We start from the raw sequence: 122,006 nt of genomic DNA, 5'->3' as shown, positions 1-122,006 counted from the left end.
TAATTTAATTTCAGATCAATATTTCGTGAGCAATAATGTATTACTTTGGTAAGTAACCGTGTAATCCATGGTTTATAATGTGATAAAAATAGCTTACTATATAATTCCTTACATGTTAAACAAAGACAGATGAAACAGTAGTACTGAATTTGTTATTCTGATGAAGGGCATGTAGCTCGAAATGTCACGTTAAGTTTTTGTGGTGAGGTCATGACATTTTTTGGGAGCAACAGTGTGCTGACTTTCCTGGAGTTTTTGTGGATGTATGTTTTTGGTCAGGCACCTGTATTCATTATATTCTTTGGACGTGCATGCTTTCTATGACTTTTGAATTTGTTACTCACCAGAAGTCGTGTCGATATAGTTATAATTATAATGGCTTCAATATATTCCTTAGAGAAATATGCTGAACAAAGGTTAGTCCTCATTCCTAATGTTGGGATTCTTCAGAAGCTATGCAGCGATGCTGTTTTTCCACAACAAGGAACACAACAATGTCTGGGGACCTTCCTTGACATCTTAATCTTACATCATAATGGGGCCGATTTCAAAACGAGTCGTCTTTTGCAGGTTGGAAACAATAAATGCTCTTTTTGAGCTAGATAAGAAGTTTTGATTTCTGAAACTTCCATTATGTTTTCATCCATGTCCAAATATCAAGGAAAATATGATTCATGACATGATCCCTTTAAGATACATTCTTATTGTCTAATTTCTCAATGTTTACAACTGCATTTTATTAGATCAGTATATTTAAATAAAAGAAAAATACATTAAAGATTGCCCTAGCTTATCATTGTTTTACTACTTCATCAAATTTGGGTTTGCACACATCTCACAATTTGCTCACCATTCATCGTAACTGGATTTCTGCAATACTAAGGCAAACAGAGGCACTTCAGATAAGCAAGTTTCCATTAAGTTAGGTTTGTTTTTCAGTATTTGGTTTTTGATAAGCATCTGGTAAAAACAAACATTCATTTAAAAGTATCTTTCAGAAGTATAAAAACTGACTCAGTAACAGTACAATTTTTGACCACAACAGTGCAATTAGAAGCCTTTCCGATTTACAGTATATTTATTTAAATTGCTGGAATAGCATGGATTTAAAGAATATATATATATATATATATATATACAGTATATACACATTACCAGTCAAACGTTTTGAAACACTTGACTGAAATGTTTCTCATGATCATAAAAATCTTTTGATCTGAAGGCGTATGCTTAAATGTTTGAAATTAGTTTTGTAGACAAAAATATAATTGTGCCACCATATTAATTTATTTCATTATAAATCTAAAATTTAATTACAAAAGCAAAGTGCCCAACATAGATGGGAACTCCTTCAATACTGTTTAAAAATCATCCCAGGGTGATACCTCAAGGAGACATTTGAGAAAATGTCAAGAGTACATTTCTGCAAATTCTAGGCAAAGGGTGACTACTTTGAAGATGCTAAAATATAACACAGTTTTGATTTATTTTGGATTTTGTTTAGTCACAACATAATTCCCATAGTTCCATTTATGTTATTCCATAGTTTTGATGATTTTACTATTATTCTAAAATGTGAAAAAAACATTTAATAAAGAATAAGTGTTTCAAAACTTTTGACCGGTAGTGTATATATATATTGAAGAATGACTAAAGGTGGAGCTGAGTGATTTCAATCAGGTTACATACAGTTGACTTTTCTGGGACAAGTCTAAAATCACACGTGCTTCCCGCAAACCAAATTGCAATGGACAACCCATTCAGTTTGCACAGTTATATTTACAGTTGTATTCAAAGTTCTTTGGCATCACTTGCATAACAGTAGTCATAATGTTTACATGTACACTGACCATTAGGTCAAGACTAGAAGGCAGGGTATATATATAACAAATTAAACTCTCACTTTTGGAGTTGAGGTTATTGCTTTTCTCATCGCCATGAAGTACTGGGCTACAGTCGCTGTTCTTGGGCTCCTGGTTATGAGGGCATGGGCACAGGACAAGGTGCCCTTAATCGGTCCACCCCCTTGTGAGTCCAAACATGCAAACGAAACTGCTCTGGTGGCACTGAATTTCCTTAACGCTCAGCACACCCACGGCTACAAATATGCCCTGAAACACATCGAGAAAATGAATATCCTCTTCAGGGTAAGACAATGAATCATCATGAAAGAAGCCTGTGTGATGCTGGTTGTAGCAGCATATCATGTGAATTGAGGTGTGTGGTGCATGATAGAAAATGCAATCGACGTTAGGGAGTTTCATTTTTATGGAAATATTCAGTTTTCAAGTCGTCAAGTCAACCTTTATTTATAGAGCACATTTAAAAACAACAGACGTTAACCCAACGTGCTTTACAGATCAAACAAACAAAATTACAGAGTGATATAAAAATGTAAAAAGTATTGATTCTTTGATTTTCTTCTCCACAATTTTCTGCAATTAATTGAGCCTGAACAGCTTTGTTTTATAGACAATTTCTGCCTAAGATATGTTAACTGTTTTTGGATTTTAAAACATCTGTTTATGTTTTTTGAAGAAATTTAGAAACTTTGAAAATCTCCCATTGACTTGTGGTGCATTCACATCATATCAGAACTATTGTAATTACAAAATACCGAACTCCTAAAGTCCTAAACTCTGAATTCTAAGAAATGTGTGAACAGCTCCTAGTAGAATCTCTGAGTTGTCATCTCATAATAACAGTGATTTGTACATGATGTGAATGCACCACTGGGACATGACAGAATGTTCAACATTCAAAGTCTAAACGACAGTGATGAAATCATTGTCTGATTAGCATGAATTATGATGTCTTCTTTACATTTAATTGTGATTGTGGTAATTCTTCACATTAGACAAAAATAAGAAGAAAAATATAATTTTTTATCTTGGCTGTTCCATGCATTCATATTAATGTAATCTCAAAACCATAGTTATTGTGTTCAACAGTTTACTAAGCACTAACCTAAGGCTAACAGTTTAAAAATGATTTTGCAGTGGTAATTTCTGCGTTTTTATATTAAGAGTGCATTGCAATTAAAAAAAGTGCATTCAAAGTCATGAATATACAGCTCATATTTTAATACAGGTCTAAATGGTTTGACTTCCCCTTATAGAAAGATGAACCAAACTCGTATCTCTTGGAGTTGGACTTGGTGGAAACTAAGTGTCATGTCTTAGATCCGACACCTGTGAGCCAATGCCCATTCAGGCCAAAACCTTTTGCGGTGAGGTCTATTTAATTAGCTTCAGTTTGTTCACATTTACTGTGGTAATGTTTGTTTCTTTAATACATATCAGATGATGATCTAGAATAGTGGTTCTCAACCTTTTTGACTCCAAGGCCCCCTAATTGAAAACCACTAATCTATAAGCATTGCTCTAATTGACTTTCAGGTAGTTGAGGCAGACTGCGATTTTGTCGTCTCAGATACAGCTCAAGGTCTTTCTGTTGTGGCATTCAAGTGTAAAACAAAGACAGGTAAGTGTACAAAAATGCAAAAAAGTAAAATAAGATCTTGTTTTAATGTTTACTGTGAGGTTTTAGTCTGACCTTTGTTTATCTGTTGTTTCTCGATTCAGCTCAAGACGGATGCGTGGGCTGCCCTATGCTCATTCATTTGAATGACACAGATGGTCTCAGGCTTGTTGAAGCCTCATTACATGATTTCAATACAAGACATAATCTAAATACTAAATTTGCACTTCTTGAAATTGGACGACTTGAATCCCAGGTAACATAAAATGGAAAAGGAGAATACAAATATTCTGTTATCTTCTAATATGGCTCTCCAACCTGTCATTTGTGTCTTTTTTTCAGGTTGTCGGTGGCGGGAACAGGTACATTGCAGAATACGCCATAATTGGGACTAACTGCACGAGTCATGATGATGATCATTGCATCCCCCAGAATCACACTGTTGCAGTAAGCATACTAACAAAAACAAGAAAACAAGACACTGTACTATGGCTGTTGAATATCTGTGTAGATGTGTCAATGTTTTATTTTTATTTCTTTTATTTTATGATCTAATCCATATTTGTGACACTCTTTTTGTAGACCCATGGCTTCTGTGTAGCTGAAGGTTCTTCTGAAAACCCACAACACAACAAAGTTGACTGCAAAATCCTCAAAACAGTAAATAACCCCTTGTCTTCATACATTGACACAATGCACATAACTAGTAAAAATCACAATGGGGAACATTGGTTTTACTGGATCAGAGATTAAAGGGATTTAAGGACACAACACAGCTTTGAAACTGGGGCACTCAAATTTGAAATATTTCTTCATTCATGACAGAACCAAGCCGAGGAACCACCAATCGATGCCACAGTGAAAGTCCCTCAACTTCTACACGCTCACACATCTGGACATCACTATGACCCTGCCATCCACGACACCAAACATCACAAGCTAACAGAGCACCACGACCCTGCTGCAAGCGGTCTGCTCTCTGGAGAATCCTTTGTGATAGTTTGCCAAAAGAAGGCCCTGTCGTAAAGAGGGAGGCCATTGCACCAGAGAGCCAGTCGTAGATGCAACAGTAGTGTCAGAAATAAAAGAAAAATTCAGACCTGATGACATTCCATGAACCAACCCATTAACATTATGACACACTCATAGATTGTTAAGGTCTTCAGACATACGAGTTCTGAGAATTCCAACAAACTGTATACTGAACCGCAGTCTGGCAGATTTTTATGTTTTATACCAAAGCATGTACATGTGTATATAAAACTGGCATAATATTACATCATTTTAAAGAAGCAATAAATGCTGTGACTGGTGTGGTGCCGTAATAAAATGTTTACCTTAATCAGTCTGGGATTACTACATAAACCAGTCCTGAAACACTGGTGAAGACTAGCATTATATTAACCCTAATATCCATTTTGGGAACCGAGACACCTCAAGGCCACTTTAATACCATGAAAAAAGTTCTTATTGTAACATAAATCATACTTTTATTAATTTAGCAGATGCTTTTATCCAAAGCGACTTACAAATGAGAAACACAACACAAGTTATTATGATAACATGAGAAGTGTTGCAATACAGAAAGCAGAATATACAGAATATAGAATACAGAAGTTCTAAAATTGCTCAGAGAAGTATAGGTTAAGAGCAGATATAAGTGAGTGAGAGAATAGTGAAAGTTTAAAGAACTTGTGCATATCCAGGGTCAAGTGCTCATGAAAGAACTGTGGCTTTAGATATTTCTTTAAAGTTGCAAGAGAACTGGCTGTTCAGGTAGGGATGAGAAGATCATTTTCAGTGTGGAACAGTGAAACATAAAGTTCAGGAAAGTGATTTTGTGCCTCTTTGTGTTTGTACCACGAGTTAGCACACATTCACCAATTGCAGGCTTCTGGAGGGCACATCGAGTTGCAAAAGTGAGAATTTGATGCAAGCAGCAATTGACAGCCAAAGAAGTGAGATAATAGGAGGTGGAATGTGTGCACTCTTGGGCTCATTGAAGACCAAACGTGCTGTAGTGAAGCTCTGTCTTTGCTAGACTGAGTTGGAGATGATGTTTTATCATCCAAGCCAATATGTCTGCCAGGCAGACTGAGACCTGTGTAGCTACTGTAGGATCATCAGGCTGGAATGAGAAATAGAGCTGCATGTCATTGGTGTAGCAGTGGTAGGAAAACCTTGTGCCTGGATGATAGGCCCAAGTAACACTTTGTGTATCTAAAAAAGGAGAGGGCCAAGCGCCGAACCTTGAGGTACCCCAATGAATAGTTGATGTGACTTAGACACCTCTCCTCCAACTTACCCAAAAGGACCTTCCTATAAAGTATGGCTCAACCAGCAGAGTGCAGTTAGAAGGATCTGGTGATTATAAACATAATGTTAGTCTTAATAACCGTGTAATCCATGGTTTATTATGTGATAAAAATAGCTTACTATATAATTCCTTACATGTTAAACAAAGACAGATGAAACAGTAGTACTGAATTTGTTATTCTGATGAAGGGCATGTAGCTCGAAATGTCACGTTAAGTTTTTGTGGTGAGGTCATGACATTTTTTGGGAGCAACAGTGTGCTGACTTTCCTGGAGTTTTTGTGGATGTATGTTTTTGGTCAGGCACCTGTATTCATTATATTCTTTGGACGTGCATGCTTTCTATGACTTTTGAATTTGTTACTCACCAGAAGTCGTGTCGATATAGTTATAATTATAATGGCTTCAATATATTCCTTAGAGAAATATGCTGAACAAAGGTTAGTCCTCATTCCTAATGTTGGGATTCTTCAGAAGCTATGCAGCGATGCTGTTTTTCCACAACAAGGAACACAACAATGTCTGGGGACCTTCCTTGACATCTTAATCTTACATCATAATGGGGCCGATTTCAAAACGAGTCGTCTTTTGCAGGTTGGAAACAATAAATGCTCTTTTTGAGCTAGATAAGAAGTTTTGATTTCTGAAACTTCCATTATGTTTTCATCCATGTCCAAATATCAAGGAAAATATGATTCATGACATGATCCCTTTAAGATACATTCTTATTGTCTAATTTCTCAATGTTTACAACTGCATTTTATTAGATCAGTATATTTAAATAAAAGAAAAATACATTAAAGATTGCCCTAGCTTATCATTGTTTTACTACTTCATCAAATTTGGGTTTGCACACATCTCACAATTTGCTCACCATTCATCGTAACTGGATTTCTGCAATACTAAGGCAAACAGAGGCACTTCAGATAAGCAAGTTTCCATTAAGTTAGGTTTGTTTTTCAGTATTTGGTTTTTGATAAGCATCTGGTAAAAACAAACATTCATTTAAAAGTATCTTTCAGAAGTATAAAAACTGACTCAGTAACAGTACAATTTTTGACCACAACAGTGCAATTAGAAGCCTTTCCGATTTACAGTATATTTATTTAAATTGCTGGAATAGCATGGATTTAAAGAATATATATATATATATATATATATACAGTATATACACATTACCGGTCAAACGTTTTGAAACACTTGACTGAAATGTTTCTCATGATCATAAAAATCTTTTGATCTGAAGGCGTATGCTTAAATGTTTGAAATTAGTTTTGTAGACAAAAATATAATTGTGCCACCATATTAATTTATTTCATTATAAATCTAAAATTTAATTACAAAAGCAAAGTGCCCAACATAGATGGGAACTCCTTCAATACTGTTTAAAAATCATCCCAGGGTGATACCTCAAGGAGACATTTGAGAAAATGTCAAGAGTACATTTCTGCAAATTCTAGGCAAAGGGTGACTACTTTGAAGATGCTAAAATATAACACAGTTTTGATTTATTTTGGATTTTGTTTAGTCACAACATAATTCCCATAGTTCCATTTATGTTATTCCATAGTTTTGATGATTTTACTATTATTCTAAAATGTGAAAAAAACATTTAATAAAGAATAAGTGTTTCAAAACTTTTGACCGGTAGTGTATATATATATTGAAGAATGACTAAAGGTGGAGCTGAGTGATTTCAATCAGGTTACATACAGTTGACTTTTCTGGGACAAGTCTAAAATCACACGTGCTTCCCGCAAACCAAATTGCAATGGACAACCCATTCAGTTTGCACAGTTATATTTACAGTTGTATTCAAAGTTCTTTGGCATCACTTGCATAACAGTAGTCATAATGTTTACATGTACACTGACCATTAGGTCAAGACTAGAAGGCAGGGTATATATATAACAAATTAAACTCTCACTTTTGGAGTTGAGGTTATTGCTTTTCTCATCGCCATGAAGTACTGGGCTACAGTCGCTGTTCTTGGGCTCCTGGTTATGAGGGCATGGGCACAGGACAAGGTGCCCTTAATCGGTCCACCCCCTTGTGAGTCCAAACATGCAAACGAAACTGCTCTGGTGGCACTGAATTTCCTTAACGCTCAGCACACCCACGGCTACAAATATGCCCTGAAACACATCGAGAAAATGAATATCCTCTTCAGGGTAAGACAATGAATCATCATGAAAGAAGCCTGTGTGATGCTGGTTGTAGCAGCATATCATGTGAATTGAGGTGTGTGGTGCATGATAGAAAATGCAATCGACGTTAGGGAGTTTCATTTTTATGGAAATATTCAGTTTTCAAGTCGTCAAGTCAACCTTTATTTATAGAGCACATTTAAAAACAACAGACGTTAACCCAACGTGCTTTACAGATCAAACAAACAAAATTACAGAGTGATATAAAAATGTAAAAAGTATTGATTCTTTGATTTTCTTCTCCACAATTTTCTGCAATTAATTGAGCCTGAACAGCTTTGTTTTATAGACAATTTCTGCCTAAGATATGTTAACTGTTTTTGGATTTTAAAACATCTGTTTATGTTTTTTGAAGAAATTTAGAAACTTTGAAAATCTCCCATTGACTTGTGGTGCATTCACATCATATCAGAACTATTGTAATTACAAAATACCGAACTCCTAAAGTCCTAAACTCTGAATTCTAAGAAATGTGTGAACAGCTCCTAGTAGAATCTCTGAGTTGTCATCTCATAATAACAGTGATTTGTACATGATGTGAATGCACCACTGGGACATGACAGAATGTTCAACATTCAAAGTCTAAACGACAGTGATGAAATCATTGTCTGATTAGCATGAATTATGATGTCTTCTTTACATTTAATTGTGATTGTGGTAATTCTTCACATTAGACAAAAATAAGAAGAAAAATATAATTTTTTATCTTGGCTGTTCCATGCATTCATATTAATGTAATCTCAAAACCATAGTTATTGTGTTCAACAGTTTACTAAGCACTAACCTAAGGCTAACAGTTTAAAAATGATTTTGCAGTGGTAATTTCTGCGTTTTTATATTAAGAGTGCATTGCAATTAAAAAAAGTGCATTCAAAGTCATGAATATACAGCTCATATTTTAATACAGGTCTAAATGGTTTGACTTCCCCTTATAGAAAGATGAACCAAACTCGTATCTCTTGGAGTTGGACTTGGTGGAAACTAAGTGTCATGTCTTAGATCCGACACCTGTGAGCCAATGCCCATTCAGGCCAAAACCTTTTGCGGTGAGGTCTATTTAATTAGCTTCAGTTTGTTCACATTTACTGTGGTAATGTTTGTTTCTTTAATACATATCAGATGATGATCTAGAATAGTGGTTCTCAACCTTTTTGACTCCAAGGCCCCCTAATTGAAAACCACTAATCTATAAGCATTGCTCTAATTGACTTTCAGGTAGTTGAGGCAGACTGCGATTTTGTCGTCTCAGATACAGCTCAAGGTCTTTCTGTTGTGGCATTCAAGTGTAAAACAAAGACAGGTAAGTGTACAAAAATGCAAAAAAGTAAAATAAGATCTTGTTTTAATGTTTACTGTGAGGTTTTAGTCTGACCTTTGTTTATCTGTTGTTTCTCGATTCAGCTCAAGACGGATGCGTGGGCTGCCCTATGCTCATTCATTTGAATGACACAGATGGTCTCAGGCTTGTTGAAGCCTCATTACATGATTTCAATACAAGACATAATCTAAATACTAAATTTGCACTTCTTGAAATTGGACGACTTGAATCCCAGGTAACATAAAATGGAAAAGGAGAATACAAATATTCTGTTATCTTCTAATATGGCTCTCCAACCTGTCATTTGTGTCTTTTTTTCAGGTTGTCGGTGGCGGGAACAGGTACATTGCAGAATACGCCATAATTGGGACTAACTGCACGAGTCATGATGATGATCATTGCATCCCCCAGAATCACACTGTTGCAGTAAGCATACTAACAAAAACAAGAAAACAAGACACTGTACTATGGCTGTTGAATATCTGTGTAGATGTGTCAATGTTTTATTTTTATTTCTTTTATTTTATGATCTAATCCATATTTGTGACACTCTTTTTGTAGACCCATGGCTTCTGTGTAGCTGAAGGTTCTTCTGAAAACCCACAACACAACAAAGTTGACTGCAAAATCCTCAAAACAGTAAATAACCCCTTGTCTTCATACATTGACACAATGCACATAACTAGTAAAAATCACAATGGGGAACATTGGTTTTACTGGATCAGAGATTAAAGGGATTTAAGGACACAACACAGCTTTGAAACTGGGGCACTCAAATTTGAAATATTTCTTCATTCATGACAGAACCAAGCCGAGGAACCACCAATCGATGCCACAGTGAAAGTCCCTCAACTTCTACACGCTCACACATCTGGACATCACTATGACCCTGCCATCCACGACACCAAACATCACAAGCTAACAGAGCACCACGACCCTGCTGCAAGCGGTCTGCTCTCTGGAGAATCCTTTGTGATAGTTTGCCAAAAGAAGGCCCTGTCGTAAAGAGGGAGGCCATTGCACCAGAGAGCCAGTCGTAGATGCAACAGTAGTGTCAGAAATAAAAGAAAAATTCAGACCTGATGACATTCCATGAACCAACCCATTAACATTATGACACACTCATAGATTGTTAAGGTCTTCAGACATACGAGTTCTGAGAATTCCAACAAACTGTATACTGAACCGCAGTCTGGCAGATTTTTATGTTTTATACCAAAGCATGTACATGTGTATATAAAACTGGCATAATATTACATCATTTTAAAGAAGCAATAAATGCTGTGACTGGTGTGGTGCCGTAATAAAATGTTTACCTTAATCAGTCTGGGATTACTACATAAACCAGTCTTGAAACACTGGTGAAGACTAGCATTATATTAACCCTAATATCCATTTTGGGAACCGAGACACCTCAAGGCCACTTTAATACCATGAAAAAAGTTCTTATTGTAACATAAATCATACTTTTATTAATTTAGCAGATGCTTTTATCCAAAGCGACTTACAAATGATGCCATTAAATTTTATGCATTAAAGGAATGTTCCAGGTTAAAAAACTTTTTATTCATCCAAAAGGTCCAATTTTGTCATTATTTACCCACACTCACGAATTTCCACATTCATATGTATGAATTTCTTTCTTCTGTGGAACACAAAAGTAGATGTTAGGCTGAATGTTAACCTCAGTCACCAGTGCAGATCTCCAAATGCATGTTATTTATTTAAAAAAAAGTAAAAAATAAAACTGTTACAAAACAAGGAATGCAAAAACATGACATGACAACAGGGACCATGAACATAGAAATGAACCAATGCCACATCTCACCAAAGTAAGATCATGAATAAACTCTCAGTAATCAGCTAAAGACAGTTCGAAGCATGGGGGAATACACAAACATTCATTGAAAACAGGAAACAGGAAATTAAAGACGGGAAGCACAAAAGACCCCAAAAGAACCCCAGAGTCTTACAGTTTCTCACTGGGAGATTAATATGGATTGAAGGAAATTTAACAAAGCAAAGTAGTAATCCCTGATTTGACCTAAAAATGAAAAAGATGCAGGAATGCCAAATCAGTCACATAAAAATACTGAACGAAGTGTCTGAATAGCCTACTTAGGCTATATAAATGAGAGAAATGTACACATCTGTACAGATCTGATCCAACAGTGAAAAAGGATTTTGTGTCTTCTATTTTTTTTTTTTTAAATAGCTATTTTTGATCAATGAACAACTAACTTCGCAAACCTGAGAAGCAATTGATAGGTGTAGGACACAAGCTGTAGCAAATTTGAAATGGAAAAAATCCTGCACACAATCTAAATATACACACACTATATAAATAGCTATTTTTGAAAATGTACTCAAAATGTTACCCCTGACTCCTCAACGTGTGCCTGTGTGATCATGTTGTGTGTTTACAAGACTACACTGCATTTTCTTAATTAGTTTTTTTGTCTTGTTTTCCAGTAAAAATATCTCAACATTCATCGAAAACAAGATTAATTTACTTGATAAGCAAAATTGAGGAGCAGTTCATTATTCATTTATTTGTCCATGATTAAATGCTTTTTTATTTTTTCAGCTGGTTTTCTAATTTATTGATTCTTGTTTAACTAACTTTATTAACATTTTTAACAGTCTTGTGGATCTTGACCATTAAATATTAACTCTAAATATGATTCAAACTGTTTTTACTAAAGGAATACATGAATTAAGGATTCCCCTAGTTTAATGAATAAACAAATATGGTACATTTCTCCAGAAATTTGTGGCAGCTGTGTATATTTGAGTTTTTTATGAATCTCAGATTAACAACATATTTCAGTCTCCAAGAATCTTATACAATCCCAAACTTTAAATTGAAAAGTGCCTTTTTATCCTTTTTAAAAGGAAATGAAGGACAAAATGAAATTTTACATAACAATAATTACACTCTCCATACTTGATTAAATGTGTTTACATACATCTTTCATGTTGCTCACCATTGCATTGGTGTGAACAGTAATTGGATTGGATGTCTTATGCAAATAAGGCACTTCAGAAAAACAAGTTTACATTAATTTGTTTGCTTTTCAGTGTTGGGTTTTCGATAAGCGCCAGGAAACTGCAAAAACATCATTTCCAACTAGTGACATTAAAACATGTTTTAAAATCAAAAGCCTCTCACATTTATGCAGTATTTCCTTAAACAGCACAAATGAAATGAATTCACTAAAATGAAACTTTGAATGATTACAAAAATTAAAGTGCAACTTAGTGATTTCAATCTGGTTTCATACCGTTGACTTTTCTCACTAAGGACATGATCAAAGTCTAAATGCACCCTTGCTTCCCCAAACCAAATTTTAATGGAACGCCCACTTGATTTGTACAGTTTCATTTACTTTGGCATTCAAAGATGGTTCATTGGTGTCATTTGCGTAACAGAAGTCAGAATGTCTACATTTACATTGACCATGTGGTCAAGACTAAAGTGCAGGGTATATAAATATATATACAACCAATCAAACTCAGTCACATTCTGTCTGCGTATTCACATTAGGAGTTGAGGTTATTGCATTACGGCATGAAGCTCTGGGCTACAGTCGCTGCTCTTGGGCTCCTGGTAATAGGGGCATGGGCACAGGGGGTGATGCCCACCGTCAGCTTGCTGCCCTGTGACTCCCCAGAGGCCGAAGCAGCGGCTCTGGTGGCACAGGACTTCCTCAATGCTCAGCACACCCACGGCTACAAATATGCCCTTAATCGCATTGAGGAAATCAAGATCATATCCAAGGCAAGTCTATTGGTAATGTGAAATAATATGAAATCTAAAAATATACAGGTTTGTCTGGAAAAAAATAGGCTCAGTTTGTATTATTTGTGACAAAGTCTAAAATCATATATTTCTTGATAAAATCTGCTGCATATATTCATATACATATACAATGTTTTTCACTGCAATAGTTACAGTGTCAAATAGTTTACAAAGCACAGACTCATATATCAGGCTATAAGCTTGCATTTTGGAATTGATAGTTACCTTTGCAAAAGTTTTTGAAAGATTATTTCTGAATTAAGGGTCGTTCACAACAAATGTGTTTTTGTGTCCGTCTACGCTCTTTTTCCATTGTTTTTCTATGTAAACATGCACTAGTCTAGATGGATATCTCTGACCATTGCGGCACGTCCAGTTGTTTTTATCAGTATCTCGTGCAGAAGCACCATGATTTTTAGATGCTGTGTCAGTTAACAAGGATGTCAACTTCTAAAAGTGCCCCTCAAGACATATTGTATGTGTTGCATCTATCTTTTTGAGTGCAAGAACGTGTGCGGTCTAAATGGCGTCTTAAGGCCCTGATAAACTTAATATGAAATCGAAGAATGAATGTGTGTGATGTCATTTTTCAAGAACATGTCATATATTTTTTTTATTAGTCTACAAAAGGAAATAAATCTACTCAAATACTTTTTGTGCCCATTCACTCTTTTGCCATTCACACATCTGCCCATAGTAAAATATGACCCTAATTTCTTCATTCTTTTTCTGTATTCTTCCTATTAACACTCTTTTATACACCAATCTTTGCAGTAGTATCAGTGTCATCATAAATTAAAATAACAGTGTAATTGTCAAATATTTTGGCCAGCATGTTTGTGCATTAGCGTCATGAATTCAAAAGGTAAACAAGACAAATTGCACATTTTCTACTGCATATTACTTTTAATCATCATCGAATGGTTAAACATCTTTTACTGATTTAATGTAAATTCTACTCATAGAATGGGGCATAAAGTCACACATTTTAATGTCTCATTAGTTAAGGTTTTACTGAGTGTCCTCATATTTAAATATACCTCTAAACGCCTCCTACAGTGGTGTGGTGGGTGTCTGAGTGTTCGCAAATAGTACACTGTTGCTCGGCTGTTTCAAACTTCTTTTCCCTTACAAAAAATCTAAACTAGCCGCAAACTTGCAGCAACTTGCCGCTTGTTATTTTCACATGCAAATGAGCTTTTGATTCGGCGCAAATGTTTGCCAGAAGTTTGCAGCTCTTCGCCGGTAATTATGAACCTCTGGCAAACTTTTGGCAACAATGGACAATTTGCCACAAGTTTGGTGCAAAGCTCATTTGTATGTGAAAATTATCTGTGGCAAATTTGCCATGAACTCTTGATTTTCATAAGGGTTTACCCCTGAATGAAGAAGAACTTCTCCGGATGTATATCGGGGACCTTTAGACTACAAAATAACGCACCACTTCTTAATATACAGTTCATACAGTATTTGAATACAAGTTTATTCAACTAATAGTTCAGATTCTTCTCAATTTTAAAGTTATGTCGCAAATCAGCTTTTCACCTATCAACCTTCAACCAAAGTTTAGGCACTAGCTTGAATCTTCTAGTGGAAAGATGGCACTTTGCTTAGTAAAATTTGCTTAGCAATAAGGTACTCAAAGCCATGCCATATTTAGCTGGGATTGTATCCATAATATAGCACAGTCTCTCTATTATTGCTTAAATAAATGAAGTTCTAAGATTTTAATGTCTTTTTGTAGCCAGGTGAAGTGGACACGTATCTTTTGGAGTTGGACTTGCTAGAAACAACATGTCATGTCTTAGATCCGACACCAGTGAGTCAATGTCCAGTCAGACAAAAACAATTTACGGTGAGATCTGTTTAACTAGCTTCAGTTTATTTACACTTACTTTGCTAATGTTTGTTTTGCTAGTACAAAATCATCTAGAAGTATCACTCTTGTCTACTTCTAGGCAGTTGAGGCAGATTGTGATTTTGCCCTATCAAATACAACTCAAGGTCTGTCTGTTGTGGCATTCAAGTGTAAATCAGAGATTGGTAAGTACGAAACATGAAAATAAGTATGTTGTTTTAATTTATTTTCACAGTGAGGAACGGTGAGGTCTTAGTCTGCTCTTTGTTTTTTGTTGTGTCTAGAGTCAGAGGAGGATATATGTCTAGGCTGCCGTCACCTCATTCCTTTTAATGACACAGATGGCATTCAGCTCATTGAAACCTCATTAGATGATTTCAATAAAAAACATACATTAAATACTAAATTTGTACTTTTTGAAATTGGACGAATGGCATACCAGGTAATGTAAAATGGAAAGGTAAACATCTTCATAAAGTAAAGACAATATGGCACCCTAACCATTCTTCTTCTATCTTTTGTACAGGTTGTCAGTGGTGGAAACAAGTACTTTGCAGAATACGGCATAATTGGGACAAACTGCACAAGTCATGATGATGATATATGCATCCCCCAGAATCACACTGTTGCTGTAAGCATACTTCATAAATTAAACTTAATAGAAAAAGGGATAGCGCGATGTGATGTAATGTAATAACTTTGCCTCTGAAAATATGTTCCTTTTTGACATCACAAAAGCAGAATGGATGGTTTTACTTTTTAAAACCATCCATTTTGGTACGCAATTCACACTTTTCATAATCCAATAAAATATGGCGGATGAAATCAAGTCCCATCCTACATTTTTTGTCTCGTATCCTGTCGCACTCTGAAAAATGTCAGATTGTAAAAGTAAAATGGGTGTTTCATTATGTGAATGGCATTTCATGTTGACTTTAAAGTGTCTAATCTATATTTGTGACCATTTTTAGATCCATGGCTTCTGTCAAGCTGAAGGTTCTGCCAAACTGAATAAAGTTGACTGCAGTATCTTCAACCCAGTAAATAACTCCTTGTCTTCATACATTAATACAATGTAAATCTAAAACTAGTAAATCACATTTTAATAATCAATATTATACAAAAAATAAAATAAAATAAAAAATAATTAAACTCAGACATAGATTAAACTAAGGCAGACATGAAAGGGATTTCAATCTTATAACTGGGTTTGAAGTTTTCACTATTCTTTTATTTTTGACAGGCCCAAGTTGTAGACCCAGCAACCAATGCCAAAGGGCCAGTCCAACAACTTCTACATGCGCATACTTCTGGACCTCAGCACAACCCAACCATCCACGGTCTTAAACATCACAAGCTGACACACCTTCATGACCCTTCTGCAAGCGGTCTGCTCTCTGCTGAATCTTCTGAATCAGCCGAGTTAGTGGTGCCAAAGAAAGCTCCTTTTGTCAAGAGGGAAGTCGCTGAACCAGAAGGGCCAGCCGCCAATGCAACTGCAGATGCAGCTGTAGTGGCAGAAAAAACACCCATTCCTTTTGAGCCAATACTCCTCGTGCCGATCTGTCCAGGACAAAAGAAACATTTCTGATCTGGTGGTGTTCCATGAATTAACCCTTTTAGATGACATTGTTTAGGTCCTAAGATCTTTTAGGGTTTGTCCTGTCGAGTTCTGAGAATGCCAGCAAGCTAAACACTGAACACATATCTACAGTCTATCAGGAGTAAATGTTTTATATTAAAGCAGGTACATGTTTTAACAAAACTGGCATTATGTTACTGTGCCTGATTTATACTGTAATGCTGCAATAAAACATTTACCTTGATCAGTCTGGGCTCTCTACCATCCTGAAACACTGATGAAGAGAAACATCATATAAAAGTCTCCAAAATATACAAAGTGAATTACAGGGGATTCAAGCTATCCATTTAATCACTACATGCATTCCTTGGGAAAAGAGCCCATGACCTTCCTGTTGCTAGTAGCACACTCTGCTAGTGTTGAGCTAATTGAGCTACAGCAGTCATATACACCCTCAAGAAAATATTTTTTTAAGATTTACGCATTTCAATTGCATAACAAAATTCCATAAAACTGAATTGAGTAATCTTTAATAAAATAAAATAATGAAATATTGTAAGTTTAAAAATAATAATTTAGTTTAACATAACACAGTTCAATTTGATGGAATTTTATCTAAAGTCTAAGTCTAAAAATAGGCAAAAATATTTTTTTGGGTGTAGTTTTCAATGCATTTTAAGTTTTCAACAGCAGCATTTTACCCTAATAGAATTTAGATGTGAACAAATTCAATTAAATATTAGTTCAATTAATTATTACCACAAACAAAGTGATTTTATAATGGGTTGTGCAGGTTTCCATCATGTCAGGATGCTATTAAATGTCCTGCATTCATAGAGAACCTCTGAACACTGTATTAATGTCACATAATGACAACAGGCCAGAGTGGCTATATCTTTTTTGATACTCTACACAGTATTAGCTTTGAAAGAATTTTGTTTGTGTATACTGTATACTCTTAAACTAGGCACTGGGCAAATGGAGGTAGAAGTACACACTGAAAAAAAAAAATTTGGTTTAACTTAAGTCAGTTGTGGACATTGTTTCCACACAATGAAAATTAGTTTCTTTGTTATGAAATTAAAATGTAGGCTCTATTCAAATACTTTGTGTACCAAAAACGTAATTTGAGTTAATCTTAATAACTTAAATTTAATCAGTTCAATTAAGTTAATTGACAAATTTAACAAATTCAACCTTGCAGCTTGTTGCTAGCTAGCAACAAACTTATTAGCATATTATATACACTACTGTTCAAAAGTTTAGGGTCACTTACTCATTCTTTATTTAATTTTTTTTTTTTTTTTTTCACATTTTAGAATATTAGTAAAGTCATCACAAAACTAATTTAAAATATTTAAGCATACGCCTTCAGATCAAAAGATTTTTAAGATCATATGAAACTTTTCAGGCAAGTGACCCCAAACTTTTGAATGGTAGTGTATATATGTCTTTTATATATGTACTTTATAAAAAGTACGGTTCTGCTAAGAGTTTACAGATCCCCAATGAGTCATTATGCTGATGACCCCTTAGTATTTGTTACATGAGAAAAGCAATACACACTAATTTTTCATTAGAAATGTACACAACCTCAACCTAACTGTTAACTCCACTCTTCTCCATAATGGTAATCTCCAAAAAAATAACACATGACAGAAACTCCTCTAAATCCCAACATAACAGAATACTAAACAAGTCTCCTACTTGTTTCATTTTGTGCAGAAATAAATTACAATAACACTTCAGTTTAAAATGTACTCTCCCAATTTAGTCCCATGCAAGGCATGCTGGGAACCCTGTCCATTTTCAGCAATGCATTGATGCAACAAATATTATTCACATAGTCCCAACACAATTGGATATAGTGAACATAGATGGATTGTACACAATTAAATTAAGTTGAGACCAAATGCTAAAGAATTATATTGCATGAGCTTATTTTAATTAAGTTAATTGAGCAAGCAGCAAAAATCACGTTAAGTGAACACTATCTATTAGAAGTGTGAATTGTTGGGCCTCATATGCTCAGACAGGAGACAAAGGCAGGCCTACACACAGTCATAAAGCCTGACTGAGGCCTGTAGGAACACTCAAAGCCTGATAACATAAAAATGGCACCAAAATTAAACAAAGGGACTCCAAACAGACTGCAGATCCCAACAAGCCTTGCTCACTTTACACCTAGGTGTGAAATTCAGAAGGACTGAACTCTCAACTCCTAATGGATGAAATGCATGACAGAACGCGTCCCTTAACCATGATGACATCGAGAGTATAAAACCCCCGGAGATTCCTTCTAAGCAGTATTCACCGCATCTAGTTACAGCCCTGCTGCTCCCAGGTGTAGCCTCGCCGCCCAAGGAAGTAACGTACGTACCAGAACTTTGGCCATACAATCTCACTAGACGAGCCGAGATTCTCAGTGTTCCACTGAGCATGCTCACGGATCTGAAGGAGACCACTGAGCAATCTGCTTCTCACCCTTTTGCCTGCAGAACTAAAGAAAGATTTCTCTTCCTTCTTCAACTTCACTGATTTCTCCACCAATCTGCCAAGAATCAGCCGCCGCCCACCGACAGAGTGAGGAAACGGCCTCCCATCATCACCCGAGCTTTGAGGAACCAAGTTGAAGTCAAACGACAGACGAACACACATTCTACCCGCATCCTCACGCAACTCAAGTAAGAGGTTTACGTCTGGGCAGAGATAGATTATTATAGTGTGTTATTCTTGTGTATCAAGGTTATTGCTTGTACAGTTTACAGACCGCCGAGTCCGTTCATTGCTGCTAATAATACTCAAGGTATTATTGTAACTTACTGTTACCACAAATTAGATTTGCTGTGTTGTCCTCCAACCACGTTGGGCTGTTTGTGCAATTCCGCCATCACAGGTGAGACCGGCACACTGAGTTTATCCATTAAAGAACTAACGACTGTGGTGGACGGATTACGAGCCATTCACCACGTCTCTGAATGATAAAACTAATGGTTGCCGTCTCTCCCATGATCACTAAACCGGCTTCAGTGCCGTCACCCTGTTTTCTCTCTCTCGTACTAACCGCACACACACACACACGACCCCTCATAAACATACCCACACACATTTGGCGAACGGATAACTTGGCGATAGAGCCCAGCATTGTCCCTAAGTTATCGTACACTATATGGCCTGGACACAATATGTGCTTGATGAACATTTGATTTCAAACCCTTAGGCATCAATTTCCCCCTTTGCTGTAATAACAGCTTCCACTCTTTTGGGAAGGCTTTCCACTATACTGTATGTAGTAACATGGCTGCAGGGATTTGCTCTCATTCAGACACAAGGCTATCAGTGAGGTCAGGAACTGATGTTGGTCGATGGGGCCTGACTTACAGTTGCTGTTCCAGTTCACCCCAAAAGTGATCAGTGGGGTTCAGGTCTGGCCTTTGTGCAGGCCAGTCAATTTCTTCCACGCCAGACACAGTAAACCATTTCTTTATGGACCTCACTTTGTTCACAGGGGCATTGTCATGCTGGAACAGAAAAGGGCTATCACCAAACAGTTGCCACAAATTTGGAAGCACACAAAGCCCAAGCCATTACATAAAGTAACGTTAATATTTTTCTTTAATGGATTTAATGGAGTAACCAAATTCGTTAATTGGAAGGGGATGTCCACAAACTTTTGGCCATATAGTGTACCAGCGGAGACGTGTTAAACGGGCAGATGCCACTAATCAGTCTCTCTGCCCACATTCTCTGGCCATAAACCTCGCGTGACGCACTCTTCATGAAAGCCACGCCCGCCATTTTGTGCACTTCTTCTCTCCTTACACACACACACACACCTCTACCCTCCTTTCATGTATTATAGGCTTATCTGTTACCATATCTATCATGTTACTGTTTATTTTGTAGTTGTAAGTCGGAAGTTCATCGACTGCATTGTATTGATTATTAATTGATATTACTGCATCAATAAACTTTGTTATACTTTAAAGAGAAGTGTTTTGGTATTGTTCTGCATGCACTTGTGCTAAGGGCTGGCAGGGGATGTCAGTGCTCGGATTCAAGCCTTCATCGTTCCCCTTTTGAATGTCGATGTTCTCCGGACGTCGACTTTCCTAAGAGAACAATCCTATATTGAGACTGCTATACTGTCTGGTTATTAGTCCTTGATTCCAGGGTGGTGCCCCGGCAATATTAATTCTTATAAATATTCTATTGATTTTGATAATTGATAGTTATCTTTGATGATTGTTGATTTGAAGGGTTAATAAGCTAATGTTGATTCTAATCAATGTTCCATTGATTTTAATAATTATGTATCTTTGATAACCAAACCCGCTCCTGAACGAAGCTCCAACAGAATCCATTTGAACTTTTCATTGCAATGTGATCATATAAATTTTGATGACGTTGTTGAATATCACTTTGACTTTACACAATATAATTATGTTATCATCTCAAACATTAATGTATTAAGTTGATTTCAAGTGTACTGGTTTAGTATTTTCAACAGAGCTGCTTGAGCCAGCTATGAGAGTACTAATAGATTTTACCTAGGAAACTGTCAGCTCCTCTTTCAGCTGTATGTGTGTAATCTGTATCAAACATTCAGATCATTGTTACTAGCCCAGTTTTAATTGACCCTTCGCTAAGCCCTGCCTTAAAAGTGTTTCTGACCAGTCATATCTTAGCAACTGTTGCTGTCTGCCATTTCTATGACAAGCATTTGCTTGTTTTCAATATGAGTCTATGAAATCAAATCATGTTTGGGTAGTTTTAAGCAGAATTTTTATAGAAATTATCAAAAAAATGTAACTAAAATTTTACACACCATGTTTTTTTTCCTTATTTTTATAATAACCAGCCCATAAACCTTGATTAGAGCATGCTTAAACTACATGTCAGCCCATTATTCCAAAATGAACATGTATAACATTGCTTTTGGGAATTATATATATAACGTCTCATTTAGATTTTTTTTTTTGTGCAAAATTATGCCTGGTGTTTACATCACCTTCTGAATCAAAAAAGGGTGGAGAAAATGCATAAAGAAATAAAGGAAATATCATGTCTACAAATTATTATAATGTCCAATAATATATTAACATTATACAGTCAACAAACTGGTTTCTTGTGCCCATCAACCTAGTGAAGAATGCTGAACTAGTCATAATCTGTAAACAGCTTGTGCTCAACTAGCCACTTAACTACACTGTAAAAAAAAATAAAAAAATAAAAAAAAAAAAACAGATACGAGGCACCATTTTGGGGTATAAAGGAAAAAGATTGAGGCAGTGGATATACATTTAAGCTCCTTGAGTACATAAATAGGATATTTTAGACTCCTTTAATAGGGTGTTTTGTGGTTCTCAGTGTGGTTTCTGAGGAACCCCAAATGGTGCTTCAGGAATTTTGCATTGCAACTTTGAATATACTAATAAGCAAAATATAATAGTGTATAATTGTTAAATATGAAGGTGCTTTAACAAAGTGGATGTATCTCAGCAGAACTGACCACCAGGCTGAAGAAGCACTGGAATGAGTAGTGGATTATAACACTAGTAAATTAAACATACAGTATTACATTACAGTCAACACAATAACAAAAGTCAAGCAAATCGGCATACACAATGAGGACTCAAAGTCAACAAATTAACCAAACAGTCAACAAGATAACAGGCATTCATTAAAGAAAAGTCAGTAAAGGTTTTATCCACATACATACTTTTATTATTATAGATTAATTGTTATTTCATACTTTCAACACTTGGCTAAACTGGAGAGGACCCCTCAAAAGCCTTAAAAGAAAACTATCAGCAGTGGTCACACCACAAAAAGGTTTTGGTAATTTTACCGTTCACAAAGAGAAACAGTCCACTTACCATTGAAGTGATAGCTGGAAAGCAACGTTGCTTCCTATTTAAATTGAACAGCAGGAACCCAGTATGTATTAAATGTTTCTTTGCCTCTGGGCTTCGGGGAATGAACATTCAGCTGAATTGAAGGGAAAAGAGTTTGCTTTGGTTAAAATGACATGGCTGCCTACTCAAGTGGATTATGGTCATAATTTGATGGCTGAGGTCTGGAGCCGCGATGAATTGATGCTTGGTGAGAGACACTTGCAGGATCATCAGACACGGGGGGCCTTGCATATGAACGAGCACCTTGATACCAGTAATTCGACAAATTTTTGGTGGGCTCTAATGAAACTTGTTCCATCTGTTGAGAAAATGGTCCAACATTGTTTGGAGCAAATTGGGAAACATCATGTTGCAGCTCAACCTGGTAAACTGCAGGTTCAGCAATTGGTGCATTTTGTTACGATGTAGAAAGCAGATTGGATGGCCCCCAAAAGTGTATAACAGAAGCAATATTTGCAGTTTTCATTGTAGACTGTGGAGGGACAACAGATGATGCCAATGTTCTAAAAATGCGAGGACACATAGTAGGTCTTATCAAAAACTTTGAAGAATCAGGTGCATTAATAGGCTTGAGGGGATGCTCAGTGGGTTCCAAATATTGCATTGCTGCATGGTCTGGTGGTAGAGCAGCACCTTTTGAAGTATGTGAGGGGGAATATGGGTCATAATTGTAACCCATGCCCTGAATAAGGGGAAATGGGGCATAGGATGAACTGGCGTATCTAACAGGAAATGGTGGCATTTGGGCTGTTATTTTGGTCAGACTTGAAGTGCCAAGAAAAAACACGGGAAAAGGATGACCAAAATGGTGATAGCTGTGGTGGTAGGATATTGACAGGGGCCAGGGCAGCAAGTAGGACAGTGCATGGGGCAAATTAAACTCAGTCTGGGGAGTCTTCTTTAGAGCAGAAGTGCAATTAACTTCAGTGTTTTTGAAGGGTGCAGGGGGAGGATAAGTGCGTGGGGCAGAGTGTAGCTTCACAGGAGTAATAACTGAATGATAGGGGTGTTTGGAAGGGTGTGACTCTGCAGCATCTTTAGACTTTTCCAAATGCGTTGTTGGACTGGAGTAAATAGTCTCAGTGGTGGAGACTTCCATAATCTTGGGGGCTTGTGTAGGAACAGATGGCATTTCTGAATGATGTGGTGGGATGCGTTTGAACCATGGATAGTGGAGGAGCTGATGTGGTTCTTCCTTGCTTGGAGGGGCAGGTATAGGTTGTGCATACTCCGGTTTAGGTGTAGCCTTTGGTTCAGCAGGTTTCACTACAAGACTGTTTTGATCACACGGACTGGGAGATATTCCGGTCCACCTCTGATGACGACATCGAGCTTTACGCTGATAGCGTAATGTGTTTCATCAGAAAGTGCGTAGAGGACATTGTTCCGACCAGAACAACACGGATCTATCCGAACCAGAAGCCATGGATTAATAGCGATGTTCACACGGCACTTAATGTGCGGACCTCCGCTTTTAATTCCAGGAATGCGGAGGAGCATAAACAAGCCAGTTACAGAAAAACTATCAGTACAGCAAAACGCCCGTACGGGAACAAGATTGAAGGACAGTTTAACACCACCAACTCTAGAAGCATGTGGCGGGGAATTAACATCATCACGGACTTTAAAGGGAATAAAAACTCCGCCATGAACACCGCTGCCTCTCTCCCGGATGAGCTAAATACTTTTTATGCTCGTTTTGAGGGAAATAACACCGCCCTGGCGGAGAGAGCTCTCGCGGCCGAAGCTACAGAGGTTAGTTCACTCTCCGTCTCTGTAGCGGATGTTACCCGATCCTTCTGACGGGTGAATATCCGCAAAGCCGCGGGCCCAGACGGCATTCCGGGCCGCGTCATCAGAGCGTGTGCGAACCAGCTGGCTGGTGTTTTTACGGACATTTTCAACCTTTCCCTCTCTTTGTCTGTAGTCCCCATATGCTTTAAAACATCCACTATTGTGCCTGTTCCAAAGCAATCAAAAATCACTTGCTTAAATGACTGGCGTCCTGTTGCTCTGACCCCCATCATCAGCAAATGCTTTGAGAGACTAATCAGAGATTACATCTGCTCTGTGCTGCCTCTCTCTCTAGACCCATTGCAGTTTGCTTACCGCAACAACTGCTCCACTGATGACGCCATTGCATCTACAATACACACTGCTCTCTCCCACCTGGAAAAAAGAACACTTATGTGAGAATGTTGTTTGTAGACTACAGCTCAGCATTCAACACCATACTGCCCTCCAAGCTAGATGAGAAACTCTGGGCTCTGGGCTTAAACAGCTCGCTGTGCAGCTGGATCCTGGACTTCCTGTCAAGCAGACACCAGGTGGTTAGAATAGGCAGCAACATCTCCTCATCACTGACCCTCAACACTGGAGCCCCACAGGGCTGTGTTCTCAGCCCACTACTGTATTCCTTGTACACACATGACTGTGTGGCAACACATAGCTCCAATGCCACCAAGTTTGCTGATGACACGACGGTGGTAGGTCTGATCACTGACAATGATGAAACAGCCTACAGAGAGGAGGTGCACACTCTGACACACTGGTGTCAGGAGCACAACCTCTCCCTCAACGTCAGTAAGACAAAGGAGCTTGTGGTAGACTTCAGAAGAAAAGACAGAGAACACAGTCCCATCACCATCAATGGAGCACCAGTGGAGAGAGTCAGCAGCTTCAAGTTCCTGGGTGTCCACATCACTGAGGAACTCACATGGTCCATCCACACTGAAGTCGTTGTGAAGAAGGCTCATCAGCGCCTCTTCTTCCTGAGATGGCTGAGGAAGTTTGGAATGAACCACCACATCCTCACACGGTTCTACACCTGCACTGTACAGAGCATCCTGACTGGCTGCATCTCTGCCTGGTACGGCAATAGCACAGCCCACAACCGCAAAGCACTGCAAAGGGTGGTGCGAACTGCCAGACACATCATCAGAGGTGAGCTTCCCTCCCTCCAGGACATATATACCAGGCGGTGTGTGAAAAAAGCTCGGAGGATCATCAGAGACTCCAGCCACCCGAGCCATGGGCTGTTCTCACTGCTACCATCAGGCAGGTGGTATCACAGCATTAGGACCCGCACCAGCCGACTCCATGATAGCTTCTTCCCCCAAGCAATCAGACTTTTGAACTCTTGATCTCCCACGATCAAAATACATCAGCACTGCACTTTATTACTCTTATTTCTTACACCAGACTGTCATAAATTATATTATTATTATATTATATTCTCTCTTAACAACTTACTATCAACAGACAGCCTGAATGTCAATACAGTACAATACAATCTACTGTACATTCTATATATACTATATATACTTTTTTATTGAATGTGTATCTATATTGTGTGTATTGTATACTGTACAGTGTATGTTATTATTTGTATATTGTGTTGTGTTAATTTGATGTTATTGTAAATTGGTATATGTCTCATCACTGTCACGACTGCTATGTTGATCGGAACTGCACCCAAGAATTTCACACACCATTGCACTTGTACCATTGTTTGTATATGGCTGTGTGACAATAAAAGTGATTTGATTTGATTTCAATCTTGGGGGCACATCAGGCCATGGTTGGGTTTGGGAGTGAGGGACCTGACCAAAGAATGCTGATGGAGCAAAAAATACAGGTTTTCCTGGATATAAAGGATATACCAAATTGCTGGGAAGAAACATAGGTGCTAATTGCAGCGGAGAGGTCATGGGTGTGGTGAAAATCACTGTATCTTGAGGAATACTTGAAGGTCTTGTAGGTTTTAATGGGTAAACAAGGGAACGGAGAAGGGTTTTATGAGCAGTGGTAGGAGGCAACAAAGGTTTCCTTGGATATTGTGGCACAACTGAACTTTGAGTGGGGTCGAGAAAAAAGTTGGGCCTTGGGTACCAAGTTTTAGGAGGTTCTGTGTAAACAGGTGCTTCTGGTCTCTGAGTAATAGCAGATGGGGTGTCCACAACTATATGATCTTGAGAAACAACGGTTGGTGGCGCATTTGGATAAACTAGACGAGGAAGATGAGAAGGAACAGGATAAAAATATGACTGGCCAGGAATGTGATAAGGGTGGGGAGGAATAGATAATTTATGCATGGCTGAACTCTTGGAGGTTGTTTTTTGTGTAGTAGTAGGAGTCTTTATTGCCGGAGTGGTTTCAGTAGTAGCGCTGGTGGTGGGAGAGAGTCGATGGGATTGGAGCAGCTACAGGAGAACTAGATACATAATTTTTAGATGTGAAATCAGACAACTTAATTGGAAGACTAAGTGACAACGCTGGGCAGGACATATTAAACTCTCTGTTGCCACACTGAGGGTGAACATCCCATCCTAAGACAAGAAGTCAAAAGATTAGTTTACACAAAATGAATTATTGGCTCTTATTCAAGTGGAATATTTTGCTTACCTTTGCCTTAGTGCATGGCATATATGGATGACAATACCTTCTGTATGTGACACCAGACTGTATCCACATTTAGCTGATTCTTTCATTAAAGGTTGCCATTCATTCATAACTGAAAAGTTAATGCAATATTTCTACATTCAGTTCAGGCCTGTTTGATTCATCCTGTGTGAATGAATATGGACGTGATTGTTACCTATGATCTTCAGGTACTCGAAGACTCCTCTTTGTAGCTTCACGATCATGTCATTAGTGTAGCAAGTGGCAGTTGGTGTACTTTGTGCCAAGGTCGGTGAGGAACAAGACATTTTTACATGTAATCCCCACCAAAGTAAAGGAATAACAAAATTGTCTCTATAAAAATAGAAAGGGTGAGGTCAGAAATGATAATGCATGCTATGTTCTACACCGATCAGCCACAATATTAAAAACCATCTGCCTAATATTGTGTGGTTCCCCCTCGTGCCGCCAAAACAGTGCCAACACGCATCTCAGAATAGCATTTTGAGATGCTATTCTTCTCTCCAGAATTGTACAGAGTGGTTATCTGAGTTACCGTAGACTTTTTCAGTTCGAACCAGTCTGACCATTCTCTGTCGACCTCTCTCATCAACAAGGCATTTCCGTCCACAGAACTGCCCCTCACTGGATGTTTTTTGTTTTTGGCACCATTAGGAGTAAATTCTAGACACCGTTGTGTGTGAAAATCCCAGGAGATCAGCAGTTACAGAAATAATCAAACCAGTCCGTCTGGCACCAACAATCATCCATGCGATTATCTAATCAGCCAATCGTGTGGCAGCAGTGCATAAAATTATGCAGATATGAATCAGGAGCTTCAGTTAATGTTCACATCAACCATCAGAATGGGGGGAAAAAATTGATCTCAGTTATTTGGACCGTGGCATGTTTGTTGGTGCCAGATGGGCTGGTTTGAATATTTCTGTAACTGCTGATCTCCTGGGATTTTCACACATAACAGTCTCTAGAATTTACTCTGAATGGTGCCAAAAACAAAAAACATCCAGTGAGCAGCAGTTCTGTGGACGGAAACACCTTGTTGATGAGAGAGGTCAACAGAGAATGGCCATACTGGTTCGAACTGACAAAGTCTACGGTAACTCAGTTAACTGAACAACTGTTGTGAGAAGGATATAATCTCAGAATGTTATTCTGAGATGTGGGTTGGCGCTGTTTTGGCAGCACGAGGGGGACCTACACAATATTATCCATGGTTTTAATGCTGTGGCTGATCGGTGTATTAAAACTAATATAAATGCATACCTCTTATGGTACATTACATCCATGATTTGGCATAACGGAAACAAAGCCAGCTAGCCCCCCCTTGTTCAAAAAGTTTGATGGAATAAATTAATATTTTTGATTGAATACTGAAAGAGCAACATCATTTGTGTGAAAATAAATAATAACGTAATGTTTTGATAAAAATAAATAAATAAATAAAGGCGGCAAAAGAGACTTTTACCCCACATTTGAGGTAAAAACCCCCCAGTTTGGGTAAATAAGTATATATATATATATATATTTTTTTTTTACACATTATACATTTGCACATATACAGTGAAATTCTTTTTTTCACATATCCCAGCTAAGCTGATGTCAGAGTGCAGGTTCAGTCATGATACAGTGCCCCTGGAGCAGATAGGGTCAAGGGCCTTACTCAAGGGACCAACAGTGGCATCTTGGTGGTGCTGGGGCTTGAACCTCCGACTGTCTGATCAGTAACCCAGAGCCTTAACCGCTGAGCCAGCGCTGCCTCAAGTGCCTCCTTATAGTGATATAGTGTAACTATAGGGACAATATAGCTAAAGAGCAAAATTAACAATTCAGGAAAATACTTTTTGCTTTTTTGAGTAACAAATTAACACATTCAAAATAACTACTTCAGAAAAGGGTTACCCATTTCCTATTATTTTCAATCACATTTGGCATTTCACAACATCTCAAGTATTCTATAAACAATTAATCTCCATTGTGATTGGATCAGTCAATGTGAGCCCACTATGAGCACTTTTCATATCAAATCTATTCGCCCCACTAAATAAAAACAATGTTTTATTGGGTCTTTTTACACCAAATACTATCCTTTCACATTGGGCAGTTATTAAAAACTTCTGGAATTAATCACCTTGAACAATCTCTATAAAACAACTTACACAATGTCTTATACAGTAATAACGAATCCCGCAAACAAGATAAGTCATTAAAACACCTCTAAATGCACCTGTAATTTTTGCTTATTTTTAGTATTTTATTTGTTTTGTTTTTTTTGTTCATCGTTGAGCTGCGCTAAGTGGCATCTAAATGGCAAATTGGCTGTTTAGGGGCTCTGTTTTTTTGTTTGTTTTTTTTTTAACTGCAATACGATTTTACTTGATTCAAGAGTCAGCAGAGGTTGCATGAGACACCTGCATGTGTATGACTGTACTTTTCTGTAATTATAGCAAACCCTTCTGATCTTAGTGAGCTTGGCAAGCAAATTTCACATACTGAAAAGAAAACAGGCTAAAATATTCATCTTGATACCCGTCACCTTCTAACTAATATCGTTGGATTACTTTATCTAAGATGCTTAAAGACAAACGAGGGAACAAATTCATTTTTCTGGTTGGAATAGGTTTATTTGATCTGTCTGTAAACAAAGTGGTTAAATCATGGCATTTGTCCACCCCCCCCCCATTTGCAAATCAAGTTGAATATCAGCTGGTCAGATGCAAGAAAGAAAGGAGAATAGGACATAATTTGTTGATGTTTTTCTTTAATCTGTACATTTTCCACAAGCCCTGGAGTTTTTGCCAAATATCCCAAAGGTGCCATTGAAGATTTGACTCACAAGGCAGCAGGTAAAATCCATCTCACAGTAGCAACAGATCAGATCTACATTATGGCACAGGATACACAGCTTTATTTTTTTATTTTTTTTTAACAAGTTTCCACAATACAACTGACTTTGACTAGTGGTCTTTTTCCAACTAATACCACCATATCCCAGAAAAGGTAGTGTACACAGTTTACTTCAGTATATTTTTTTTTTTTTTTTTTTTTTGTCTATTTAATGAATCATTTGTACCGTGCTATGACAGTTTGATACATTGTGATTTAGTTTACAAGGCAATGACTTCCAAATGGTTTCATTCTTGAAAATAACAGATTAAAAGCATATAGAATTTCAAGGTGACTGATATTAACAATAAGACTGCCATTTCATCTATTCAAGACATTCATGAGAAAAATTCTCAGGTAGTTATCATACATTTGATTTTTATTTCAAACTGTTAAGTTATTAATAGTTTAATAGTAATGAGCTTGGTGTTACATTGGTGTATCTGAAGTGTTGAAAATGTAGTGTTATAAAGTCAGCAACAGATGAAGCTAGCAGTCATCCTTCACAACAATAGTTTGGAGCAATTCCATTAATCGTTTCAGATGCAACAAAACATTGGTCCTATTGGAGAATCCAAAGTGAAATGGACAAAACCCAAAGAGTTACATTGGGATGGCAGCACTTTTTTCTTAAAAAATAAAAGGGCAAAAAAAAAATTTTTTTTTTTTTTTTTTAAAGGAGCTGGCAAACAATTATAAGTGCCTCAGTATTGTAGTGATGGAATGTCCATACAGAGTCCGGGATGCAAAGGCTCTTGGGGAACAACTTAACCAAAACCTTGTAAATGCTGATCTGCCACCACACTTGAAATATTCCAACATTAGACCAATGATTTACATGACCACATCCAAATACAACAGCAAAAGCATTTGATATAAGGTAGTCAAACTAAAAAAGGTGGCCGGGCAAAGGTGGTGCAGGTCACGAGGGCCGAGGTGGTCCTAACTCAATTTAGAATCAAACCGAAAGCAAAAACCAAAAAGTGTTAAGTGACTAGTTAACTTCAGATGTCATTCTCAATGCTGAGACAAGGTGGTGTTAAGTTACCGGAAAACAATGATATTGACCTAAAAGATATGCATGCACTTTTTCCATCCTGGACATGCTGTATACAAGGAAGACCATGAGAGCTCAGCAAGGGCTCAAAGCACTTGAGGCATCCATCTATCTTAAGCTGGTTCATTAGCAGTGCCCAAGGAAAAAATTGGACTATGTAGTGATTCTTCATTTAGTGACGAATTTATACAAATTCGGGGTCCTTTTTTTATTCTTCATTTTAGGTTTATGCTATGTACAGTAGTTTTTTTTATTTTTTAGATCGAACCTTTATAAAACCAATATGCTGGATTTACTGTGGCACAATTAAGATGTCATAACTTGGAAAATAAAAGAACATGGAGCATTAAACAAACCAAAAAAAAAAAAGAAAAAGCAGCTTCATATATAAAAAACAAAATAAAGTGAACAGATAGATTTGGAGAGAGACAATGCATCTATTAACGGTTTCTGGTAGTGATGTCAAGTTGACAAGGGGGTAAGGATGAGGGAGGGGGGTAAGGGTGGGTGGGTTTTTGGTGCGGTGTATTAAAGTGAGCTGCTGTGTAGATGGATGGAAAGGGGCTGCTTTAGTATCCAACTTTCCTCAGGTACTCAGCCATGCCAAATGCTTTCTTGTTGAGCGATCCTCCGTGGGTACCTTCCTTTCCCATGACTAAAACCAATACTGGAGTACAGAAGAAAAAAAAAAAATAAAAATGACAAATGAACAAAACTTGGAGAGAAAAAAAAATAAAAATAAAAAAAAAAAAGTATTTCCCCCGATGACACGGGGACACATTATCACCATTCCTCCCTTGATTGCTATTAAATTTTTTCAAGACATTAACTGCTTGAAGGAGAAAGCTTAACAGCAAACTTCTTTCTTCTTTCTGTCCCTCAAGTGAAACTAAACAAGCTTAATTACATTAGAACCCTGAATCCCTCAAGTATTTTGCCATTGAGTATGCCTTCTTATTCAATCCGCCTCCATGGACCCCTTCTTTGCCCATTACAAGAACCAAGACTGAAAGAGAAGAAATAGAAAAAGGGGAAAGTTGAGAAGTGCGGTGGTTAGGAAAAAAAAGGAACAATCATGAAACAGAGGAGAAAGAGAAATATGACTGCAATCAGAAGTGTTTGCATGCACATGCCTGTAACTGTTAAAAGCAACAAAGTAGAGGAAAAAGATTCAGAGTATTTGATGAGGAACTCTGAAGCTCACTGCTTGAGCGGTGTAGTGACATTTTAGTGGGCAGGAAAGAGGAAATAGGAAGGGGAATATGATGCTGCCCATTCCACAGGAACTTCAACCCCACCTCCCCACACACCCTTACCTTACCAAATGTCTCTTTGGGACAAGCACATTTTCAAAAGGTATTATATGCTGTAAGACTATTCGACTTTGGTTATGGGTGAATTAAGAGTCAACAGATCTTTAAACTTACCAGGAACTGTTTGCAGTCAACAAACGTAACAACTTGGTGTCTACTTGACTCACCTTGCACCTGATGATTTATCTGACATTCTCTACACCAGAGATAACAGGGTGTGGTGGGGTGTTTGTTGCACAACCCAATGACTGATAGCTCGGTCCCATAATCATTAAACAGCGATAAGGTGAAGGGAAAATTGTACACACACAAGGTTTAAGAAAACGTTTGATCAAGTCATGCACTCTTGGGTGTTCTTTCAGAAAAGGAAGGGTGGAGGACAGAACTATACCTTTTAAACCTGTTTTTCATGATATTCAGAAAGAGGACCACAAAGGCAGACTGTATGAGTGGGCACATCTCAGCATACTGGGTCATTTTTCAAAACAATTACAAGTAATAAAATGAAACATTTGAGAAATTTAAGGAATGGGCTTGTTTTGCCCTATTGTCTCTTTCTGCGCAAGCACGTATTAAGGAATCTAAGGTACGTTTCCCAGGCTTGCAATGCGCTCTATACTCTGTTGTTGAGCAGGCACACTAACTTAAAATGGTGAGAATAGATTACAAAAGGGCTTGCATGGATTGATCATTATATATATATATATTTTTGCAGGCTAATTTTCGCATTGCAAATATACTGTAGTTATTGGCAAACAGACGTGCAGTTTACCTTTGCCAGCTCTGCCTATGGAAACATTGTACGTCGGCTCTCCATTATGACTCTTTGTCCTGATGTCCATTGTCCAGTCCCCTTCCAAATGAAGGCTGTCTCTGATCACAGAGCACTTCTTTTTCCCTAGAGTCAGCCCACTGGTAAAGAAGCCCTCTCGGTCTTTGCCAACGATCACATCGATTTCATCAGGCTGAAAATATAAGTATGAAAGAGAGGGACCAACATTAAAAGCTGTTACTTTTTAGGAAGCACATTAAAACTCTGATGCATTCTTTCTGTGTTCTAAATAGAATGTTGGCTGATCCACTTGATTTGACCTTCGCAATGGTTACAATGTAGTTTTGACTCAAAACGGTCCAATAATCCTAATAGAGAGAAGGGGGAAAGAGTGAGCATTCACAGCCGACAGGACGCCATCTTTGTTCCTGTAAGGAAAAACTTGAAGCACAGGCGCCACTGTCTTAACTTCCTCCACTCGTGGCCGAAGACTGCCAGCAGCTTATCTCAAGACTGATCAGAATAAGTCCTTTATTAGACGATTTGAGCACATTAAGGACGTATACAAGTTCAATGCACAAGACTTGTGGTAAAATCCATATTGCTGAATAATGCAAAAGGAAATGTGTGTTTAATCAGGATTAGATCTGTTAACTTCTGCCAACGAATAATGTCTTCGACACTGAAAGTAAACGTGTTTGTTGGGTTCGGCTGTAAAGCGGTTTTACTTTAACCAGGCGGTTTAGATGGGAATAATGTGGTTCATTGTGATAGGGAGTAATGAAGTATAGAGGCCGTGGCCACAGCCCTGTGCTTTCATCTGGGCCTCAATCCATTCAGCAAAAACACTTCAATGGATTTTCGCTTTCAGTAATAAAAAATGAGTTACAATTGTATTGTTGCTGTTTTACTGATGTCATACGCGACGACTATAACCTGTGTATTGCAATGTACCGCGTTCACAATAAAATGGTTAGCTCGCGCTAAAGCACGAGACCGGCTCCCCGTGCACGCGTGCTAAACCCGACTAGCTTGCTAACACCCGAATTCGGACGCTCGCGTAAAAATACAAATTATACCCAAAATTCAATCTAAATGGAGTGTTTACTACATAACTAGTGCTAATCTATCGAAATCTTACCGTTATACCGCTAAAAGTACCACCCTCTGACGATGCCCAAACGTATTTGGCGTCCGTGTAGCCAACAATGGCGGAATCCTGGCAGCTGCCATCGGCCATCAGGTTATCCACGTAGCTTTGCCAAGACATTTTTCTGTGATTTGTAAGGATATATAGGACGTACTACACCCGCAGGAGTGGATTTAACGCTACGAGTGCTAAATGCGTTGCGAGTGTGGTGCGGATGGAGGGTTTTGGCGTCTCCTGTGCTGTCCGGTTCTTGGGCTTGTATGAAATCTCAGCTCGGGCAGGAAAGAAAGCCGACGAACTGAGACAGCGCCTGGGTGTAGTCCCGTACTATATCACCCCGCGCAGGCGACTCACCACCGCCACTGCACTTTATGCGTTATCATGCGGCGGTATAAGAAAATAGATCCCATTTGATTTGAGACCAGTCGCTAAATCTGATTAACTAATTTATGTTTATAGAGATGTAATAATAATTTTATATTATTAAATAAATAAATAAATATTTTTTTTTCTTTGAGGCTCGTGGATTTGTCACTTGTTAGTACCTTGAAATATAAATGTGTAGGTAGAGGACATGTATTTAAATCTTTACAATAATGTTCCATTCGCTAACATTAGTTCCCTTACGACTCAGTACACTTGACATTGCGTTTATTAACGCATATGGGGAGTGCCTTCTTGCACGACCTAGTTGAAACCTCTCTACAATAACGGCAATATTCTAATATTGGCTATGGTGTTGAGCCCCGCCTGTTTTGGTATGAAACTGTCCGCTATAAAAACAGGTGCACAAACACCAATTCCTCAGAAATTCTTCCTTCAAGACAGCGATCATCTCTTATCTAGAAGCCCTCTACCTTCGCCGTCGATATACACGAGTCAGCGGGCGGAATCTTCGCAAGAAGACTTTCTGTTCCCCTGCAGTGCTCCGGCGAACATCACACCACCTCACTGCTTGACGCTTCACTGGTGAACAGGCCTTAGCATCATGATTCCCCGCAGCGCTTCAGCAGGTTTTGTGTATCCTTACAAAGCAATTGTATATTGAGTATTGTATATTGTGTGATATATATATACAGTACTGTGCAAAAGTTTTAGGCACTTGTGAAAAATGTTGCATAGTGAGAATGTCTTCAAAAATAATGCCATAAATAGTTTTCATTTATCAGTTTGCATCATACAAAGTCCAGTAAACATAAAACAAGCTAAATCAATATTTGGTGTGATGGTTGGACACAGTTTTTCTTGGTTGTTGGTAAATAGAATGTTCCAAGCTTCTTGGAGAATTCACCAGTTCTTCTATCTATTTAGGCTGTCTCAATTGCCTCTGTCTCTCCATGTAATCCCAGACTGACATGATGTTCAGTGGGGGCAATGCCATCTGTTGCAGGGCTCCCTGTTCTTCTATTCAATTAGCAAAAGGAATGGTTGGGAGTCTAAAATGTATATTTCCTACTGACACACTAAAATTGAAGAAATAAATAACCATCTTAAGACAAATGTTTTTGTAAAACATCTTATGTGCCTAAGACTTTTGCACAGTACTGTATATTTATTTTTATATTTACATATCTAAAAGAGTCACTTACGTGTTTGTGTCTTTTTAAAGATGTCGTTCCGTAAGTGTTCCTTGTGCGAGAGGCACATCCTGCTGTCAGCTCAGCATGAGAGCTGCATTTACTGTCTGGGCCACACCCATGCAGAGTCAGTTCTCATGGAGACAGACTGTCCTCACTGTGATTGCATGAGTCTCAAGACGCTTCGCTCGCGAATCGCCCTCGTTCTGAGGGACGATTCAGCCTCCCGCACCCTCCGACCCGCCTCTTCTGTGATACCCAAGGATTCACACGAGGAGGCACGGCGGGGACGCAAGTTCGTGCAGGATGAATTTGAGGTGGTCCTCGTGCTGGCTCATGTTTTTCGATGCACTATGTGCGAGATGAGCTCCGGCCCTCTGAAAGAGCATGCGGTCTCGTTCAGCGATTCTGACGCTGGGGATGATAATGTCTCTCGCTGCATCAGGCGAGTGGTCAGTGGATGATGCTGTGGCCCCCCCCCCCCCCAGCGAGGGCGAGGAGCGTGCACGTACTACTGACAGGGAGATGCTCCGCGTCCTTACAAAGGCGGTCGAAGAGCTTAACCTTGAGTGGTCTACCCCAGAGGAACCTGAACAGTCTCACCTCGATGAATGGTTCCTGCATTCCATAATGACATGTCTAAGTCCTGGTGCGCACCTTTCTCAGCACGCTCGTGCAGTTACGCCATCCTCTCTAATGTGGATCATGGGGAAGAAAACGGTTATGCCTAACTACCCCCTGTGGATGAAGCGGTAGCGGCACACCTCTGCCCAGTGAGTAACAGGGCATGGAAATCACACCCCATACATCCTTCCAAGCCATGTCGACAAATGTCCGCACTGGCTGGAAAAGCTTACTCAGCAGCAGGACAAGCTGGATCAGCATTCCACGCAATGGTGTTGCTCCAGGTATTTCAAGCCAAGCTCAAAGCCCAAAAATGGACGAGCAAGACTTCGATTCAGAGACATTCAAAGTGCTCCGCACCGCTACAGACTTTGTGCTGCATGCCACAAAAGTCACTGTGCAGGCCATCGGCAAGTCTATGGGCAACCTGGCAGTTCTGGATTGATATATATGGCTGACGCAAACAGAAATGAGTGATGGGAAAAAGCCACTCTGTTGGATGCTCCAGTGTCTCCAGCCAGCCTCTTTGGCGTCCCTGTGAATAAGTTTGCTGAGTGTTATGGGCACTCCCCCATATGGGCTTCTAGATAAGAGATGATCGCTGTCTTGAAGGAAGAAATGATGAGGAAATGGTGTTTGTGCACATGTTTTTATAGCAGACAGTTTCGCGCCAAAACATGCGGGGCTCAACACCATAGCCAATATTAGAATATTGGCGTTATTGTAGAGAGGTTTCAACTAGGTGACGGGCACAGCCTTTTGAAGTGGAAAGCAGAGCCCGCAGTTCTCTCCAGGTCTGCTCCAAAGAAGGCTCGATTGGAGACACAAAACACTGTTCCCCATCTCTCCACTGCTGTTTGTTAGGAAAGGAAAATTGTTGTTCACAATATTGTTCAATGTTGTTTCTGTGTTTTGCAATCAAATATATGCAATAAAAAATGCAATGAATGCACAAAAGAATGCAGCACTCATTGCAAATGCACGAGATGCTCACACATTCTCAATAAAGAGCCCTTTTCCTCTTCAAAGCACACACATTATGTGCAACAGCTTCCCTATGGTGAGCAACGCATTATATCATACAGTGAGCAAACCAAATTGCCATCTGTCCCATTACGTGGACCCGTGGCAAACCCTAACAGGTATTTAAGAATGGGTGCAAAAAATGATCAAACATGGTTATACGATCCAATTTGCATGCCGGCAACCCCATTTCAACAGCGTTCTGTCTTCCACGGTTTCGTCCGAAGATGTGCCAGTGTTACAAGCCAAAATACACAATCTCCTCGTGAAAAGCGTAGTAGAGGTTGTGTCAAATTGTCAAGCCTAAAAAGGTTTTTACAGCCATTATTTTCTTGTCCCAAATAAAGACGGATGAAGAAGATGGATCTGAGACATTTGAATCATGCACTCACAAACCACCCATTCAAAATGATTACTCAGTAACGGATCTTATCGCATGTATGCCCACGCGATTGGTTTGCGTCAATAGATCTGAAGGATGCGTACTTTCATATCCAAATTATACGACATCACAAGATGATTTTGAGATTCGCGTTCGAGGGAACAGCGTATCAATCCAAAGTCCTGCCCTTCGGACTGTCTCTGGCTCCTCGCACGTTAACACAGTGCATTGATGCGGTTCTCGCCCCTCTGAAACTGAGCAGCATGCACATCTTGAACTACCTTGACGATTGGCTGTTACTGGCACAATCAGAGGATCAGTTATGCCAGCACAGAGACTTACTGCTTCAACATCTAAACAGCTTGGGCCTCAGTGTGAACTGGGTGAAAAGCACGCTCTCTTCCAGCCAACAAATCTCCTTTTTGGGAGTCCGCCTTGACTCCACGAGCAGGCACGCGCACCTCACGAGCCAGCGCGTTCAGGCCATTCTACAGTGTCTGTCTCAGTTCAAACTGGGGAGAACTCTTCCACTGAAGCTGTTTCAAAAAGCATTGGGATTTATGGCAGTAGCATCTGCCGTCATTTCATTAGGTCTCTTACACATGAGACCTCTTCCGTGCTGGCTCAAGTGCCATGTGCCACGGCATGCTTGGCGCCAAGGGCACATGCGCATCACTATATCCTGCTGCTGTATAGCTGCTTTAGCACCCTGGACAGCTCCTGCCTTTTACCAGCGAGGTGTCATGCTGCGGCAGGTTGTCAGGCAGAAAGTAGTGACTATGGATGCTTCCAACACAGGTTGGGGGGCGGTGTGCAATGGACACCTGACTTTCGGCACCTGGACAGGTGCAAAGAAAGTGTGGCACATCAACCGCCTCGAGCTATCGACTGTATTCCCAGCCTTAAATGCTTTTCAGTCAGAAATAGTGAACTGCCATGTCCTGGTTCGCTCAGACAACATGACAGTTGAGGCATATATAAACCGCCAAGGCGGAATTCATTCACCGCCACTTTTGAGACTGATGCATCACCTCCTCCTATGGAGCGAACATCATCTCCTCTCCCTGAGAGCGACATATGTCCCAGGCCACCTGAATTACGGCACGGACCTATTGTCATGTCAAGGGGTGATACCGGGCGAATGGAGACTTCATCCTCAAACTGTATTGAGGATTTGGGAAATATTCGGCGAAGCAGAAATTGATTTGCCTCAATGGGGAATACCCACTGCATTTCCCCCGGTGTGCCTGATTCACTCTGTCATATGCAAAGTCCGAGATGATAAGGAAACGATTTTATTGGTTGCGCCTAAATGGCCCAACCAGCCATGGTTTCCGTAAATGATAGATATGCTGTACAGCTCGCCATGGGAAATACCACTGAGGAGGGATCTCCTCTCTCAGGCGCAAGGCACAATCTGGCATCCACAGCCCAAGCTGTGGAACCTGCATGTGTGGCCCCTGAATGGAGTGCGCTAAATGTGCCAGAACTGACACATTCAGTCATTAACACCATTTTACAGGCCAGAGCGCCTTCCACGAAATGCCTCTATGCGCTAAAATGGAATGTGTTCACTGATTGGTGTCTCTCACATGGCAAAGACCCAGTAAATTGCCCCATACATGAAATTCTCATATTTCTTCAAGAGCAGTTAGATGCAGGACTCACTCCGTCAACGCTCAAAGTGTATGTGGCGACTATATCTGCATATCACTTCTGCGAGCCTTTGGACTCTGTTTATTTGCGCATGCTCTCCGTTAAGACCACACTACTGCTGGCTCTGGCCTCAGTAAAACGGGTCAGTGACCTGAATGCAGTGTCAATCCACAATTCTTGTCTGGAGTTTGGCCCTGGTCTTTCAAAAGCTACTGTTATACCCAGAAAAGGCTGTGTGCCTAAGGTCCTAACCATGCCATTCAGAGCGCAGGTGGTTCACCTTCAGGCCTTCTTCCCTTCTCCATTTAATTTGGATGAGGAATAATCATTGCATTTGTTATGCCCTGTGCGAGCGCTACACGCACACATTGAGCATACACGCCGGTTCAGACTGTCTGATAAGCTCTTTATATGCTATGGAGGACGCACGAAAGGAATGTCTATCTCCAAGCAAAGACTTTCTCACTGGATTGTCAATGCAGTTGCCCTGGTTTATGAGTCACAGGGTAAGACTTGCCCAATTTGTGTTAAAGCACACTCAACTAGAGGCATGGCCTCCTGATGGGCATGGACGAATGGTGTGTCCTCACAAGACATATGTTTTGCAGCAGGATGTTCTTCTCAAAACACATTCGGAGATTTTACAACCTAGATGTAACGTCTCTCTCTTCACAAGTCCTCTCTGTTTAGAGCACTTGCTATTCATTGGCCAAATATATATATATATACTTATGCTCCTCCCTTTAAGGATGAGCCATTGTAATTTACCATAAGTCACAAGCACTTACTTTATAAATAACTCCCTTCCCAACTTGGTTCATGAAGGAGTTATTTCACTATATGACTATAGTTCATATATTCATTCTGAGTGCTCCCCTCCCCGCCATCCCACGAGACTGCGGTGTCATGCTTAGTTTCCGGGAGATTATGTTGTGTAGTGCGGTGTGATGGAATTGTTTCCCATATGCATTAAACGCAATGTCAAGTGTACTGAGTCGTAAGGGAACATCTCTGTTATGTACGTAACCTCGGTTCCCTGAGACAGAGGGAACGAGACATTGTGAACACTAGCCGCACTACAAGACTCAGAGTTCTTGAGGCATGAGTGATGCGCTCCTTGTTCTCAGTCAGAAATTCTGAGGAAATGATGTCTGTGCACCTGCTTTTATTGCGGACAGTTTCGCGCCAAAACAGGCGGGGCTCAAACACCATAGGCAATATTAGAATATTGGCGTTATTTTTATAATTTTTAATTTTTATAAAGTTTTATAGAGTTTATAATTACCCAATTATAGAGTATATAATTATTATTTATAGCCAGCACACAACTCCTTTAATACTGTTTAAAAAGCATACAAAAGATTCTTTGGGGTTCTATATAGAACCCTTGGGTTGTTTACTCTGCTTCAAAGAACACTTTATGCCAAAAAGGTTTTATTTACAAAGATTTACAGAAAAAAGAACACTTTTTGCACAAAAATGTTCTTTGGGTTGACAATTGTTTAATGTATGTACAGTTGAAGTCAGAATTTTATATACAACTTAGCCAAATGCATTAAAACTTTCACAATTCCTGACATTTAATCATAGAAAGCATTCCCTGTCTTAGGTCAGTTAGGATCACTTCTTTATTTTAAGAATGTGAAATGTCAGAATATTAGTAGAGAGAATTATTTATTTCAGCTTTAATTTTTTTCATCACATTCCCAGTGGGTCAGTTTACGTACACTTTGTTAGTATTTGGTAGCATTGCCTTTAAATAGTTTAACTTGGGTCAAATATTTTGGGTTGCCTTCCACAACCTTCTCACAATAAGTTTCTGGAATTTTGGCCCATTCCTCCAGACAGAACTGATGTAACTGAGTCAGGTTTGTAGGCCTCCAGTTCTGCCCACAAATTTTCTGTCGGATTGAGGTCAGGGCTTTGTGATGACCACTCCAATACCTTGACTTTGTTGTCCTTAAACTATTTTGCCACAACTTTGGAGGTAAGCTTGGGGTCATTGTCCATTTGGAAGACCCATTTGTGACCGAGCTTTAACTTCCTGGCTGATATCTTGATGTTGCTTTAATATATCCACATAATTTCCCTTCCTCATGATGCCATCTATTTTGTGAAGTGCACCAGTCCCTCCTGCAGCAAAGCACCCCCACAACATGATGATGCCACCCCCATGCTTCACGGTTGGGATGGTGTTCTTCGGCTTGCAAGCCTCACCTTTTTTCCTCCAAACATAATGATGGTCATTATGGCCAAACAGTTAAATTTTTGTTTCATTAGACCAGAGGATATTTCTCCAAAAAGTAAGATCTTTGTCCCCATGTGCACTTGCAAACTGTAGTCTGGTTTTTTTTATGGCAGTTCTGGAGCAATGGCTTCTTCCTTGCTGAGATGCCTTTCAGGTTATGTCGATATAGGACTCGTTTTACTGTGGATATAGATACTTGTCTACCTGTTTCCTCCAGCATCTTCATGAGGTCCTTTGCTGTTATTCTGGGCCAGATTTGCATTTTTTTGCACCAAACTGCGTTTATCTCTAGGAGACAGAATGCGTCTCCTTCCTGAGCGGTATGATGGCTGCATGGTCCCATGGTGTTTATACTTGCATACTATTGTTTGTACAGATGAACGTGGTACCTTCAGATGTTTGGAAATTGCTCCAAAGGATGAACCAGACTTGTGGAGGTCCACCATTTTTTTTCTGAGGTCTTGGCTGATTTCTTTTGATTTCCCATGATGTCAAGCAAAGTGGCACTGAGTTTGAAGGTAGGCCTTAAAATACATCCACAGGCACACCTCCAATTCAGTACACCTCCTATCAGAAGCTAATTGGCTAATTGCCTAAAAAGGCTTATCATTCTGGAATTTTCCAAGCTGCTAAAAGGCACAGTTAACTTAGTGTATGTAAACTTCTGACCCACTGGAATTGTGATATAGTCAATTAAATGTGAAACAATCTGTCTGTAAACAATTGCTGGAAAAATGACTCATAACATGCACAAAGTAGATGTCCTAAATGACTTGCCAATACTATAGTTTGCTAATATGAAATCTGTGGAGTGGTTAAAAAAATTAGTTTTAATGACTTTAACCTAAGTGTATGTAAACTTCTGACTTCAACTGTATGTATGTATGTATGTATGTGTGTATGTGTATGCATAAATTACATTATTGAAAGTTTGGTTTATAAATAGTTTTGTACACTACACTACATTACTTTTGCATTTGCAAACTTTTACATTGTACTTCTAAAGCTTTGTATTTAATTAGAAAGTATAGTGATGGAAGTGATTGAGATGTTTCAATTTTTCAACTTGTGAATATTTGGTGTTTGTAGTATTAGGGAAGTGACCCAATTACCATAGGTAATTTAGGTTTATTTTCCAATGACCCCTATTGTTCCTAATAAGCCCATTGAGCAAATAACCCATTGAACCTCGTATTAAACTTAACTCCTTGTCAACGCTACGTACCAAATCTGTTTTCATTGCAGGGAGAAAAATGAAAAGACAGATAACCAAATTATAAGGACTGTCAGATTCAGAAATTAAAGATTTAATTTACTGGTTATGATGTTTGAGGTCTAAATCTCCAAAAATAATAAAAATGTAGGTGTTTTAGTCAAATGTGAAGCATTTAGGTTTTTAAAATCATAGTGGGCTTATTAAGAACACATGTGGTTTTAAATGGTACACATGTTCCTTAAAAGCCCGCTCCGGACTTTTCATGTTTGCAGTCAAATAAAGTAACTTAATTTTGTCAGTTTATCACAAACCACAACATGAGTGTTTAGATTAGATCATTGATTTAATACTCATTTTAGTGAAAGGCTGTTAACATTTAAATAAGAAAACATGTCAAACTTAGATTTGATTAGATTAGTTCTATTATTAATTATTTTGCATTGCATCAAGGTTTTTAATGATACTAAATAATGGTTAATTTCTGTTTTCAGTGGCTCTGGAGTGCAGCATTACTAGTTTGACCATCTTCATACAGATAAAACACAACACTCCTATTCTAATGTAAGTTGTAAGATGTAATTTAGAGAGATACCATTTTTGTTTTTAATTACTCTGCATACTGACAGCAGGTCTATAAAATGTTTCACATACTTACAGGGATCAGCACATACATCCTCAGCCTGATCTTTCATATGGTGTCCAGACCCCTCAGAGAGTGCAGAGAGTTGGCATCAAAGTGATGACATGGAGATGATTGAAGTGAAGTGAACTTTTGTTTAATTTGTTGTATCCAAAATACCTTACTTAGTTTGTCAGACCAGTAGCAACAAAATTATTCTCTATCTGCCCAAGTGCTAAAATAGTTTATCAGCTTTTCATTGGTCATTTGTTTTTATTTATTTTTATTTTGTTTTTTACTTGTTTATTAATCTTACTTATGGTTACAGTGTTACCTTATAGTTAATGTTAAAAGATTTAATGTTTATTATTTTTATATAAATATTATAATTACTAATTAACTTTTAGCTTATTATTACAAACCTACGGATTTATTAAGTCAATTCTCATAACTATTGCATTATAAATTGTGTTAACTATTGCTTGTGATGTTGTAAATACAAACTATTAAAAATGCTTTACTTAATAATACTTAAATGTCTTGTATATGGTTATTTCACTTTCTTAGTGATATAGTATATGAACTATTCAATTTTCATATCCATTAAACGATCATCTAGTAATAAAACAAAAAATAAATTTAAAAACTAAACAAAAACTAAATGTTACGATTGCATTTTGGAACCCTAAAAGGTTTATACAGACCTGGCTCAAAGAACCCTTTAGGGTTCTTTTGATAGAACACTTAATAGAACCTTTTGGGGGTTCCAAATATGAAGTGGGCAATAGAACCTTTTAAGGTTCTATATGAACCTTTTCTTCTAAGACTGTACCAGGTTGAAAGAAGGTATCATATAAATTTTGTATTTACTGTTTTTCTTTAGTTTTGTATGCAAATATAAAATGTCCTTACATCTGAATTTCTTAACAAAAACTGAGGTTATTATAATCATTATCCTTTATTATTAATAATAATACTACCACTAATAATTATTATTATTTATTATGTACAGCCAATAAGTGGCCAGCATACAACTCCTTCAATACTGTTCAAAAAGCATGTCAGGTTTAAAGAAGGTAAAATATAAATGTGTTATTTATTTCTTCAACTTATAATAACCATACCATTGTAAACAAAAATCTTGAAAAAAGTTGACTTTGACTTGCAATCATTTGCCAAGCGACATCACCATTTTAAGAGCTCTTATGGGTTACTTTGGTTATTCAAAGCAACCTACCATTGCTACCCCAATGATTCACCACTGACATTCATTGTGTCTTTCACCGATGTCATGACTGGTCATGTGGCAAACGATGACACAACAGAACCATGACATATCAGGCCTAATATTTACAGGCCAGTCATTGGGGAGGCACACCCATAGCCTACTTTTTATTATTATTATTATTATTATTATTTATTTATCTCGAGTCACTTATTTAACAAAGTAAAGGATCATTATTCCAATCACCTGGCTGTGTCACTCCTTTAAATCCAAAACACAAATTAAGATAAAGAATACTTAACCTTAAGTTTATTGCACTTTTTGGATTGGTTGCTAAAAAATAAGCATCAGACTACAACTGGTGGTATAAGAGGATTTAATGCACAATACATGACCAAATAGATTTTAAAATGCTCTCTGTGAAACATCCATGGTTTTTAGAAAACTTGTATGCAATAACTCTTTCAAGAATCCACAAGAGGGTGGCTCCTCACTGTTCAATTAACTCACTTCCTGCTTTTCTTCAAAGTGGGATAATATTCATTTACTCTCCTGTATTTCTGTGTCGCACTCGACATATAGACAACTTAATGACAATATATTTGGATTCTATGAAATTACCAGAAAGACCGGATTAATAAATTCAATAGAGAATTCCGGAATGTTTAAGCGATTAAGTGAAACCAGTCAGTGAAGTATCAATGTGTCCAGAATGCAACTGCTCCATCTACTGGTCATAGTTTATGCGCAATGTCACTCTATAATAGAAATCTAAACATTTGTGTAACAGGACTGTACAAAGGCAGCTACAGTGGAAGTAGTCTCAAAAGTAATACAAATAAGGATAGATGCATTTCAAGAACAGTCAGAACTGATCTCAGTAGGCTATAATAAAAAAATGGAGTCGTGTCCAGTTGCACAAATGGTTGTTTTCGCTGTAGTGGTTTTATATGTTTGTAGCAGAGTGGGGGGTAGAGGATAGAGCTGTAGCACCAGCAGAGGGGGGAGAATGCTGCTGATGCTAATATTTTAGGGAAAACCAATAAAAAAGCTGACTATGCCACCCTGTAATTAACAGGGAAATACTAACCCAATCAAAAAAAGACAGGGCACACAGGTTTGTGGTTCCAAAACAAAAGGACAAGAGACATGGATACCAAAGTACAAAAATAATTCTTTATTTTAAGATACATGTATCTGAAGGGCACTGGAAACTCAATCATTTAAAAGTGTATTAAAATTATGGGAAAGGCAATCTGCTGTGGTGTTCGCAATAGGCTATACAATCAAAAGAAAGACAAAACAAGCATATCTTTGCTTGTGCAACACAAAAAAATAAACATAAATAAATAAATAATAATAAAAAAGGTTTGCCATTATAACAACTTACACTATATAGTGTAAAAAAAAGGGCAATGTATTAAATGTACTGTATCGGTGGAAACTTTTTTTTTCTTTTTTTTTGGGTAGACAAACTAAGACATTCTTGTTTTTTTTTTTAAATTGTTGTTCACACAGGATGCATTAAATTGATAAATAAAATACAAAAAACATTAGTAATATTGCAAGTTATAATTACTGTTTGAAATCAGAGTTTTCTATTTTTATTTATTTTTACATTTAATTTTTTACCTATGATGGCAGACCAAATTTTAGCAGTCTTTGCTCCAGTCTACTAATATGAATATATTGTGTCACCTAATCCTTAAGAAACATTTCTTATTAGTAGTACATTTGAAAAAAAAAAAAAACATTTTTTGAGAGATGCAGTTTTAAAATAAAGACAAATAGAAATAGTCATTTGTAACATTATGAATATCTTACTCTAATTCTTGATCAATTTAAAGGAATAGTTCACCCAAAAATGAAAGTTCTCTCATCATTTACTCACCCTCACTCTATCTCAGATGTGTATGACTTTCTTTCTTCTGCTGAACAGAAATTAAGATTTTTAGAAGAATATTTCTGCTCTGTAGGTCTATACAATGCAAGTGAATGGTGACCAGACATTTCAAAAATCACATAAAGGCAGCATAAATGTAATCCATAAGACTCCAGTGGTTTAATATACTGTATGTCTTCTGAAGTGATGCAATCACTTTAGGTGAGAAAGAGATCAGTATTTAAGTCCTTTTTTACTATAAATTCTCCATCCTGTCCAGTGGGTGGCAATGTGCATGAAGAACACAAATTACCAAAAACAAAAGAAGAAGAATGTAGAAGTGAAAGCGTACATTTATAGTGAACAAAAACTTAAATATTGATCTGTTTCTTACCCACACCTACCATATCACTTCTGAAGACATGGATTTAACCGTCTTATGGATTACTTTTATGCTGCCTTTAAATGCTTTATGGAGCTTCAAAGATTTGGTCACCATTCACTTGCATTGTATGGACCTACAGAGCTGAAATATTCTTCTAAAAATCTTCATTTGAGTTCTGCAGAAGAAAGAAAGTCATACAGATCTGAGATGGCATGAGGGTGAGTTAATGATGAGAGAATTTTCAATTTTGGGTGAACTATCCCTTTAATTCAACCTTTGTTAACAGAAACAGGAATAAAAATGTCTTAGTGGTCTACAGTGGTAGTGGTCATCTACAGAAGTTGACTTTGTATAAACCTACCCTGAGAAATATTAACTTAAGTAAAAATTGTGACAACTAGCCCCGGATTCCCCTTTATGGCAGATGTCAAGTGTTTTATTTTTTTTTTTATTTTTTATTTTTTTAAGAGCTAAACGTTGTTTTATGCAGATATTTGTAACCCTAATGAGCTTCGATATATGCGTTTTAATATAGGTATTTTGATAATGAAATGGCGCGAGACAGCTGTTTGAAATAAAGAGTAAATCAACTTACGCTGCTGCACTAGTTTGAGCGTAGCAGCTTGTATTCTCCATCATTTTACGCCCCATGCCTGTTGCGCTCGTTTCCCATCATGCAGCGCGAATTTATATAGCCATCTTGTCGGGAGGTGAAATTTTTGGATTTTCTGTTTCCGAAGTCTCTTAGTTAGTTAGCCGTAAAATTTAATTCCTAGCCGTTTTCCGTAGCTATTTTAGTACGGTACACGCGACACGTTAATCGCAGAGTGTGGTGACGTCAGAGGCAGTGTGTGGAAGCGCGTGCACAGGATGTGTTTGATACTTATTTTGTAGGTAGAGAAGTGAGAGAGAGGCAGTAAGGGGGAGTGAACGCAGCGGAATCTACGACAGCGGCCTTACACACACCGTACAGCCTGTTTCTGCCCAGACCGAGCTCTGTTTACCAGCACACGAAGAGACGTTCTTAATTTATACACGGCTCGTGGAGGTTGTTTTGTGCGCCGTTGACGCGTCGAAAATGCAACAGGAGAGAAGGGGAAGACGGATGACGCATGAGCATCGGGCAGAACTGTGAAATTCGGGTCCGGTGCCGCAATAAATCTGCTGTTTTGTGAAGTTCGGGCATCTTAAAGGCTTTTCAACATGTCTAAGATGCCTGCGAAGAAGAAGAGCTGCTTTCAGATCACGAGTGTGACTCAGGCTCAAGTCGCGGCCAACAGCGCGACCGACGACACCGAGAGCCTGGACGACCCGGATGAGTCCCGGACAGAGGACGTGTCCTCCGAGATATTTGACGTGTCCAGGACTGACTATGAGCCCGAGGTGTGTGACATCAGCTCCTCCGAGGAGACCTTGAATAATGTAAGTGAATCGGAGGGGCAGTTGCCCGCTGTCGCCCCTCTGAACGGCGGGTTTGGGGCGCGTAACGCGCTTCCTGTGGGTCACCAGAGCGCAGGCAACGTTCAGGCCTCTGGTGCGCAACAGGCTGGCACAGTGACCACGTCTCAGCCAGCACAAGTCACAAATGTATCAAGTGCGACTACTATAGCCAGCTGCAGTTCGCGTTTCAGGGTCATTAAACTTGACCATGGCACCGGAGAGCCCTTTCGGAGGGGAAGATGGACCTGTACTGAGTATTATGAGAAGGATCAAGAGGGCTCTGTGATGAGCCGGACAGTGGATAGTATAAGGCATACGAATGTGACAGAGCCCGGGACGGATAGGGACAGTGGGCTCGGGGCCACAGTTGGCTCAGCAGTGGCACAGGTGGGGGTGTCTGACACAGGTTATGACAGTTCTACTTTCTCTGGCTCATCACATCCACTAGAGCCGTCACACAGTTTCAGCGTGGCCCCACAGCAGGTTGTATCGGGATCTGGGTCCCCAGAGTCCTTTAGTAATAAACCAGTGCCTGTGACTGTTCCACAGCAGGTGCCGGGCAACAGTGTCCATCCAACTGCCCATGATGGAGTACATCAGGGCGCTCACATTCAGAAATCTCCCAGCATGCCTCCTGCAGTACAGGCGCTGCTTTTTCAAACCCAACCTATTACGCATCATCTGCAAACCCAACCTGCTCTGACCGACTACGGTCAACAGCACATGCCGATTACGGTCACCCAGACCCACCCAGGGGCCAGCCTGTCCATCGGACTCGGCGTCAGTCAGGGGCCATCACCCGTTCCGACCACAGCTGCTGGAGGAATGCAGGTTCTGGGTGTTGAACTATCCAGCGCCCATGGAGGGGTTCCACTAGGGAGCCAGCCGGTGTCACCGGTCCCAAGCCTGTTGGGGCTCTTGACACCAGGGACTTCCATTCAGCAACAGCCAGTGGCACAATACCAGGCCTCGGGAGCAATGCATGGTTTGTGTACAGTCCCACAAAGCATGCAGAACATGCCCACAGTGCCAGTGACTGCTGCTGTGCCCAACCTTAATACCTCTGCACACAGCCAGCCGCCCCAGGTCCCCCGCAACGGAATGGCTGTGGGCACCCCAGGAATGCCCACCAGCAGCCTCGGTCAGGTGGATGAGAGCCGGAGGATGTCTGATGCTGCTGCACAGATTTCTGCTGTTCACAATAAAGACATGCTGAAGCCCTTAATCCCAGAAGGCCTGCAATTGCACAACCCGGCTGTGAACAATCTTTTCGGAATATCCATTCCCATTGATGGGGAGGATGACAGGTGAGGTGCATTGGTGTAATTAATGATTAAGGGTGATTGTTTTTTATTTATTTATTTTTTTTTAAACTCATGCAGAGTTCCCACAGTCATGAAAAACCTGGAAGAATCAGGGAATTTTGATATTATGATTTCCATGTCTGGAAAACATATGGAAAGTTCTATAGTGAATATGATTTTTCTTTATCTGTTGACTATTACTCTAAATGTATTCACTATGAATATAATTACTTCTGGCCTATATGCGTGCCACTAAAATATTTCAGCTTGAAATTGCTTGTGAGTGTAATCGCTATACAATTATTTTGAAATCCTTATCCACTAATGATGAACCACTGGAAAAGTCAAATTAATGGAACAAAAGTTTCGGGAACCCTGCTCGTTTTATTTGGTCTATTTCTTACACAGTGATAGTGAATGCCATTCATCAAAATGTTTTAATGGATAAAGTGTCATGACAAACAAGTGATTAGAATAGATATGGTTTCAAATTCTGTAATATTCAATTCGTACAACATTTCCATGCTGTGTTTAAAGGAATAATCCAGGTTCAATATAAATTAAAGGTATAGTTCACGCAGAAACCAAAATTCTCTCATTTACTCACCCTCATGCCATCCCAGATGTGTATGTCTTTCTTTCTTCTGCTGAACACAAAGATTTTTAGAAGAATATTTCAGCTCTGTAGATCCATACAAAGCAAGTGAATGGTGATCAGAACTTTGAAGGTCCAAAAATCACAAAGGCATCATAAAAGTAATCCATAAGACTCCAGTGGTTAAATTCATATCTTCAGAACCGATATGATCAGAATGAGCTTTATCAGAAACAGAGTGAGCTTTATCAGAAACAGAGTGAGCTTTATCAGAAACAGAGTGAGCTTTATTGCCAAGTATGCTTACACATACAAGGAATTTGTCTTGGTGACAGAATCTTCCAGTGCACAACAATACAAAAACAGCAACAAGACTTTAAAAAAAATAAATTAAATATTGAATAAAAAAAACTATAATATTGAAAAGAATAACTATATATAGAATACATAATATATATATATATATATATATATATATATATATATATATATATATATATATACACACACACACGTACATAGTGCAAATCTAAATACAAATCGGTTATGTACTGTGCAAGGGAATGTAATGGCATAAGAGGTAGGATGTGTTGGATAATATAAAAAGACTAAGCAATATAGATAGGTGTGGGTGAGAAACAGATCAATATTTAAGTCCTTTTTTACTATCAATTTTCCATTTTCACTCTTACATTCTCCTTTTATTTGTGGCGATTCACATTCTTCCTGTATATCGCCACCCGCAGGGCAGGGAGGATAATTTGTTATAAAGAAGGACTTAAATATTGATCTGTTTCTCACCCACACCTATCATATCGCTTTTGAAGATATGGATTAAACCACTGGAGTCGTATGGATTAAGTTTATGCTGCCTTTTATGTGCTTTTTAGAACTTCAAAGTTCTGGTCACCATTCACTTGCATTGTATGAACCTACAGAGCTGAAATATTCTTCTAAAAATTTTAATTAATGTTCAGCAGAAGAAAGAAAGTCATACACATCTGAGATAGAGTGAGGGTGAGGAAATGATGAGAGAACTTTCATATTTGGGTGAACTATCCTTTAAGTCAAATCGACAGCATTTGTGACCATGTTGATTACCAAACAAAATTATTTCAACTTGTCCCTCATTTAATTAAGCAAAAATTGCAGTGAATGGGGCCAGTTCAAAAACTCGATCACATTTTAGTGTGATGAAATCAGGGATTTACCAACATTACAACATCATAACAAAAAAGTTGTAATATCGGATGTAACTTTACACAGATAAGATTAGTAAGTGGTTTTGTAACACTAAAATCATGTTAACATCTATAATGTTTAGGTCTTGTGGCTACACTTTTGAAACTGTATATTTTAATGCTTATGGACTGGCCTCATTCACTTCCATTGTGAGTGCCTCACTGTAACCCAGATTTTGTTCCTTTTTTCTTTCTTTTCTTTTTTAAATAAATGAGGGAAGAGTCAACATTATTTTTGTGGTAATCAAAATTATGCCACAAATGCTGTCGATTGAGCTTAACTTATATTGAGCTCGGAATATTCCTTTAATGAACATGGCAAATCTCAGCTATGCATGTTGTGGGTGTTCAGTATTTAACACAGTGAGGCATGTGACGGATGGTTGGTGGTTCTTTGGTGAGTCAAAAAGAATTCTGCTGCTAATACATGTTGTGATACTCTTGTCAATTTGTTGTTTACATTTTCCCAATCATTACTTTTACATTATGAGGAATGGTTGTTTATGATTCCATTTAGATCTGATGTAAATGGAGTCAATAATTTTGTTAATTTAATTATTAACCTAAGCGCTGTGTGTTTGATTGTTTGCTGATGGTTTAAAAGGATACTGGAGATTTGTACCAGTTTGGCAATCTCTCAGAATCACAAAAACAAACACCTTTTTCTTGTTTGTTTCCGGTTGTTACAAGCAAACCACAAATGACAGTAACTATAAAACGCTTTCTCAGTTGAAAAGCGACAGTGCGTTTCTGGTGACACAGTTTCAGTTGAGAAGTGTCGCTGCATGGCTTCCTCTTAAATGCTCAACTTTCAGTTCCAGGGTTGCAAGTTGTGCATGATCTTTCAACTGGTTGGCATACTCGAGAGGAAACGGTGAACTGTCAAATGCTTCAAATGACTAATGTGAGCTTCTTAAAGTATAGACTGAGCAGCCGAGAGCTGAATCTTGCCTCCTACGTGCTCTTCACTCGCTCAGTCCGAGGAAAAGACGCTTTTGTAGCTGATATGGAAGAGGTATGATAGTGGAGGCCTATCGCACAGTTGACAGTAGGCCTTCCACTGTTTCACTTCTAGAGATAAGGTAGCTCCACTACATGGATGAAAACTTTATTTTTGTCATCCAGTTTTTCTTTACTGCTCTTTTAAAGACAGAGACAGGCATCACTCCCCCAAATTATGACTCTAAAGACATGGTTTGCACATTTTGTACCTACTTGTTTAAGTGATGTTAAAAAAAACTCGCCACGGGGATTCCCATTGAAATGACCGTAATTCGCCCACGACATTTCGTCGTGCAAAGGTAAATGTGACCAGTTTTTTTGTTTTTTTTTAAAACATTTTTTGTGGTAATTAACATTCTTCCACAAATGCTGTTAATTGAGCTTAACTTGGATTGAACCCGGAATTGTAATATTCCTTTTTAAGTGTTCTTGCATTGTGACCATTTATGATACATTTTTCTCCACCAATTCTCACTACTGGAGTTTTTTTTTTTTTTTTTTTTGTAGCTCCCATTATTTTCAGTTGTGATTCTCATAGATTTTCATTACTGTACAGCAGTCGATTTTTACTAAGAAAAATAATCAGAAATTACTGTAATACAATGATTCATTTAAATCAGCATAAATTAAAAGCTGTACAAGAAGATTGTAACATGGTATATAAATAATATATAGTGAAATATGTGACTTGACCGGTTTCATCAGATTCACCCAATCAGAACATTGATTGCTACACACAGTTATGCACAACATTAGCCAGGTGCAAGGCCTGCACAATAACAGTTAAAAATGGCCTAGTCACATTAGTGATATTTTTGACATTGTAAGTCTCTGGATTATGAGCCCAACATCTGAAATAGTTTTAGATGAATTAGCTCATTGTGAAACATGAGATCAGAATTCACCCCATCTGCTGGTTAGAATGTGTAACTGCTTCCGTTTTTTTGCCCTTTTTGTGATATGATAATCAACCCCAGATGAATAACCAAGTATGTGAGACAGACCAGTCGAAAATGAATATTAGCTTCAAGTAAAAATAAACTACTGTGGTAAAACCTCAGCTTTCTAAACCAGCTTAGATCTGTTTGTTGATGAAAACAATTGAATAACCTACTCCATTACTGTTAGGCAAGTACAGATCATTTGTCAAGTGTCATATACACTGATTCAATGTGTAACTGTGTCTCGGTCTCTCAACACCCGCACGGGACAGAATGTACATTCTCGGCCAATCTGACAATCTCTCTGTAATGCCTCTTGGTGCTGTCATACCAGAAAGCGTCTTTGTATTCGGCAAGCATTCCCTTGTTCTTTTAAACCGCGTTTCTCTCAACACCTCCTCCCAGGTAATAACGCTGACATCAGCTGACAGAAGCTGAACACAAGCTGTCAAAGTCTTCAGAACACACTTTTCAGGCACTTCCTGCAGGGGAACTTCTTAAGGCCTGTCATGGTTAGTGAGTTTTTTCTAGGGTTGCAAAATGTAAGACATTTTCTTAATCGACAATCGTTAACGTTAATGAATGAATATCGATTAATAATTAACAATGACAATAATGAACTAAGTGGTGAACAGCTTGAAACTCAAAAATAAAAAAAATACATATTTCTTAATTCACACAAAGTTACAAAGTAATTTTATGACCTTTCTAATGCAAACTTTAAAAGAAAATCAACATTGCATCGGAGAAAAAAATCCTTACTGTAGAAGGAAACAAAAACATGAATGATCCACTCATGTAAGTACAGTATGTGCATGTAGCCTACTGTTAAAATGTAATTTAAATAAATACACTAAAGAGATGCGAGTAGTGTTATTTTCCTCAATACATTTTCAGTTCAGTGTAATTTTAAAACATTCAAGCTGTGTTTAGTATGAACTTGTGACTTGTTTAATTTACTGTTAATAATAACTTAGAAGATAGAGATACAGATTCGAGTATATTAAAACTTCACATTGTAGATTGTGGGATATTTCGGAGTTAATTTTTTTTAGATGAAATTAAGTCAAAAGCGCAGTGCGCTCTCGAGGGGCGGATGACTGCATAGACTGTCTTTTCTCTATCTGCTGGCATGATTATGAAAGCATTTGTGCTGAAATTAATTAACATTTGATAAGCTTGATCATCAATTATTCATTAACATCCCTAGTTTTTTTCTTAAGAATTTCTTCTTAAAGCAATATTTCCTTCATGTTGCATCCTCTTTAGTGGTAGTCATTCTATATTTTAAGCATGCAAAAGTTTTTCATACCCGGCAACGAATATGACATAAGGTTATGTCATACTCCAGCACCTCTGTTTTTAATAATTATTAATAATACATCCTTAATATAAAATTGTTTGGGCCTTTTAAACTTGTGTTGATGCAAAATTACCATAAGGACTCTCAGCTAAAGGAACAATCTGTTTCATTTTGAGTTGAATATGCAGCATAAAGGGGGTAGCACTGGCGGACGTTATGGGCTGTTCTAAAATTCGAAACAATTGTTTTCTATGAATGTACACACACACTGCGACTCCGGAGGCTGTTAAAATTTCTGCCGCGCCACAGAACGCAACTCGCATATTTTCTATAAAATTTGACCCAAATCATTTTCAAAGCACATAGATGATTGGCTCTAGCCTTGTTCATTCATGAAGAAGGGAAAACCTTTTGTGTGTACTGTCTGCTGCCTAAACCGCATCGACGTGCCCTGTGTTTGATACCTCTGCTGTGTCCTAGGCATGACACGACACGGCGTGGTGCTTCTCGTCTGGTGTGCGACTACCTTACGATGAAAATTCTATGCATATGGTTGCATACCCATTCTGCCTTGTTTGTATGAATTCAAGTGATTGGAACATAAAGTCTAATTTAGGGCTGGGTGATATGGCTACATAAATTATATATTGATATTTTTCAGCCTATTGCTGATATTTTATATATATCTCAATAATGATGTATTTGCTCTGAAATGGCTCAAAAGTTTTTTTATTTAATCAGAGGAACCATCATTTTATCCAAACAGCCATTGAAGCCAAATAAATTCAATTTTTAAATTCATTGAATAAAAATCTATTTGAAAATAAAGGCATGTTTCCTCACAGTTTTTCACTAAATGAACACAATGGAGAATTAAGTTTAATCATTTCCATTGATATGCACGCTTAAATTTATATTTAATGATACAGAGTAGCTTAATAAAAAGCATTATTTACATTCATATTTTTACTGAAATATTTTTGGGGGATGAACAAAGTGTGCAAAAACTAGTGTACTCACCTATTTTTTGGAACCCAGTTGAATATTGCATAATAACAAATTATTACTGTGGGACGCAGTCGTTTATTATTATAATACTGAATTGTCATTATTATTTTAAGGATTAGATTTGTTTATATTAAAGTATTATATTTCTGTCCTATTTACCTTCATGTGGGGATTTTATTTTGGCACTGAATATTTCTGTCCTATTCACCTGGGGCTTTTATTTTGACACTGAATGTGCTCTATGTATTTAACAGTTTACAATGTTCGGTATCTGGTGAAACGCTGTCATCATCTCCTTTTCTCTATTACTGTGCTCCATTTGTAAATTGGTATTACTTGTAGCGGGTTCTAATGCTTGAACCTGCAGTACTTTCACAATGCATGTGAACTGCTGTAAAAGCGTTAAAAACACGACCCCATGACCCCCACGCTTGCACAGAACAGCGGGTCACCTGTTTATTCTGAAGTCTTTTTATGCAGCACTTTCACTTATGAATCGCTTATGATGTATTATTATTCCACTTTTGTAAGTCTCTTTGGATAAAAGCGTCTGCCAAATGAATACATGTAATATAAATGTAAATGTTAATCACAGCCTTTTGCATATAGCCATTTTGGTGTTATTTTGATTTACTGTAAAGCCCTGAAGGATCATGAAATTAGTTTACTGATGTGCCCTTTATGAAACTTAATGGCCAAAGAAAAAGCACATTTAACCATCTTGATATTCACAATATTGCTTAATTTTATATCGTCAGCACAATCATAATTATTATATCTCGAATATTTGATACAATGCCCAGCCCTAGTCTAATATTACCATCCCTTTATGCTTCCTATTCATACCCTCTCAAAATGCATGTTCTTATGGCAAATCTCTTGCTCTGATCCTCTTCAGGGGTATAAATGGTGTACTGGTCCAGCAGTGCTAATGAAATTATAGGCCTAATGTTTGGTGGAAAACCAGTGTTATTGACCATTGTTATGGTAACTCAAGTCTGGTTCTTTTAATAGGGTGTTGCAAGGAAAGAGTTTGTATTATGCATATGGGACAGTGATTACATTTTTCGTTGGCTCAAAATAGTAAAATCCTTGTCAGCATAAATAACTCCTATGTAACATTATCCATACGTTTGGAATCGGCAGAAGAAATTAAAATTTTTCTCAACACGTAGCTTTAGTGGATGTCAAATGCTGTTTAACCATTGATTCAGATGTTTATTGTATCCAGATATAATATGGTGTTTCCATGAGGTTACATGCATAGTGAGATGGAATAGAAACCTTTTGGATCAGTGTGGTAATGGGGTAACGGCCCCCACCAGAAAGCAGCCAGTGTTCCAAAGATTCTAGGAAAAGCTGTTTGCTCAGAGTCCAGATATTCACACATGAGGTAAATCTACTCCTGTCCCTCCCATTCCTATATAGAGGTCTTTCTAGAGGAGGGTCTGCTCCTGCATGTCTGCTGCAGCCCTCCCATCCCGATATAGTACATTCTGTCCTTTTTCTGTAAGGAACTAATCTGGGGGGAAATGGGGGTAATGGTAACCTTCTGTGGTCCCCTACCTCGCTGAAACTGTACCACAACAATTTGAGCGTATTGTCGACTTTTTGCAAAGCTGAGATTTAAAGTTACTGTTCTGAACCTAAGCTGACCAATAAAGATCAGGTCAGAGACTGTCTGAAGTTAGATTACTTGCTATAAAGACAAAAATGTGTTGTTTGCTTAGGGCTGCCCAGTGTAAAGTGCAACAGTCTGAATCTGGAAGTAAAAATCCCATTTATATTTTCCATATGGGAATTTGTTTTTTGACGGAACATATAAACAATTAAAGACGGACCTACCATGAGCTCCGAGGATGTTAATCAATTGTATATGCTTCTGTTGAAGCCAGCAGTCTGCGTTATTTCAACCAAATTCTTAAGTCGTGTTTAATAGCGGAATTTGTGGTGAATAACTACTCTACCCAAGATCCTGCAGAGAAAGACCCACAAATCAGATAAGCGCCGCAAACAAAGCGCGTCAGAAGAGCTGTGCAATGACCACCCACTTCCATGACGCACTGCGAATGACGCAATCAAGTTATAATCGGCAATTTTAATTTTTCAATTGTTTTTAATTTGATTACGTAACCTGCAGTGCTTCATGGGATTGTATTCCCTCACGAAAGACGTTTTGTTCAGTCTTGCGTTTTTATCTTTTTGTCCGATTTTCAAATACTTTTTGATTCCAATACTTTTTGAAGTTTGTAATGTTGTGATTCACCTCGGAGCTAGTTGGTTTGGTTCATGGCTTATAACTCTTATGTAGGAGTTTATTTTATCCCTATGGAAAAAAATTAATGGGAAAAACTATTACGGAACTAAGATGACTGAAAAGTGGGTGGGCACCATTGCGCTCTGTAAAAAATCCTACCTAAACAGCCTAATGCATGTTTTATTAAAACATGCAATAAGGCAGTTTTGAGTGATGATCCAAACAAATTGTTGCAATGAGTGAAATGTGTTTTGAATCAGTTTATTGATGTGGACAATTTGAACTGATTCACAGAAATGAATAAAATGTATCAACTTTAACACCAGTTGCTACTTAAGTTTAAATCAGAGATGGTATCGACCTTATTCACAGTTTTTGTGAGAATGACGAAGAGATATGGATATGCTGTATGGAGTTTGTCAACTGAAATTTCTTGGAAAGTTATTTTTTTTCAATGTTTCATCAGCGGAACAATCCAAAAACTACTGTACAACCCATTAAAGAGACTCAAAGATGGCGCTGCTGTGAATAACGTCTATTAAAACTTGATGCTTAATGCTCTTATAATCATGAGTCACTAGAATTGTGAAATTATGCCAATGAAACTCTTAAAGAAACTTCTTGGCCAAGTAAAATAGCATTAAAATCATTGTGAGATTCACAGTGTTGCTTGATTTTATGTCATCAGAAAAATCTGACAATATATCTGGTAAATATTCAATAGGCTGTATCTCCCAGGCCTATGTTTACCTCAGTATTTTTTTATATTAATATATATTATTAAAGGGAACATTAAGCAGACTGATTAATACAACTTTGTAACCATGTCTAAATGAGCCTCAGGAATAGGGGTTTGATGGATGAAGGCATGCAGTTAGATACCTACTCCAGATACCCACTGTTGTGGGGTTTACTTAATTTCTTATATAACACTTCTATTTCTCTCTCTCTCTGCTGGATGGAGTGCAGGAACCCCTCCACAGCTTTCTACCAAGCCTTCCAGTCTGGCAGTAGGCTGAAGAACTCAAAGATGACCTGTGATAGGTACAGTAATGGGACGGACCCTGGTGTGAACGCAAATGTTTGAAGTGTGCTGCATGGGCCAAGCATGGCTTTGAGGCTTACTTGGTTCTCTCTGACATGCTTACAATGGCAATAGTGCTCATGAAAAAGTGCCAAATCTATAAACATGGAACAATTGACCACTGATTGGTGCATTTCAAACCCCATGCTTGTGTTCACTAACGCAATTAATCATGAATTAACTGAAAGCCAGTGTGGAGCTGCAGTTACACTCTTGTGGCTAGTGAATAATCGATAGAGCGCAACAGTCTGGTTTCAGAAATAAAACTCCCATTCATTTTTCCATAGGTAAATAAACTTTTAATGATAACTTATTAACCTTTAAAGACAGGCCTACCGTGAGCTCCGAAGTTGTTAATTGGTGATATATGCCTCTGTTGAAGCCATCTGTCTGCATTATTTCAACTTCATTTTTTATAAATAGTTTTTAATAGCAATTCCTTGTTTAGAGCTACACTACCCATGATCCTGAAGAGAAAAAATCCACCAATTAGAGAATCGTGGCAAATGAGCTCTGCAGTGACCGTCCATTCCCATGATGCAGTCGAGTCGGTCTTCCTACACGGACTGAAACTGCTTATATATTTGCTAATATCTGAATATTTTGTAATTAAAATAAATTGTTTCTATATTTATATTCAAAAACTAAATCAAATCAAAAGTTAACATTTTCCATAGTTTTTAATTTGGTTAAGTCGTTCGCATAGTATTTCGTTCCCTCATTTAAGATTCTTGTAACTGTCTTTTTGTCAGATTTTCAATTTTTTTTTTTTTTTTGCTTTAAATCAAGGTTTGTAATGTTGTGATTCACCTTGGAGCTGGTTGATTTTGTTCACGGCTTAGAACTCTTTTATATAGGATTTAATTAAATCTCTATGGAAGAAATGAATGGGTGAAAAATACTTGAACAAAGACGGCTGTAAGAAAAGTGGGCAGACACTGCTGCAAACTATATGATTTTTATCTTTTTTTGGGGGGTTGGCTAAATATTTTCTTTGTGTAAAAAAAAAAAGAAAAAAAGTGGATTCTGAATTTGGAGCTTGTGTGGGTTTGTGAAGTTAGAATCCTGCATTTGTTTTGTCCTTTTGATGATTATTTTATTTTTTATTTATTTATTTATTTTTTTCAGTTAGAGAAGCTAATGATCAATGCATTTTTTCACTAAGTGAACACAAGGAAAATTTATATTTAATCTTTTATATTCACCAGTTTAACAATACATGGTAATAAACAGCAATGTTTACCTACATATACACATTTTTACTAAAAACATTTGAATAAGTTTGCCATACGGAGACTTCCGTAAACATTAAATAATGACGCAAATGAATAATTGAATCTGAGTTCTGAATTGATTTATTGAAAAGTGAAGTTTGAACTAATTGGAAATGGAATCAAATGGAATGTACAAACTCTTACACCATTTTTGCTATTGAAGTTTACATCAGAGTAGTCCTGGGCCTGGTGTAACAAGTACTCACAAGTTTATTGACATTGTCTCCTCCCACTTCCTGTCAGATACTGGAGTAATAAATGACTTTCCACCTTGCAGCTATTCATGACACTTTGATGTAAGCTCTCTGCTGAGTCAGCGTTCATACTTAACTCATATTATGATCTGACCTCAGATGCCCTACCATCTGATTTCTTAAAGACAAGAATAAAGAGAGTGTAACATTAGACAAATGGATCCTTTGTTTGACTGGTCGAGGCTGCAACCTTTAAATACTTTTGCTTGAGGTTAACTTCACCCTTTGCTGTGGTCTTGATATGTTGCAAGACTGGATCTAATATGTCAGTCGAACAAGTTCCCCAACATACTGTCTCTATAGGTGTAAAGATCCTGCTTGAAGTATTCTTTGGTCAGTCTTGTGACTCGAAGACATTTGTGATGATGAGATACCCGTATATGCATTCCTTTTGTGTTCTCTGTGGACTCTGTGTGGACACACTTTGTACCTGTTTTTGTAAAATAAATTACATTTTAATTGCTGTACTGCAAAACAGACACTACCCTCTTCATATTTAAGTGATTTATGAATTAAAAGATGGTATTATTCTTCATAAAGCGTGCGTGCATGTAATTTAGCCTATATATTTGTGGAAGTTCATCATAAGTGTGCGATTTATAACAGCTTGGAGAACTGTTCAATGTTTCATATTGCATTAGTGCGCTTTTGTACTGAATACACTTCCTCTTTATGGCTGATCTGCTTTAGTGCTCTTCCTGTGCAAATAAACTGTAGGAAAAAGTACAGAATGGGTCTGTTCCAAAACTTAGTGAGCTGTCTCGCTGTCTTCTATGGTATGGTAACGTATTACATTTTAAATTCTTGTAATCAGATTACAGTTATTTTCAGTTAAAGTAATTACTTTTAAGTACATTACTTTTAAGTAGTTGCGCTAAAGTAATATGTTTAATATATTTAAAATATGAATTCATATTTACGTCTGCTAGAGTTTCTGTGACAGCTGAAGGGTGTGCGCCAATGAATGAGGAGCAAATATAGAAATTTTGAATGAGCGGAAAACCAAAAACTTTTCTATGAAAGTGATTTAGAAAGTAACATAAAATAAGTAAAATGATTACTTTTTAGATTAAGTAGTTAGTAATTTGTAGTGGACTACTTGTTTTGAGTAACTTAACCCAACACTGACCGGGGAAGGATACATTTGAGTTTGGCCAAAACGAGATATTGGGTCTGTACAAAACCTAGTGAGCTTCCTCTGGGGGCAGCAATTTTAAGGCATCATAGGCGCGCTCCCGACGTGAAGGCTGTTTCAAAAGATAGTTATCTTAATTATGCTGCCTCCTAAGATATCTCGTTTTGGCCAAATTCTAAGGGATCATTGTATGCATCCTTCCCCAGACACATCATCCCACAATGCACCCTGATGAGCTTGGTGGAAAAGATGGGACAAAGCGAGATAAATTTTAATTATAAATATACATATTCATTCAATACTGAAAAGGATCAACAAAAAGTAGTTCAATATCATAAAAAAATTACTATTTTTCCCAAAATGTGTGTGTGCTCTGCGTATTTATGCTTGAAGTATAATATTGTTCCTCTCACGTCACCTGCATTGAAATCAGTTGCGAGTCGAGTCTCCCGTGCGCTGCGAGCGAGGAGCGCTATTTAAATGACGTAGGGCCCTATGATTTCCATCCACTGGTGCGATCACTATAGGACTGAAGTGCATCAACTACATGACCACTCGTCCCTGACTGAGACCAAGTGTACACCTGGTATTAAGATGAGATTTGGGTGATCCAATCACAAATGTTTGAGCCAGACATCACCGTTACATCTGATTGTCTCTTTTGTTTTCAGATTTCGAGAGAGTCTCTGATTTCATGAGGACAGACATCAGTCATTACATCTGTGCATTACTGAATGAAAATAAAGGGCAAAAGCGATAAAAATTGGTGCACGGTTTCTTAATTATACTTGCATTTAATAGCGCAGACATGATGTGTAGAGCAGAATTCTGAGTTGTTTTAGTGCAGTACCTGTAACTGAGCTTCCAATGTGCGTGCTTCTCATATGTGTTCCGATCATACACTTATTTCCCTTTTAAATCTGCACGTAACTCTAGCGTTGTCCCGTTTCAAATGGATCGCTCAAAATGCATCTTAAAATTAAGATAACCAAATTAATTCACAAACTTGTGCAATTTATTCTTGAATGTCTCTTTCCTGTTTTCGTACATATTTGCAAAGGAAAAAAAGCTAAATATGGTAGGGAGATGTGGGTGAAGTTTTATTTTATTTTCTAATTATTTTTTTGTCTTCTGCTTCCTAATACCTTGCTCTGCTCTTGTGCTCTCTCTATATTTCATTGGCTGTGGCTCATTCACGACAAGACATCTAGATACAACAGGTTTTAAACCAACTTTATAGCATCTGGGACTTTTCGGGGCATGTCGCAGGAGTGCGCACAACAAGACCGTTCAACGTGAGATCTGAGACTTCTCGTCTGATAACAGTCATCGACTCAAAACATCGAAGTAAAAGAGCTTGAGTCATGTAGTGTACACTAGGCTTTAGGATGCTGCCATAGATGACAGCTGCCTATGTAGGCAGGAGACAGCGAAGCAGGCCACTAAGATACCTCCCTTCGTGTCGAAAGCATGCCTTAAAATGCCACCTCCAGAGGAAATTCACTTGGTTCTGGAACCGTTTCTGAAATTGTGCATCCTCTTTCCTTTCCTTGCTTCCTAGCTCCACCCTCTTAGGAAACGAGGAAAGGATGGAATCAAAGAAAGATGTTTTTGTGAAATGGAATGTCCTGCTCTGCAGAAAACAACATTGTAATATACATTATAATATGCATATACAAGTACCAGCAAAACGTTTTGACCCTTAATTATTCTTTATTATTACAGTTTTTCATATTATAGAATAGTAAAGTGTAAAAAAATAAAATAAATTAATCAAAGGTATTAATTAATTGTAATTAAAATTATTATTTATTTATTTTTGTGCCTTTGAAACTCCGAGTTTGTAGTAAAGTGCTGAAGTGCACAAGACGGTGTCAAATTACGCGATTGTTTCCTCCCAAATGTCTCTAAATTGAAGCAACTTTAGACTCCACTCGCTTTGGGGAAAAATAAATCCTGAAAAAGTATGAGATGAGGGTTGCCGCCCCCCACACAGCACTGTACTCTTGTGTACTCCACTCTACTCGTGTGTGCTGTTTATTGTCGTTATGAGGGGCAGAGTGACTCGCGCGCTGCAGTACTCTCCTGTGCTCCCGCGCTTCTCTTCCGTGAGCCGTTTGATTTGTGCGCGCGCCAGGTAATATTGGCGGGATTTGTCGCGTTCTGTTGGATGATTGACGTGTGTTTGAGTGGAACTGTCGAATGTGTGTTCTGCTGTGTTAAAGTGGCGAAATGTAACGCAGAAACAATAGGAGAACAGCACTGCTGTGGCAAAGTTTGTTATCCTTTAATGTGCAGGGTTTTAAATGTCTGCAAAACGAAACGTGGTTTTAATGTATTTTATGTAACAAGTTTTAAATATGACTTCTATTTCAATTGCAGTGCCTCAGGAGCGAGTGTCGTCGCTATTGATAACAAAATAGAGCAAGCAATGGTAAGATTTGTAATGTTTTCTATTTAAACTTGCTGTAAATTAGTTGTAAAATAATATTTGAATTATATATTCATATTCATATATTGATACATATGTATTATGTAATGTATTTTTTATTTATTTGATTATTAAAATATAACTATAATATTTATATACTATGTATTTACATTTTATTAAACAAATATAAATAACTTATTTAAAACAATATTTCAGTATTATTATTATTATTAGCTTTTGTAGAATTAATAGTAATTGCAATAAATTTCATCACATTCTGTGGACAGATTTTGAGTTGTGATGGTGCCGTTTCTTTTTTTTTTTTTTTTTTTTTTTTTTGCAAAGTTTGCTGAAATGTGATGTAATTTTTGGCCCCGTCCTGCAGGATTTAGTGAAAAGCCATCTGATGTATGCTGTCCGGGAGGAGGTGGAGGTGTTAAAGGAGCAGATAAAGGAGCTCTTTGAGAGGAACTCTGTGCTGGAGCGAGAGAATGCCGTGCTCAAATCTCTAGCCAACAGCGAGCAACTCTCCCAACTCTCCATCCAGTCCAGCTCCAACCCCTCCAGTGCTCCCTCACAGCTCGGGCCAAGCACGGCCCAACCTCCCCAGCCTCAGCCGCAGCCTTACCCACAGCTGGACGTCAACAACACCATGAACTCCCTACCACAAGAACCGCAGCCCAATGTCACCTCTGCTTGAAGTGCATCCTTGCTCTTCTTCGGCAGAGAGAATGCAAGCCTCTAATTATATGTATATTATTACAACAGTCTTGTTCACTACCAGCGGTGTGCTTCGGTGAGCGTGCATGCAGTCGGCCTTCCCTGTGTCAAGACCAGAGAGGTGTTTTCTGCTCGGGCACAACGCTAGCATGCTTGTGAACTGTGGTCTTGATTGGGGTCCCGCTTGGCCCCGCTCCCCTGGATGAGGTTTGTGGAGAGAGACTGACCCGGAACGACAGAGTTATTTTTTTAATAAAGAGAATCCAGCCATGAAAGGGGTGTATTTTTTAGCATTGCAGTTTTCATGTTGTAAGCAAGAGTCTATTTTCAGAGCCACCATACTTCACAACATGGTTTTGATTCACCAGTCAAGTTAAATTGTACTGTTTGTTATTTATTATAGGGCTGCTATTTTCAAAAAGGAACAATGTCGCAGAACCTGATAGGGCAGAGAGGAACATTTTCAATTTGACAATAATTGGTCATGAAACTCAGTGGCAGTCTACTATATAAATCAATACACCAAACAACAACAAAGTAGCAGTGGGTAGATTTCAAACACTAACAGCAAAATGTCCTAGCGGATAAAGAATGTGAATGGGTCGAGACCTGGAGTGAATGTACATTTTGTATAGTGTAAAGAATAAAAAGAGCATAAGTTTGTACAGGTTTGTGGGAAAAGATCTAAACTGAATCCTCAATTATCTACTCTGATGAAGAAAACTTCAGTTCTGTTGCTAGTAATGTTAGAAAAAAGAAGTCAGTTGCCATATTCTCCTGCCCCCTACCCTGATGTCTTGTATGTTTTGGGGGTTGGGATGGGATTAAAAAATAAAATTAAAAAAAAAACTGTGAAATTGTTCAACCTACTTTGTAACCAAAGATGCAAAGCTGTGTAATTCATTTTTTTTATTTTATGCACACACTATGTACTTTTTTTTTTTTTTTTTAATCATTCTTCACAAAAATCTTTTTGTTGCTTTTAGGCATGTTCTGCATGATCTGTCTTCTGTAAGTGTCCAACCACTTTCTTACCTCATATTTGTATTGGGCACTCATATTGTGAGTAGTCTGTGAACAGTGTTGGCAGGCGGGGGGGGGGAGATATGGAGAAGGGAAAAGTGTGGAGAAAAATAAACTAGTGTTTGAGATGCACTAGTCACAGAAAATGAAGTGAGCCATGTTTTGTTCATTTAAATGGTGTTTGAATTTCATATGCCAATAGTTTTGTTACATTGCAAATTTTAATGTATTTAAATAAATGCAATATTCAAATTATAAATGGTGTTGCACATTTATCTAGAAACCATCTGTAATGTTTTTATCTCGGCTTTATACACCATAATTGTCCTTTTCACACTTTAAGTCTCACATGATTCCACCGTAGGCAGTGACTTCTACATACTGAGAGGAAACACATTTACAGTGATGTGTGGGTTCCTTCATACTTAAGTACACCAAGAATAGACCATATCATTAGATTTCAAGCATTAAAACAGGCAAACACCCCATATATTTTCTGATAATCCCACAGTTCACATTAATCCTTGTTTTGTTCAAGTGAGAAAATGTACATAGCAGATTTATGTGGTTGTACATGACAAATTGAATGATTCGTATCACTAAAAGATGTTGGCTACATTCAGAATGCCAAACTTCCCTCTTTATTTCTGCCATTCACAGGATCTACAGTATAATGTGTATAGTATGCAAAACTGGAAGGTATTCAAATATACAGTAAGTAATACAAAGTTCTGATTTCTATTTTGTGACTGGACTGTATACATTTTTACGCAAAATTGGATTCAAACTAAAATAACAGACTTATTTTACAAGCATGCAACATGATAGTCGTGTGAATGTAGCAAACTGCATTTTTTTCACATGCTATTTAAAAAAGTAGTATGCCGTATGCAGTATATACTTCACACCACTGAGTAAGCAAGTATTCCATTCCAATTTGAAACGAAAATTAATGAAGAGGATACAAAGTTGCTGCCCTTAAAATAGTCTGTTATGTAGCAAATACTTTCCATTTAGTGTCAAATTAAATTTAGATGCATCAGAGTAATATCTGCATTTAATATTCGTCGTTAATGGGTTGTTTTTCATATACAATTCTAAGCACTTTTCATTTTCACATAAAATAAAGAGACATCTGGTGCAAAACATGTTGCTTTTGTTTAATTGAAACATTATAAAACACCTCAAGTCTTTTTTTTTTTTCACTACAAAAGGAATGCAATCTTCGGCATACAACTGCTTTAGGGGGAAAAAACAAAACGAGCAAGGTCTACACAGAAAAGAATTAGGTCATTTCGAGCTGCAACCATATTGTGGATAAATATATGAAATAAAAAAATAAAAAACAGGCCTCTGTCAAATATCAAGGTTGTTTATAAGACAATACAATGTAATTGATATTGAGGGATGACAGTTATGCTTGCTTTGTGTGGAAAGGACAGTAGGCATTTAAAAAATGCCACTTCCAACTTCGTCGCAAAATAATCATCGCATCCACTTTCTGATAAAGTCTCTTTGTGAACAGCATTAGTTCATCTCTGGTCCTTATTTGGCTTTATGGCCCTGTAGGATTGGGGTGGCTCAGTGTTTGTGATGAGCAATAGAGGGACACGTGAACAGTGTCTCAAAAGTTCAGCTCTAGGCCACAGTGACGAATCGGCCTCCTTTACTGCTCTGTTGTGCTGCTGCCACACGCTGGTCCTTCAGAATGCGAAACCGCTCGTTTAGGGTCATTCCCGTCTGATAAAACAAGAGAAAAATCAAGGTGACGATCAGGTTTGCTAGAACAGATTTTGGTATCCATTAAAAAAACCTTCCTTTGTGTTCAAGAAAGTCGAGACGACATAAGGGGGAGTAAATAATGTGAGAATTAGCATTTTTGGGTAAACTATTCTTTAACATGATAATCACTTTCAATATATTCAATGTTTATTTGGACCCCATATATTTTAGACAGGATAATATTGTCATGCTATATGGCACACTTGCTAAAACCTCTCGAGAACTTCCCTGCACTGTGCGGATGGGACGTTGTCCCAGAACAGAGCACCCTCATCAGGACAAAAATGCTTGAGCACTGGATGAGGCAATCACTCACTGTGTCTCTCTCTCTCTCTATCTCCTACGGTATATCTTTCTCTCTACAGGCTTGAGTGAGAATAATGCATGCCAGGAAAATCCTGCCCACAATATAAAGCCAAATTAAGTTTTGGTTGGCTCCTATTTTAAAATGTATTTTTCTACCTTTGAAAGAAGTTGCATTCATTAGTATAATAGCGTTTGACTGCACTGTTACCACAGTATCATCCTTTTCTCAGAATACACCAAAACACACTTCATTAAAAAAAAGTTCAACCTGACTCAACCAATGTTTTTACGACCATTACAATTAAAGAGTCGTAATATGCCGCACTTACGAGTAGGGGTGTGTAAAAATATCGATTTTCTGATGCATCAAGATCTTGATGGCTGATAAATATTTACATTTCACTTACCAGTAATTGTGTAGTATACTGGTGGAGTATTCAGCAGTGAGATTCTTTCATTGCGTGTTAAGAGTAAAAGTTGTGCCATGTGTCCAAAGATGAGATCCACGCAACCTATTTATTATTAAATAATGTCTCTTTTAATACCTTTCTGTTCTCTGCAGTCAGTAGTTGATCAAAATCAACAAAAAACGAAACATTTTATTCTAATCACGCGTAGGACAGATGAGTTAAGCCATTCGTGTCCTGTCTCGTTAACATGCGCTCCTTTACAGATGCTCTTTACAGAAATGGCAATTTCCTTAAAGAGACAGTACCGGGTTTTAGCACGTATTCAACAAGACACTGTAAATACTTGTTAATAGTACAAATTATGCAATTAAACAATAAACATGTAAAAAATATATGAAATATAATATCATATTTATTGATTGAATACATGGATTTGTTCATTTTTAAAAAGCTTAAATGTGACCAAAATGATGAAAAACTAATCAAATATAATTAGTCAAATTAATATTTTCTTAATGTACCTAGTAAGAAGGTCCCCAGTATAATTAACAGCATTAGCTGATAGAGAATTCCTTTTATATGTAAGCAAAAGAAACATTATAACTAAAATATACCCATATAAATATGAATATATACCCATATAGATATCGAATCGGAAATCTGCATCAATACCAGCCCTACTTCCGAGCTGCTGGTTTGTTGTCAAGTCTAACATAGTTTGTGTTTCCCCATCCTTCAATAACAACCTCCTTGTAAAGCCTGCATTACTTTGTAACAGGTTGATGAGTAAATGTTGCCATTTTTGTGGCTCAGTTTCAATCAATGGTATTTTTGGACCTGAGAATATTTTTTGAATTCTGAAGGTGATACTCTATGTTTTCATAGTACAACTAAAGAGGCTGACCTTGTCAAAACAAACTTGGATGCTGGCTTGCAAAAGCCTGGCCTAACAGTTTAAAATATTTGTAAAGGTTTTACAGGCCCAACAGTCAAACAGATACATAGACAGCAGCTTAAAATTCTTATGTGCACTGCATTTGTATTGTTTGACCGTTGGAAATTGACATTTGGAGTTTGAAATCAAGAATATTCAGTGGCCTGTTTGAACATCAATGTAATGCTGTTCACATCATGTCTGAACTACTGGAATTACGAGACTGCAACTCATAGATTCTACTCGCAGCTGTTCACATCCTCCGACCTCGTAAGTTATTAATTTCTATGGCAACACTTAAAATGGCAAAATGGTTTTGTTGTTAATGACAACAAAATGTTTATCACTACATTAATTCACCTATGTTGATGCAAAATGTTTAAGAACAAACAAACAACAAAAAATGCTCTAGGCATCAATGGCATAATAAAATGGCATATCAAACCTAAAGATGTGTTTACTACCTTTAACTGTTAATGCCGCTGCCATACTAGCTCCTTTTTTTTCACTCAATTTGGAATGCCCAATTCCCAATGTGCTTTTACGTCCTCGTGGTCACCTTAGTCTGGGTGGTGGAGGACAGTCAACCCGCGCATCTTATCACGTGGCTTGTTGAGCGCGTTGCCACAGAGAAATGGCGTGTGTGGAGGCTTCACACCATCCACTGCGGCATCCACGCTCAACTCACCACGCGCCCCACCAAGAACGAACCACATTATAACGACCACGAGGAGGTTACCCCATGTGACTCTACCCTCCCTAGTAACTTGATTGCTTAGGAGACCTGGCAGGAGTCACTCAGCACGCTCTGCGATTCGAACTAGTGAACTCCAGGGGTGGTAGCCAGCGTCTTTTACCACTGAGCTACCCAGGCCCCATGCCATATTAGTTCTTTAACATGACGTCACGACTGTCAACTCGGAGCTTTCATAGAATTCCGAGTTTACAACTTGTAATTACCAGTTCTACAAAGAAATGGATGCTTTGTACAAGTCAGTATCTCATAATTATGTTAAAGGCTAATTTATACTTCCTGGGCAAACATGCTTCTTTTAGTTCGCCTAACAATGACTAAATGCAGTCATGTTTTTTTTCTGCCGAGGTGTTTGTTTGGTAATATTTTTCCTGTTCGTACACACCTCTGAATTTCTTGACTTATGAGAACTTGGCTGGTCGAAGAGCGTTGATGATTAGTTAAAACTAATCGTGGGTGTGTTTTGGACGTGACTTTATTTACAATCGCGCATGCCAGCCAAGTAATTACCTAGGTTACTATCATTAAAAATTGATAACTTTGCACTCTCTCTCTCTCAGAGATTGTCACAACACAAACTTCACAAAGACAGCGTGGCCACGACAAATGCATGGAGAGAGATTGCATTTTTTATGAACTCAGATCAGATAACTCGTCACCAAAAATGAAAGGGGCTCTGTAGCAAGTTTAATAAGGCAAAGCAGCGATACAGCACTAAAAGTGAGAGAAAAGAGAGAAAAACCTGCATTATTGGCATTACTTCTGTGGCTGGAACAGTACATTAAACAGCATCACTCACAACAAACTAATACTAAAACGGTGCCGCATGTAGTAGTGCTTTAGTTCATCCAGGAGAAACAAGTTTGGCTTCTTTCATAGTATAAATTAGATTTAAGTCCGACATGACGTGAACGCACCATAAGTCTACAGGATTTTGAGGATTTGATCATCAATTATGGAAAAACTGCAAGTCGAAAAGTCATTGATGGATGTAGCTTGAAGGTCTGGGATGAGTTACAATTGGAAATTTGGGTCTTGGTTTAGGGATTCAGGAAAAACCACAAAAATGTTATTCCTGACATGATCCCTCGTGCATGATCTAATATTTCTACCAAACGGAGGTCAGGACTTACCTGTTTTCCAACACTGTTGATATCAAACTGCAGGGTGACACCTTTAGGTGGTTTCCTCTCTGGCTCTTCTTTAGATGGAGATGACGAATGTGTTAAAGTCACAGGATGCAGGGACCAAGACTGGGCAGGCCTGGAGAAAAAGATACATATGCAGGTCTTATGTTATAGATGTGCCAAAACTCCTCCCAGCATTCAACACACGTTGAAAGGTATACCAAAGGTTAAACATGTCGAACTAAATTGACAAGCTTGAAACTAAGACGTGGTTTTGAAACGTGTGTGGCTTGTTATATAAGACCTTATCTATACATCTTGTATAGATGGCTATACCATTTAAAATACAAAAACTCCACCAATTACAAATAGACAACACCAATATATTTTGTTGTAGTCATTGCACATTATAGAAAAATAATCTACTTTCCAGAACATAGGTTTCCATTTAATATTTTGAACAACCACAATCTGTACAGTGTATTTACATATGTATTTTGAATCATGCATGTGTGTTTATGTAAACATACTCGGGCTGCGTTCTTGCTGTGGGGTTATCTATTGACACAGTGAGGATGCCACTGTTGTTTGAAGTAGTGCGCCACCTAGTGTAAAGGGAAAAAAATAAGTGAGTGCCCAATAGTAACAAACTTGTAAAACATTTGGTACTTGTAGTAATACAAATAAATTCAATAAATCTTGGTAACAGCCAAGGTATTTTACATACGAGGGAGTCATCTGTGTGGGTGGTGCGGGCTTTGTCTTCCAAACTTGTGCATGAACCTAGTGTCAAAAAAGTTCAATCACAATAAGTATGCAACAATTCTTGAGCATGATTTACTCAAGTAAATTCATGTCAAGTAATTACACATTAAGCAGTCGTTCACACATCTTTTTTTTTTTAAATATGCAAACTATGTAAACAAGCACTATATTGACTTCTTTGACCACTGCTTTTCAACATCTCGCACAGCATTTCTTGTGTAAAGTTAACAGAACTTCAACTTCTAAAAGCATGTCATGAGACACGCGCATTCTGTTCCATTTGTAGCTTTTTATTTCAACCCAAGAACGTGTTTGTTCTGAACAGCCCCTAACAGTCATGGGAAACCTCAAATCAAATGCTACTCAGGTTCAGCTGTATAACAAAAGTTTCCAAAGTCTAACAGACCAAACTTTAACCAAATGTTTAAACTATTTGCAAGTCACCATTTGGATTGAAATAATCAGACACGTAAGAGTCTATGAATGAATCATTATTGCAGTGATTAATATGTTTCAGCTAGCAACAATTCTTTTAACCTAACTGATGCAGTGTGTAAATTCTCATTTCTTAAACAACCATGTCGGAAGACATATCCTGTGGTCGTGGAAAAGATGTTACTGTGTTTCAGAAGGGGCAAATTATTGGCCTGCATCAAGCAAAGAAAACAAATAAGGAGATTGCTGAAATCACTGGAATTGGGTTAAGAACTGTCCAACGCATTATTAAAATCTGGAAGGATAGCGGTGAACCGTCAGCTTTGCGGAAGAAATGTGGTCAGAAAAAAATCCTGAATGATTGTGATAGGACATCACTGAAGTCACGTCATAAAAAAATCGACGGTAGAACTCACGGCTGTTTAATAGTGAAAGTAAGAGCATTTTCACACTCACAATGTGACGAGAACTTACAGGATTGGGACTAAACAGCTGTGTGGCCACAAGAAAGCCACTTGTTAGTGAGGCTAATCAGAAAAAAACTACTTCAAATTTGCTAGGGAGCATAAAGTTTGGACTGTGGAGCAATGGAAAAAGGTCATGTGGTCTGATGAGTCCAGATTTACCCTAATCCAAAGCGACGTGTGCATCAGGGTACAACCCTTGGCCAAAAGTATGGAAATCACCACACTCAGATGTTCACCCAGTTTTTTACTGCATAGCAAATAAACAAAATCACAGATATGACACAAAACAATTTTTGTTTAAAAGCTGAACATTCTGGCTTCGTGAAACATCCCTCAAACTAATCAAATTACATTAATTAAAATAATGGCATATTTTTTTCCAGATCATGATGGAATCATGATGGAATCACTCAATGTTGAGGAAAAAATTATGGAATCACCTTGCAAATTGCATTTCTAAAACAGTTCCGGCACAAGTCTAAAAATGCAAATTAGTCTGCAGTTAAAAGAGAGTGCTTACAGACCTAAACGAGCCGTTGGACTTGGCTAATTGAAAGGACACATGGACCCTACCAGCAAGTTGCCAATTGAAACAATGGAAAGGATTATAAAACTCCTTAAAGAACATGGAGTGTGGCAAAAGAAGTTGGTTGTTCCCAGTCAGCTGTGTCTAAAATTTGATGCAAGTATAAACAAAATGGCAAGGTTACAGAAGGAAAACATACGGGTAGACTAAGGAAGACGTCAAAGCATCAGGATAGAAAACTCAAAGCAATATGCAAATGAAAAACAACTGGGCGGAAATAGCAGTCAATGTTTGCGACAGAACTTTAAGAAGTCGGCTTAGTTAAATGGGATTTACATATAGAAAAGCCAAACAAAACCAGCACTAACACCCAAACAGAAGAAAACAAGGCTACAGTAGGCTAAAGAGAAGCAATCATGGAGTATGGATGATTTAGATGAAAGTGATATTCAGTGATGAATCACAAATCTGCATTGGCCAAGGCGATGATGCTGGAACTTTTGTCTGGTGCTGTTCTAATGAAACATATAAAGATGACTGCCTGAAGAAAACTATCAAATTTCCCCAGTCATTTATGATATGGGGTTGCATGTCAGGTACAGGACCAGGGGAGATGGCAATCATTACCTCAACAGTCAATGCACAGGTGTACACTGAAATTTTGGACACTTCTCATTCCATCGATAGAAAATAGGTTTGGAAGTCATTTTTCAGGATGATAATGCATCTTGCCACAGAGCAAAGAGTGTTAAAGCTTTTCTTCAGGAAAGGCATATCAACTCAATGACATGGCCAACAAACAGTCCGGATCTCAATCCGATTTAAAAATTATGGTGGAAATTGAAAAAAAATGGTCCATGACAAGGCTCCATCCTGCAAAGCTTGATGGAGAATACTGTTTTTCATTAGTGAAGTCCATGCCTCAAAGAAATCAGGCTGTCATAAAAGCCAGAGGAGGAGCAAAAGTACTAATTGTGATTTTTTATTTTTTTTTGGATGATTCCATAATTTTTTCCTCTTCTTGATCTGGAAAAAAAAAAACATGCCATTAATTAAAATAATGTAATTTAATTTGTGTGAGGGATGTTTCACGAAGCCAGAATGTTCAGCTATTAAACAAAAAATTTGTGTGTCATATCTGTGATTTATTTATTTGCTACGAAGTAAAAAAGCGCAAGTGATGCACCAGTCATGCATAGTGCCCACTGTGCAAGCCTCTGGAGGCAGAATTATGATCTGGGGTTGCTTCAATTGGTCAGGTCTAGGATCAGTAACATTATGCGGCAATAAAATGAAGTCAGCTGACTACCTGAATGTACTAAATGACCAGGTTATCCCATCAATGGATTTTTTCTTCCCTGATGGCACGAGCATATTCCAGGACGACAATGCCAAGATTCATCTGGCTCAAATTGTGAAAGAGTGGTTCAGGGAGCATGAGGAATCATTTTCACACATGAATTGGCCACCACAGAGTCCTGACCTTAACCCCATTGAAAGTCTTTGGGATGTGCTGGAGAAGACTTTGAGCAGTTCAACTCTCCTGTCATCAAAACAAGATTTCGGCCAAAAACGAATGCAACTCTGGACGAAAATAAATGTTGTGATGTTGCATAAGGTTGTCGAAACAATGCCATGACGAATGCGCACCATAATCAAAGCTAAAGGCGGTCCAATGAAATATTGACAATGAGTATGTGACTTTTTTTTGGCCAGGCAGTGTATTAAAGATTGATATGTTTAATATGTAGGATTAAACATGAGAAAACTGTCCTGAAAGTCTGAGCTCCTGAAATAATATCTAGTGATGTCTGGTTCATGAACGGATCGTTCTTTTGAACCGGTTCTTTTCAGTGAACGAGTTGAACCAGTTCACCAAATCTGAATAATTTAAAACACTCCCGTCACTAATAATAGCATATAGTGAAACTATTGTTAATATATTGTTCATTCTTGAAATTTTCTCTCACCATATTTTTGTCAACAGTATTTTTTAATTAAAACCATTTGATTAACGTCATGATGTTATTAGTATAGTCTTCGTTATCGTTGACAAAATAAAAAAAACATTTGTCAATGGACTCCATCATTAATTTCATTGAAAAGATTAACACTGACACTGACAAATATTCTGTGTACTGTATACATAACACACACACACAACACACTAACGTAAATGCATTAAACCACTTTCCTTTATCGGTGTAAGTTCATAAACGACTTAAGAATAAACAGATCGACACAGGCACTTTTTTTGCCCATTACCCGATTTCACATTGCATGTAAACACATTTATCCGTTTTCTTACAGGCTTATCCAATGTATGCAAATGTTGGGCGCATGCCTCTTTACATTTTGATGTCAAAAGCAGAGATTAACTCGATTATTTGAAATCTCATGTAAACAGGGTTTTCTTGCATTGGCTGATTTTTAAAATAAGACGATTTTTGAGAATTATCAGCATATTAGTGCATGTAAACAGGCTCAGTGTAGACCTGAAAATACTTTTTTGCCAGAAGGAATTTTCCATCCTAAATATGCATGCTCTAGTGACAAAAGCTTCTGCGCTTCTCATTTGCCTCATGCTCTCATCTGCCATCATCTCTGTGGGAAGAACAAGATAATTGGCTTCGTACCTTGAGACCTCTTCTGAAGAGAAAGGTGGCCTGCCGAGCTTCTCTTTGTGTTTGCTGAGCATTCCTGGAGTAAACACCCAACAGAAGATGAACAATGATACCTTGATTCTTTAAAACCATTAAAGACAAACATTTATACATCATATAACAACTTGAAAATGTTAAATGTAAAAAATGTTAAAACGAACAACAAAAGACTTCGGTCACAATGTCTAAATGAAGTATGAAGACCCTTCAAGTCAAGCTTAAATTATTCCATTTACTTTCTTAATGCACGTTTCTGGTCTCATTGTACACAATTCAATATGCTACATAGACCTACATCACTTTAAATTCTGACTTTTAAGTTTCATCTTTGTCTTATCTGACCATAAAATCTCTTCTTGCGATTCATTTTCATTTTTCATCTGTAGAACTGTAGAGTTTCTGTAGACTCAGAATTAGTTAAGATTCAGAGTACTTTCACAAGACACTGACTACGTTTACATGGACACCAGAAAGCAGCTCACTGCGAGAAAGCAGTGTTCCCATTTTCAGTAAGCAGCTTTCTCCACAGCAACGTAATTTCTCCACGACGCTGTAAATAACGAACATGGTATCCAAGGAAGACTTCACTCTTTTATTCTCTGTTGTTTCGCTTTATTTCCAGATATTCCAGAGTTATTGCTGTGTTTGTTTCCTTAACTTTAGTGCGATATGCAGTGGAATTTCGCTGCAATAGTGGGGATTCCCTTTACACAGAACTCTGGGATTCCCTCAACGTATAAGCGCATGCAAAAGTGAGGGACCGTCGATATTTTACATTTGCGTTTATAAATGAGTATAGTTTATAGTGTATCTGCTTTTCCCAATTTAGTCCCAGAAATGTTGAATTATTTCAGCTGTATTGACTTGTTGTTGGGCTCCATCCTATGACCGGTCTGTTCCACGCACATGCGAACCCCTCAAAGACCTGATAAAATGCTGCTTATGTGTTTACATGACCACATTAATCCGTGTTGTCCGTGAGATGTTAAACCGCTTTCTCTTAATCCCTTAAGCGGCATAAGGAAATCGGCATTCTCGTTCAAATGACGTTTCAGAATGCCGCTTTCTGCAAAAACCCTGGAATAAACCGTTTTCTAAAGTGTATGTAAACGTGGTCACTGTACATAGTAACCATAGAGCTTCAGCCTTCATCTCCAGCTTTACAATAGAAAACCATTCTCACCATTTCCTGTGCAGCCAAAAAGGTCTGTGTGAAACTGTGCCCTGAGGTTTGTGCGAGTCCAACTGTCGATTTGGTCTCCTCTGGAACTGCCACTGTCTGTGCTGGGTGTCACGTCGTGGGACAAATGGCTGAGACCTCTGAGGAAAGACAAGTGGAAAAAGTTACACCTCACTTCATTCACACACTTTGATGACCCCCAAAATAATCACTATCCTTCCGAACAAATCCAGCATTCCTGACATCACTGGTTCTCATACCAGGTTAAAAACTGCACTGTTTGATGCCCGCCGGTTTGGTTTTGACCGGTTCTGAGCGGGTCTGTTCTGGGCAGTTCGGTTGAGTGGACTGACACCTTTAAGAAGTGCAGCGCTCTTCCTAGCTGCTAGCCCAGTGATGACACCCTGCCCACGACGTCTGGCTACTGTGGGTGGAAGATTACGGTTCCGACCGGAGCGTTTGTTTGAAACACCAACACCTACAAATGACAAATAAAAAATACCATTCTTTCAATGCAAAACCTTTACAGAGTTGCGGAAACGAAGTAGAAGCTCTTTAGATAAGACTGAACTAATTTGCATACAATAAATAGTTGATGTAACTGTCAATGTTCTATTATATTATGCCCGTTGACAAAGCTTTGTTTAAGTTTAGAGCATAAGCCTAATGCTTATGGAAACACCACAATCTTTTCAAAAGGGAGTAAAATATAAATGTATATGGGCTCTATAATAAATCCTGCAACAATAAACAGTAAAAAAAAAATAATAATAATAATGTTTAGGTACAGACCTCTTTTAGATGACACTACAGCTCTTGCTCCATTTTTCTTCCCCTGGGTGAAGCCACCTTTTACTGGGACTCTGCGTTTTGTCTTCGGGCCCTGCATTTGTTTCTGTTTCTTATTAAGCTGGATAATATCATCTGTGAATAAGATGAATCTGACACATCAAATGACACACTCATGGACTGTACTATTAAACACCAAGTACAAACAACACCAAGCAAATTACATCAAAACACAATTTTAATACAAATATCCATGAATTCACTAAAACTGACAAGACATGTGTATTGAAAATCATATTATGGTTTCAAACACCAGTGAAGTTTGGTAAATCACAGCCAAACTATCACAGTGTATCTAAATGTGGTTACTCGCCAATAAAACAAAGTCGTAGTACAATATCTAGAATCAGGTTGTTATGAACAAGAGATGCAAATTACAAGACTGCTAATACGCTACCGTGGCTATCACAACACGTTCGACCTTACCTAAAGACATGTCAACTTTATCACGTCCCTCTGCACTCCCTCCACCGCTCGATTTAAAAGTAGACTTGCTCATTATTCAATTCGCTCTATGTCATATATGAAAAACCAAACCACAGCCCGCCTTCACGAACCAACAATCTAACCAACTCGCAAACTAGCAAGCTTTCACTGAGCCTTCGACGTTTCTGCGCCTGCGCAAATCTACGCACGTCAAGCTGGGGCCCTTGGGAAATGTAGTTTATTGTTACATTTCATACGTTGAGACACAGTGCTGAATGTCGTCACTGTTTTAAATCTACTGAAAGTGATTATTTTAATCCTACTACCTGACAGATACCACTGAAATATGTGCCCTAAAATATTATGGTGTGTTCAAGTCATGTTGAAATGATCGTATTTACGAATTTAGCACACATGAACGCCCTCAAAAAGTTGTAATACCGAGGTGAAAATCTGGATTTTCTTCGAGCCCCGACTTTCCGTTTTGGGGGTGTGTCAATTTAAAAAACAAGCAAATTGTTATTGGACATAATTCAGGTTAACTTGTCTGTACAGTTCAGTTTGTATGCATTTTTGTACTGTTAATGAAGAATAACGATAAAACTTGCCAGATAATAAGCCTCATTTAGCTAGTCAATGCAGTGACAAGGGTTTGCAACAAAACTACATTTCCCATCATTATGTGTGGTTGCGCAAGGATGATACAATAGATAGATGAAGCATTAATTACACACCTAATGCCTTTGTTCTTCATTTTGTTGCATTGGTGCTTAAAAAGCTTCCTGCCTTTGCTAGTAAGTGAAAAGGAGAGAAAGAAATATCAAATTGCAAAATGGGTCCGTTCTATCCGAGTAAAATAACTTGAACACACATCACATATTATTTATGATTTTTGACCTCATAAGTACAGCCTCTTTAAAGAAGTGTTCCAGGTTCAATACAAGTTAAACTCAATCAACAGCATTTGTGGCATAATGCTGATTACCACAAAAATAATTTCGACTCGTTCCTCCTTTTCTTTAAAAAAAAAGCTAAAATCTGGGTTACAGTGAGGCACTTACAATGGAAGTGAATGGGGCCAATTTTTAGAGGGTTTAAACAGAAATGTGAAGCTTATAATTTTATAAAAGCACTTACATTAATTCTTCTGTTAAAACACATGTATTATTTGAGCTGCAAAGTTGTTTAAATAGTCATTTTTACAGTCATTTTAGGTTTAGTTGACATTACATCATCATGGCAATGAAGTTGTAAGATTTTATATAACTTTACACAGAAAAGGTTAGTAAGTGATTTTATCACACTAAAATCATGTTTACATGCATATTGTTTACATCTTGTGGTTATACTTTTGAAACAATGAGTATTTTAACGTTTACAGATTGGCACCCATTCACTTCCATTGTAAGTGCCTCACTGGGACCCAGATTTTTGCTTTTTTATAAGAAAAGGACGGGATGAGTCAAAATTATTTTCTGTGTTAATCAATATTACCCCACAAATACTTTCGATTGATCTTAATTTGAACTGAACCCGGAATACTCCTTTAACAGTCTCTAACAACAACAACAACAACAACAAAAAGAGTCGGGGAGTGGAACGCCCCTTTTTCAAGGCCTTCAGAAACTGTATCCAATCAGAAACGCGCTCGATCTGTCAATCATTTGCGTGTTAGTAATGGCTGACATCGGGTTGGCTGACATGTCTTTACAGGGCGGGGTTTTGGAGAGAAGGCGTGTGTTTGACGTCAGCAGAACGGCTGGAAATCGTCTTTAAAGCGCCTTTTAAGTTTAAACTACACCTCATTTCCAACTAAATAAAAAGGCCCGATAACTTCCCGGAAACCATGTTTAGTAGCATGTAAACGAGCGTTAAATGACGATAACTTCGCTTTTTGTTTTTGTAAATATATCTGGTAAGCCCCGCCCATGATGGCCAATGAGTTACAAAACACTGGAGGTCAACTGCACGTGTGAGAAGTGTGCAGCAGCACGATAAATGATCTACAGACTTTTCCTTTCAGGCTTTTGGAAAGTCACTGTATGCTTCGTATTGGGTAATGCATAAACCATCGCTTTCTTCAATTAGCTCTTTTCGTAATGCATTGTTTTGCTGATGTATTTAAGTATTTAGTTGAACTGATCTGATATACCTTTACTTCACATATATTTCTAGATTGTTGTCTACTCGCATGAACATAAGATACAGCGGAAGAGAGCTGCTCGGTGCCATCAGAGGTCCAAACACACTTGTACATCATATCACCATGTCTGCGAAAAAGCCGAACCTGAAGCGCAAGAAAGAGTCGCCCAGCAGCAGCGCTGCAAAACAGTCGAAGCTCACAGGAAGAGAGTCCGGCTGGCTGGAGAGAGAAGTGGCCGAGCTCCGCAGAGAAGCGCAGGGATCCAAATTCAACAAAAAGCGCCTCCGTTATATATCCGAAACACAGAAAATCAAGCAGGGGTCTGATGGAGTGCTGTACTGGATGTCCCGGGACCAAAGAATACAAGGTAAACATTTATAGAGAAAGAGAGGTTGCTTTACTGACGACCCTACTGAGAAAAAAGGTGGTTTAAGATGGTCTCCTTGAAAATTGCCCAAAACCCTTCTGAAACCAGCCTGACCAACTTCGTTACTCTTAGATTAGGGAATCAATGCAACTACAATTCAATAGCTTTTTATTGTTTACTTTGTTTATTTACTGTGTTTCAGATAACTGGGCTCTGATCTATGCTCAGCAGCTGGCCATGACTGAGAAACTTCCTCTGCACATCTGCTTCTGCTTGGTGCCTCGATATTTGGATGCCACATATAGACAGTATGCGTTTATGCTGAAGGGACTGCGTGAAGTGGCAAAGGTCAAGCTCTATATATCTCCACTGAGTCAGTCTGAGAGCTTAAATGCGTGCTACATACAGAGAATAGACAAACCTGATTTTTGCAAATTCTTTTGAAATTACTAATAGTAATTTTTCCTTGAATCCCTCTTTACAGGAATGCAAAGGCCTGGATATTCAGTTCCATCTACTGTCAGGAGAGCCTGGGCACAAACTGCCGGCCTTTGTTGAAAACTGGAAGTTTGGAGCAGTTGTGACTGACTTTAACCCACTAAGAATCCCTCTTGAGTGGATCGAGAGTGTTAAGAAAGAGCTTCCATCTGACATCACTTTCATACAGGTGTGACATTCAGCAGATGTCTTTGAGATCTTTTTAAGATGTTTAACAGATGTTAATTAGAATGTGATGCTTTCCAGAAGAAAAGATCCAAAACTGACATCTCGGAGATGTAAGTGTGCTATCTGGGTATAATGTGCACAGTATGCACAGATTATAGTATCCCACAATTAAATGCTTTTTGCATTTCCAGTGTGACGAATGAACTGTAATAATGTAATCCAAGTTTTTTAACATCCCTTTCTTGATTCACTATTTCAACTTCAAACTGCAAAGAATTAAGATGTTTCTTGCATAAAACTGGATTTATAGTGCAAAATATTTCCCATTTTCCCCCAAAATTAATCCCATTTTCATTTACAACACTGAGTGACGATTGCTGAATTAAAGGTGCATTCAGGAATTTTTTCCTCATTAAAAAGTTTAACACCTAAAGACTTGAATTGTAATTTTGCAATATATTTATGAAGTCATGAGCCACTCACATTAAAATGAAGACTCCAGTCATATCAGTAACCTTATAAAAGCTGTTTTATTCTACATGGAGAGGGTCCGCACATGGGGGCTGCCATGTTAGAATCATATGACCAGCCGAATACTACTCACTTAATCTCAGTAACCGTCCTGTTATCTGACACTTTCACTCACTGATTAAAGTAATCATGGCCAACTGAATACTAAATCTCTACAATGGCATCTGAAACTGAAAATGATGCGTCCATGATGACACAAAGTCAAAAGTTACTAAATGCACCTTTAAACATGCATATATATATATATATATTAAATACTACGTAGTATAAAGTCTGACTGCACAGTATTCAGTAAGTGGTAAGCTAGTTCCATTCCATACGCTGCCCATTTTACATTCTCATACTACTTTTCATTAAGGTTGATGCTCATAATGTGGTGCCATGCTGGGAGGCTTCTGGAAAACTGGAATATGGAGCCAGGACTATACGGGGAAAAATCAACAAACTTCTCCCAGAATTCCTCACAGAGTTCCCGCTTGTGGACACGCACCCACACTCTGCTTCTCGTACAGCTGAGGTTTGAAAAAGAGCTTGCTTCATCGGTAGTTGAAGTCCATAAAGCACATTTGCTGTTTCTCAAATGGATTATGAAAGTTAATTTTGTTATACTATACTGAATGTTTTCCACTGTAAACATTTTGCTGGACATTAAGCCTGCTTGCATGCACAGCAAAATGCTGATTGATAGTGATAGACCAATATAACGGCCAAGGCGATTAATCGGCCAATATTTGGCCATTTTGCGATTCTCAGCATTGGCCAATAACTGTGTTCACTTGGCTGATTAACAGAAGTGTTAACTTTCCCTTGTGTCAGTTCCAACATTTACAGTAGATTGGTAAATGGATAGTCAACACTTTCTGTTTTCAAGTTTTTATTTTTTTTTCTTAACGTTTATGCAAATGTGAGTAATTGTTTCACTTTAGAAATTTTGTGTACATCTGATTTGCTGTTGTTAAATTTTATGTTGGCCATCAGCATTCTGCTCTCCAGATATCGGTATTGACCATTGAAAAACCCATAATGGTCGACCACTAATTGATAACTCGCAAAAATCAGTTTGTTTAAAAAATCTGACAAAGCAAGAAAACCGTGTTTACATGAGATTTGAAGTAATTGAGTTATTCTCTGCTTTTGACGTCAAACCGTGAAGAGGCATGCGCACAACACTTTTGCACATTGGATAAGCTGGTAAGAACGCTGGTAAAGGTAATACTCCTTATGCCATTTATGACCTTAGAGCATTAAAGGAAAGCCGTTTAATGCGTTTACATGAACACACATGTTGTTGGCATATTAAGCGTAATCAATTTTAGAATGAACATGTAAACCCACTTATTGTCATCTCTCTCTTTCAGCCAGTAGATTGGGAGGAAGTGCTGTCATCTCTCGAGGTGGACCGCAGTGTCGGTGAGGTGGATTGGGCTCAGCCCGGCACCTCTGGTGGTATGGCCATGCTGGAGTCCTTTATAGAGCAACGTCTGCGACTCTTTGCCACCCACAGGAACAATCCCAACTGTGACGCTATCAGCCAGCTCTCCCCCTGGATCCACACCGGTTAGTTTGCACACTGGACCCTTATTCAGGGATCCCAAATTACATATTTACAGACAATTATTATACAAAAAATGCATTATTAAAAACTGGCAGCTGAAGTTGCCATAAAAGTACAAAAATACAGTGACAGTAGTTTGTGACATTTTTAGGCATTACTGGATGACAATTTGGTGACTGTATATTTTTCTTTCTGTCTATTAATTATTAGAACTAGGTTTTACCGATTAATCTGTGCAGATAGTTGCTTTTTGGAATGATTTTTTTTTTCCGGCAAAAAACAATCCCTATATATTTTTATTCAGTTAGAACAGTTTGGTTCTGCAGTATAACAGCGGCTTTTAGAGGTAAAGTAACAACAATTAATTTGATGTATCTAAATCTTTTATTATTGACAATATTCATCCACACATCCACATCTTATTATTTTGACTAGATAATCATGTGTTCTAAATTGAACAAACGAGGACATGCAAAGAAAAATGTGACGACTGTATTTTCCGGAAACAAAGTCGCACCTGACTATAAGTCGCACTGGGTCAAAATCGTTGTTGCGTTGTTGAGAGAAAAAAAATCGCATCTCTGTATAAAGGTCTTTTCACACCTAACGCAATGCGATTATGAGAGGCGAATCACAGCGAATGGCACTTTCCCATAGAAAGCTAAATGAATGTTCGTTGTTAGCACATTCACGCATTTACAATAGGTGGCGCTAATCGACAAGCAATTTTACCCCGGTACGGTAGGTGGCTCAACGCACCTTTGAGCTGGTCTGCCCTCCGCCAAGGGTGAGAATAAATAACCACTTCACAAGTCAATGAGAACAAATGAGAAAGAAAAGCAAACGATTCTCTAGTGAGCAGATCGAAAAATAAAACGCATCTCTCTACCAGTTGAAGCAGCAATGACGAGGAAGAAGAAAACTTTCAGTACACTTTACAAACTATTTCAGTTCACCAGCTGGACAAGTTGACTGTATTATCATGTGTTCACAGTCTGAGGGGTGATTAGAAAGAATCAAGTGTAAAAAAATAGTTTAAAGGTTAAAACATGTTATCATTTGGAACAACACTGATTATATGCAACTGTTACGCATACTGTATATACTAGTGTTAAGAGCATTTCTTTAAAATCACTGCGTAATGCACACTCATATAATGACTGTACTTGTGTTATATTTGTTAAAAATCCTGCATGTTACTAATTAAACAGTGCAAGCAATAAAACACAGATCTCACCCAACAAAACTTATCTCAAGTCTGATCCTTTATTAGATACTTTAATACTGATAACGACTATTAAAAATAGTACAGCAATAATGATGTAAGATAAAAGAAAACAATGTAATTTTAACAATGTAAAAGGACATCAACATAAATAAGGTAATTATTTTTACTTTGAAAAAATACATTAAAATATTTATACATTTGAAATTCACCAATCAGCAGGTTTATATGGTAGTTTTTACTTTTTACATTTGTTCAATTATAATTAAAGGTAGGCCGATATATCTGTTTAACCAATTAATCGGAGCTGATAGCTGCTTTTTGGAACCATCGGTTATCTGCAAAAATCTATGCCGATAGTTGCCAGTATTTTTATTTATTTATTTTTTCGTTCCTCAATCTTTCATAATTGAAAATATACATCCATAGTTTTACCCACACTTCAGTACATATTTTGTTATTTTGATTAGATAATCAAGTGTTCTAAATTGAACTGAGGGCATGCAAAGAAAAGTGTGACTATATGAAAGTGTGCCCCGTCAGCACATACATTGTCTCCAACTTGATATCTTCTGAATAATAATAAAACGTATTCCTCATTAAACCTCATCTGGTAAAGTGTATATATAAACAAAGCCCTTCATCTGGTCAATATATAGGCTATGAAAAGCTTAATTTGCTTATTACTTAATACAGAGCATTGTAAGGGAGCCAAATCTCCGTTATTTTAATATAAGAGTCTCTGGTGTGTTTTATAGTTAAAAGCCCCGCATTATGCACCAAATCGTTATATATATTTTTTTCTGATTATTATTGGGGTTTTGGCTAAACAATTAACTACATCTTTGATTTTATTTATTTTGAACTCTTGTATCCTCTGTGTTTGTGCCCGTCATGGTATGGCAAGACTATGAAATTGTTTATAAATCGTTCTATAAATTGGTTTTAAAAACTATTGGCTAATTAATTAGTTAACAGCCTTTTTCCCCACCGTAGTTATCGCTATAGGCAAAATCCACTATCGGTCGACCTCTAGTTATAATTACGAAAATTTTATAGTGTAGGGTTAGAATTTTTTGTCTCCTTAACTTTTTGGTGAAGTTATAATCAAAACACAAAGCACCTTTCTGTAATTATAGAGTTGTGATGGTAACAGTAATATGTGTTAATCTATACTAACTGGTTTTATTAAAGTCCAAAAAATTATTTAATATGATTGAATCAACCTAGCTACATTTCTAGTAAAGTACTGGGTCAGAACAGGTAGAAATAGCTCTTTAAGGTAACAAATGCACATTTTCACTTTTTTAGTGTTGGAGAAATATGCTAATTATTAAGCCATGAAACTGCTTATTTTCTTGTAGAAGCAGTTAAGAGATGATTATCTTTAGGAATGTGCTGAAGAGGTTTGATACAGTACTATCGACTAGAGTGGACCTATTGTCTTTTTCTTCATTTTTCGCTTGAAGGTCAGTTGTCTGCTCAGCGTGTTGTGAGGCAGGTGAAACGAGAAAAGAACGCCAGTGAGTCTGTGGCCTCATTCACTGAGGAGCTGGTGGTGCGCAGAGAGCTCGCCGACAACTTCTGCTTCTACAACAACAACTATGACAACATCTCAGGTGAGCGGTGTGGTCCATCACTTTGATTCCACACATTTACAAGCTTATTCCAGGCCTTGTGGAATGTGTTAGAAGGTGGTCTGTCATTTCTAATGTTTGTTTATTTTGCCTAGGTGCCTATGATTGGGCAAAGAATACTTTGCAGCAGCACGCTAAAGACAGCAGACCATACGTTTACACAAAAGAGCAGCTGGAGAACTCGAGGACCCATGACCAGTTGTGGAATGCAGCACAGGTAACTACAACCTAATATAGCAGTCTGTATTATAATATTTTAATTATTGTTCAAGTTACAGCAAGCTGCTAAAAAGCTATTGCTGGTATATTATGTCATTATACTCAACTCCTAATCGGCAGTATTCAAGTGTCTGTGTTTGATGGCATCTGAGGATGCTCCAAATTATTTTGGAATGATGTAATTTCGTGGAGTAAAGTGAACTAATATTGTCTTCAAAGTATGTAGGGAGCAGGGAACACTGCTTAGGGACCTTTTTAACCCTACTAGGCTGTTCGGTAATTTTTTACCAATTTCATTTTTTATTTTATTTTTATAAAAATGGTTTCCTCAGTCTGAGTGGTTCAAAACTTGGTGACTTTATTTAGATATGCAATCTGAACAAAACATAAATAAACTGACTTCATTCGATGAGTCGAAGTGGTCATAAAAAAACACGCGACACCTTGGCTGTAAGCGGTCAAAATTCACAGACCATAGGAAATGAATGGGAAAGACCCTAACACAGAGCAATTTTTTTGTATATGTGTTTGTAACGGTATAAGGACGGGCAAGGAGGAGGCAGGAACCAGCTGAACAGTAAACATAAAGTTTAATAAGGAACTCAACATAAAACAAACACAGACACACATGCAACGCGGTCACGTGCGTCTCTCCATCCCTCAAACTGGCGCCTCCGCCATCCTTTATCTCGCTCTCCCGCTGATCAGCTGATTCAGCACTGGCTGTGCATTATCACGGCACGGCCATGCCCTCCTCCTCATCACAGTGTTGAATTCAGTCTATATATCGGCCTCAATGCTGAACAAACACACACACAGAAATGAAGGGGTGAGACTACAAAACATCCAGAGTGCAAAAGATTCACACCCACTTACACACACACACACACACACACTTTTACACACACAGAGAGAGAGAAATGAATGGGTCTGACTATGACACAGCCAGAATGCACACACACACAAACACACACACAGTCCCAATTACATACAGACCCCCCCAACACACACACACACAGAAATGAATGGGTGGCACGCACACATCAAAGAGATCAAAGAACAGTCTAACCCCATTATATGTGGTTAGGTGCCTTCCAGACAAAACACTGCACCTTTTTGTTATGGAAACAAAGAAACTTTCCCGCTGCTCCGAGTTATAAATGTGGCGACATGGGCATTGCTCACAGTTCATTCTGTGACAGCTTCATGGCGAAACGCTATACTGTTCATGAGACCCTGGAACAATTGCTTGACTCCAGTGGTGAACACTGCAGATGCACTACTGGCTATTTTTGTCACAACATGATTTTCAAGTCATATTATTTTTCTTTTTCTCTCCAGATGGCAGCAGTCTGCCCCAATACATGACACATTCTCATATTTTCTTTGTTTAAACCTATAGAAGTATAGATATTTACTGTAGTGAAGTTGCTTATTTGCATATGCAAATGATTGTGAAATTGAAAAATGTACATGTAAATAAGATCTAAATAACCTAAAATCCCAAAAGAAGTGCATCATTTTATTGTTACTACTTCAGGGAAGTTAGTGTTATATCATTTCATTTAAAAAAAGGGGTACACCTTTATTGTATCCAGTCAAAAATGACCGCAAACAGCCAAGGTGTTGACCATTTTTGAACAGCTTAGGAGGGTTAAGCTCTTTATAGCTCGCTTAATGTGGTTGTTGTACACAAGTGCGTGAAACCTCTGTTGCAATGCTAGACAAAAACGGTCATCGATTGTCTGTGTATTATATGCATTGAAGTTTGCTCTGGTGTGTTGTAGCGTCAGCTGGTGCTTGAAGGAAAGATGCATGGCTTCCTGCGTATGTACTGGGCAAAGAAGATCCTGGAATGGACTGCGTCTCCTGAAGAAGCCCTCTCTATTGCCATATATCTCAATGACTGCTATTCTTTAGATGGATGTGATCCCAATGGATACGTGGGTGAGAAACATTAAAACATTCATGATGATGTTCTTCGCTCTAGCAGATTAAATGCATTCTTATAATAATGTATAAATGTACTGTAAAGTAATACACTTGATTCTTTAGATTTGTTGTTTTATGAATGCAATACATCGAAAAAAAATCGATTTGGCCCCTTTATAATTTTGAAGGCTTTGAAGGTATATTCTTAACAAACCTATAAAAGATCATGTAAAGGGGTATTGTAATAAATTAATACAATTTCTAGTCTATTCAGAAGTTCATGATAGCTAATGCATTAACTAATGTTAACGAATGGAACCTTACTGTAAAGTGTAACAAAATATTTTTGCTCTTTAATATTCTACACAGGTTGCATGTGGTCCATCTGTGGCATTCATGACCAGGGCTGGGCAGAGAGGCCCATCTTTGGGAAAATTCGTTATATGAATTATGCTGGCTGCAAGCGGAAATTTGATGTAGCACAGTTTGAGAGGAAGTATGCTGCAAAAAAGGCCTGAGACTTCCAATATCTCTTGTTTCATTCAAGTGAATTTCTGAGCAAAAACTGACATGTATAAAAGTCAAAGTTCAGTTTGTACTGGTTTTAAACTTGATTTACATGGCGGACATTTTTCTCAGGTGAGGGGACGATCATAAAAAATATACTGTATTTGTCATTTATTGTATAACCATGTTGGTCTAAATGAGTTATTGTTTTTATTGTTTTCTTTTCAAGTCTTGTTTTTACATGTTGTAACTTGTTCTACTGATATTGCTCCGATTTCAGGGATCATAGGGCCTTAAATTTAGACAGATTTCATGTTGTGATGTTACATACATTTGCAGACTGCAAAACTGCATTTGTTGTACTGTTATGCTTCTTAAATGTTTTGCATTTTTAAAGTACTCTGCAGTGTGATGGGAAGGATATAATCCCACAAAAATAAAACACATTTTAGTGATACATAAATTTGTCGCATTGGCATTTTTGTTCCTGTTATTAGTAAAGTTGTTTTGGATTGAAAGTGTCTGCTAAAAGACAACTAACCCCATATTTTTCTCAAAGCTGTTAATACTTCATATAGTTGTAATGCTAATAGCGCCCTATGCATCTAATTGCTTCCAATTCAGCAACAACATCAAAAAGTCCAATAAAATGTAGGAAAAAAATTTGGAGGTGAACTTTTGAAATGGGAGGCTTTGTAATCGTTAAAGCTGAAGTATGTAACTTGTGCTGTGTTAAAATACTTTCTTCTATCCCAGCTTAATATGCAGAGACAACTAGGCTATAAGTAGCCATTCTTCGGTTAATTTTCTCAAAAACTGTAAATACTGTGTTTCTACTATGAAAATTGTTCTGTTTTGAGTGACCCACTTAGACCCACCCCAACAATGGTACTCAACCAATGGCATGCGTTGGGGGCGGGACTATTTCGTTGTTTGACCAGCGGCAGACGGGGGACATATTCAGAAAGCTGTTTTGAAACCAAAGTTTATTTTTGCAATTCTGTTAGTTGGTGCTAGTGAGAAAAGACATACTTCAACTTTAACCACTTCACTGATTTATTCCAGACAGTTGAAGGTGATAACATAAAAAATGAAAAACACACAAAAAGGGACTGGTGCTTTATCAGCCAACATTCACATTAATAATTTCTTGTCCTCAAGATCTGACTGTTAAAAACAAAACTACCAAGACCTCTCAAAGGAAGTTCCTCTCTGTTTTCAAATTGCTGGGACCAGATCGTCTACACCCGCTATCGAATAGGTCACTCCAGGATGACACACAAGTTTTTAATATTGGGAGAAGATTCACCAACATGTACCTTCTGCCAGAATCCATTATCCCTGAAACATGTTTTATTAGACTACTGGTCTTAACCCCATGAGAAACCTTTTTTATTCAGTCAGCACTCTGGAAGAAATTTTTAACAAAGTCAAACCGAATGCAATTTTAGAGGTTTTTAGGAAAAATAGATTTTAAAAACCTTTTATAGAATTCCTTACACATTTCTCGCCATGGAAATAGCCATAGAAGCTGGCATGGCATTAAAAACAAACAAACAAACAAACCAAGACCTCTCACAGTGGGTGGGAAAAACAGTCTGTTATTTCACCAACCTTGAAAAGTGTGTGTTGCATAATTATTAGATCTTTGGTGTAGTTAAAAGATAATTTATAACTAATTTATACTTTATGCCAAAAGAGCAACTTTTTAAAAACTGTATTACCTGTATTTACACAGAATGTTTTATCTTCCATAGATCTGAGTGTTGAATGTAAAATCCCTTTTGCCTTTTCTTACCTCATTCTCCCCAGCATAAGGCTGAAATGAATGGTTTTGGAATGAGAAAAGAGATCAATAGTTCTTGCAATATATCAGAGTTTGGCAAACCAACGTCAGATTTAAATCTGTTTTACAATTACACTCTTGATAGAATTATGCTTGTATCTAGGCAGTGATATCAGACAAAATTACATTTTAAGATATTACAGCAGGCTATAAAATGAGTGCAATGACTTTACAGTGGTTTAAACAGTTGTTACAGTTGTTTAAACCAAATCTTACTATTTCAGGATTACAGTGTTTAGATTTCTTTTTCCAAACCATTTATTTTCCCTTCAACAAAAAAAATTAATAAATAAATAAATAAATACATAAAAACAGGTCAGTGGTCACTTAGGTCAGTCACTCAAAGCACACAATAAAAAATATGTTCATAAAATCATTAAAACAAATGATTTGCTTTTTAAAACAGAATTATTGCTTTTATAATAGATTAAATGTGGAAAATCACAACTGAATTTTGTTTATTGCAGCATGTGAGAAATTAAAAGTAGGATATAGATTGCTTTGAAAAAGAAATTAGGCAAAGATGTGACATTATGTACCTGACTGATCTGATTTGAGTATAGTTTCATGGCTGAAAATCTATATGTAGTTTATAATTTGAACAACTTATGCACTGGGTCTGCTGCATCTGTGAAGGACAGTGTATGAATAAATCCCCAGATTTGGAGGTGACCCATAAACCACGGAGTCTTATCACATTTCTACCCTACAGTAAGACATATCCTTAGTTGCTTGACTGTCCCTGCAAATAGGGTAATTCACTTTTGCATATAAGCATATAAGCATCTGCAAAATGTAAATGACAAGTAACCAAATCTTAAACTCATTTTGAGTAAAGGATTACTTTATTGAATATATTTTGATTATTTCACAAGTACACTTAAAAAAGGATTGTTGCTGCTTGTTCAATTTATTTAATTAAAATGAGCTACTGCAACACAATTATTGAACATTTTGCCACAACTTCATTTCATATCACGCAATACACTTAAATTTGTAAAATGGAAGTTTACTTAATCTAAAGTTTACTTAATTCAAAACTCATGTGCAAGATGTTGTCTCGATTGCATGAGGCTATGAGCTCACAAATCTGTACAATTGCAATAACAAGTGATTGGTCAAAGCTAAAGACAGTTAAAGTTACGTTGCCTCAGTATAATTTAAATGATGACTTTTGACTTTCTAACTAGTGGATTTGACAAAATAAAACTATGTTCATACAACAAGACTAGATCAAAGTAATTTAATTGCGTGGAAAAGTTTTCCTCAATTTTATTAAGTTCTTTTAACTTTGTTATGTTTTGAGTGCTGTTATTATTATATTCCTACAGAGTAGAGGTAAAGTTGCCATATACGTCATAAGTAAGCCATTGTAAATTCTCTAAATGCTCACTAGGAATAGTAGTTGTAAACACTGTAAAACACCACTGAACATAATTATATAAACAAATCTTATCTAATATGACCTCATCATAAGCTAGATTCCATGTTGTTATGAAATCTCCAGTGTTTACATTCAAAGCTCTGAAAGGAAAGTTTCAGAGAGAATGATGAGAAGCTTACTGGTAAAATTCTATATAAGGCCAAATTATATTTAATGGCATTACTAATATTTTAACTTAATTATGCCACCTTGTGTTAGATAACCGGTTCCATATTTACTGACTTGCAGCAACAAGTAATTACAAAGCCCCAAAATGACTAGTGCGCTATATTCCAAGTCATACAAATTTGTGTGAGGAACAGACCAAAATTCATGGAATAAACGTTCTCTGACAAATCTAATTCTTGTGTTAAAACATGTCACCTTAACACATGTTCCTGGTTTGACATCAGACTAATTTCACTGTGAATTCAGAAACAGTAGCTTGACAGTTCTTAAGCTAACCACGGTCTTTGTTTATCAAAACTCGAAGCACTGCCCCCAATGACCGAAAATGGAAGTGTTGTTGGAAGTATGGGCATGTATGAGCTCCAGTTTCCAGGTGAAATGTCCACAGAGTGGCGCCAAAAGCAAGTTGTAAATCGAGTTGTTTTTAGTTTTAATGTTGAAATACAATGAAGAGTAATGCATATTTTATTAAGTCTACCCCAAAACCCCAACCCTAAACCTAATCGCCAGTGGAGTAAAAATGCAAGGCTCTATTTTCGTGAGTGCTCAAAGCGCAGCGCTACACATTACGACCGTGCGCAAAGTCTTATCCAATTTTCATGAGAGTGCTAATTCTAAATGCAATTTGTGTGCCAGCGCAAAGCACAAGTGGTCGTGGGTGGGAGTGTTTGTGCTACTGTGGGTGTAGGCGCGCAAATTGTGGGTGTATTGTACTGTATGTAAATGAAGTGGCGCAAAGTGCAATTTGCTATTTTCCAGAGGAATTGGTCATTGCGCTTAGACATTTCAATACCACGTCTTATCTCAGCGCAAAATCCAAATTCAGTTCCTGCAATTGAAGTTTGGAGATTTCACCAGCAGGTGGTAAAAAAGGTCATGTCCAAACTCTTCTTACCATGTGCCCCATTGAGAGGGAGAACCCCTAATCATGACCACAAGGAGGTTACCCCATGTGACTCTACCCTCCCTAGCAACTGGGCCAATTTGGTTGCTTAGGAGACCTGGCTGGAGTCACTCAGCACACCCTGGATTTGAAATTGCAACTCCAGGGGTGGTAGTCAGCGTTAATACTCCCTGAGCTACCCAGGCCCCCCTCATGTCCAAACTCTTAAAATAAAGTGGAACATTAAATTAAGTCCCTGACAATCACTGTCAAAGCCGTTTTAAGAAAAAAAAATTAAAATATTAGATTGTGTTGAACTATCTAAAGGTCATGACTTATTTTTCAATTATTAGCATTATGTTTATATTTACAATGGTATTTATGATCTAATTTATATTGGTATTTTTCCTCCCATTGTCGTAGAGTGATTTTTAAGTCATTGCAAAAGGGGCCGGTGGAAGAAGTTGGACAGAGTAAAATGTTTGAATTTGGTATGATTTTTTAACCACTTTGTTATTTTGATTATATTTTCTTTTCATTTGAAGTGTAAATTGAATTTAGAAATATATTTGGTAAAAATGTTTCTTGTTTTCAATAAATTAATTTAAATGTTCAAAAATAAAATTTTCGGTAGAAGTGAAGTGCGTGCCGATACAATCACTGTTATTATTAGCCATGATTTGTGTGTCAGTAGATGAAAATGATTAATTATACTTATATTCTCTATATTTTAACGGAGCATAAATCCAAATTCTGACGAGAACCACATTTTCCATTCATGTAAAAGGAGTGTGTGTCACTGTCATAGAAAAATGCCTGACATTCATCAAGGGCGCAGTTAATGCACGAAAGACTGTAAGTCCATAATTCTATTCTTTTAATTCACTGCATACAGTCCATTTACACTACCAATTTCTGATGTATGTACTGTCTTTGTTTATATCGCTTGTGCTTGAGGGAATAGACTATACAGTATAATAGGACGCAGATGCTGGAATAACCAAAGAAGAACCAATTGCACTTGATGAAGCCTTTTTGCGCGTTGCGCGCACGATTTCACCAAACCCACTTGCGCCTAGACTTAGCGCATGCCAAACCTTCATGGTCATGCCCATTGACTTTGCACTTATGTCTTAAGGCACTGCGTTGCGCTGAACGTTTGCACTCTTAAAATAGGGCCCGCAATCTTACAGGAAAAATGAAACCTCAAATCACACTCATCATTGATAATGTGAAAGCGATTACTTGCTGGTTTCAACACGGGTTGAGAACCTGGGTCTCCGATGCTGCTGACGCTACACACTATCGGTCGCACAACAGGAAAAGTAAACAAATTTAAAATTATGTAAAAATGTCTGATGGGAAATGCTGCTTGTCAGTAACTCAACAGAAAAAGTTCAATGTCATAGTCACCAAAAACACCATTGGTTCTTGAGCGTTACATGGCCAATCGCAATGTAACATGTTTGAAAAACTTGATAGCAAATGAGACTTAAGAGCTACTGCAGGTGGAACATTGTTGAACAACAACTTAAAATTCCATCTGTTCCTCACACAAAACTGTTGTAAAACTTCAGAAGACTTAGAAGAGTCATTTTGGAGCTTGGCAGCATAAATCACCATCCATTTGCATTTCTATGCAAAAATAAAAATAAAAAGCCCACATGAGAGTCTAGAAAAACACGAGGGTACGACAACATTTTCATTTTTGGGTGGTCTATTGCTTTAAATATTTGCTTGGTTATCTCTTAAGTTCACTTAAATTTGTTCTAGACCACCAGACATGACGTTATGGTGCCTTGGAAGCCTGTCTGAAACCAGTTTACTTCAGAAATGCCTTCGTACAAACACACTGTCTGTTAAGCCATTAAGCTCCATGTGAGAATGCAAGGACTTGACGGTGCAGTCCATCACTGGCCATGAGCTACCGAGTACCCAGGACATTTATTCAGATTGATGTCTAAGGAAGGCCAAGTCCACTCTAAAAGACCCCAGTCAGCCCAGTCATTGCCTGTTTTCCCTTTTACCATCTGGGAAACGGTTTAGAAGCGTCTAGGCAAAAAACTTCTAGTCAATGCTCATTGCAACAGAACCACTCATTTAAATACATAATAGCTTTAAAATGGTTGTTCAAATTCAGCAATAACATTCACACTGACTAAACATGCTTTTTTATTATCTCATTTACAGCACAAGTACATACCACTTTATAACTTTAAAATGGTTACTTTAAATGGAAGCTTGTAGAAAAACACTTATTTATTAACAAGTACTACTGTCTAGTGCCTTCTACTGTATGTACATTTGACAAATAAAATTTCACAGCCCTGGCATTGGGATACAATAACTGGGTTTTTAAAGAGATTGTGGCAACCCACGTGCATTGAATTTGACAGAAAATGAGACCGAATGAGAGGCAGAGAGCGAGGCAGAGACAACACTGCGTAATGTGACTTTACTGATGGATAGCTGACGGTGGTCTTTCTGACACACCACCTCACGGAACATCTCTCTGAAGCGGGAAGACATGAGGTTATAGAGGATGGGATTGACCACTGATCCCAAGTAGAAGAAGACACCAGAGAGAAGATGCACATACTCATAGACACGGTGCTGCTCCACAGTCCAGTTCTTAATGTAGCTCCACATGACACGATCAGTGTGAAAAGGCACCCAGCAGATTCCAAACACAATCACTAATGCACCTGTTAAACATTAGAAAAGAGAAAATACATTATAAATATGCTCTTATACAGTGATGATAACATAATTTTCATTTTTGGGTGAACTATTCCTTTAAAAAAAAGGATGAAACTCATTGTACTATATAATAAAATGTCAAACCAATGGAACCAGTGGAATGTATTTTAAAGAATGGTGTGCACATGCACGCCATTCCAATAGTGGAACATATCCGTAGTTAATGTGATGCACTTGTGGTTATTTTGCTAGGACACTTGAGGGGAAATGACTTCATACATCCACTAAAAATCCCCTTGTGACCAGTTGGTTAAATGCCATTGCAAAAATGGCTCTGAGAAAAGGTCTAGCATCATTCGTTTGCAGATGCCTTTGGGTTTGATATTTTATCTAATGCAATGACAGTAAAACAAATTTTTACTCTTGGCACAAATGTGTGCAACTGAGAGTGTTTATTAACTTAAGAATGCATTACTAGTCCAAAGTATTTTGTTTCTTTAAGCATATGTTGAAATTTTGATGTTGGCCACACAGTGTAGTGCTGAGCAGATATTACAATAAGCCAGATGTAGAAAGATGCTATTAGTAAATCACATTCCCTTGTATTTACAATAACATGACAAGAAGCTGTGAAAGCACAGATGGATATTTTCAGTTTATAAGGATTATTCTAAACAAAGCTCCACATGTTTCTAGAATTGCAAAACCTTACATGAACCACATGACAAGAATCTGTCATTATTAAAAGTGTGGTGTTTAGGGGAAGAGGGAGGTGGATTGAAGGCAAAGCTCTCAATGCTCATTTAATCTCTTTTCATGACCTTGCATGATATTTAGAGAAAAATACTCAGAAGTAGAAATTATGACACATCTAAGCTTTGCAAAGTCCAATGGGCTTCTCACAGATGATATTGTTAACCCAGGGTAATTTTTTTTAAAGAGATTTCACTCTTTACATTAGTTTAGCCTGCATTAACATTCTTATTTACCTATTAAGTGCAGTTTTATTACACATACAGTACTGTGCAAAAGTCTTAGGCACTTAAGATATTTTACAAAAACATTTGTCTTAAGATGGTTATTTCTTCAATTTTAGTGTGTCAATAAGAAATATACATTTTAGACTCCCAACCATTCCTTTTGCTAATTGAATAGAATAGAAGAACAGGGAGCCCTGCAACAGATGGCATTGCCCCCACTGAGCCCCCCACTGAACATCGAGTAAGTCTGGGATTACATGAAGTGACAGAAGCAATTGAGACAGATAGAAGAACTGTGGCGAATTCTCCAAGAAGCTTGGAACATCCTATCTACTAACAACCATGAAAAACTGTGTCCAGGTATACCTAGGAGAACTGGTGCTGTTTTGAAGGCAAAGTTCATCATACCAAATATTGATTTAACTTTTTTTATGTTTGCTGGACTTTGTATGATGTAAACTGATAAATAAAAACTATTTATGGCATTATTTTTGAAGATATTCTCACTATGCAACATTTTTCACAAGTGCCTAAAACTTTTGCACCGTACTGTATATATTTATAACATTGATTAATAACTTTGATTGGATGAATGCAGCATGCATCAAGCATTCAATCTGTTTTGATAACTGCTTGTCTATCTGTGTAAATCCACTATGGCTATCTTATAGGAATAACTGACCAAAAATGAAAAGTCTGTCATCATTTATTCACCCTTATGTCATTCCAAACCCATTTGATTATATTGTTTTCCATAGATCATGTGGCAGGTTAGAGAAATGTGAGAATCAATGACTTCACTAGAGTCAACTTGGCATGATGCATCTTGATATTGTTGTTGTTGTTGTTGTTTTTCTTTTTAGTCCTTGACAGCATGTGGGTATGAATTGTCATTGTTTGGAAAAGAGATGTAATTCATCTTTTGTGTTTCACAGGGAAAATAACAGTATTTGAGTTTGGAATGGCATGAGGTTAAGTAAACAATGACAGAATTTTCATTTTTGGGTGTACTTTAACCCAGGACTAAATTGACCTGAAAGGAATATTCCGGGTGCAATACAAGTTAAGATCAATCGACAGCATTTGTGACATTATGTTGATTGCCACACAAATGTATGTAGACTGATACTAACCCCCTTTAAAAAAAACAAAACAAATTCTGGGTTACAGTGAGGCACTTACAATGGAAGTGAATGGGGCCAATTTGTAAATGTTAAAATACTCACTGTTTCAAAAGTATAGCCACACGACTGTGACAAGGAGGAGGGCGGGGCCAGGCCGTGACTATGTACGCCCGGCCCCCAATCGGGCTAATCAGCCGAGGAGAGGGATAAGTGCAACGAGATGCGGCAGTTCGAGAGAGAGAGAGCAACAGGCAGCTGCCCTGTATGCGTTTACATTTGTGTGTTTAAGTTTATTAAAAACATTACTTTGATGCTTCGTGCGGTTCCCGCCTCCTCCTTTCCACTGAACCCTGTTTCAATGACATAAACAATATGTGTGTTAACATGATTTTAGTGTGATAAAATCACTTAATAACCTTTTCTGTATAAAGTGATATCCAATATTACAACTTCGTTGCCATGACAATTTAACACTGTAAACCCTTAAACCCTAAAAAAGATTTAAGGTTTAAACAACTTTACAGCTCAAATAATACACATATTTTAACAGATCAATTAATAGAAGTACTTTTATAAAATTATAAGCGTCACAATTTTGCCTCTACACCCTCTAAAAATTGGCCCAATTCACTCATTGTACAGCCCAAAGTATACTACGGTCAGACACGAACGCGTTTAGCTGAGTGCACGAGCACTGAACGCTCCTAGATCAACCATGTGTCTTTGAATGTGCAGAATGCGCATGCGCCTGGAATTATTTGCAATGCTCAGTGGATCCACAAGGTGGCAACACTCACATTTGAGCTGTTGGTGTCACGAAGAAGTGCTAGAAGACCATTTAATTGCTGCTAAACAACAGGAGACGAATGTGAAAACAACATCAGTGGATGTGCTCGTCAAGAACATGCGTGTGAGGAGGTCAGAAGATACCTGCATTTGTATAACTCGACATCTTTATGTGTCTAAACTCGAAATAGTCCAGTATCTCATATCAGTTGTAGCGCGCATGCACAAACCGCTTGTGTATGCGCGCAGTCAAATTAAGTATACTTTGAAAGGCTCACGTTCGATTGTATGCAGACCTTAAGCATTCGCATTAAAACCAAAGTATACTTTGGGCTTAAGTTTCTCACTGTAACCTCGATTTTTTGCTTTTTTCTTTACAGAAAAGGGGCAAGTCAAAAACATGTTTTGTGGTAATCAACATTATGCCACAAATGCTATTGGTTGAGCTTAACTTGTATTGAAGCCGGAACATTCCTTTAACCATTATATTAAAGCTGAATTGTGTATATTGTTTTGTTAAACTACTCTTATCCCAGCTTTATATGCAGAGTATAATATGAAAAATATAAGGATGCCATTTGTAGGTTGGTTTCCCTGAAAAGTTAAAACACTGTGACCCAGTGGTGCTACCAGTGGTGGAGGACATATTCTGGAAACCTGTTTGGAAACAAAGTTTATTTGTTCTATTTCGTATGGTGCTGCTGGTAGTGCAGAATTTACACACTTCAGATTAAACCCTTAATGGCCTGCAGGAACTAACATTACAATCGTCCACAGGCGTAGCACTGGAACAGAACTCACAGAGCATTTTATTGACTTGCCGATGACGCTTCCTCTGACGCAGCCCGTCATGATTCATCCCAGTCTTTAAATCAAAACACTCCCTTTCCCGATGCAACTGCAGGCCGATCAGCACATACAGCACACTGATGGTTAGCATTGGCAGTATGAAGAACAGCACTGCCGTCACCTGCACCAACAGGTTGTAGATCCAAGTATCACGTACCAGGGTGCAGACCGCCGATTCGGGGAAGGTGAGTCCAAAATAGGGTTGCAACCTCACTACGCCATGCAGACTGGTATTGGGCAATGCACACACCAGAGAGACCACCCATAATGCAATGATCAGACGCTTAGCATGAGCATGTGTCGCTACATGTTTGGCATGGAGGGGATGCGTGACTGCCCTGTAGCGCTCTGCACTCAACGCGGTCACGTTGAGCACAGAAGCAAAGCAGACAGTCTCGAACAAGTAGGTCTTGAAATAGCAACCTGCAACACCAAACACGAACGGATAGTTGCTCCAGAGTTCATACAGCTCGTATGGAAGACCGAGCAGGAGCACAAGGAGGTCAGAAATGGCCAAGCTGAACAGGTAGAAGTTTGTTGTTGTGCGCATTACAGGGTGACGGGCGATGACAATGCAAGTCAAGCTGTTGCCCAGCACTCCAACTACAAAGATGAGCAGGTAGGTGATGCACACAGGCAGAAAGAGACGTGAACGGCAAGGGCCCAGGTATTTCTCCAGGTAAGCACTGCGGCTCAGGCAAAGGTCTACCAGGTCCTCTGCGCTGAGACACTCTTCCTCTTTGGGGCACCATGATGCGTTCACTGTTACGTACAAGGACTCTGGTGATGAGCAGTTGAGCTGGATCATTGATGACAAGGAAATACCTGCAGAGGTTACAACAAAGACAGACAGGGACAATTCTTAGGGGGTATGTACTTCTTGCATATTAACTGATTGGATTGCAATACAATCATGAAACAACTAAGTGTAAATGCCTTCCAAGACACTTTTCTGATGGTGAGTTACTGACAAGTGGCTTCTAACAGTGACAGTTCAAATGTGTCTAAATTTCCTGTGGCGCGAGTGATAGCGCTTTGAGCAAGCATCCTTAGAGACCAGGGAGTAACTGCACTTACCTAATCAATGATGAGCGGGACACGATGGTTGCATTTTTGTACTAAAATTACATTTTTATCTTAACTGACGGTTAGCTTTATAGTTGGAATTTGGATTAGGACATATGGTTAATAAAATATGCATTCCTGTTGACTGTGTAACATCACTTACAACTTAAAACAACTCGCTTTACAACTCGCTTTTAGCGCCCTCCTGTGGATATTTCCCTTCTTAATGCGCCTCCTGGTCTTGTTGCGCAAGAATCAACAGTGCATGTTATTACAAAGAATTTTTTTTTTTTCATAATCTTTAATCAAAATGTAATGATATTTCGGCTGACATAACCATGTCAAGGTGATTCTGGTATGTAACACCCACTTTTCACAATCCAGTTGTTTCCAAATCAACAGACTTGAAGGAGACCAGACTCAAACTTGCATCACCCGTGTCAGTACCACAACTTCAATGTGTAAACAACACATACACTACCATTCTGGCCACTGTGTAAATATATAGATACTGTGTGTATATAGAACAGTAACAAATAAGTCTTGTGTGTACTTTTAATTTCAAACTCTACATCAGACCCAAACAAAACTCAAATAAACATATTCATTTATTAACTGTGTGATATACAAGTGATTGTCTTTGATTGGTAATAGATAAGCTTAGATGAGCATCTGGGTTGGAAAAGTTTCAAAATGTAATTGTTATGTAATGTTATTGAAAAAATAGACATTAATTAATAAGACATTCTTTTAAAAAAAGGAATACTACTACAATATTATTATTAATATTGCTATTATTAATACTACTAATAATAATGATAATTATTTATATATTTATATTTATATATTTAATTTATTTATATATTTTATTAAATATTTATATTTTTGTAAATTAAATGAGACTGCTTACTATGAACCAAATAAATTGTTTTATAAGAAGTTTTTTGTCCACCTATACGACATCATATGGGTGGGCAAAAAACGTCTTATAAAATAATTTATTTGGTTCATAGTAAACAGTCTTATTTAATATACACCATAAAAATCTATAAAGAAAAACTAGCATTAATATACAAATAAGATAATTATTTACACAACAATATTAAAATGTATATCTTATTAACTAATATTTGTAATAGCATTATTACTAACGCTCTTACAGAAATACAGTCTAAACAGAGGATGACCAGGAATTAAATCTGAGTTAAATTATTTACATTTCATTTACAATGTAATATACAAATATGTTTTCCTTGATTAGACATAGATAAGCCAAGATAAGCATCTTGGTTGTTGAGGTTTCAAAACGTCTGTGTTGTTAAAAAATCAGATTGGGATTTTAAATTTAAACAGAATTAAATTCTGTTCCAGTTCGGGTAGACAAGATGAAGGTAAAAAAAAAAAAAAAAGAGATAAAACAAACCTACCTGAGCACACAGTCTTGTTGAAAATATTTTCTTTCAGAGAAGTATTTCTGAAGGACTGCCGTTCTGTCTGCTGGTACTCATGACTGTCCAGGACTTTATTGCCTTTCCGTTACTCCTCCTTTTTCAGCAATTGAACACTTGTATCAGCTCAAATGCATTGTTGTGGTGTAATCTGATATTACATTATCACGCTAAGCTTAATTCATACACAATCTCTGTTTCTCTCTATGAGCCTCTCTCTGTTTATTCTTAATTTGTCCTTGCCTCCTTATAGTGGGATGGGTGACCTTTTACACTACTGTCACTGTCTCTTTCACTTACTGTGACTGGAACTGTCAGAGTGCAATATTTCACTAAAACATGCATAGTAACTGTTTACCAGCTTTTGGGCAAGAGCAATATATTAATGCTTTACCTAGTCATAACATACTCTACATGTTTCAGTGGAGCCAAAATGTCTTTTGAGTTGCGTTTTACTATTTAAATGTAAAGTAATTGATTACAAATTAAATTATCCGAATAACAATTTGAGTGCTGAATTGAAAAATTACATGAATTTCAATTTTTTTTTTTTGTATTTTTTTTTTTTTTTGTATTTGGTAGTATTTATTAGTGATTTATAGAATCAGAATCTTTCATATTTCTTTTTTATTGACAGCATTACATTTCTTTGTTTTACATTTTTCGAAACACTAAAACTTTCTATTTATTTCCAGGTTTAAAATAAATAAATAAATAAATGTTTGTGTAAGGATGAGGTAGGCTGAGAGGATTCCATTTGCAGATATTTATTAGAGTTATTGAACAAACAATTCAAACAGTATTCCTTAAACGTAATCACAGGCTTGGGTCAAAACACAGATAAATCGGTCCACAGGCAAACAAATCCAAAACAGTAATCCAGAGACGTGAATCCAGCAAACGTAAGCAATGGTCATAACAGTAGTCAAAAATAATGGCAGAGAATAAACGCTTGGTAAGGCAGATAACTGGCAATAGTTCGCAAAGTGATACTGTGAGCACATGGCTTACATACATGGTGAATGACCAAACAGGAACTGATGTGGCAAGAACAGGAAGTGACAGAGTTCAATATTCAGGTGAGGGCTCCCTCTGGTGGACGGGAGCCTGTTCAAACTTTACAGTTTGACATTAAACTACTTAAAGGAATAGTTCACCCAAAAATGAAATCTTATCATTTACTCACCCTCATGCCATCTAAAATGCGTATGACTTTCTTTCTTCTGCTGAACACAAACGAAGATTTTTAGAAGAATATTTCAGCTCGGGGGGGTTCACGTGACGCCATGCGAGAAGCAGACGTGTGAGACACGAGCTCTGCGAACTTTGCTAGTTTTTTAATTATTTTCATGTTATAATCCAGTGAGATTCGATACACTCAGTTACATACTTGCTCTTTGAGGTAAACATGGCAAAGATGTCAAAATCCTCAGACTCTGGAGACACTGAAAGACACTTACATGTTCAAGCTGAGGCCTCTGACGGGACTGCGAGCCAGGGACTGGATTTGGATAGCGCGTCGGGAGATGAAATTCAGCATCAACTGTCCAACATCTCGGTGATGCTGATGAAGGTTGTTGCTGACTTGGAGGATCTCGCTGTAATACGTCGATCGATTACGGCGATGGAAACAAAATCCTCTGAGTTGTTTACAAGAGTGACAGAAGTTGAAAGACGAATCGATTATCTTGATAATCCGCCCGCATCCAAAACAGATTTGGAATTAATTTTGGAAAAACTGGAATATTTCGTAAATATGAGCCGAAGGAATAACATATGAATTGTTGGAATTCCTGAGCATGAAGAGGGCAGAGATATGGTGGAATTCCTGGACGGCCTCTTCCCGAGTTTGCTCGACATAACGGGCCGAGAACTGGAGGTCGAGCGAGCTCACGGAGTTCCAGCTCGGGGATCTGCTGAGGGAGACAGGTCCCGATCGATTCTGGCCAAATTTCTGAAATCATCCGATAAAGATCTCGTGTTGCTCCAGGTCGAGGAGTAAAGGGAAACTTTTTAGAAGCTCTTGGAAGAACCATAATATTTTCTTGTTCCCGGACTTTGTGAATTCGACAGGAGAGAAACGCGTTCAGTTCAGGGAATGCAAGAAACTCTTACACCAACAGAAGATTGCTTTTGCATTGATGTTCCCAGCCAAATTGAGAATAGAAACGAAGAATGGTCGCAAAGTATTTACATGTTGAAAACCGGCACTCTCCTTCATAAATACATCGGAGTAAGCCATTTGATGTTTCTTATATTAGTGGACTGCCTCGTGGTTGAGGAACTCTATTATCTGAGAAAGCTGGGTGCCATTTTTGTTTCTTTTTGCGTTGGCTCCACCTAGCGGCTGGAGTTTTTTTTATGGCATGACTCCAAGAAACTGCATTGACGGAAGATTTTTTTTACACTGAAGTTCCCGGCCAGATCGAGAATGGACACTATGGATGACCGCAAAATATCTACATGCTCACATAAAGGACGTCTTTTATAAAGTTGATGGGCTGAGTAAGTTTGTTGTTTTTTTCGCAGCCTCCGAGTTAGTTTGGCTCCTGATTATCCGAGGAACCGGGATGCCGGTTTTGTTTTTCGTGCTGGCTCTGCCTAGTGGCTGGAGCTTGTTCTGTTGAATTACACTACTTCGGGACAGTTGTGGTTAAATCTGTTCATTCTTTGTGCTTATGCCTCCTGTTGCTGGAGTTTGTTTTTGTGGAGTATTTTTAAGGGACAGTAGAATGAATACCTCATCTGCTGCACTCATAACAGCCAGCTCACTGAACAATTGTGTGTCTGTCCAAGGAAACTGAACGGCTTTATATCAGCTGGAGTTTGTTTTGTGGAGGAACACACCTTCGAGACAGTTCTGTGAATGTATCTATATGTTTTTTCTGTTATTCTGCCTGTTGGCTGGGGTCTGTTTTACAAAGTATTTTCTGTTATGTAATTTTGCCTCACAAAATTTGTGCAGAAACACCGGACTTGAATAATCCGATGGCAAAGTTGTCACGGGGGTTCTCGTAGGCGTACATGGACTCTTTGAGTTTTGAGGGATTGACGCCGGTTGGCGCTGTCGTGCGCATGTTTTTCTTTTTTCTGTTTGTTTTGTTCGGGGAGAAGTTTGGGGTTTGATTGTAGCATTAATGGGGAATGTGGTCTGTGTAATCTTGTTTTTGACACACAAATGTTTTTTTTTTATTATATCAATATGTCAAATGTTAATATGAATAAGTTGTCTCTCTCCACATGGAATGTGAATGGGTTGGGGCACCCTATAAAAAGAAGGAAGGTTATTTCTTTTCTTAAACGTAAGAAATATGATATTGTGTTTCTTTTCCTGTAGGAAGCTGAAAAATTTGGTAAGATATGGGGTGGACATGTTTTCTTTAGTGCTGGTTCAAGTAAGAGCAGGGGAGTCATTACTATGATAAATAAGCATCTACAATTCAAATGTCTCAAACATATTAAAGATAAATTAGGAAGAGTCATTGTTGTTGTAGGAGAAATTCAGGGGCAAATGTTGATTTTGGCTAATATTTATGCACCTAACATTGACGATCAAGGCTTTTTTATAGATCTTGATGGGATGTTGCAAGCTGCTGGCACCCCTCATGACATAATATTGGGAGGAGACTTTAATCTTTTGATGGACTCAGTCCTTGATCATAGTGAAGCAAAATGTGTAAGCCCCCAAGAGCAACACTGACGCTTCACTGGATGTGCAAAAATCTTGGTCTTGCAGATATCTGGCGACTTTTGAACCCATCTACAAGGCATAGATATAGTAGGGTTGGGTGTATTCCCAACAAATTTGTCTGTTTAGTCAGCGTTAATTTTGACCCTTTAATAAAAAGGTTTTCGAGCGATGTAGACAGGTGGGCTTCATTACATTTATTGATGATTGGGAAGGTTAATGTTATTAAAATGAACTGTATTACAAAATTTAACTACTTGCTACAGTCTCTCCCGGTAGATGTCCCCCTCTCTTATTTCAAGCAATTTGAGAGCATAGCGAAGTCTTTCATTTGGAGTGGTAAGCGCCCCAGACTACATTTCAATAAGTTACATAGGCCGATTGACAAAAGTGAGCTAGGCCTACCCAAGATTTTGTTTTATTATTATGCATTCAGACTCAGACATTTGGCTCATTGGTCGCTTCCACCTGAAAGAGCCCCTCCCTGATTCTGCATTGAACAAGAACTTCTTGCCCCTATTTTGCCATTGCAAAGCCTTTCCATCAAACTAAATAGAGAAGTTAAATCACACCCCGTTATTTTACATTTGCACTCAGTATGGACAAAAGTGTCCAGTGTTTAATTCAGATATTTATCTAAATGTTGCCTCGAGCCTATGGCTAAACCCCAAACAATGCATTAATAAGTCCCCTTTTTGTTGGTCAGAGTGGATTGCGAGGGGGGTTAATTCACTCGGTGATCTTTATGAGAGCGGTGTGATGAGATCCTTTGAAAATTTGGTTCAATATTTTGGGATCCCCAGATCTTAGTTTTTTAGGTATCTTCAGTTACGCCATTTGCTCTGCACTATTTTGGGGAATAGCATACACCCCCCTAAAGCAGCAGATACTCTAGGAGAGGTGATTTCTGCTTTTGGAAAGGGCCATGAGGCATCAGTGTATTACTCCTTATTAATTCAGAGTCTGGGGGACGGAGTCTCAACCACTCTCAAGAGATTATGGGAGAAAGATTTAAACCTGGATTTGGAGGAGGGAGAATGGGCTAGGATTTTTAAAAATATAAAAACTGCATCGAGAGATGCAAGGGTGTGCCTTATACAATTCAAGATTTTACATCGGTTCTATTGGACCCCCTCTAAATTGTATAGGCTTGGTCTTAAAGACACACCCACCTGCTGGCAATGGCAATCAGAGGATGGAGACATGGCCCATGTTTTTTGGTGGTGCGCTGAGATTCAGGAATTTTGGTTGAAGGTACAGAGTGTTGTGTGTGATGTGTTAGGAATTCAGATTTCGTTTTGCCCCAGACTCTGTGTTTTGGGTGATGGGGCTGTCATCGACGTAGGTGACAAATACATAAACAATTGGGTCCTCACCAGTGCGATGATAGGCAGGCAGATTGTTTTAAGGGGTTGGAAGTCGGTGGGAGCATCCTCGATTCGGGAGTGGTGCGAGGAGATGGGAAGGGTGGCAGCCTTAGAAGAGGTAATGTGTAGAAGACTGGGGATATGTGATCCTTTTATTGGGAAATGGGGTAGATATTTGATGTTTTTGGGGGGCTCTCGGAGTGGGTCTGTGGAGAGAGAGGTATAGTTTAGAGTTGTATGTTTATTATATGTGTATATGTATGTATGTACACTATATTGCCAAAAGTATTCGCTCACCCATCCAAATAACTGAATTCAGGTGTTCCAATCACTTCCATGGCCACAGGTGTATAAAATGAAGCACCTAGGCATGCAGACTGCTTCTACAAACATTTGTGAAAGAATGGGCCGCTCTCAGGAGCTCAGTGAATTCCAGCGTGGTACTGTGATAGGATGCCACCTGTGCAACAAGTCCAGTCGTGAAATTTCCTCGCTACTAAATATTCCACAGTCAACTGTCAGTGGTATTATAACAAAGTGGAAGCAATTGGGAATGACAGCAACTCAGCCACGAAGTGGTAGGCCACGTAAAATGATATGCTGAGTATGCTGAGGCGCATAGTGCGCAGAGGTCGCCAACTTTCTGCAGAGTCAATCGCTACAGACCTCCAAAGTTCATGTGGCCTTCAGATTAGCTCAAGAACAGTGCGTAGAGAGCTTCATGGAATGGGTTTCCATGGCCGAGCAGCTGCATCCAAGCCATACATCACCAAGTGCAATACAAAGCGTCGGATGCAGTGGTGTAAAGCACGCCGCTACTGGACTCTAGAGCAGTGGAGACGCGTTCTCTGGAGTGACGAATCACGCTTCTCCATCTGGCAATCTGATGGACGAGTCTGGGTTTGGCGGTTGCCAGGAGAACGGTACTTGTCTGACTGCATTGTGCCAGCTGTGAAGTTTGGTGGAGGGGGATTATGGTGTGGGGTTGTTTTTCAGGAGCTGGGCTTGGCCCCTTAGTTCCAGTGAAAGGAACTCTGAATGCTTCAGCATACCAAGAGATTTTGGACAATTCCATGCTCCCAACTTTGTGGGAACAGTTTGGGGATGACCCCTTCCTGTTCCAACATGACTGCGGACCAGTGCACAAAGCAAGGTCCATAAAGACATGGATGAGCGAGTTTGGTGTGGAAGAACTTGACTGGCCTGCACAGAGTCCTGACCTCAACCCGATAGAGCACGTTTGGGATGAATTAGAGCGAAGACTGCGAGCCAGGCCTTCTCGTCCAACATCAGTGTCTGACCTCACAAATGCGCTTCTGGAAGAATGGTCAAAAAGTCCCATAAACACACTCCTAAACCTTGTGGAAAGCCTTCCCAGAAGAGTTGAAGCTGTTATAGCTGCAAAGGGTGGGCCGACGTCATATTAAACCCTATGGATTAAGAATGGGATGTCACTTAAGTTAATATGCGTCTAAAGGCAGATGAGCGAATACTTTTGGCAATATAGTGTATGTATATATATGTATATATATATATATATATATATATATATATATATATATATATATATATATATATATATATATTATTATTATTATTATTTTATTATCTGTATATGTGTGTACTTATGTAAGACCACTGGGATGTTTGTTTGGGGTCGGGTGGGGTTCTTGATTGGGGAGGGGAAGTTGTGGGAGTTAATGTTGAGTCATTGTATATATGTTTTGTTTTTCTTTGTTTTGAAAAATGAATACAAATTTTAATCACAAAAAAAAAAAACAAACAACAACAAAAAAAAAAATCAGCTCTGTAAGTCCATACAATGCAAGTGAATGGTGACCAGAACTTAAAAATCTCCAAAAAGGAGATAAAGTCATCATAAAATTAATCCATATGACTCCAGTGTTTTAAAGGAATAGTTCACCCAAAAATGAAAATCCTCTCATTATTCACTTACCTTGATGCCATCCCAGATGTGTATGACTGTCTTTCTTCAGCAGAACACAAATGAAGATTTATAGAAGAAAATAGAGCTCTGTCAGGTCCTTATAATGCAATGTACTTTGACAGTCCAAAAGTCATATTTAGGCAGCAATAAAGTAATCCACACGACTCCAGTCGATCAATGAATGTCTTCTGAAGCAAATCGATAAGTTTGCGTTAAAAATAAATAGATAATTAAAACGTTATTAACTTTTAAAAAGCGCCTCCTGCCAGCAGCTGACGCGAAGTGTGACGTAAACGCGTCGGCGAGTTCTCACGAGAAATCGGAAACGGCGCTTATTTACAACAGAAGAACGAAAGTTAAGTGAGAGTTTGGCTATTTCAAACTGTATCAGAGCCCTGGATGGAAGCGGCGATTTAAAGTTAAAAAAGTTTTAATTACTGACTTGTTTCTTACATAAACGTATCGATTCATTTCAGAAGACATTCATTGATCGAGTCGTGTGGATTACTTTATTGCTGCCTAAATATGATTTTTGGTCCATCAAAGTGCTGGAACCCATGTACTTCCATTATAAGGACCTAAAATATTAATTTGTGTTCTGCTGAAGAAAGACAGTCATACACATCTGGGATGGCATCAGGGTAGGTGAACAATGAGAGAAATTTCATTTTTGGGTGAACTATTCCTTTAATCAATAATTCTGAAGTGATCCAATTGGTTTTGGGTGAGAACAGACCAAAATAAAAGTCTCCTTGGCAGTCATGATTTCAAGATCGATTACACATCCTATAGTGTCATCTAGCACTCTGCGCATGCATCAAGCACTAGGAAGTGTAATTGAGCTTGAAATCATGATCGTGCCTAGAGACTGCACTGGCAAAATGTACAGTGATATTTTTTTTATACTTTGGTCTCTTCTCACTCAAAACAAACTGGAACGCCTCAGAAGACATTGATTAAACCACTGGAGTCTTATGGATTACTTTTATGCAGACTTTATCTCATTTATCTTCAAAGGCCTGGTCACCATTCACTTGCATTGTGAGGACCTGCAGAGATGAGATATTCTTCTAAAAATCTTAATTTGTGTTAAGCAGAAGAAAGAAACATGCACATCTGGGAAGGCATCAGGGTGTGTAAATGATAGAGAATTTTCATTTTTGGGTGAACTATCCCTTAAGTTTAACGAAATATGTTTAATAAGTTCAGAGCAGGTCTTTGTGTTTTGTATCCATAATATTCAACTCATCCAACGTAAATGTTTTTTTCTCTGGTAGTTTAAGATTGTTTTTAATGCAGGTAGTCACCTTGTCTGGAATAATTCATGTCACATTGGTCAAATTGTTTAAACACACTGTAAAATGGAGGACTCTTTGTGGTCTTCAATAACCCTAAAAGGAAGCTTGCAGTGGGCTGGCATTGTTTTGGTAAACCTCCACCACTTCATCATAAGCAGAGGAAAACCTGGACTGACTCCACGCTTTGAGCGGTCACATATGAGTGAGACTTTTATTGCATGTTTTACAAAAAGATATATATATACAGGTGCATCTCAATAAATTAGAATGTCGTGGAAAAGTTCATTTATTTCAGTAATTCAACTCAAATTGTGAAACTCGTGTATTAAATAAATTCAATGCACACAAACTGAAGTAGTTTAAGTCTTTGGTTCTTTTAATTGTGATGATTTTGGCTCACATTTAACAAAAACCCACCAATTCACTATCTCAAAAAATTAGAATATGGTGACATGTCAATCAGCTAATCAACTCAAAACACCTGCAAAGGTTTCCTGAGCCTTCAAAATGGTCTCTCAGTTTGGTTCACTAGGCTACACAATCATGGGGAAGACTGCTGATCTGACAGTTGTCCAGAAGACAATCATTGACACCCTTCACAAGGAGGGTAAGCCACAAACATTCATTGCCAAAGAAGCTGGCTGTTCACAGAGTGCTGTATCCAAGCATGTTAACAGAAAGTTGAGTGGAAGGAAAAAGTGTGGAAGAAAAAGATGCACAACCAACCGAGAGAACCGCAGCCTTATGAGAATTGTCAAGCAAAATCGATTCAAGAATTTGGGTGAACTTCACAAGGAATGGACTGAGGCTGGGGTCAAGGCATTAAGAGCCACCACACACAGACGTGTCAAGGAATTTGGCTACAGTTGTTGTATTCCTCTTGTTAAGCCACTCCTGAACCACAGACAACGTCAGAGGCGTCTTACCTGGGCTAAGGAGGAGAAGAACTGGACTGTTGCCCAGTGGTCCAAAGTTCTCTTTTCAGATGAGAGCAAGTTTTGTATTTCATTTGGAAACCAAGACCTAGAGTCTGGAGGAAGGGTGGAGAAGCTCATAGCCCAAGTTGCTTGAAGTCCAGTGTTAAGTTTCCACGGTCTGTGATGATTTGGGGTGCAATGTCATCTGCTGGTGTTGGTCCATTGTGTTTTTTGAAAACCAAAGTCACTGCACCCATTTACCAAGAAATTTTGGAGCACTTCATGCTTCCTTCTGCTCACCAGCTTTTTAAAGATGCTGATTTCATTTTCAAGCAAGATTTGGCACCTGCCCACACTGCCAAAAGCACCAAAAGTTGGTTAAATGACCATGGTGTTGGTGTGCTTGACTGGCCAGCAAACTCACCAGACCTGAACCCCATAGAGAATCTATGGGGTATTGTCAAGAGGAAAATGAGAAACAAGAGACCAAAAAATGCAGATGAGCTGAAGGCCACTGTCAAAGAAACCTGGGCTTCCGTACCACCTCAGCAGTGCCACAAACTGATCACCTCCATGCCACGCCGAATTGAGGCAGTAATTAAAGCAAAAGGAGCCCCTACTAAGTATTGAGTACATATACAATAAATGAACATACTTTCCAGAAGGCCAACAATTCACTAAAAACGTTTTTTTTATTGGTCTTATGATGTATTCTAATTTGTTGAGATAGTGAATTGGTGGGTTTTTGTTAAATGTGAGCCAAAATCATCACAATTAAAAGAACCAAAGACTTAAACTACTTCAGTCTGTGTGCATTGAATTTATTTAATACAGGAGTTTCACAATTTGAGTTGAATTACTGAAAAAAATGAACTTTTCCACGACATTCTAATTTATTGAGATGCACCTGTATATCACTGAAAACTTTGTTTCTCTCCACAGCTCAACGGACATGAAAGAATCACAAAAAATATGAATATATGTGACATTACGATCACTATAATCCAGTTAAGGATGGCCAGTGGCAACACTGAGAGCAATAAATTGTTCTTTCATTGCTAAATAATATGTATTACACAATGAATTACAGTTGAAGTAAGAAGTTTACATACAATTAGGTTGAAGTCATTAAAACAATTTATTTTATTTTTTTAACCACTCCACATTTAATATTAGTAAACTATAGTTTTGGCAAGTTGTTAAGGACATCTACTTTGTGCATGACACAAGTAATTTTTCCAACAATTGTTTATAGACAGATTGTTTCACTTTTAATTGACCATATCACAATTCTAGTGGGTCAGAAGTTTACATACACTATGTTAACTGTGCCTTTAAGCAGCTTGGAAAATTCCAGAAAATGATGTCAAGCCTTTAGACAATTAGCCAATTAGCTTCAAATAGGAGGTGTACTGAATTGGTGGTGTACCTGTGGATGTATTTTAAGGCCTACCATCAAACTCAGTGCTTCTTTGCTTCACATCATGGGAAAATCAAAAGAAATCAGCCAAGACCTCAGAAATAAATTGTGGACCTCCACAAGTCTGGTTCATCCTTGGGAGCAATTTCCAAATGCCTGAATGTACCATGTTCATCTGTACAAACAATATACAGGTAGACAAGTATCTATATCCACAGTAAAACAAGTCCTATATTGTCATAACCTGAAATGCTGCTCAGCAAGGAAGAAGCCAATGCTCCAAAACCGCCATAAAAAAGCAAGACTACAGTTTGCAAGTGCACATGGGGACAAAGATTTTACTTTTTGGAGAAATGTCCTCTGGTGTAATGAAACAAATATGGAACTGTTTGGCCATAATGACCATCGTTATTTTAGGAGGAAAAAGGGTGAGGCTTGCATACTGAAAATCACCATCCCAACCGTGAAGCATGGGGGTGGCAGCATCATGTTGGGGGGGTGCTTTGCTGCAGGAGGGACTGCTGCAAAATAGATAGCATTATGAGGAAGGAAAATTATGTGGAATTTCAAGCAACATCTCAAGACATCAGCCAGGAAGTTAAAGCTCAGTCGCAAATGAATGAATTGAATTGAATGCTGCATTTATATAGCGCTTTTTCGGACACTACACTCAAAGTGCTTTACACAGTGAACAGGGGACTCTCCTCAACCTCCACCAGTGTGCAGCAGCCACCTGGAGGATGTGACAACAGCCATAGTGCACAAGTACGCTCACCACACACCAGCTATTGGTGGTGAGGAGACAGTAGATTTATAGAGTCAGTTAATGGATGGAGATTATTAGGAGGCCATGATTGAGAAGGGCCAATGGAAGGAATTTGGCCAGGACACTGGGGTTACACCCCTACTCTTTTACAAGAAGTGCCCTGGGGTTTTTAATGACCACTGAGAGTCAGGACCTCGGTTTAATGTCTCATCCAAAGGACGGTGCCTTTTTACAGTATTGTGTCCCTGTCACTATACAGGAGCATTAGGACCCAAACAGACTTTTTTATATATCCTCTACAGAGTACATCAGGACTCAGTTAAGAAAGTGATGGCAATACACTACTAGCAAAAATGGCATTTTCATATCAGGTAAATGTTAAAAAGCATGTTTTTTGTTTGTTTGTTTGTTTGTTTTTTATATTAACATTTTATTGATTTGAAAACAGGATCACACAAAACAGAACATACACAGAATAAAATTGTAAAATATGTCCCTCCCCCTGAACATCCCCCCCACCTCCCCCTCACACTACAAACATCCAGTGGTCTGACACAAAATGAAAGTAAACACACATACAATAAAAAAATAAAAAAATAATAATAATAAAAAAAATAAAAATAAAAACAGACAAGAGGAAACACTTAAGAATATATATAAATTTTTTTTTTTTTAAATGTCTCTCTCCACTGCCCGTCACTGAGCACCCTCTAAAAAGGCCAAATACCTGCCCCATTTCTTGTCATATGCATCCGAACTGCCAAGCCGTCTATATGACATCCCTTCAAATGACACTACCTTGCCCAATTCGGTGCACCATTCATAGAAAGAGGGAGCGCCTGCTGATTTCCATCCCCTCAGAATTATCTGTCTCCCGATCATCACGCTGGTGAGGACCCACCTTTTTACAAATGTATCGGTTATATCATTAACCTCCCCATCACCCCATCACCCAACACATAAAGTCTGGGACAGAACAGAATTTGAGTGCCCAGGACCTCGCAAACAAAATTAAGGACTCTCAACCAAAACTCCTGAATCCTAGGGCAAGGCCAGAAAGCATGGGTTATATTTCCATCCTCCAATTGGCATCGCCAGCAGATGGGTGTATCTTTTAGACCGAGCCTAAATAATCTGGAGGGAGTCCAGTAGAAATAGTATATATTATATTATAATATTATAATATCTTAAACTGCATAAGGTGAACCCTTGCATCTCTGGACATGATCTTACCATTTTTCAAAATCCTTCCCCACTGCCCATCTTCCAATATCAAATTCAAAATTTTTAGAGATGTTAACGCCCCATCCCCAAGACTCTGGATCAATAAGGAATAATACGCTGAAGCTTCATGACCTTTTCTAAAAGCAGCAAGCACCACCTCAAGGGTATCTGCCGTTAGGGGGCTGCGTACTACTGCCAAAGGTGGTACAGAGTAGATGGCGCAACTGTAAGTACCTGAAGAATTGAGATCTGGTAATCCCAAAATGTTGAACCATAATTTCAAAGGATCTCAACACTCCACTCTCATGTATGTCACCAAGCATATTAACCTCCCTCACAATCCACTCTGTCCAGCAGAAAGGGGACTTAACATAACATACATAATTTTGGGTTCAGCCGAATGCTCGAAGCAACATTTAAATAAATGTCCGAATTAAACACTCTGGACACTTTTGTCCATACTGCGTGCACATGCGAGATAACGGGGTGTAACTTAACTTCTCCGGTTAGTTTGATAGAAAGGCTTTGCAATGGTGAAATAGGGGCAAGAACTTCTTGTTCAAAAAAAAAAAAGAAAAAAAGAAGGGGCTCTCTCAGGTGAAAGCGACCAATGAGCCAAATGTCTGAGACTGAATGCATAATAATAAAACAAAATCTTGGGTAGGCCTAACCCACCTTTGTCAATCGGCCTATGTAATTTACTGAAGTGTAACCTGGGGCGTTTACCATTCCATATGAAGGACTTCGCTATGCTATCAAATTGCTTGAAATAAGAGAGGGGGACATCTATAAGGAGAGATTGTAGCAGGTAGTTGAATTTTGGAATACAATTCATTTTAATAACATTAACCTTCCCAATCATAGATAAATGTAATGAAGCCCACCTGCCCACATTGCTCGAGAACCTTTTTATTAAAGGATCAAAATGAACTCTAACTAAATCACACATATTTGCTGGGAATAAAATACTTAATGCCCTGTTTGGACACTGTAGTACTGGCAGTACGCTGTCAGAGCCAATGCTTTATGTTGCACCAATTCACTCTGTATCCTGAGAACTTAGAAAAGAAAATTAACAATTCTGTGGAGGCAAGGCATAGATCTAGTAGGGTCGGAGACAAATAATAAAATATCATCTGCGTAAAGCAAAACCTTATGCGCCATACCTCCTGCCACAACCCCTGGAAAATCAACCTCCTTCCTTATCGCTGCTGCTAATGGTTCAAAGGCAAGACAGAACAATAATGGGGAAAGAGGGCAACACTGCCGGGTGCCCCTATCCAGAGTAAAATAATCTGAAATGAATCTATTTGTTTGTACCGCCACTACCGGGTGTCTATAAAGTAAATTAATCCATACAATAAAAGTATTCCCGAACACATACATTTCCAAAATCTTAAAAAGATAATCCCATTCTACCAAATCAAACGCCTTTTAGGCATCAAGTGATATGGCAGCGAGTCTGATCATTCGCCACTGACCACATGATACTGATGAAATGCCTAATGTTATCAGAAGAGCTACGGCCCCGAATAAACACAACCTGATCTATATGTATAAGAGATGTCATAACTTTACTTAATCGGTTAGCCAAAATTTTTGACAATATTTTAACATCTAGCTGGATCAGGGAAATTGGACGGTAACTCTTACACTCGCTTGGATCTTTGTCCTTTTAAAGAATCAGACTGATCCAGGCTTGTGTCATGGTTGGTGGAAGCTTTCCATTCTTTAATGATTCCATATAAACTTCTAGCAAGAGTGGAGCCAGTTCTGTAGCATAAGATCTAAAAAATTTAGCAGCAAAGCCATCTGGCCCCGGAGCCTTGCCTGTAGGCAAGGCCTTAATTACCTCACCAACCTCCTCCAAGGTTACCTCAGAATCAAGAAATTTTTTTTGCACAGCCGACAGTGCAGGAATTTCTAATGGTTCCACAAAGTTTCTAATGTCCTCTTCAGTACACAAAGATGTGGAACTATAAAGATCAAGATAGAATTCTTTAAAAGCATTATTAATATTAGTGGCCGAGGTAAATATTGCACCACTAGCAGATTTCAGAATGGGAATGGTAGAAAAAGACTCTCTCTGTTTTATAAATCTAGCCAGATGTTTTCCTGCTTTGTCCCCCGACTCAAAGTATGACTGTCTTGCCCTGAATAGCCAAAACTCCACCTTCCGCGACAAAATTATATTATATCTGTATTTCAATCGGGTCAATTCTCTGAGGCCATTAGATGACATTCGGCACTTCCACTCTTCCTCTGCACTTTTAATATTCCCTTCGAATTCACACGATTTCTTGTGCTTTGGATTTTTTGGTGAAAGTGGCATACTGTATAATCCGACCCCTAAGAACCACCTTAAGTGCCTCCCAAGCCATGCCCACAGAGGATACTGAGGACCAATTGGTCTCCATATAGACACTGATTTCAGCCTTTAGCATTTGTTGGAATTCAGGATTTTGCAAGAGGGATACATTAACTATATGATTTCTTTTTCTCCGTAAGTGGCAACATCTCTAAACTCACCAGGGCATGATCTGAGACTTAAATGTTTCCAATTTAGCAATCAACGATAGATGAAATGAGGGACTTAGATATCAAAAAATTCTAGAGTAAATCTTACGGACTGATGAAAAAATGTATAATCCCTACCAGATGGGTTCAAAAGTCTCCAAATATCTGTAAGACCAAGATTTTTACACATCCTGTGAAGCGTGAACGTTGCACTAGGGGGCTTGCGCACTTTTGCTTCACTATGATCAAGGACTGAGTCCATCAAAAGATTAAAGTCTCCTCCCAATATTATATCATGAGGGGTGCCAGCGGCTTACAACATCCCTTCAAAATCTATAAAAAAGCCCTGATCATCGACGTTAGGTGCATAAATATTAGCCAAAATAAGACTTTGTCCCTGAATTTCAGTTAAAACAATAATGACTCTTCCTAATTTATCTTTACTCTGTTTGAGACATTTGAATTGTAGATGTTTACTTATCAGTATAATGACTCCCCTGCTCTTACTCGAGCCAGCACTATAAAAAAATGCCCACCCCATATCTTTCCAAATTTTTCAGCTTCCTGCAGAGAAAGGTGCATTTATTGAAGAAACACTATACTATATTTCTTATGCTTAAGAAGAGAAATAACCTGCCTTCTTTTTATGGGGTGCCCCAACCCATTCACATTCCACATGGAGAGAGACAATCTACTCATATTAATATTTGGCATTTTGACATATAAGAAAAAATAGATTGGACAAGATTATAAAGACCACATTCCAACATTAGTGTAACAGTCAAACACCAAACATCCCTTAAAACAAAAAAACGGAAAAAACAAAAATGTGCGCATTAACCCTGCGCATGACAGCACCAACTGGTGTCCATCCCTCCAAACTCAAACAGTCCATGTATGCCTACGAGAGCCCCCACAACAACTTTGCCATCGGATTGCTGAAGTCCGGTGTTTCTATACACATTTTTTGAGACAGAATTACACAGCAAAAGATAATCTACAAAACAAACTCCAGCCAATAGGCAGAATAAGCACAAAGAGCGTGTAGATTCATCAACAAAACTGTCCCGAAGGTATGTTGCTCTACAAAATAAACTCCAGCCGCTAGGCGGAACCAGCACAAAAAGAGCGTGCAGAATCTTCAAACAGTCAAGTGAATATTCGGTCCACTCGGCTGTAACGTAAGTACCACAATATTACTTACTCCATTGACTTTATGAAGGACATTGCTTGCTGTGCACATGTGAATGTTTTATGGCCATCCTTAACATCTCAATTTGGCTGGGAATATTGCAAAAGCGACCTTCCGTTGATGTAAAAGTTTCTTGCAATCCTTGAATCGATCACATTTCTCTCTTGTCGAGTTCGCAAAGTCTGGGAACAAGAAAATGCTGTGGTTCTTCCAAGAAAGACTTCCTTTACTCCTCGCCTCACGTAACACAAGATATTTAGCTTCTTTAGCATCAGCTTATGGCCTGCCATGTCAAGCAGACTCGGAAAGAGCCCGTCCAGGAATTCCACCATAATCTGTCACTCTGGGACTCCCACGATATGGACGTTATTCTGCCGGCTAAGGTTTTCCATGTCCTCCAACTTCTCCCAGACACACTCCAAATCCACCTTGGTCGCTAGCAGATTAGCAGGTAATTCCCTCTCCGATGACTCCAGATAATCAATCCATTTCTCGACATCCCCCACTCTTGTGACCACATCAGTAAATTTCGTCTCCATGGCAGTGATCGATCGACGTATAACAGCAAGATCCTCCAAGTCAGCAATGACCTTCGTCAACATTGCCGAAATGTTCAACATCTCTCACCGCATTTCCAGCATCTCTCCGACCAAATCGACTCCCTGGTCTGCAGCCTGCTCAGGGGTGTCAGCTTGAGCATGTAAGTGTCTTTTAATGTCTCCAGAGCCCGAGGATTTTGAATTCTTTGACATATTGTCCTCCTAGAACAGTTATGGAACAAGTTGTGTTGAATCTCACCGGTTTATGTCATAAAAGGTATTAAAACTAGCAAAGTGAACAGAGCTCGCCGTTCACAAGTCCGATCCTCGCATGGCGTCACGTGATTCAGGAACTTTATGATTAAATCATGCTTGTCTATAGTGGTGCTGGCTTCAGGTGCCTGATACGCAGATATAGTCACAACATAAACTTTGAGCATTAACGGAGTGAGTCCTGCATCTAATCGCTCTTGAAGAAATATGAGAATTTCATGTATGGGGCAGTTTACTGGGTCTTTGCCACGTGAAAGACACCAATCAGTGAACACATTCCATTTTAGTGCATAAAGGGGTCTCGTGGACGGCGCTCTGGCCTGTAAAATGGTGTTCATGACTGAATGCATCAGTTCTGGCATGTTTAGCATGCTCCGTTCAGGGGCCACACAGCCAGGTTCTACAGCTTGGGCTGGGGATGCCAGATTGTGCCTTGTGCCTGAGAGAGGAGATCCCTCCTCAGCTGTATTTCTCATGGTGAGCTGTAAAACATCTCTATCATTTCCGGAAACCATGGCTGATTGGGCCATTTTAGTGCAAATAACAGAACTGTTTTCATGTCCACTCGGACTTTGCTGATGACAGAATGAAGGAGACACACCGGGGGAAGCGCATACTTGTGTTTCGCCAGCCATACGTGGGCCAGCGTGTCATGGCGACATATATACACCACTACAAATCAGAATGTGGTGATTCACAATATTGGAATGAAAAGCTCTCAAAGCTAGAAAGACAGCCAGTAGCTCTAAGCGGATGACATGTCACGGCCGTTTTGCACCTCTTTCCAGGCGTCGAAAGTCGGGCATCCATTACACACCGTGCCCCAACCTGTATTGGATACATTTGTGGTCAGCACTTTCTTTCTGAAAACTTGACCCAGCATATCACCCTGTTGGTAGAAGGCTGGCGCTGTCCATGGTGCTAGAGCAGCCAGACAGTGGCGAGTTACCGCGATGCACATGAAAATGAAATGACTTCAGTGGTAATGTTTTTTCAGTTTGAGCTGAAACAGACACTGAAGAATGGTCTGTACGCGCTCATTCATGATGTGCACACGCATGAACTCCTAAAAAGGAGATTTACTGGCTGGGAAAAAGTGTGCTTTTCGCCAGTTGACATTAGACCAGATTTTCCATATAGCAAAGCAGCAAGTCCATGTTCGCTCAGTAGTGCCTCTGATTGGCTAGTAATAACCAATTGCTGAGGTAATTAAAAACACACACACCGTTACATTTCATGAAAGTGCGGGGAGCCAGAGACAGACTGAAATTAAGGACTTTAAATTGATACCCATTTCCCTCGAACGCGAATCTAAAAAGCTGCCTGTAATACCTTGCAATTGGTAGGCTACATGAAGTACGCGTCCTTCAGATCTATTTATGCAAATCAGTCTTGAGGATGGATGTGCCATAAGATCTGATTCTGAGTTAACATTTTGAATGGGCACATCGTGAGCGTGATTTAAGTGTCTCAGAACTAGAATGGGCCGAAGCCTGACGTCCTTCTCCAGAACGAGGAATTAACGGCTGTAAATTCCGCTGTGTGTGTTGCAGGCTGTGCACGCAACACTGGCATATCGTGTGGTCAGACCACAGATTGTGCTCAATCGTTGTAAACACCAGCTCTGACACGCCTGTGAGGACTTGCCACCCATTCGCACAGTGGGACAGCAGACTTATTAATTCATATGAAACAACCTCTATTGCGTTCTTTGCGAGAAGATTGTGTATTTCTGCACGTAATACTGCCGTGTCTTCAGACGGAACCATGGAAAACAGAATGCCATTGCAACGGGGCGGCTGACGTGCAAATTGGATGGTATAATATTGTTCGATTGTTTTTTAGCACCCAGTTAGAATGCCAGTAAGAGCTCGCCACGCGTCTGTGTAATGGTGCTGCTAGAGATGTGCCGCTACCGCCTTTTCTGGGGCGGGGGGTAGTTGTGCATAACCATTTTCTTCCCCGTGATCCATATTAGAGAGGATGTAATCGCTGCATGGGCGAGCTGAATAGGGCATGTGCCAGGATTTTGAAAGTTCGTTATGAAATTCAGGGAAGAATGGGGCAGATCTACGGCATCCGGACTGGAAATTTTCATTCATATATATATATATATATATATATATATATATATATATATTGCATATTGTATGTGTGTGTGTATATATATATATATATATATATATATATATATATATATATATATATATATATATATATATATATATATAC

The 122,006-nt window shown here is 38.3% G+C and overlaps 7 protein-coding genes and 1 long non-coding RNA gene across 17 annotated transcripts; 5 read left to right on the top strand and 3 right to left on the bottom strand.

Annotated features, from left to right (window-relative positions):
* The first annotated feature begins 1,895 nt into the window (after positions 1-1,895).
* On the top strand, positions 1,896-10,641 carry LOC127442553 (alpha-2-HS-glycoprotein-like). 7 transcript variants are annotated; one of them, XM_051700672.1, is made up of 7 exons: positions 1,896-2,147; positions 3,119-3,229; positions 3,399-3,483; positions 3,585-3,736; positions 3,823-3,927; positions 4,063-4,140; positions 4,306-4,822. In XM_051700672.1, the coding sequence occupies exons 1-7, from the start codon at positions 1,938-1,940 to the stop codon at positions 4,504-4,506; spliced, it is 942 nt and encodes a 313-aa protein (XP_051556632.1). In that variant the 5' UTR covers positions 1,896-1,937; the 3' UTR covers positions 4,507-4,822. The 7 variants fall into 7 exon arrangements, with proteins under 7 accessions (XP_051556632.1, XP_051556631.1, XP_051556630.1 ...); XM_051700671.1 differs by lacking the exons at positions 3,119-3,229; positions 3,399-3,483; positions 3,585-3,736; ... (1 more) ...; positions 4,063-4,140; positions 4,306-4,822 and adding exons at positions 8,938-9,048; positions 9,218-9,302; positions 9,404-9,555; ... (1 more) ...; positions 9,882-9,959; positions 10,125-10,641 and having other exon boundaries at positions 1,897-2,147; XM_051700670.1 differs by lacking the exons at positions 3,399-3,483; positions 3,585-3,736; positions 3,823-3,927; positions 4,063-4,140; positions 4,306-4,822 and adding exons at positions 9,218-9,302; positions 9,404-9,555; positions 9,642-9,746; positions 9,882-9,959; positions 10,125-10,641 and having other exon boundaries at positions 1,897-2,147.
* Positions 10,642-12,834: 2,193 nt separating this feature from the next.
* Positions 12,835-16,806, top strand: LOC127442846 (alpha-2-HS-glycoprotein-like). 2 transcript variants are annotated; one of them, XM_051701080.1, is made up of 7 exons: positions 12,835-13,101; positions 14,867-14,977; positions 15,081-15,165; positions 15,265-15,422; positions 15,507-15,611; positions 15,952-16,020; positions 16,224-16,806. In XM_051701080.1, the coding sequence occupies exons 1-7, from the start codon at positions 12,892-12,894 to the stop codon at positions 16,569-16,571; spliced, it is 1,086 nt and encodes a 361-aa protein (XP_051557040.1). In that variant the 5' UTR covers positions 12,835-12,891; the 3' UTR covers positions 16,572-16,806. The 2 variants fall into 2 exon arrangements, with proteins under 2 accessions (XP_051557040.1, XP_051557041.1); XM_051701081.1 differs by having other exon boundaries at positions 12,835-13,105; positions 14,871-14,977.
* Positions 16,807-29,926: 13,120 nt separating this feature from the next.
* Positions 29,927-34,403, bottom strand: LOC127442251 (profilin-2-like). 2 transcript variants are annotated; one of them, XM_051700125.1, is made up of 3 exons: positions 34,069-34,396; positions 32,928-33,120; positions 29,927-31,509 (listed from the first exon to the last, which is right to left on the bottom strand). In XM_051700125.1, exons 1-3 carry the CDS (start codon positions 34,195-34,197, stop codon positions 31,412-31,414), a joined length of 420 nt encoding a protein of 139 aa, XP_051556085.1. In that variant the 5' UTR covers positions 34,198-34,396; the 3' UTR covers positions 29,927-31,411. The 2 variants fall into 2 exon arrangements, with proteins under 2 accessions (XP_051556085.1, XP_051556086.1); XM_051700126.1 differs by lacking the exon at positions 29,927-31,509 and adding an exon at positions 31,551-31,848 and having other exon boundaries at positions 34,069-34,403.
* Positions 33,129-43,897, top strand: LOC127442252 (uncharacterized). Its single transcript, XR_007897457.1, has 3 exons — positions 33,129-33,516; positions 43,295-43,364; positions 43,461-43,897. It is a non-coding gene; the product is annotated as an uncharacterized LOC127442252 (long non-coding RNA).
* A 3,398-nt stretch (positions 43,898-47,295) lies between these two features.
* Positions 47,296-65,855, top strand: LOC127442102 (TSC22 domain family protein 2-like). Of its 2 annotated transcripts, XM_051699877.1 has the most exons (4): positions 47,296-49,661; positions 58,975-59,049; positions 64,135-64,186; positions 64,569-65,855. In XM_051699877.1, exons 1-4 carry the CDS (start codon positions 48,118-48,120, stop codon positions 64,881-64,883), a joined length of 1,986 nt encoding a protein of 661 aa, XP_051555837.1. In that variant the 5' UTR covers positions 47,296-48,117; the 3' UTR covers positions 64,884-65,855. The 2 variants fall into 2 exon arrangements, with proteins under 2 accessions (XP_051555837.1, XP_051555838.1); XM_051699878.1 differs by lacking the exon at positions 58,975-59,049 and having other exon boundaries at positions 47,300-49,661.
* Positions 65,856-66,000: 145 nt separating this feature from the next.
* LOC127442103 (UAP56-interacting factor-like) lies at positions 66,001-78,733 on the bottom strand. The gene is made up of 9 exons (XM_051699879.1): positions 78,551-78,733; positions 78,068-78,199; positions 77,536-77,753; positions 77,279-77,415; positions 76,069-76,132; positions 71,967-72,022; positions 71,770-71,844; positions 71,246-71,375; positions 66,001-67,666 (listed from the first exon to the last, which is right to left on the bottom strand). Exons 1-9 carry the CDS (start codon positions 78,621-78,623, stop codon positions 67,565-67,567), a joined length of 987 nt encoding a protein of 328 aa, XP_051555839.1. The 5' UTR covers positions 78,624-78,733; the 3' UTR covers positions 66,001-67,564.
* Positions 78,734-80,368: 1,635 nt separating this feature from the next.
* cpdp (CPD photolyase) lies at positions 80,369-89,785 on the top strand. The gene is made up of 10 exons (XM_051700868.1): positions 80,369-80,606; positions 80,726-81,060; positions 81,263-81,408; positions 81,545-81,727; positions 82,616-82,774; positions 83,616-83,814; positions 86,507-86,656; positions 86,770-86,891; positions 88,681-88,840; positions 89,195-89,785. Exons 1-10 carry the CDS (start codon positions 80,593-80,595, stop codon positions 89,341-89,343), a joined length of 1,617 nt encoding a protein of 538 aa, XP_051556828.1. The 5' UTR covers positions 80,369-80,592; the 3' UTR covers positions 89,344-89,785.
* Positions 89,786-91,816: 2,031 nt separating this feature from the next.
* On the bottom strand, positions 91,817-102,794 carry LOC127443087 (neuromedin-U receptor 1-like). Its single transcript, XM_051701583.1, has 3 exons — positions 102,605-102,794; positions 100,065-100,937; positions 91,817-96,378 (listed from the first exon to the last, which is right to left on the bottom strand). Exons 2-3 carry the CDS (start codon positions 100,918-100,920, stop codon positions 96,029-96,031), a joined length of 1,206 nt encoding a protein of 401 aa, XP_051557543.1. The 5' UTR covers positions 100,921-100,937; positions 102,605-102,794; the 3' UTR covers positions 91,817-96,028.
* Positions 102,795-122,006: the final 19,212 nt, after the last annotated feature.

Source organism: Myxocyprinus asiaticus, chromosome 6 (genome assembly GCF_019703515.2).
Source record: "Myxocyprinus asiaticus isolate MX2 ecotype Aquarium Trade chromosome 6, UBuf_Myxa_2, whole genome shotgun sequence".
Lineage (NCBI taxonomy): Eukaryota > Metazoa > Chordata > Actinopteri > Cypriniformes > Catostomidae > Myxocyprinus > Myxocyprinus asiaticus.
The sequence above is the reverse complement of the archived record's forward strand: the minus strand, read 5'-3'. Positions and strand labels throughout refer to the sequence as shown.

Bases quoted from the DNA above. Each gene is read 5' to 3' on its own strand.
- LOC127442553 (XM_051700671.1), top strand. From the start codon at position 1,938: ATGAAGTACTGGGCTACAGTCGCTGTTCTTGGGCTCCTGGTTATGAGG. The intron at 9,049-9,217 runs GTGAGGTCTATT...ATTGACTTTCAG, and splicing joins TCAGGCCAAAACCTTTTGCG to GTAGTTGAGGCAGACTGCGA. The intron at 9,556-9,641 runs GTAACATAAAAT...TCTTTTTTTCAG, and splicing joins TTGGACGACTTGAATCCCAG to GTTGTCGGTGGCGGGAACAG.
- LOC127442846 (XM_051701080.1), top strand. From the start codon at position 12,892: ATGAAGCTCTGGGCTACAGTCGCTGCTCTTGGGCTCCTGGTAATAGGG. The intron at 13,102-14,866 runs GCAAGTCTATTG...GTCTTTTTGTAG, and splicing joins AAATCAAGATCATATCCAAG to CCAGGTGAAGTGGACACGTA. The intron at 15,423-15,506 runs GTAATGTAAAAT...TCTTTTGTACAG, and splicing joins TTGGACGAATGGCATACCAG to GTTGTCAGTGGTGGAAACAA.
- LOC127442251 (XM_051700126.1), bottom strand. From the start codon at position 34,197: ATGTCTTGGCAAAGCTACGTGGATAACCTGATGGCCGATGGCAGCTGC. The intron at 33,121-34,068 runs GTAAGATTTCGA...TTATATTTTCAG, and splicing joins GTACTTTTAGCGGTATAACG to CCTGATGAAATCGATGTGAT. The intron at 31,849-32,927 runs GTAAACTGCACG...CTTCTCTTTCAG, and splicing joins CATAGGCAGAGCTGGCAAAG to TCTTGGTTCTTGTAATGGGC.
- LOC127442102 (XM_051699877.1), top strand. From the start codon at position 48,118: ATGTCTAAGATGCCTGCGAAGAAGAAGAGCTGCTTTCAGATCACGAGT. The intron at 59,050-64,134 runs GTACAGTAATGG...TTTCAATTGCAG, and splicing joins TCAAAGATGACCTGTGATAG to TGCCTCAGGAGCGAGTGTCG. The intron at 64,187-64,568 runs GTAAGATTTGTA...CCCGTCCTGCAG, and splicing joins ACAAAATAGAGCAAGCAATG to GATTTAGTGAAAAGCCATCT.
- LOC127442103 (XM_051699879.1), bottom strand. From the start codon at position 78,623: ATGAGCAAGTCTACTTTTAAATCGAGCGGTGGAGGGAGTGCAGAGGGA. The intron at 77,754-78,067 runs GTCTGTACCTAA...TGTCATTTGTAG, and splicing joins TGTAGTGTCATCTAAAAGAG to GTGTTGGTGTTTCAAACAAA. The intron at 77,416-77,535 runs GTATGAGAACCA...GTCTTTCCTCAG, and splicing joins ACAGTGCAGTTTTTAACCTG to AGGTCTCAGCCATTTGTCCC.
- cpdp (XM_051700868.1), top strand. The intron at 81,061-81,262 runs GTAAACATTTAT...ACTGTGTTTCAG, and splicing joins CCGGGACCAAAGAATACAAG to ATAACTGGGCTCTGATCTAT. The intron at 83,815-86,506 runs GTTAGTTTGCAC...TTTCGCTTGAAG, and splicing joins CTCCCCCTGGATCCACACCG to GTCAGTTGTCTGCTCAGCGT.
- LOC127443087 (XM_051701583.1), bottom strand. From the start codon at position 100,920: ATGATCCAGCTCAACTGCTCATCACCAGAGTCCTTGTACGTAACAGTG. The intron at 96,379-100,064 runs GTGAGTTCTGTT...AATGTTTAACAG, and splicing joins GCAAGTCAATAAAATGCTCT to GTGCATTAGTGATTGTGTTT.